Source organism: Loxodonta africana, chromosome 2 (genome assembly GCF_030014295.1).
Source record: "Loxodonta africana isolate mLoxAfr1 chromosome 2, mLoxAfr1.hap2, whole genome shotgun sequence".
Lineage (NCBI taxonomy): Eukaryota > Metazoa > Chordata > Mammalia > Proboscidea > Elephantidae > Loxodonta > Loxodonta africana.
In genome coordinates this window covers 216,316,194-216,460,372 of record NC_087343.1, presented here as the reverse complement: position 1 = coordinate 216,460,372, position 144,179 = coordinate 216,316,194, and the positions used below count along the sequence as shown (strand labels likewise).

Genomic DNA, 144,179 nt, shown 5'->3' with positions numbered 1-144,179 from the left:
AGGAGTGATTCCTGCTCTCCGAGGTCATAGGGAGAGTAGATGGCTCCCTTGGGTCCTCCTACGGCATGGGGGTGAAACAGCTAATTTCGACTTAAAGGGAAAACTTAGAATACTTGGCCCCAAATCCACACCCAAAGCAAAGGGCACCAGGTCACTCTTGACTGCAATGAATATATAAGAAATGAATCCAGATGCTCCTGAAAATTCAACAGACATCCACCACCTCCTACCTCCTACTCATTCCTCTAAATAAGAAGGTATGCACGCATGCATCGAGCTGTTTATAGCTTTTGGAGAAGTCCCAAGATGCTTGATTTTTCTGACACAGATGCTTCCAACCTATTAGGAAATGTTCTACTTTGAGGCAAGTTTCTTACTCTTAAATCTACCAAATAATTTTTAATAAAATAAAAACTACAAAGTATAGAGTTAAGTGTTGCTCGTTTTTAAAATTTATTTAAAGGAAAGCTATAAATCTTAGAATATTTTATTTTGGATTCCATTATCAGAGATGGAATGAACAGAGACCCCAAATTACTATTGTTATTCAAGAGAGGGGATGACACAAACCTATATTTTTATTCACACATTAGTCACAGACAGTGCAAATTTCAATCCCAGTAGGGGCAACCACCCTTGGACTCACCCCCGGCTGGTGCAAATGGTTATTGCACTTGGCCGCTAATTGAAAGGTTGGAGGTTTGAGTCCACCTAGAGGTGCCTCAGAACAAAAGTCCTGGCGATCTACTTCTGAACAATCGGCCACTGAAGGCCCTAGGTAGCACAGTTCTGCCCTGACGCACATGGTGTTGCCTCGAGTCAGAGTCAGAGTCAATGCCAAGATGGCTTTTTTTTTTGCGGGGTTGGGGGAGACTTGGACTCACACTTTTAGATCTCTAAAATTAAAGAAGTTTTTCTTACTTTTGAATGCTGGTTGTTTCCTATTACTTCATAATCAGTATTTTTAAAACTTACTATGGCAATTGTTTAACATATATAAAAGTCAACAGAGTCGTATCATGAACCCCAACCATGCAGATGTAACAATGATCAGCTCCGGATCAGTCTTGTTTTATCCGCACCTCCACCCACTTTCTGTCCTCCGGCATTGATCTGAAGCAAACCCCAGACATCATATCATTTCGGGTGTGAATATGTCAATACGTAAATCTAAAAGCTAGGACTCTTTAAAAATCCTGTTTATGGAAACCCTGGTAGCACAGTGGTTAAGAGCTACGGCTGCTAACCAAATGCTGGTGGTTCAAATCCACCAGGCACTCCTTGGAAACCGTATGGGGCAGTTCTACTCTGTCCTATAGGGTTGCTATGAGTCAGAATTGACTCAACGGCAATGTTTTTTTTTTGTTTATTTCCATTTTTGTAACTAAAAATTAATAATAATTTCTTAATATTAGAAAATCTAGTCAGTATTCTGAATGAAAACCGTTTCTGAAGACAGGTTTTCGTTTTGCAGAATAAGGAAGACGACGTGGTCTACCATTCTGTCTGCAGAAAGAAGGGGTGGGAGTTAAAATAAGAGCATAAATGGGCAATGGGAAATGTGATCATACCTGTATTAGTGAGGACTGCGATGGCAAGTCAGAACGGGGTGAAACAACAACGAAAGGACCCCTGATGACAATAATACTGGAGTGCCTCGTGGAACGGCAGCTCAGGAGCTCAGCTGGGCCTCAGAAGGGACTGAACTGAGAAATGCAGTCACCCTAGGAGGACCCTCGCCATTGCTCATCTCTGCTTCTCTCTCTCAGCTACAGTCCTGCGCTACTTGTTCCTCAAAGTAGGAAACAGTCATGCTGTAGCCCCTGATTGTTTCCTACTTCTCTGTAGAGGACACCAGCCCACACTGAGATGGGAATATCTCAGCTGAGATGGCAAGCCTCCAGGAAAAGGGGCTCAGATTTGGACCAGTTTGGCTGAAGTGTCCACAACTGATCCAGCTGAAGGTTGGGATCACAGTCTTCATATACAGCTATCGAAAGCTTATCCATGTGGGCTGGTTGGGTGGGTAAAATCTCCCAGAGAAAGCAAAGGACCACTGTGCAGGGACAGGGCTGTCACCAAGGAGGGCTGAAAGCAGAGGCATGTCGAGCACGAAGAAGTCAACCCACCACCACCACTAGCTACTGTTGAGTCGTCTTTAACTCATGGTGACCCCCACATGTGTCGGAGTAGAATGGTCCTCCAGAGGGTGTTTTTGGCTGTGATCTTTTGGAAGTAAATCGCCAGGCCTTTCTTCTGGGGCATTTCTACCGGTCTTGAACCTCCAACCTTTTTTGGTTAATGCAGCCAAGTACAGTAACCATTTGCACTATCCAGAGACTCCGAAAGTCAGTTGTTGTCAGTGGCTGTTGGGTCAACTCCAACTTATAGCGACCCTATGTACAATAGAATGAAACACTGCCCGACTCTGCACAGTCCTCACAATCCTTGTTGTGCTTAAGCTCGTTGTTGCAGCCACTGCCTCAATCCACCTCATTGAGGGTCTTCTTCGTTTTCACTGACCCTCTACTTTACCAAGCACGATGTCCTTCTTCAGGAATTGATCCCTCCTGACAACATGTCCAAAGTATGTGAGACATAGTCTCACCATCTTTGCTTCCAAGGAGCACTCTGGCTGTACCTCTTCCAAGACAGATTTGTTCGTTCTTTTGGCAGTCCATGGCGTATTCAATACTCTTTGTCAGCACCACAATTCAAAGGCATCAGTTCTTCTTTGGTGTTCCTTATTCATCATCTAGCTTTGACATGCATATTAGTCTTCAAGGTGACATCTTTGCTTTTCAACACTTTAAAGAGGTCTTTTGCAGCAGATTTGCCCAATGTAATGAGTCTTTTGATTTCTTGACTGCTGCTTCCATGGGTGTTGATTGTGGATCCAACTAAAATGAAATCCTTGAAAACATCAATCTTTTCTCCGTTTATCATGATGTTGCTTATTGGTCCAATTGTGAGGATTTTTGTTTTCTTTATGTTGAGGTGTAATCCATACTGAAGGCTGTGTGGTCTTTGATCTTCATTAGTGATTTTTTTTTTCAAGTCCTCTTCACTTTCAGCAAGCGAGGTTGTGTCATCTGCGTAACGCAGGTTGTTAATGAGTCTTCCTCCAATCCTGATGCCCCGTTCTTCTTCATATAGTCCAGCTTCTCAGATTCCTTGCTCAGCATACAGACTGAATAGGTATGGTGAAAGGATACAACCCAGATGCACACCTTTTATGACTTTAAACCACACAGTATCCCCTTGTTCTGTTCAAACAACTGCCTCTTGGTCTATATGTACAAGTTCCTCGTGGGCACAATTAAGTGCTCTGGAATTTCCGTTCTTTTCAGTGTTATCCATGATTTGTTATGATCCACACAGTCGAATGCCTTTGCATAGTCAATAAAACACAGGTAGACATCCTTCAAGTAGTCTCCGCTTTTAGTCAGAATCCATCTGACATCAGCAGTGATATCCCTGGTTCTACCGCCTCTTCGGAATCTGGCTTGAATTTCTGGCAGTTCCCTGTTGATATACTGCTGCAGCTGTTTTTGAATAATCTTCAGCAAAATTTTACTTGCGTGTGATATTAGTAATATCATTTGACATTTTCCTCATTTGGTTGGATCACCTTTCTTGGGAATAGGCATAAATATGGATCTCTTCCAGTCATTTGGCCAAGTAGCTGTCTTCCAAATTTCTTGGCCTACAGGAGTGAGCACTTCCAGTGCTGCATCTCAATAATCATTAGTGGGTCGCTACCTGTGAAAAGGTCTCACAGGGAGGAGGGCATTCCTCTCCTCACAAGGCAGAATTTTGAGCTGGGTTTTCAAACTTAACCAACTCTGTGCTATCTGTCCCTCCCCTCACCCCAAGCAAAGTTTAGGAGCAAGACTTCCCCTCAGGTCCCTTTCCTGCCATCCCAAAGTGAAAACCACCCTACGGATCAGGGGGCAAAGGCTTAACCTGCCTTTAGTGCAGTCTTGTCCCCAGATGGCCCAAAAACTATTTGTCTCTAGTCCACCACAGGTGTGACTCCCCTACTGAAAGCAAGCATATGTGGCAGGTAAAGGTGAAGGCACCGTGTGAGGTGTGGATTTGAGGCACAGTTAGAGATCTGGAAGGAATGAAATCTACATTCAGTGGCAGTGTGTAAGCAGCAAAGTCCAGTAAGCTGCCCTCATTTCCCCTTGAGCGTGTGCCCCATGTTCCCGGAGGCCAGTGTTCCTTAAATTGTGTTTTGAGGGTAGTCAGCATAAGAATTACTTCAGGCGCTTGTTAAAGGTTCAGACAGTGTCTCCTGTTCTGAGATTCTGATTCCAAGGCATTGGGACATGGCCTGGGGAGCTACCTTTTTCACAAGTCAGATGATGTGATGCACACTCAAGTCTGTGAACCACTTGCTGTGGACAGACATAAGAAACAAGTTGACCCCAGAATATTATATTTATTCTTTTACCCTTGAACAAGATGACTTTTCCCAACATAATTTCCCCACATTTCTGTGTGATAGAGATGTGTGGAGCCAGCATACCGCAGTTGCTAGCAAAAGCATTTAAATCTACACCCTAAATACCTTTCCTCCTCCTTGGGAGCTGTCCCAAACAGCTGTCTGGTTCAAGAAAAGCTTGCGAAGATCTCCCAGTCACACCGCCTCTCCACAAGTTGGGGGAAGGGGTTGTTTCCCTCAATTTAACGTATTGTACTAATATTCTTGGGCTCCACGTTGGTACTGTGAATTGACTAACACCTTACATAATCATATAATTGCTATGTTTAGAAATGGTTAAGTACTAACTCTTGAAACTTCGCCAAGCCTGGTTTGATATAACAGTCTCCAGATTTGTACCTCTGCAGCATACCGCTCAGAGGAGTGTCCCCCATTTGGGAAGTATAATGGCACCCATGAATATTACAGATGAGGCAACCCATTCGTGCAAAGCAGCCTTGGGTGGTCCTGAAAGAATAATTTCATTTCTTTAAAAAAAAAAAAAACAGCTTTATTGAGATACAATTACATACCATACATTTTACTCATTGTAACGGTACAATTTAATAAGTTTTAGTAAATTTATGCAGTTGTGAATCATTGGCAGGAGTCCCTGTGGTACAAATGGTTAACGTGATCAGCTGCTAAGTGAAAAGTTGAAGGTTCAAGTCCACCCAGAGGTACCCCAGAAGAAAGGCCTCGTGATTTATTTCCAAAAATCAGCCATTGAAAACCCTATGGCGCACAGTTCTACTCTGACACACATGGGGTTGCCATGAATCAAAATCAGCTTGATGGCAACTGGAACGGAACTCATTGCCACAATCCAATTTTACAACACGTCCATCAGCCAAAGACCCCTGGTGTCCATTTGCAGTCACTCCCGTTCACACTCACAGCCCCAGGCAATCACTGTTCTGCTTTCCAACCCTGTAATTTTGTCTTTTCTAGAAATTTCCTGTAGATGGAATCATACAACATGTACTCTTTGGTGTCTGACTTCTTTCATTTAGTGCAATGTTTCTGAGTTTCATGCTGCAGCGTAGATACGTAGTTCATTCCTTTTTACTGCTGCATAGTGTGGAAACCCTGGTGGCGTAGTGGTTAAGTGCTACGCCTGCTAACCAAAAGGTCAGCAGTTCAAATTCGCCAGGTGCTTCTTGGAAACTCTATGGGGCGGTTCTCCTCTGTCCTATAGGGTCCTTATGAGTAGGAATTGACTGGACAGCTGTGGGTTTGGCTTTGTTTTTTGGAGTATTTCATTATGTGAAACCTTTAGATTTTTTGATTTTCTCTCTTGAAATGAAACACAATGTTTTCATGTTGGTATGGTTGGAGCCCTTTCTCTGATTTGAAATTCCAAAACTAAGTAAGTTTCTATGTTGCCAATTGAGAGGAGAGCAGGACATTATTTTGACCGTGGAGATTGGCAGAGAAGATGAAAAGATAGTTTTCCTGATATAACTATTTTGTTCAAACACTCAGCTTGAGCTTCTAGATTTTAATTAATGATACCTATTTTTCGGTGACAAATTATTACACATTTTTTAAAGATACGATTGATTATACATTTTTTTTCCTGAAACATACTGGTGCCATTTAATCAGTTAATAATTCTAACAGGCCCATGAGTTTAATCCCACCATTTGTCTGTCAGTTTGTCATACTGTAGTGGCTTGCATGCTGCTATTATGCTGGAAACTATGTCACTGGTACTTCAAATATCAGCAGGGTCACCCTTGGCAGACAGGTTTCAGTGGAGCTTCCCGGCTAAGACAGACTAGGAAGAAAGGCCTGGCAATCTACCTCTGAACATCAGCCAATGAAAACCTTACAGATCACAACAGAACATTACCCAACTCACTTGCTTGGGACACATCAGCAGGAGGGATCAAACTCTGAAGGAGGATATCATATTTGGTGAAGTAGAGGGCCAGCGAAGGTAAGGAAGACCCTAGGTGAGATGGATTGGTACAATAGCCACAACAATGGACTCAAACATGCCAGCTGTCATAAGGATGACACAGGACTGGGCAAAGTTTTGGTCTGTTGTACATAAAGTAGTCATGAGTTGGAGTCGACTTGATGGCAACTCTCTCTGAGTTCCCTCATAATTTTATATGTATTTTACTGTAAGAAGATGCATGTAAAACTAAGCCATCTATTCCAAACATAACCAACTGTGGTGCATGTTTTACGGTTACCTTAATTCTTGGATTCAGAGTCCTGGGCTGGCTGCTTCTCCTAAATCTGGTGAAAGTTTGCTATTCTGTGAATGTGTGCCATGTATCTATTTTAGAGCTCATATGCTCTAGTTCAAATATCTTTGTGTGTCTATTGCATTGGAAATACTTTCCTCAGCTTCTGAGGCATTCTCCAAACACTTTCCAACATAACACACATTCCAGGGGTATTTGCAGAAGGGCTGTAGCAATGCTCAGTGTGATCCATTTCCGGCTGCACAGCTGAGTGGCCCCAAAGAGGCAAAAGCATCTAGTGGTCTGGAGGATTTAGGTCAGTGGGCCCTGGAGTTCTTTATTTTTATCAGTGGGATTAAATAAAGTCTCTGACGGTACAGAAAAGTGGACATATGCTTGTTAAGTGCTCCTTTTGAAAGGGGTACAGTGCCAGGGGATAAAACAATGGCTCGTATGCTTCATTCATTAAAAAGAGAGAGAGAAATTCGGCACCAACTATGTGCTAGGTGCTGAATAAGACCATAATTTTCATTTTCAAGGAATTTGCAACCTAGAAGAGAAGATATGATGTTGGTGTTATTCCTTTGATGTGTTTATTGCTCATGAACTTTGAAAACCCAAACGTTCTTTAGTTGGTTGGTCAAGCTTGGTATTGTCTGGCAGAAAATGCTTTCTGCGTTATTCTAGAGATACACATCTTTTGCTTATCGGGATATGTTTCTTTCCAGTCAGAAGAAAGTGACTTAGCTAGATCCAATTGTTTCCTGAGTGTGCGTCTAAGCGCTTGTGCAGCTGATGCGAAGATCCTTCATCTTTACATCGGCGACCTGAAACTTGTGTAACCACCACGGGGAGGACATGGGGTGTTCAGAAAGAACCTTGACCCAGGAACCAGAGCAGCCTGGGCGCTGCATCTGGCTTTCCGCTAGTGAGCTGAGTGACCTTTAGTAACTTCTTTAACCTCCCTGGGCTGAAGTTGTTTCATCTGGAAAAGGAGGACACATGTGTCAGTAAGTCCTTAGGTTCCTTTCAGCTAGAAAGTTCCATGGTGCCCTTTCACAAAGGACACAAATCCCTGGCAAGAGCTTCTTGACGAATAAGTACTGTTAGGTAACCCTTCTAGGTCCATGGAAGCATCAGTAAAGAAATCAAATGACGTATGGCATTGGACGAATCTGCTGCCAAAGACTACTTTAAAGTTTTTAAAAGCCCCCAGACACCCTTATAGCTCAGTAATGAAGTCATTCCTGAGGTTTATCCTTCAGCCAGAGATCAGACAGACCCATAATACAAAATGAGACTAAATGGGCACACCAGCCCAGGGGCAAGGACAAGAAGCCAGGAGAGGACAGGAAACCTGGTAATGGGGAACCCAAGGTCAAGATGGGGAGAGTGTTGACATGTCACCGGGGTGGCAACCAATGTCGCAAAAAAATACGTGTATTAACTAGTGAGAAATTAATTTGATGTGTAAACCTTCATCTAAAGTATAATTATATATACCCAGTTATGTGTATATATATATATATATGTGTATTTTTTTATATATATATACATATATATATATAATATTTTTTTCCGAATGTTCCTACCAATTATATATATATATAATTGGTAGGAACATTTGGAAAAAAAGTTTTAAAAAGCAAAGATGTCACTTTGATGACTAAGGTATGCCAGACCCAAGCCATGGTATTTGTCTTGGGTTGGGTTCTCTAGAGAAGCAAAACCAGTGAAGTGTCTATATAAAGAGAGAGAGAGGAAGAGATTTATATCAAGGAAATGGCTCAGGCTGGAGCTGATGTAGAGGCTGGCAAGTCCCAGGTCCATGCGTCAGGCTGGAGGCTTCTCCTGAATCACATAGCTGCAGGGGCTGATGAATCCAAGATAGGCAGGTCGGACAATAGGCCTCTGGCTCACAGGCTGCGGAGGCCAACAAATCGCATGATCAGCAGGTAAACTACTAGCTCAAGTCCCAACAACCAGAGGTCAGATGAACAAGAGCCAGCTGCAGGATCCAGAATGAGGAAAAGCCTGAGAGCCTTGCTAAAAAGTCCACCTATATTGCATGCAGGCCATGCTCCTAAGGAAAATTCCTTTCAACTGGTTGGCTACTCACAGCAGATTCATTATGGAGGTGATCGCTTTGTATCAGATCTCATCATGGAAGTGATTACATCATTATACAACTGCCAGACTACATCATAACTGCCAAACCACTGAGAATCACGGTCCAGCCAAGTTGATGCACAATCTTAACCGTCACAGTGTTTTTAATCGCCTCATATGCATGCAAAAGCTGGACAATGAAAAAGAAAGACAAAGAAGAATCGATGCATTTAAATTGTGGTGTTGGCAAAGAATACTGGATATACCATGGACTGCCAGAAGAAGGAACAAATCAGGCTTAGAAGATATACAACCAGAATGTTCCTTAGAAGCAAAGATGGTGAAACTTCATTTTACTTCCTTTGGACACATCATCAGGAAAGACCAGTTGCTAGAAAAGGACATCATATTTGGTAAAGCAGAGGATCAGCGAAAACAAAGGAAACCCTAATGAGATGGATTGACACAATAGCCGCAGCAATGAACTCAAACATACCAATGATCTTGAAGATGACACAGGGCCAGGCACTGTTTTATTCTGTTGTGTGTAAGTTCACCATGAGTCATAGCCAACTTGACAGCAACTAACAACAACAACAACAACTACCCTTCTAAGGCTTTATGACTTTTCTGTTCTTCAGGTGATATAAATGTTTTCTTCCTTGGGTTCGTAATGAAGAAACGAACGAGTTTGAAGTTTTTACACATTGAATTTTTAAATGTAGATTTTCTTTAACTACATGTAATGAGAATATTAACTTTCATGCTTCTTCAATTTGTGTGTATGTGTATCACTTTCTGCCACGAAAGTAAGAAAAGCAAGTCATTGTTGTTAGTTGCTATTGAGTAAGCTTTGACTCATGGTGGCTTCATGTATAACAGAAAAAATATGTTGCCTGGTTCTGTGCCATCTTCATGATCATTGATATGTTTGAGGCCACTGTTGTGGTCACTTTATCAATCCATCTCACTGAGGGTTTCCCTTGCTTTCTCTGGCTCTTGACTTTATGAAACATGGTGTCCTCCTCTAGTGACGCATCCAAAGTAAGCAAGTCTCTGACAATACTCTGTGACTCACAGGGTTTTCATTTGCTAATTTTTGGAAGTAGGTAGTCAGGCCTTTATTCTACCACTGTCTGTCAGTTTGCTGGACTGTGGTGGCTTGCTTGTTGCCATGATATGCCACCAGTATTTCAAATACCGGTGAGTCACCCATGGTAGACAGGTTTAAGACAAAGACTAGGAACAAAGGCCTGGCAATTCAGTCACTAAGGTCAGCAAATTGGAAATGAGGTTTTTGGTTTCTGTTATCATTTCATCCACACTTTTCCAAATTCCAATTCCAAGACTGTTAAACCATGAAGAAGGTGACAGAGATGACATATTGTCAATGTCCCAAAGTCTTGCTGTTCTTAACCAAAGGAAGGAAATCCCTGTCTTTAGTAGTGTTGGTTCATTCCTAATGTTTTAATGATTACTTTCTTAGGGACATTTGGAAAAGCTGCAATAAGGTGTTTATGAAGAAGGATGACAAAACACTGAAAACATAAATATAAAAGGCCAAGGTTCCATATTTACCCTGCTTTCTGTGTACATGATGGCAAACTGGATGGGAAACCACCAGTATATTTTGGTTAATTGTGGATGAAATTCAAATATCAGTTCTTGGTAAAGTCTGGAAATACCATTCTGATTGAAAAACTATTCTTCAATTTATAAAAGGTATATAAAGAAAACTGACCTGTATTTTGGAAAAGGATAATGATGATGGTTTCATAACATGATGAAATTCATGTTATGAAATTCAATGTCAGTGAATTGTACATATAAAAACTGTTGAATTGGGAAACACTGTGTTATATATATTTTTACCACAATGGAAGGAAGGAAGGGAGGGAAGAAAAAGTGAACTGAAAGTTTGGATATAAAGTTGATAAAGTTTAAATATCAAGCACAGTCAACTCTTTAGTTGGTTAGCCTTGGGAGGTGTGATGACTATTTAATCAGAAAACAGTCGTTTCCTGTCCTCATGCCTCTGCTGTAAATGGAAAATGACATGTCTGGATGTGATAAAGAGCTTGGGAATAAAGGTCACTGTTCCTGAGAGGAAACAGTTATTTCAGAGTGGTAATCACCAGGAAGAATCTGATAGCATGAGGGCGAGTTGGATTAAAGATAGAGTCTATGCCCGGCTACCACCACTGATTGCTCTGATACGGATCAAAATAGAGGGTCCCGGAAAGAGCTAGAGAAAAATGTAGAACAAAATTCTAACTCAAAAAGAAAGACCAGGCTTACTGGCCTGACAGAGACTGGGGAAACCCTGAGAATATCGCCCCAGGACAGACTTTCAGCTCAGTAATGAAGTCACTCCTGAGGTTCATCCTTCAGCCAAAGGTTAGACAGGCCCATTAAAAAAAAAAAAAAAAAAAGACTAAAGTGGTACACCAATCCAGGGGCAAGGACTAGAAGGCATGAGGGGACAGAAAAGCTGGTAACAGGAAACCCAAGGTTGAGAAGGGAGAGTGTGGACATGTCGTGGGGTTGTTGACCAATGTCATAAAACAATATGTGTACCGTTTAATGAGAAGCTAGTTTGTTCTGTAAACCTTCATCTAATGTCCAAAAAAAAAAAAAAAAGATAGAATCTAGTGAACTATGAGCAAAAAGTCTTGCAAATCTAGATGTAGGCAATAGAAATTAAATTTCAAGCAAATGTTGAAATAAGGTTTGGCTGCAAATGACAGAAAAAAGTAACAGTGGCTTCAATATGATACAAGTGTTTTCTCTAAACAACCTAGTGCTGGTATGAAGGGCGCCTCAAGCTTCAGGAGCCCAGACTCCTACCTTCTTGCTTCACCATCCTCAACATGAAGCTTCACCTTATGAGCCAATAAGGCTGCTCAAGTCCAATCTAAGGAGCAAGAACGAAGAAGAGGGAGGAAAACAAGCCCCTACATTTAAGGACGCTTCCCAGAAGTGGTAAGTACAACTCTACTTACATCCTATTGACCAGAATTTGGTCAGATGGTCATGGCTAGATACATGCAGAAGTGTAGTCTTGATTCTGGGTGTTATGCGCTCAGTTAAAAATTAGGGTTCTATTCGTGGAGGCTTGTGTGTTGCTATGATGCTGAACAGGTTTCAGCAGAGCTTCCAGACTAAAACAGATGATGAAGAAAGGCCTGGCGATCTACTTCTGAAAATCAGTGAATGAAAACCCTATGGATCACAAACATCTGATGTACAACTGATCATAGGATGGTGCAGGATCAGGCAGCAGTTCATTCCATTGTTCATGGAGTCACCATGAGTCAGGAGCCTACTCGACAGCAGCTAACAACAACTGTAAAAAGGGTGGTGTCAGACCTCCTATAACTTCAGGGGGGTGAGGGTAATCAAGGCTGGCATCAGCCCAAAGCTGATCCTTATGAGGTAGAGGTCAGACATACCTCCACTCCTCAAACTTTTTACTAATTTTGACACCAGCCATCCCCTACCCGCCCCTTCTACCCCACCGTGAGGCACTCTCTACCTCTCTGCTGGCTTCGATAATTCGTTGCAATGGCCACACGGAACTCACAGACCACACTCATGATTATGGGGCTTATTAAGGAAGCAATGGGTTACAATACAAAATCATGATCAACTCAGAAGTACCAGGAACAACTCAGGGTATAGTCTTTTGACCAGGACAGCTTCTTCTCAGCTGTGCCTGCCGCCAGACCTCTGCTGCCAGGCCTTGGTCATGCTGTTGCTATCTCCAGTGTTATAGGTCTCTGTCTCCTGCATCTAGGAGGTTCTCAGTGCACCTCCGGGATTGGCTCTTTTTAAGCCTAGCAGGATGGCAAAATCGACCAATCCTCTTAGTGGACCGCAGGCATTTATTTGCACATCCCAGCCAGTCCTGCCAAGTGTTTTACACACCTTATCTGCATAGTCCCATTTTGTGGGAGTTACAAGGTGATGGCCAGAAAGGCCATATAAAAAAAAAAGAAATCCATTGCCCTGCCACAGCAACATTATCCCAATCACCCTTTTAACAGAAGACTGGAGTAAATGGACAGGGCTGCTTATGGCCAGAGACTCTGTGCTGCTCTAGGACTTAGCTGGCTGCTCTAAAAATGAGGCTATGACTATCTGAATACACTTGGAGCTCATTCATGACACACCGCCATGCTGCCACAAGAGATCCCGCTACAGAAGAGACAGTCATAAGAAGAGCTCGAGGGGATACTGCGTAGCTTAAAATTGGAAAAGATATATCTTTTCTCCTTACTTAATCAACCTTTATGCTGAGCAAATAATCTGAGAAGCTGGGCTATATGAAAAAGAACGCAGCATCGGAATCGGAGGAAGACTCATTAACAACCTGTGATATGCAGAGGACACAACCTCGCTTGCCAAAAATGAAGACAACTCGAAGCATTTATTGATGAAGGTTAAAGACTATAGCCTTCAGTATGGATCGCACCTGAACATACGAAAACAAGATCTTTGCAATTGGGCTGATAAACAACATCATAATAAATGGTGAAGAAATTGAAGTTGTCAAGGATTTCATTCTATTTCAATCCTCAATCAATACCCATGGGAACATTCGTCAAGAAATGAGACGACATATTGCGTTGGGCAAATTCGTTGCAAAAGACCTCTTCAAAGTGTTTAAAAGGAAAGATGTCACTTTAAGGACTAAGGTGTGCCTGACCCAAGCCACGGTGTTTTTAATTGCCTCATATGCCCGCGAAAGCTGGACAATGGAAAAGGAAGACTGAAGAATTGACCCATTTGAATTTGGCGTTGGCGAGGCATGTTAAATATACTATGCACTCCCAGAAGAACAAACAAATCAGTCTTAGAGGAAGTAGAGAATGGAGAGACTTAGTCTCACTTACTTTGGACATGGCATCGTGAAGACCAACACTTGAAAAGGGCATTATGTCTGCTATGTAGAGAGTCAGCGAAAAAGAGGGAAACCCTCGATGTAATGGACTGACACAATAGCTGCAAAGATGGGCTCAAAAATACCATGATTGTGAAGATGGTGTGGGACTGGGGAACATCTCATTCTGTTGTACAAATCACTATAAGTCAGAGCCAACACGACAGCAACTAACAACAGCATGTGTGTATATAAATAAATATACGTGTGTATGTTTGTGTGTGTGTGTATGTATATATATTTATCACTGGTTCTGTTTCTCTAGAGAATCCTAAGATAGGTATAAGGGGAAATACCCGTTAGTCCCTGGCCCAGAGCAATTTTCAAATCCTGCGGAAATAGGAATGAGACAAATCCTACGGGAACAGAGAGGGTTCCCTCCCCTGGCAGTAGCCTAAATTCCTGGGTCAGCCCATTTGACTACCTTTGGTTCTGGGACAAAGTCTCTTGTCCATTATTCCCTGGCTCTGCCCTCGGGAAGGATCTTCCTTGTCTTCTATCTTCGTGAAAACGGTGGGCAGTGGTGTCGGACTTCCTTGTCTAACTCCCTGTGAGGTGGAGATCAGACCTACCTCCCCTGTCCTCCTTTTTTTAATCAATCCTGACACCAGCCACTCCTCCCATGGCACTCTCTACTTCTTTGCTGGGTTTGGTAATTCATTGCAGCGGTCACACAGAAGTCACAGACCATACTCACATACTGCTTATTAGGAAAGAAACAGGTTTCAGTGCAGGATCAGGCATGACTCAGGATACAGTTAGTTCTTCAGTTTGGACAGTTTCTTCTCAGCTGTGCCTACAGGTAGACTTCTCACTGGCCCTTGACCTCTTGGCCCTTGGCCCTTGGCTTGGCCTCTGCCTTGCTTGGGCAAGTGTCAACAAAGCTCTTTAGCTCCACCAATAAGTGCCAGAGATACCCCACTCTGCTAGGAAGCTTCCTACCTAAAGGCTTTCAGCTCTCTCACTCTGTGGGTCAGCAAGCCCAACGTAGCTGCCTTGCCGTATGGGCTGGGAAGCCTATTGAGCCATCTCACCCTGGTTTCCTGGTTTTGGTCCCACTGTTTCTCTGTTACTGCTTCTCGCCATCTCCTGCTGTCTCCTGTATTACAGCTCTCTCTCTCCTGGGTCTAGGAGGTTCTCAACATAGGGACCCCAGCTCCAAAGGACGCGCTCCACTCCCAGCTTTTCTTTCTTAATGGTAATGAGGTCCCCTCTTTGCTCTGGGACTAGCTGTCTTTTTAAGCCTACTGGGATGGCAAAACTAACCAATCTCCTGGTTAGGGCTTCATATACCTTAATTGCATGGTCCCACCTCCCCCACAGGGGTCCTGGTGGCACAGTGGTTAAGTGACATAGTTGTTAACCAAAAGGTCAGCAGTTCAAATCCACCAGTTGCTCCTTGGAAACCCTATGGGGCAATTCTACTCTGTCCTCTAGGGTCACTATATGGGCCGGAATCGACTCGACAGCAATGCGTTTGAGTTTTTTTTTTTTTTTTTTTTTTAGTTTAACCCCATTCAAAGGGCCCCATGTACCTTATTTGCATTTTTTGCAAGCTATTCAATCCCCTTTGTGGGCCATGAGCACCTTATTTTCACAGTCTCACCCAATTGTTATATGATAGCTGTAAGACCATACATGGCTAAAAGGGCCATATTAAGTAATTCACTGCAGCACAGTCTTCCAAAGCCCCATCAGAAGTGAGCATTAAAGGATATGCCCTCCTCGGGGGCTGAGCAGAGCTGAGGTTGTGGGAGTTGCTTTAGGTATTATTCATCTACTTTTATTTGCAGGCCAGTTTGTGGTTTCTTTAACAACATGATGTCCTCAAAAACTTTGTAGTCTTTTGATATATTTGTTTCTGGTCTGTTCCATTTTAGAGTTGCTTAATTTAGTAAATGAAAATATAGGACACCCAGTTAAATTTGAATTTCAGATGAACAATGAATACTTTTTTAGTATAAGTATGTCCCAAATATTTTAATACTAAAAAAGTATTCATCATTGATCTGAAATTCAAATGTAACTGGGTGTCTGTGTTTTGTCTGGTAACCCTATTCCATTTACAAGTAACCAGAGACAAAGTCCTAGCCTAGACGTTGTTTTTAGGTCTAAAGACTCTGGTCTTTTAGTTACTGGACTCTACACTCCCCCATCTCCTCCTCTTCAGTTTAATGATCTCTTCACTACCTTGAGGCCATGTGAAATGATGGGCTTGGTTGGGCAGATAATGCCCTTAAACTGACGTTTGCCACTGGACTGTCTCCCATTGTCTGGCAGATAATTTGAAATATAAAGACCTTTATAAACCTTTGGGATACAGTAAACCTCCTACCTAAATTGTCTTTGTAGCTCCACCACTTACAATTGCTTGGGGGTATAGAAGCAGTTGGGTTTTTCAATCCAGCAAAGCCCCAAATTATTAGTTTATCTGTAAACTGCAGGCCAACAGGGCCTCCTTGGCAGAGCCCTATTCACAGACCGGCTGGCTTTCCCTGGGTTCACCTCTCTCTTGGACTTTGCAGGAAGTGGCGGGAAACAGCTGAATATGCCCTGAGTCCTTGCCATCCTCAATGCCAGAAGTTAATTTCTGCCACATATATATCCCCGCTTCCAGATACCAAACTCTGTGTTTGTCGGGACTGGGCTCAGCTGCAAGTGTCAGAAACCACAAAATAGCAGTAACTTAAGGAAGACTATTGGGGGCAGTGGTAGTTCAGTGGTAAAATTCTCATCTTCCATGTGGGAGACTGGAGTTCCGTTCCCGCCCAGTGCATCTCATTCCTAGCTACCACCCACCTGTCAGTGGAGATCTGTATGTTGCTATGATGCTAAGCAGCTTACAATAGGCTAGGAAGAAAGGCCTGGTGATTTATTTCTGAGAATCAGCCAATGAAAATTCTATGGATCACAATGGTCTGATCCACAACCAATCATGGGCCCGCGCAGGATCAGGTAGCATTTTGTTTTGTTGTGCATGGCGTTACCATGAGACAGGGGCCTACTCAGTAGCAGCTGACAACAACAACAACAAGCCCGTATGTTAGTTTCCTATTGCTGCAGTGACACATTACCACAAACTGAGTGGCTTAAACAACACAAATTTATTCTCTTACAGTTCTGGAGGCCAGAAGTCTGAAATGAGTCTTACAGGGCTAAAACGAAGTCATCGATAGGGCCAAGTTCCTTCTAGAGACGCCAGCGGAGAATCTGTCTTTTCCATCTTCTAAAGGCTGCCTGTGTTCTTTGGCTTCCTCCAAATTCAAAACCTATCACTCCAGCCTCTGCTTTGTCACCACATCTCCTTCTTCTGTCTGTAACTCTTCTGCCTCCCTCTTATAAGGACTTTTGTGATGACACTGGGCCCACCTGGGTAATGCAGGATACTCTCTCCATCTCAAGATCCTTAACTTAATGTCTGCAAATTCTTCTTGCCATGTAAAGTAACATCGTCATAGGTTCCAGGGATTACAATGTGGACCTTATATTCTGTCTACCACAGCAAGATAGAAGTTGACTTCTGTCTTGAATGAAGTTGACTTCTGTCTTGAATAAATGTAGGCAGAACTTACAGAATGAGCTATTGATTATCAGTGAATGGATCATTCAAACTCTTTCCAGACAGGGGTGTGGTGGCTGGAGGGGGGTATCTCAGAGTGAAAGCAAGGCTCCAGGGCCCGGAGAACTAGAAAGTGGGGACTCTTTCCTGTGTTGACCATACATGGTGGATGTAATTAATGCCACTGAATCATACACTTACCATGGTTAAAATGGCAAAACTTATGTCATATGTATTTTGCCACAATTTTTTAAAAACTGGGATTTGTATTACTACAGTGGAAGGGGAGAACATATACTGGGGGACATCTAGTAGACCCGCCAGAATTCCTGACTTGCATTCCTAAGATTATATGTACATTTCAGGTGGCGAATAAAGTTAACTCACATAGAAGACTGCTGAGTTCTAGAAGGCAGACCGTTTTATCTAATTGCTACTAGTCTCGTGTCAATCACTGGGATAATGCAACGTGCATCCTTTGTACAGCACCCAGACCAAAGTTGTTTCCTTTAAAAAAAAAGGAAATAAAACATTAGAGACATTTGCATAAATACCGTCCAGGGAAGAACACGCAATGGAAGTTTGATGGCTCCAGAAGTAAACAGAGGGATTTTTCCATCATAAGGCCAGAGCTACTGATGACCAGAGAATGGATAACTGCAGCCTTTACTTAGGGGTGTGGCGGCTGGAGGGGGTATCTCAGAATGAAAGCAAGGCTCCAGAGCCTGGAGAACCAGAAAGTGGGGTCTCTTTCCTGAGCTGACCATACATTTCATGAAGGCCACATGCACACACTCAATAGGGATGGAGATTTGGGTGAGGCATAGGACTCCGATCCCTGACTTAGAGTTAGAACTCCTCTCACTTGCACCCAAAGGGAGCGAGTCTAAGTCTCAAACAATGTTCTGTGACCCATCTGGGTTCCAGTGGCTAATTTTTGGAAGTAAATCACCAGGCCTCTCTTTCTAGTCTATTTTAGTCTAGAAGCTCCGCTGAAACCTATCCACTATGGGTGACCCTACTGGTATTTGAAATACCAGTGGCATAGTTTCCAGTGTCATAGCAACACGTAAGCCCCCACAGCATGACGAACTGACCTATGATATAGGTGGTAGCCAAGGTCTTGTAGGTACCCAGTAACCTGACCAAATGAATGAGCAAAAAAAAAATCCTGTAAATTATATAACAAATGCCCCATCACAATGTTTTTAAAATTGTGCTTTAGGTAAAAGTTTACAGAGCAAATTAGTTTCTCATTAAACCATTAATACACATATTATTTTGTGACATTGGTTGCCTACCCGCAAAGTGCTATCATAATTTCTGAGACTCAGTTCTGATTACCAGCCAATGCGCCTCATGTGTAGCCATTTCCCATCTGTCAATGGAAGCTTGCCTGCTGCTCTGATGCTGAGCAGGTTTCAACAAAGCTTCCAAACTAAGACAGACTAGGAAGAAAGGCCTGGTAATCACCTTCTGAAAAACCAGCCAATGAAAACCCTATGGATCATAGTAAACATGCCTGTCGGGTTTAATAGATATTCCTAGACCTGCAGACCAAGAATATTCCTAAAAGTAACACCCTTGGCCCTTTGTGCTACTGCTATGATAATATGTATTGATAACTTTAAAACTGGAATTTTAAAAGTGGAGCTATGTAGAGTTATCCAGCGTTTCCTTTATTTCAGACCTTTACCTTTTTTCAATTTAAATATATATTTACCAGAGACCATCTGTGGTGCAGTGAGTTACTTAATAATGGCCCTTTTACAAGGTCATGGAAGCTCCACAGACACATCTAAACTCCCTGAGGGACCGGATTACTGGGCTGAGGGCTGTGGGGACCACGGTCTCGTGGCACATCTAGCCCAATTGCTGTAACACAGTTTGTAAAGAAAATGCTCTACGTTCTACTTTGGTGAGTAGCTCCTGGGGTCTTAAAAGCTTGTGAGCAGCCATCTAAGATATTCAAGTGGTCTCACCCCATCTGGAACAAGGGAGAAAGAAGAAGAAGGAAAAAAAAAAACACAAGGGAAAGATTAGTCCAAAGGACTAATGGACTGCAACTACCACAGCCTCCACCAGACTGAGTCCAGCACACAGCTAGATGGTGCCTGGCTACCACTGACAGGGATCACAATAGGGGGCCCTGGACAGAGCTGGAGAAAAATGTAGACTAAAATTCTAATTCACAAAAAAAGATCAGACTTGCTGGCCTGACAGAGATTGGAGAAACCCCGAGAGTACGGAACACGGACATACTTTTAGATGAGTGATGAAGTCACTCCTGAGGTTCACCCTTCAGCCAAAGATTAGACAGGCCCATAAAACAAAATGAGACTAAAGGGGTACACCAGCCTAGTGGCAAGGACTAGAAGGCAGGAGGGGACAGGAAAGCTGGTAATAGGAAACCCAAGGTTGAGAAGGGAAAGTGTTGACGTGTCGTGAGGTTGGTAACCAATGTCACAAAACAATATGTCTACTAATTGTTAAGGAAAAGCTAGTTTGTTCTGTAAACCTTCATCTAAAGTACATTTAAAAAAATAATAATAATGGCTCTTTTAGCTATGTATAGTCTTGTAACTCTCACAAAATGATTGCATGGGGCTATGCAAATAAGGTGCTCGTGGCCCACCAAGGGGACTGGACAGCGTGCTAATAATGCAAATAAGGTTCATGGCACACTTGTGGGGGTGGGACCATACAAAGAAGGTGTATGGAGCCCAAACAAAGGAATTGGTCAGTTTTGCCATCCCACTAGGCTTAAAATGAGCCATCCCAGAGGTGGAAAGATGGGGCCTTGTTACTATCAAGAAGGAATGAGCCATGAGCGGAGCAGGTCTTTTGGACCCAGGATCCCTGTGCTGAGAACTTCCTAGACCCAGGAAACAGACAGCTGTAACACCAGAGATGTCGAAAAGCAGTGGCAAGAGTGGAAGAGAAATGGCTGTAGCAGAACCAGGAGACCTGCTCAAGGTGGCTACAGAGGGCATGTCAACCAATGGAGTGAGAGAGCTGAGTGCCTTCGAGCAGGAGGCTTCCTGATGGACTGTGGTGCCTCTAGACACTTACCTTCGGAGCTAAAGAGCCTTGTAACACTTTCCCAAGTAGGGCAGGGGCCAAGGGCCAAGGGCCAAGAGAGAACCCCTGCATGGCCACGAGATGCTGAGAGAGCTGTCCTGCACTGAGGAAGGGAGACTTTGCCTACATGCTTCCTGATCTTGGTCCCGAGTTGTAACCTATTACTTCCCTTCTAAACCTCATAACTGTGATTATGGTCTAAGAGCTCTGTGTGGCCTTTGCAAAAAATTACCAAACTCAAAAATTAGAGGGAGAGTGCTGAGGGGAGGGGAGGAGCTGATGTTAGAGATGATGGAGTGGGACAGCAGTTTGGAAAAGTTGGGACATCTCCACCTCATAGGTGCCACTTTGTGCTTATCCTTATGATTTCTTTTTTAACTAATAAAATATTTTACTCTGAGTTTAGCGTTAATAAGAAACTACCCAGGTAAACCAAGAACAGCTCCATGATGATGTAGAAAATCAACTCATGGGACCATGTTGTTGATGTTAGCTGCCGTTCAGTCAGCCCCCAACTCATGGTGACAACAGGACAAAACACTGTCCAGACCCACACCATCCCCATCACTGACTGTGGATTGGACCATTGTGATCCATAGGGCTCAAAGGGTTTTCACTGGCTGATTTCTGAAAGCAGATTGCCAGGCCTTTTTCCCTAGTCCACCTTAGTCTGGATAGTTCACTGAAATCAGTTGAGTATCAAAGCAAAACATAAGCCTCCACTGACAGGTGGGTGGTGGCTCTGCACATGTGGGGCATTGGTCAGGGATGGAACCTGCATCTCTGGCAAAATTCTATGCTGACAGAATTGAACTAAATGACACAGAGTTTGGACAACCGGCCTCTAAGAGGCAGCACCTTGGCCCACTGAGTCAGGGTCAGGGAGGGTGAGCCGGGGTAGATATGAACCACGATGTGGAACTTCCTTATGGGGGGCTGTGGTAGCACCTGTCACCTCCTTGCTAACTGACCTCCCCAGAATTCCAGGAAAATCCAGTAGTCTCTGAAAGAAAAGAGAAGACCAGGCTAGCGAGCAATTGGGAGTGATCAAAAAAATAGATTGGTGCAACCAAAACAGATGAGCTCAGGCAGCCGGCCAAGAGAGGCTGATAAGGAGATGAAGGCTGTTCTCCGCACAAGTTCCTTGGGCAACCCAGTGGGAATCCACCTCTTCTTCCTACATGACCCATGTGGTCCAGACGCTCTGCTGTTGCTCCAGGTGACCCGGAGCCAGAGCAGGGATCTGGCAGCCGTCAGGTTTCAGTCATGGGTAGCTTCACCCTCCGACATGTACTTAGTCATTCAAGAGCAATGGGAGGAAATCAAGTTAATTGTACTGATTTCCCCCATGAGGATTTAAAACAACAAAAAAGAGTTGTCCTATTCTTTTCAGCCACCACTTGTCTGTCAGTTTGTTATACTGTGGTGGCTTATGTGTTGCTATGATGCTTGAAGCTATGCCACCGGTATTTCAAATACCAGCAGGGTCACCCAGGGTAGACAGGTTTCAGCAGAGCTTCCAGGCTAAGAGAAACTAAGAAGAAAGGCCTGGCAATCTACTTCTGAAAATTAGCCAATGAAAACTTTATGGATCACACAAATACTGACAACATTCTTTAAAGAGATGGAAAAACTTATCCTTAACTTTATATGGAAAGGGAAGAAGCCTCAGATAAGTAAAGTACTATTGAAGAAGAAGAATAAAGTAGGAGGACTCACATTACCTGACTTCAGAACCTACTGTACAGCTACAGTTGTCCAAACAGCCTGATTCTGGTACAATGATAGATAAATTGACCTATGGAACAGAATGGAGAACCCAGATGTAAATCCATCCACCTATGGTCACCTGGTCTTCAACAAGGGCCCAAAGTCCATCAAATGGGGAAAAGACAGTCTTTTTAACAAACGGTGCTGGCAAAACTGGATGTCCATCTGCAAAAAAATGAAACAGGACCCATTCCTCATGCCATATACAAAAACTAACTCAAACTGAATCAGACTTAAATATAAAGCCAAAAACGATGAAGTTCATAAAAGAAAAAAATAAGAACAATCCTAGAGGCCCTAATACATGGCATTAACAGGATACAAACCACAACCAACAATACGCAAGCTCTAGAGGATAAGCTAGATAACCGGGATCTTCTAAAAATTTAGCACTTATGCTCATCAAAAGACTTCACCAAAAGAGTAACAAGAGAACCTACAGACTTGGAAAAAATTTTTGGTTATTACAAATCAGACAAAGGTCTAATCTCTAAAATCTACAAGAAAATCCAACAGCTCTACAACAAAAAGACAAATAATCCAATTAAAAAATGGGCAAAGGAAATGAACAGACACTTCACCAAAGAAGACATTCAAGCAGCCAACAGACACACGAGGAAATGCTCATGATCTCTAGCCATTAGAGAAATGCAAATCAAAACCACAGTGAGATACCTTCTCACCCCAGCATTACTGGCATGAATCAATAAGACAGGAAATAACAAATGTTGGAGAGGCTGCGGGGAGATCAGAACTCTTACGCACTGCTGGTGGGACTGCAAAATGATACGACCATTTTGGAAAATGATATGGTGCTTCCCTAGAAAGCTAGAAATAGAAATACATACGACCCAGCAATCCCACTCCCAGGAATATATCCTAGAGAAATAAGAGTTGTCACACAAATAGACATATGGACGCCCATGTTCACTGCAGCATTGTTCACAAAAGCAAAAAGATGGAAACAACCTAGGTGCCCATCAACAGAAGAATGGATAAACAAACTATGGTACATACACACAATGGAGTACTACGCAAACATAAAGAACAATGATGAATCTGTGAAGTGCGTCATAACGTGGATGAATCTGGAGGGCATTACGCTGAGTGAAGTAAGTCAATCAGTGGTGTGAGACCACTACTATAAAAACTCATGAAAAGGTTTATATACAAAAAGAAACAAACTTCGATGGTCACAAGGGAGGGGAGGGGTGGGGATGGAAAAACACTTAATAGGCAATAGGTAAGCGGTAACTTTGGTGAAGGGTAAGACAGTACACAACACGGGGAAAGCCTGCACAATCTGTACAAGGCAAGGTCATGGTAGCTCTATAGACACATCCAAACTCCCTGAGGGCCCAATTGCTGAGCTGAGGGCTGTGGGAACCATGGTCTCGGGGAACATCTAGCTCAATTGGCCTAAAACAGTTTATAAAGAAAATGTTCTACATTCTACTTTGTTGAGTAGTGTCTGGGGTCTTAAAAGCCTGTGAGCGGCCATCTAGGATACTCCACTGGTCTCACCCTTCAGGAGCAAGGAAGAATGAAGAAAACTAAAGATATGAGGGAAAGATTAGTCCAAAGGACTAATGGACTACATCTACCAAGACCTCCAACAGACTGAGTCTAGTACAATTAGATGGTGCCCAGCTACCACCACTGACTGCTCTGACAGGGATCACAATACAGGGTCCCAGACAGAGCTGGAGAAAAATGGAGAACAAAATTCTAACTCAAAAGAAAGATCAGACTTGCTGGCCTGACAGAGACTGGAGAAACTCTGAGAGTATGGCCCCTGGACACCCTTTTAGTTGAGTAGTGAGGTCACTCCTGAGGTTCACCCTTCAAACAAAGATTGAACGGGCCCATGGAGCAAAACAAGACTAAAGGGGCACATCAGCCCCGGGGCAAGGACTGGAAAGCAGGAGGGAATAGGAAAGCTGGTAATAGGGAACCCAAGGTTGAGAAGGGAGAGTGTTGACATTTTGTGGGGTTGTTAACCAATGTCCTACAACATTGTGTGTAGTAACTGTTTGATGAGAAACTAGTTTGTTCTATAAACCTTCTGCTAGAGACTTCCATTGTATGCTTTTGTTGCTGATGTTTGTCTGTTTTTCACAGTTGTAACCATTTTATAAAGGCACAACGGTTAACAGCTCAGCTGCTAACTGAAAGGTTGCTGGTTCAAACTCCCCAGCGGCTCTCCAAGAGAAAGACTTGGCAATTTGCTCCCATAAAGATTACAGCCAAGAAAATCCTATGGGGGCAGTTCTACTCTGTCACATAGAATCAGTAGGAGTGGAAAATCGACTTGATGGCACCTAATAGCAACTGCAACCATATTACAGATATAATGCTGTATTCTATCCTTTTTTAAATTAGTTTTTAAAATTACTATTTTCTAATTAGAATATGGTCTTCATAACCATAGTATTTAGCTTTTTAAGTCAACGCATTGAGGTACAATTTACATAAAATGAAACATGCCTGCTTTGCATGTACATTTTGATGAGTTTTAAGATATGGACATATCTGTGTAGCTACCAGGCCAATCAAGACATAGACTATTTCTATCACCCGGTAAGGTACCCTCCTGAACCTTTGCGATCAGCTCCCCAACCACCCTTTAGGCATCCGTGGATCCTTTCCATATAGCGATTGATTAGTTTTGCCTGCTCAGAGTTTTCTATAAATGGAATATTTTCTATAAATGGAATACTCTTTTAAGCCTGGCTTCTTTTCCTCAGCACAATGTTTTGAGATTCATCTATGTTGTTGAGTGTATCAGTAGCTCATTCCTTTTTATTGAAAAGTAATTTTCCATTGTACAGAAGACAATGATTTATCTATTCACCAGTTGATGAACATTTGAGTTGTTCATAGTTCCATTTTGAATAATGCTGCTATGAACATTCAAGTACAAGCCTTTGTATGGACATGTATTTTTCATTTTCTTGGTTAAATACCTAGGAGTTACGTGGCTAAATTGTATGGTAAGTGTATATTTAATATTATAAGAAACTGCCAAACTATTTTCCAAAATGGCTCTTGCATTTTACATTACCACCAGCAATAGGGTTGTTATGAGTCGGAATCGACTTGACGGCACTGGGTTTTGTTTTTTGGGTTACCAGCAATGTATGAGAGTCCCAATTGTTCCATATCCTTACCTATACTTAAGATTGTCAGACTTTTTAATTTTAGCCATCCTAGTGGATGTATAATATCTCATTGCGATTTTAATTTGCATTTCCCTAATGTGTGTGGCAGGGTTGTATTCTTTCACCTTACTTTTTCAGCCTGTATGCTGAACAAATAATCTGTGAAACTGGGAAAATAATGTGGCATCAAGATTGAAGGAAGACTCTTTAACAACCTGCAATATGCTTACAACACAAACTTGCTTGCTAAAAATGAAGATGACTTGAAGCACTTACTGATGAAGGTCCAAGACTACAGCCTTCAGTATGGATTACACTTGAAAGTTAAAAAAAAAAAAAAAAGGAAAATCCTTACAACTCGACTGATATAGAACATGTTAAATGGAGAAAAAATTGAAGTTGTCAGTGATTTTATTCTACTTCGATCAACAATTGATGTCCATGGAAGCATCAGTCAAGAAATCAAACAATGTATTGCATTGGACAAATCTGCTGCAAAAGACTTCTCTGAAGTTTTAAAATGCAAATATGTCGCTTTGATGACTAAGGTGCACTTGAAACCCAAGCCAAGATCTTTTCAATTGTCTCATATGCATATGAAAGGCGAATAATGAAAAAGGAAGACAGAGAAAAAGAATTGATGCATTTGAATTGTGGCATTGCTGAAAAGTACTGAATTTACTGTGGACTGCCAGAAGGATGAATAAATCAGTTTTAAAAGAAATACAACCAGAATATTCCTTAGAAGTAGAGATGGTGAGTCTTTGACTCGCTCACTTTTTCATCAGAAAAAAAACAGTCAACTAGAAAAAGACATGATGGTTGGTAAAAAGGGTCTGCAAAAATGGTGGAAACCCTCAATGCAATGGATTGACACAACAGCCACAACAATGGACTTGAACATACCAACAATCATAAAGTGGCATGTGACTGGTCCACATTTCCTTCTGTTGTACATGGGGTTGCCATGAGTTGGCAACCCTAAGCAGTCCTAGACAGCTGACTGACAGGACTGTTAGCTAGTAAGTGGGTATAGTTTTAAGTTGCTTAGTTTGTGATAATAGGAAACTAACACATCCCCTATAATCAAGATATTAAGATTATTAACTGTTACATTTGTCACATGTTTCCCATTATGTTCTTTCCTTTTTGTTATGATTTTCCCTTTTTCATATAGTAAAAAATTATATGCATTAAAATCTAGCACACCATACCAAAACTTAGGCAATGAAGGAGGTGCTTAGGGGGAATTTTATTGCTCTAAATACCTATATTAAAACAGAAGAAAGATCTCGAATCCATAACCTGACTTTATGCTTTGGGGAACTAGAAAAAGAGCAAGCTAACCCTAAAGTTAACAAAAGGAAGGAAATAATAAGTATTAGAGCAGAGGTAAATGAAATAGAGAATAGTAAAACAATAGAGAGAAACAGCAAAATCAAAAGTTGGTTCTTTGACGAGATCAATAAAATTGACAAACTTTAAGCTAGACTGACAAAGAAAAATGAGAAGATAAAAATAACTAATACCAGAAATGAATGTAGAGACATTACTACCAACTATACAGAAATTGGCACTGGGTGGGTTATACAGAAATAAAAAGGTTATAAGTGAGTATTATGAAAACTGTATGGCAACAAATTAGATAATGTTGATGAAATGGACAAATTTCTAGAAGTACAAATTCAAAAAAGAAATAGAAAATCTCAGTAGATTTATAATAAATGAAGAGACTGAGTCAGTAATTTAAAATCTCCCAACAAAGAAAAGTCCATGGACTGAATGGCTTTATTGCTGAATTCTACCAAACATTTAAATAAGAATTAACACCAACCTTTCTCAAACTCTTCCAAAAAAAATGGAGGAAAGGCTTTCTAACTTATTCAATGCGGTAAGTATTTCCCTGATATCTAAGCCAGATAAAGACACGACAAGAAAACTACAGACCAATATCCTTCATGAATATAGATGAAAAAGTTCCTCAACAAAATACTAGCAAACTGAAACCAACAACATACTAAAAGGATTATACAGGATAACTAAGTGAGATTTATCCCAAGAATGCAAGGGAGGTTTAGCAAACAAAATAAATCAATGTACCATATTTTATGCAAATAATGTGCGCCTTCTATGCCTGTTTGCCAACTATGCCCTCCCCTCCTCACCCCCACAAGATATTTTTGTAGGCTCATTATGCTAATTTTTTTTACAGCAACATGTAAAATAAATTTGGCATAGCTTCACTTACAAAAATACCTCGCAGAGGGAGGGCACAGTCAGCAAACAAAAAGGTGTGCATTATTTGCGTAAAAATACAGTAGTACACTGCATAATACAACAAAGAAAAAGAACCACATGATTATCTCAATTGATGCAAAAAAGACATTTGACAAAATCCAACACCCTTTCATGACAAAAACATTCATCCAACTAAGAGGGAAATTCCTCAGCATGATAAAGGGCATTTATAAATATTCACAGCTAACATCATAGTCAATGATGAAAGACTGAAAGTTTTCTGCCTAATATCAGGAACAAGACAAGGATGCTTGTTTTCATCATTGCTATTCAATATTGTACCGAAAATTCTAGCCAGGCAAGAAAAAGAAAGAAAAAACATCCAAACTGGAAAGGAAGATATAAAGATATCTCTATTTGCTGATGGCATGATTCTATACATAGAAAACCTCAAAGAATCGACAAGAAAGCTACTAGAGCTAATAAATGAATTGAGTAAAGTTGCAAGGTACAAGATCAACATGCAAAAATCAGTACACCAGCAATGAAGAGGCTTAAAGGGAAGTTAAGAAAATAATTCCATTTACAATAGCATCCGTAAGAATAGAAGACCTAGGAATAAATTTAACCAGGGAGATGAAAGACTTGTATACTGAAAACTATAAAGCATTGCTGAAAGAAATTAAAGGAGACCTAAAAAAATGGAAAGACATCTTGTGTTCATCAAATGGAATATTTAAAATTGTTAACATGTAAACACTATCCAAAATGACCTATAGATTCAATGCAATCCATGTCAAAATTCGTTTTTTGCCTAAATGGAAAAGCCAATCCTCAAATTCATATGGAATTGAAAGGGGCCCTGAATAGAAACAACAATGTTGGAAAAGACGAACAAAGTAGGAGGACTCACATTTCCCAATTTCAAAACTTACTACAAAGCTACAGTAACCAAAACAGTGTGGTACTGATTTCAGAATAGACGTAAATAATGGAACAAAATGAAGAGTTCAGAAATAAAACCATGTATTTTTGGTCAATTGATTTTCAGGAATGGTGCCAAGTTCTTTCAATGGGAAGAGAATAGAGTTTTTGACAAACGCTGCTGTGACAACCAGATAGCCACATGCAGAAGAGTGATACTGGACCCATACCTCACACCATACATGAAAATTAACTTGGAATGGATCACCAGCCCATATAAGAGCTAAAACTATAAAATTCTTAGAAGAAAACATAAGGGTAAAGGTTCAGGACGTTATTTTTGGCAAGGGAGTCTTAGATATGACACCAAAAGCATGAGCAACAAAAGACAAAATAGATAAAAGTTACTTCATCAAAATTAAAAACTTTTGTTTATCAAAGGACACTATCAAGATAGATAAAAGATAAACTACAGAATGGGAGAAATATTTGGAAAGCATACATCTGATAAGAGTTTAAAGAATTCCTATAATTCAAAAGCAATAAGACAAACAACCCAGTTAAAAAATGGGCAAAGGACTTGAATAGGCATTTCTCCAAAGAAGATATACAAATGGTCAATAAGCACATGAAAAGATGCCCAACATCATTTAAAAAAACCAAACCCAGTGCCATCAAGTCGATTACGACTCATAGCGACCCTACAGGACAGAGTAGAACTGCACCATAGAGTTTCCAAGGAGCGGCTGGCAGATTTGAACTGCCGGCCCTTTGGTTAACAGCCATAGCACCTAACCACTACACCACCAGGGTTTCCACCCCAACATCATTAGCCATATGGAAATGCAAACCAAAACCACAGTGAAATACTACTTCATGCCCACCAAGATGGTGATCATTAAAAAAAAAAAAAACTGGAAAATAACAACTGTTGATGAGCAAGTGAGGAAATTGGAGTCCTCTTCTTCTATTGCTGGTGAGGATGTAAAATGGTACAACTGCTGTGGGAAACAATTTGACGGTTGGATGGTCTTCAAAAAGTTAAACAAAATTAGCATATGACCTAGCAATTCCAATCCTAGGTACACACCCAGAAGAATTGAAAGCAGAAACTCAAACAGAAGCCTGTATGCCAGTGTTCATTGCAGCGTAATTCACAGTAGCCAAAAGCTGGAAACAACTTAAACGTCTATCAACAGATAAATGGATAAACTGAATGTGGTGTATACATACAATGGAATATTATTCAGTCATAAAGATAAATGAAGTCCTGACACATGCTACAACGTGGATGAACCTTGAAAACATTATGCTGAATGAAATGTCAGTCACAAAAGGACAAATACTATATGATCCCACTTATATAAAATAGGCAAGTGTATAGAGACCAAAGTTTATTAGTGGTTAGCTGGGGTGGGAGGCAGGGGAAAAAGGGAGTTTTAGCTTAGGGGGTACTGAGTTTCTGTTAATGGTGGTGGAATAATTTGGAAATGGTTAGTGGTGATGGTTCTTCAATGTTATGAATATAACCAACATCACTGCATTGAACATATATAAAAATGTTGAATTGGCAAATGCCCTGTTGTATCTTATTACCACAATAAGACAATTTTTTTTAAAAAATAGCTAAAATGGCAAATTTTATGTTATATGTATCTTACCACAATAATAAAAAAAAAAAAGAGTAAAAAAGATCTACTCTTCTTTTCCTTTGTGATATTTTTCTATCAGTCTCTGGTTAGAAAGACTTTCCACCTCCATCCCATCCCCACTGAAGTTTTAAAAATTCAATAGTATTTTCCAGTTTTGTTGTGTGGTTTAATTAAAATTGGTTTTTAATTAGCTAAAACTTTTTATGCAGTTCCAAAGTCAAAATTTTATAACATGCTACATTCAGAGAACTCTAACTTCCATCCCTGTCCCACCCAGTTCTGTCTTTTCTCCTTAGGGATGTCACATGGGGTCACTATGAGTCGGAATCAACTTGACGGTACTCAAAAATAACAACTACAATATTCATTTGATTTGGTTATCCACTGCTGCCTCCCAAACCTTTGAAAACTTGGTGTTTTAAGACAATAGTCATTTTATTATTTTTCACAATTCTGCAGGATGACCAAGGCCTAGCTGAGTGGTTCTTCTATTGGTCTCTCTGGTGTCATTCAAGTGGCTGCTATCAGATAGCAGTGGGGATGCAACATCCAAGGTGGCTTCATTCACGACTTGTGTGCATTGATGAGAGGGCAGCAAGGCTGGCCTCAGCGGGATTGCTAGGATGGCTGGGCCTTTCTTTCTGTTCATCTTGTCCAGGGCCTCTCCCGCTCCTTGTGGCCCCTCAGCAGTCTCTTCACCAGGGCCACTGGACTTCTTACATGGTACTCAGACCTTTCAAAAGGCAAGAGCAAAAGCTGCCAGACCTAGTCCCTGGATTTCCACCACATCCTATTGGCTAAAGCTCGCCCTATTGGTTAAAGCTAATACCTATATGATGGGGCCCATGCTCCTCCCCGACCTACTTGTTCTTCTTTTGTTGGGATTTTTTTTTCCTGGCTATTCTTGGTTATTTATTACTCCAAATAAACTTTAAAATCAGCCTGCTTAGCTCTGGGAATGAAGAAGATGGTACTTTTATTGGTATTGCTTTAAATTTCTAAATTAAGTAGAGAACTGACAGTTTTATGATGTCCAACCTTCCTGTTGGTATTACTTTCACAGGGCTGCCATAACAAAGTACCACAAACTGGCTAGCTCATGAGAACAGAAATTCATTGTTTCATAGTTCTGGAAGCAAGAATTCCACATTCAGGGTACTGACATATTGATTCCTCCTGAGGGTTTTGAGGGAGAATCTGTTCCATGTCCCTGTCCTGGCTTCTAGGGAAAGCCAGTGATCTTTGGTGTTCCTTGGCTTGTAGGTGCATCGCTCCAAACTCAGCCACTGTCTTCACATGGCAGCCTTCCTCTGTGTCTCTTCTGTTCTTTTATAAGGACGGTGTTCATACTGGATTAGGATTCACCCTGCTCCAGCATGGCCTCATGTTAACCGACAACATCTTCAAAGATCCTAGTTTCAAACAAGGTCACACTCATGGGTACCAGGGGTTAGAACTTCAACATATCTTTTTGGGAGGCACAATTCGATTCATAACACTATCCAAGAGCACGGTATATTTTTTCTCTAGTTCAAACCTCCTGTTACATCTTTTGTGAGACTCTGGAAGTTCTTCTCATTTAGGTTTTGCCCATTTCATATTAAGTTTTGCCTATTTTTTTTTATTATTTATATTATTATTAACTCTTTAATCCAACTAGTTTTCTCTTTTCTTTCCTGCTTTGGATTTATGGTGTGATACCAAAATCTAAATGAACATTTCTTCTAAATATTAAGCCATGTGTTCTAACATAACTTATTGAATAATCCTTGTTCCTTGTAGATTTGTGATGCCTCTTTTATTGTATATTAAAATCTTATATATTAATATGCTGGGATATGTTCTAAGCTATCTATTCTTCCCAGCTGACCTTATGCCAGAATGATTCTATTTTACCTATTGTGATTTTCCTATATTTTGCACCTATTATGGTTCTTTCCTCTATAATGTTTAACAATGATATATAACTTTTTAAGAGTCCACTATTTTTTCAGATAAGTTCTAAAATATTTTTTATCAAATTTCCTCATTAAAAATTGTATTAGGATATTGAGGGGACTTCATTAAACCTAAAAAATTTTATATCCTAGACATTTAAAAATATTTAAATTTCTTATTCAGAAATAATGCAAACTTCTTTTTTATATATATTTTATATTTCGTAATTCCGCCTTCTAGCTTTATATTCATGTAACTCAAACATATACCATGTTCAAATTACTCCAAGATTTTATATATTTACAGCTATTGAGAATACAATCCCCATTTTCAAACTGGTTATTGCTGTTAAATAGAAATGTCTATTGATTTTTGTATATGGGTCTATTTTAAAATTTACAGGCACAATGCACAAATGGCCAAAAAAGTAACAATCTTTGTTTCTCTATAAATTAACCCAGTTTAGCTCTCAAGCAACCATTTCTGCCAATGGCAGAAAGAAAGAATCAATATTACTATTCATCTGGAACTCAGTTCATAGTGTTTTAGAATTCTCTTTCCACATTCCCATTCTCCTTTTCTCCTTCTGTGATATATTTGGAAACCCTGGTGGTATAGTGGTTAAGTGCTACGGCTGCTAACCAAAGGTCAGCAGTTCAAATCCACCAGGTGCTCCCTGGAAACTCTATGGGGCAGTTCTATTTTACCCTATAGGGTCCCTGTAAGTTGGACTTGACTCAATGGCTATGGGTTTGGTTTTGGTTTGGTGATGTATTTACCCAGGACTGGGAAAGAGAGAAGCATCTGGTTCAAAAATGCATGTATCTTCAGTGTCTGCCAATGTTCTAGCTGGAGTAATTTGCAGCCCAGCCTCTTTGCACAGGCAACAACATGCTGGATTGCTACAGCGAGCTTGGGCTCTCCCCCGTGTTGACTCAGCCCACAGGTTTTTCTAATCCTTTAGTCCTTCACTCCGTCTCTTTGAGTTTTCTACCATGTTCTCTATAGCCAGGCCCAATATCCCCAGCTGGGATGTTGACTCCAAGTGGGGAAGGTAGCCAGACCCACCCTAAGATCTAAACTCTTTGCTGTAGTCTCTTTTTGTACCTCTCCTCCTAGGCCGGGCAAATTTTATATCTTTGAGAAAAATGCTCTTTGTCACACATTTTATGATTCACGGTATAAACAGGATGGAAAGTTGGAGAGTACTTACTAGGAATTACAAGGAATAAAAAATACTTTAGCTAATTGTAAAAACGGCCTCCTCCAACTTCACAAAGCAGGAGGAGAATCAAGATCATCAGGCCTCGGCTAATTCCTATGAGGTGGAAGTCACCCTCCAACCTTTTTACCAATTCTGACACTAGCTGTCCTTCCCACGGCACTCTCTCCTTCTCTGCTGGGTTCTATAATTCTTTGCAATGGCCACAAAGAACTCACAGACAATACTCATGATTATGAGGCTTATTAGGGAATTAACAGGTACACCACCACTCGTCTGTCAACGTGTAGTATTGTGGTGCCTCGCGTGTTGTTGTGATGCTGGAAGCTATGACACCGGTATTTCAAATACCATCAGGGGCACCCATGCTGGACACGTTTCAGCTGAGCTTCCAGACTAAGATAGGTTAGGAATGTTGCCTGGTGAAAACCCCAGGTTTTGCTCAGCATGACTTGTTACAGCCAATAAAAAAGAGGCCAAAGTGGGAGATCAGAAAGATGCCTTTATTTCGTTGTACAAGGAAAGGAGCAATCAGGGCGGCTGCCTCCAAGACTGCTCACAGGCAGCTTCGGGAGGTGGGCTTTTACAGAGAGCACACAAGGAAGTGCAAATTCATCAGGAATATTCAGGCTTGACCTTCAAGCACATGCTCAGGGGTTGGGGGTGATTATCCATTTTCTTTAGACAAAGGTCAATTCTCTGGTGGGGTGCTTATATGCATTTTGCACTTAATGAGCTAATAGGTCACTTACAGTGTGGAGATAGCATAGAAAGCCTGCTAAGACAAGTTGGGGCCCACTATGACTGTTCTGTGGTTGTCTTGTCAAGGACAGTTCTTGGCCCATTCTATAGCTGTCTTGTCAAGGACAATTTCAGAAGAATATGTAGCCTATTTTGCTCAGTGTAGAAGGATAAGCCAGAACAGGCGCCTCCTTGAAGTGTTGAACTCTGAGGCTTCCTGTCTCAGGAAGGACCTGGTGGTCTACTTCCAAAAAAGATTGGCCAGTGAAAACCTTATGAATACCAGCAGAACACTGATATATGCTGGAAGGTGAACCCTCAGGTTGGAAGGCACTCAAAATATGACTGGGGAAGAGCTGCCTCCTCAAAGTAGAAAAACCAAAAATCAAACCTGTTGCTGTTGAGTTGATTCCAACTCATAGCAACCCTATAGGACAGAGTAGAACTGCCCAACAGGGTTTTCAAGGGTTGCCTGCTGGATTTGAACTGCCAACTTCTTGGCTAGCTGCTGTAGCTCTTAACCACTATGCCACCAGGGTTTCCCCTCAAAGTAGAGTTAACCTTAATGATGTGGATGGAGTCAAGCTTTCAGGACCTTCATTTGCTGATGTGGCATGACTCAAAATGAGAAGAAATAGCTGCAAACATCCATTAGTAATCGGAACATGGGATGTACAAAGTATGAATTTAGGAAAATTATAAGTCGTCAAAAATGAAATGGAACCCATAAAGATCAATATCATAGGCATTAGTAAGCTGAAGTGGAATGACATTGGCCATTTTGAATCAGACAATCATATGGTCTACTCTGCCAGGAATGACAAATTGAACAGGAACAGCGTAGCATTCATCATCAAAAAAAACATTTCAAGATCTATCCTGAAGTAACACACTGTCAGCGATGGGGTAATATTCAATTTCTACAAGGAAGACCAGTTACTCCATCTATTAGTCAAATTTACACACCAACCACTAATACCAAAGATAAAGAAACTGAAGATTTTTACCAACTTTTGCAGCCTGAAATTGGTCAATCATGCAATAAAGATGCATTGATTAGTGATCGGAATAAGAAAGCTGGAAACAAGGATCAGTGGTTGGAAAATATGGCCTTGATGACAGAAACAATGCTGGAGATCACATGATAGAATTTTGCAAAACCAACAACTTATTCATTGCAAATAACCTTTTTTCAACAACATAATCAAGGACTATACATGTGGACCTGACTGGATGGCATACACAGGAATCAAATCGACTACACTTGTGGAAAAAGACAACTGAGAAGCTCCATATATCAGTCAGAACAAGGACGGGGCCGGCTATAGAACTTAACCATCAGCTGCTCCAATGCAAGTTCAAGTTGAAGCTGAAGACAATTTAAAAAAGTCCATGAGAGTCAAGGTATGACCTTGAGTGTATTCCACCTGAATTAGGGACAATCTCAAGAACAGATTTGATGCGTTGAACACTTATGACCGAAGACCAGATGAGTTGTGGGATGACATCCAGGACATCATTAAAAGGACAGTAAAGAAAGAAAAGACCAAAATGAATGTCAGAAGAGACTCTGAAACTTGCTCTTGAACATCCAGTAGCTAAAACAAAAGGAAGAAATGATGAAGTAAAAAGCTGAACAGAAGATTTCAAAGGGTGGCTCAAAAAAACAAAGTATTATAATGAAATGTGCAAAGACCTGGAGTTAGAAAACCAAAAGGGAAGAACAGGCTCAGCATTTCTCAAGCTTAAAGAATGAAAGAAAAAATTCAAGCCTCGAGTTGCAATATCGAAGGATTCTATGGGCAAACATTGAATAATGCAGGAAGCATCAAAAGAAGATGGAAGGAATACACAGAGTCACTGTACCAAAAGGAATTGGTTGACGTTCAACCATTTCTGGAGGTAGCATACGATCAAGAACCAATGCTGAGGCGGGGCCAAGATGGCTGACTAGGTAGAAGCTACCTCGGATCCCTCTTGCAACAAAGACTCGGAAAAACAAGTGAATCGATCACATACATGACAACCTACAAACCCTGACCGTCAAACACAGATCTAAAGAGTTGACCTGAGTGACAGAGACTGAGAATGAACAACCATATGGAAGCAGCGACTGTTTTCAGAGCCTGGAGCCAGCGTCCCAGTCAGGAAACCTTGGAGCCAGGCTTTGGACTGTGTGCAGGGGAGCTGAGCACGGTTTCCTGAGATGGCGCAAACACGGGACGCAGCCCTAGCTCCCAGAAGTGACCTTGGGGGAAGCCCAGCCAGTGCATGCAGGCAGCGCAGCGACGCGGCTGACAGGAGGAGAAGTCACCGGGAGGCAGTGACTGGTTTTGGAGCCTGGAGTGTGGCGTCCCAGCCGGGGAACGTTGGCACTGGGCTTTGGACTGGGAGCGGAGGACCTGACCAAGGCTTCTGAGACAGCACAAGCACAGGACGTGGGCCTGACCCTCAGGGCCAGTCTCTACCCAGCCAGCGCACACAGTCAACACGCCCCTCAGGAATCTCAGATAAAACAGTCATCCCAAGCAAGATAAGTAACTTTGTCTATATTCCGGGGTGCTACTCTCTCCTATTTATCCGAAACCTCCCCTCCCCTCCCCTTCCCAGGTGGCTTCATTAACGTTGGAATTTCCTGAGCCAGAGAGTGAAGTGCGCTGTGTTTTTCTTTCTTTCTTTCTTTTTTTGGTCTTTTCCTAACCCATTCTCCTGGCCTGAGAGAAGCAGATACAAAAAACCGAGGGACCAAAAATCCTTCCCTAACTGGATTAAAAACACAGAACCAGCTCCACCCAAACATATGTGATCCACAGTCTTGGGCTTTCATCCCTACAGGGAACAAGGTGGCTATTATAATGCAAAGGCAATTCTGTTAGGTATCTGACTGTAGTTGTTTTAGCGGATTACTGGAAAGACAAGTTTCCCAGGTCTGATATCTCTGCATATTCAACAAAGCCCTCACTGACACACAACAGGGAACTGAGGGCTGAAGCTCCCCCCAGACCACCTAGCCTCCTGCCTTAGGGGTCTAAGGAGGGTGACACCTACCAATCTGTAGAGGTACTTGCATTGGGGGCCCAAGGTACAGCTGCAGAGCCCACCCACCAAAGTGCTTTAGGAATAGAGACACATCTACCTCACTGGCACTTGGGGGAAGCCTGTCAGCATCCTGCCCCCCCTGGAGTGTGAAACCCTGCTGCTACTAGAATCCGGTGCACACAACTATCACCACTACTTCTCTAGGTGGATAGGTGACAGTTTGCACCACACACTTGATGACCCAAAATCAGATTCTACTCAAGAATAGTGAATGGACTCTTAGGCTTATATATCTGGTAACAGCCCAGACCAGCTGGTAATAGGACATAAGTGATTCAAGGGCTACAACAATCAAGACAGCGCAATCTAGTAGCCCATCTATGTATATTGAAAGAAAACAAAACAAGATAAGACTCAGTGAGCAAATACAGAATAAATCACTGCAATATCTTAGAGATGGCTCGGAGACAGCAGTTGATATCAAACCACATAAAGAAGCAGACCATGATTGCTTCTACAACTCCCCAAACTAAAGAATCAAAATCTTTCCCAAACGAAGATACAATCCTGGAATTGCCAGATGCAGAATATAAAAAACTAATTTACAGAATGCTTCAAGACATCAGGGATGACCTCAAAAATGAAATAAGACAATCTACAGAAAAAGCCAAGGAACACAGTGACAAAGCAGTTGAAGAACTAAAAAAGATTATTTGAGAAAATAGTGCAAAAATTAATAAGTTGCAAGAATCCATAGAGAGACAGCATTCAGAAATCCAAAAGATTAACAGTAAAATTGCAGAATTAGAAACTCAATAGGAAGTCAGAGGAGCAGACTCTAGCAATTGGAATGCAGGCTGGGGGATGTGGAGGACAAGGGAATTGACACCAATATAGCTGAAAAAAATCAGATAAAAGAACTAAAAAAAATGAAGAAACCCTAAGAATCATGCGGGACTCTATTAAGAAGAATAACTTGCGTGTGATTGAAGTCCCAGAACAGGGATGGATAACAGAAAATAGAGAGAGAATAGTTGAAGATCTGTTGGCAGAAAGCTTCCCTGACATCATGAAAGACGAAAGGATATCTATCCAAGATGCTCATCGAACCCCATTTAAGATTGATCCAAAAAGAAAATCACCAAGACATATTATTATCAAACTTGCCAAAACCAAAGATAAAGAGAAAATTTTAAAAGCAGCCAGGGGTAAAAGAAAGGTCTCCTACAAAGGAGAATCAGTAAGAATAAGTTCAGACTACTCAGCAGAAACCATGCAGTCAAGAAGGCAATGGGATGACATACATAGAGCACTGAAGGAGAAAAACTGCCAGCCAAGGATCATATATCCAGCAAAACTTTCTCTAAAATATTAAGGCGAAATTAAAACATTTACAGATAAACAGAAGCTTAGAGAATTTGCAAAAACCAAACCAAAGCTACAAGAAATACTAAAGGAAATTGTTTGGTCAGAAAACCAATAATATCAGATAGCAGCACAACACAAGGTCACAGAACAGAACATCCTGATATCAACTCAAATAGGGAAATCACAAAAACAAATTAAGATTCATTTAAAAAAAAAAAACGCTCAAAACAGGGAATCATTGAAGTCAATATGTAAAAGATCACAATAATCAAAAAGAGGGACTAAATACAGGTGGCATAGAACTGCCATATGGAGAGGGAAACAAGGCGATATAGGACAATACAAGTTAGGTTTTTACTTAGAAAAATAGGGGTAAATATTAAGGTAACCACGAAAAGGTATAACAACTCCATAACTCAAAATAAAAACCAAGAAAAACATAATGACTCAGCAAACATAAAGTCAAATACTATGAAAATGAGGAACACACAATTTACAAAGAAAAACATCTCAGCACAAAAAAGTAAGTAGAAAAATGAAATTGTCAACAACACACATAAAAAGGCATCAAAATGACAGCACAAAAAAAAAAAAAACACATACTTATCTATAATTACGCTGAATGTAAATGGACTAAATGCACCAATAAAGAGACAGAGAGTCTCAGACTGATTAAAGAAACAAGATCTGTCTATATGCTGCCTACAAGAGACACACCTTAGACTTCGAGACACAAACTAAAACTCAAAGGATGGAAAAAAATATATCAAGCAAACAACAATCAAAAAGGAGCAGAAGTAGCAATATTAATTTCTGACAAAATAGACTTCAAAGTTAAATCCACCACAAAGGATAAAGAAGGACACTACATAATGATTAAAGGGACAATTGACCAGGAAGATATAACCATATTAAATATTTATGCACCCAGTGACAGGGCTGCAAGATACATAAAACAAACTTTAACAGAACTGAAAAGTGAGATAGACACCTCCACAATTATAGTAGGAGACTTCAACACACCACTTTCAGAGAAGGACAGGACTTCCAGTAAGAAGCTCAATAGAGACACGGAAGACCTAATTGCTACAATCAACCAACTTGACCTCATAGACTTATACAGAACACTCCACCCAACAGCTGCAAAGTATACTTTTTTTTCTAGCGCACATGGAACATTCTCTAGAATAGACCACATATTAGGTCATAAAACAAGCCTTTGCAGAATCTAAAACATCGAAATATTACAAAGCATCTTCTCAGACCACAAGGCAATAAAAGTGGAAATCAATAACAGAAAAATCAGGGAAAAGAAATCAAATAATTGGAAACTGAACAATACCCTGCTGAAAAAAGACTGGGTTATAGAAGACATTAAGGAGGGAATAAAGAAATTCATAGAATGCAACGAGAATGAAAACACTTCCTATCAAAACGTCTGGGACACAGCAAAAGCAGTGCTCAGAGGTCAATTTATATCAATAAATGTGCACACACAAAAAGAAGAAAGAGCCAAAATCAGAGAACTGTCCCTACAACTTGAACAAATAGAAAGTGAGCAACAAAAGAATCCATCAGGCACCAGAAGAAAACAAATAATAAAAATTAGAGCTGAACTAAATGAATTAGAGAACAGAAAAACAATTGAAAGAATTAACAAAGCCAAAAGCTGGTTCTTTGAAAAAATTAACAAAATTGATAAACCATTGGCTAGACTGACTAAAGAAAAACAGGAAAGGAAACAAATAACCCGAATAAGAAACGAGAAGGACCACATCACAACAGAACCAAATGAAATCAAAAGAATCATATCAGATTACTACATAAAATTGTACTCTAACAAATTTGAAAACCTAGAAGAAATGGATAAATTCTTGGAGCAACACTACTTACCTAAACTAACACATACAGAAGTAGAACAACTAAATAGACCCATAACAAAAAAAGAGATTGAAATGGTAATCAAAAAACTCCCAACAAAAAAAAGTCCTGGCCCAGATGGCTTCACTGCAGAGTTCTACCAAACCTTCAGAGAAGACTTAACACCATTACTATTGAAGGTATTTCAAAGTATAGAAAAAGACGGAATACTACCCAACTCATTCTATGAAGCCACCATCTCCCTGATACCAAAACCAGGTAAAGACATTACAAAAAAAGAAAATTTTAGACCTATATCCCTCATGAACATAGATGCAAAAATCCTTAATAAAATTCTAGCCAATAGAATCCAACAACACATCAAAAAAATAATTCACCCTGATCAAGTGGGATTTATACCAGGTATGCAAGGCTGGTTTAATATCAGAAAAACCATTAATGTAATCCATCACATAAATAAAACAAAAGACAAAAACCACATGATCTTATCAATTGATGCAGAAAAGGCATTTGACAAAGTCCAACACCCATTTATGATAAAAACTCTCACCAAAATAGGAATTGAAGGAAAATTCCTCAACATAATAAAGGGCATATATGCAAAGCCAACGGCCAATATCACTCTAAATGGAGAGAACCTGAAAGCATTTCCCTTGAGAACGGGAACCAGACAAGGATGCCCTTTATCACCGCTCTTATTCAACATCGTACTTGAAGTCCTAGCCAGGGCAATTAGGCTAGACAAAGAAATAAAGGGTATTCAGATTGGTAAGGAGGAAGTAAAGCTATCACTATTTGCAGATGACATGATCGTATACATGGAAAACCCTAAGAAATCCTCCAGAAAACTACTGAAACTAATAGAAGAGTTTGGAAGAGTCTCAGGATATAAAATAAACATACAAAAATCACTTGGATTCCTCTACATCAACAAAAAGAACACCGAAGAGGAAATAACCAAATCAATACCATTCACAGTAGCCCCCAAGAAGATAAAATACTTAGGAATAAATCTTACCAAGGAAGTAAAAGACCTATACAAAGAAAACTATAAAACTCTGCTACAAGAAATTCAAAAGGACACGCTTAAATGGAAAAACATACCCTGCTCATGGATAGGAAGACTCAACATAGTAAAAATGTCTGTTCTACCAAAAGCCATTTATACATACAACGCACTTCCAATCCAAATACCAATGTCATACTTTAAGGGAATAGAGAAACAAATCACTAATTTCATATGGAAAGGAAAGAATCCCCGGATAAGCAAAACATTACTGAAAAAGAAGAAGAAAGTGGGAGGCCTCACCCTACCTGATTTCAGAACCTATTATATAGCTACAGTAGTCAAAACAGCCTGGTACTGGTACAACAACAGGCACATAGACCAATGGAACAGAATTGAGAATCCAGATATAAATCCATCCACGTATGAGCAGCTGATATTTGACAAAGGACCAGTGTCAGTCAATTGGGGAAATAATAGTCTTTTTAACAAATGGTGCTGGCATACCTGGATATCCATTTGCAAAAGAATGAAACAGGACCCATACCTCACACCATGCACAAAAACTAACTCCAAGTGGATCAAAGACCTAAACATAAAGACTAAAACGATAAAAATCTTGGAAGAAAAAATAGGATCTACCCTAGGAGCCCTAATACAGGGCATAAACAGAATACAAAACATTACCAAAAATGATGAAGAGAAACCCGATAACTGGGAGCTCCTAAAAATCAAACACCTATGCTCATCTAAAGACTTCACCAAAAGAGTAAAAAGACCACCTACAGACTGGGAAAGAATATTCAGCTATGACATCTCAGACCAGCGCCTGATCTCTAAAATCTACATGATTCTGTCAAAACTCAACCACAAAAAGACAAACAACCCAATCAAGAAGTGGGCAAAGGATATGAACACACATTTCACTAAAGAAGATATTCAGGCAGCCAACAGATACATGAGAAAATGCTCTCGATCATTAGTCATTAGAGAAATGCAAATTAAAACTACGATGAGATTCCATCTGACACCAACTAGACTGGCATTAATTCAAAAATCACAAAATAATAAATGTTGGAGAGGCTGCGGAGAGACTGGAACTCTCATACACTGCTGGTGGGATTGTAAAATGGTACAACCACTGTGGAAATCCATCTGGCGTTATCTTAAACAGTTAGAAATAGAACTACCATACAAACCAGAAATCCCACTCCTCGGAATATACCCTAAAAATACAAGACCCTTCACACAAACAGATATATGCACACCCATGTTTATTGCAGCTCTGTTTACAATAGCAAAAAGCTGGAAGCAACCAAGATGTCCATCAACGGACGAATGGGTAAATAAATTGTGGTATATTCACACAATGGAATACTACACATCGATAAAGAACAGTGACGAATCTCTGAAACATTTCATAACATGGAGGAATCTGGAAGGCATTATGCTGAGCGAAATGAGTCAGTTGCAAAAGGACAAATATTGTATAAGACCACTATTATAAGATCTTGAGGAATAGAAAAAATGGAAAAGAACACATACTTTTGTGGTTACAAAGGGGGGAGGGAGGGAGGGAGGGAGGGAGAGGGCTTTTTATTGATCAATCTGTAGATGGGAACTGCTTTGGGTGAAGGGAAAGACAACACTCAAAACAAGGAAGGTCAGCCTAATTGGACAGGATTAAAAGTAAAGAGGTTTCCGAGATAAAATGAAAGCTTCAAAGGATAGCGAAGCAGGGGCTGGGGTCTGGGGAACTTGGTTTGAGAGGACTTCTAAATCAATGGGCAAAACAATTCTATTATGAAAACACTCTGCATCCCACTTTGAATTGTGGCACCTGGGGTCCTAAATGCCAACAAGCAGCCATCTAAAATACATTAATTGGTCTCAACCCACCGGGAGCAAAGGCAAAGGAAGAACACCAAGGTCACACGACAACTAAGAACCCAAGAGACAGAAAGGGCCACTTGAACCAGAGACCTACAATATCCTGAGACCAGAAGAACAAGTTGGTGCCCGGCCACAATCGATGTCTGCCCTGTCAGGGAGCACAAGAGACAACTCCTGAGGGAGCAGGAGACCAATGGGATACAGACCCCAAATTCTCATTAAAAGACCACACCTAATGGTATGATTGCGACTAGAGGAATCCCAGAGACAATGCTCCCCAGAACTTCTGATGGCACAGGACAGGAACCAACCCCGAAGACAAATCATCAGGCATGAAAAGGACTGGTCAGTGGGGGGGAGAGAGATACTGATGAAGAGCGAGCTAATTAAATCAGGTGGACACGGGAGAGTGTGTTGGCAACTCTTGACTGGAGGGGGGATGGGAAGATAGAGAGAGATGGAAGAAGGTAAAATTGGCACGAAACGAGAGACTGTAAGGGCTGACTCAATAGGGGGAGAGCAAGTGGGAGAAGGGAGTAAGATGTATGTAAACCTACATGTGACAGACTGATTGGAATGGTAAATGTTCACTTGAAGCTTAATAAAAATTTAAAAAAAAAAAAAAAAATTAGAGCTGAACTAAATGAATTAGAGAACAGAAAAACAATTGAAAGAATTAACAAAGCCAAAAGCTGGTTCTTTGAAAAAATTAACAAAATTGATAAACCATTGGCTAGACTGACTAAAGAAAAACAGGAAACAAATAACCTGAATAAGAAACGAGATGGGCCACATCACAACAGACCCAACTGAAATTAAAAGAATCATATCAGATTATTATGAAAAATTGTACTCTAACAAATTTGCAAACCTAGAAGAAATGGATGCATTCCTAGAAAAACACTACCTACCTAAACTAACACAATCAGAAGTAGAACAACTTAATAGACTCATAACAAAAAAAAGAGATTGATATGGAAATCAAAAAACTCCCAACAAAAAAAAAGCCCTGGCCCGGACGGCCTTACTGCAGAGTTCTACCAAACTTTCAGAGAATAGTTAACACCACTACTACTAAAGCTATTTCAAAGCATAGAAAATGATGAAATACTACCTAACATTCTATGAAGCCACCATATCCCTGATACCAAAACCAGGTAAAGACATCACACAAAAAAAGAAAATTACAGACCTATATCCCTCATGAACATAAATGCAAAAATCCTCAACAAAATTGTAGCCAACAGAATTCAACAACATATCAAGAAAATAATCCACCATGACCAAGTGGGATTTATACCAGGTATGTAAGGTTGGTTTAATATTAGAAAAACCATTAATGTAATCCACCATATAAATACAACAAAAGACAAAAACCACAAGATCTTATCAATTGATGCAGAAAAGGCATTTGACAAAGCCCAACACCCATTCATGATAAAAACTCTCAGCAAAATAGGAATTGAAGGAAAATTCCTCAACATAATAAAGGGCATCTATTTTTTTATACAAAGCCAACAGCCAACATCATTCTAAATGGAGAGAACCTGAAAGCATTTCCCCTGAGAACGGGAACCAGACAAGGATGCCCTTTATCACCGCTCTTATTCAACATCGTGCTAGAGGTCCTAGCCAGAGTAATTAGGCTAGACAAAGAAATAAAGGGCATCCGGATTGGCAAGGAGAAAGTAAAATTATCTCTGTTTGCAGATGACATGATCTTATACACAGAAAACCCTAAGGAATCCTCCAGAAAACTACTGAAACTAATAGAAGAGTTTGGCAGAGTCTCAGGTTATAAGATAAACACACAAAAATCACCTGGATTCCTCTACATCAACAAAAAAGAACATCGAAGAGGAAATAACCAAATCAATACCATTCACAGTAGCCGCCAAGAAGATAAAATACCTAGAAATAAATCTTACCAAAGATGTAAAAGACCTATACAAACAAAACTACAAAGTACTAGTGCAAGAAACTAAAAAGGATCTATACAAGTGGAAAAACATACCTTGCTCATGGATAGGAAGACTTAACATGGTGAAAATGTCTATTTTACCAAAAGCCATCTATACATACAATGCACTTCCGATCCAAAATCCAATGACATTTTTTAATGTGATGGAGAAACAAATCACCAACTTCATATGGAAGGGAAAGAAGCCCCAGATAAGCAAAGCATTACTGAAAAAGAAGAAGAAAGTGGGAGGCCTCATTCTACCTGATTTCAGAAGCTATTATACAGCCACAGTAGTCAAAACAGCCTGGTACTGGTACAACAACAGGCACCTAGACCAATGGAACAGAATTGAGAACCCAGATATAAATCCATCCACGTATGAGCAGCTGATATTTGACAAAGGCCCAGTGTCAGTTAATTGGGGAAAAGATAGTCTTTTTAACAAATGGTGCTGGCATAACTGGATACAAAATGCAAAAAAATGAAACAGGACCCATACCTCACACCATGCACAAAAACTAACTCCAGGTGGATCAAAGACCAAAACATAAAGACTAAAATGATAAAGATCATGGAAGAAAAAATAGGGACAATGTTAGAAGCCCTAATACAAGGCATAAACAGAATACAAAACATTACCAAAAATGAAGAAGAGAAACCCGATAACTGGGAGCTCCTAAAAATCAAACACCTATGCTCATCTAAAGACTTCACCAAAAGAGTAAAAAGACCACCTACAGATTGGGAAAGAATTTTCAGCTATGACATCTCTGACCAGCACCTGATCTCTAAGATCTATATGATTCTGTTAAAACTCAACCACAAAAAGACAAACAACCCAATCAAAAGTGGGCAAAGGATATGAACACGCACTTCACTAAAGAAGATATTCAGGCAGCTAACAGATACATGAGAAAATGCTCTCGATCATTAGCCATTAGAGAAATGCAAATTAAAACTACAATGAGATTCCATCTCACTCCACCAAGGCTGGCATTAATCCAAAAAACACAAAATAATAAATGTTGGAGAGGCTGCGGAGAGATTGGAGCTCTTATACACTGCTGGTGGGAATGTAAAATGGTACAACCACTTTGGAAATCTATCTGGTGTTTTCTTAAAAAGTTAGAAATAGAACTACCATACAACCCAGGAATCCCACTCCTTGGAATATACCCTAGAGAAATAAGAACCTTCATACGAACAGATATATGCACACCCATGTTTATTGCAGCTCTGTTTACAACAGCAAAAAGCTGGAAGCAACCAAGGTGTCCATCAACGGATGAATGGTTAAATAAATTGTGGTATATTCACACAATGGAATACTACGCATCGATAAAGAACAGTGACGAATCTGTGAAACATTTCATAACATGGAGGAACCTGGAAGGCATTATGCTGAGTGAAATTAGAGGCAAAAGGACAAATACTGTATAAGACCACTATTATAAGATCTTGAGAAACAGTACAAACTGAGAAGAACACATACTTTTGTGGTTACGAGGAGGGGAGGGAGGGAGGGTGGGAGAAGGTTATTTACTGATTAGTTAGTAGATAAGAACTACTTTAGGTGAACAGAAGGACAATACTCAATACATGGAAGGTCAGCTCAACTGGACTGGACCAAAAGCAAAGAAGTTTCTGGGATAAACTGAATGCTTCAAAGGTCAGTGGAGCAAGGGCGGGGGTTTGGGGACTATGGCTTAAGGGGACTTCTAAAGTCAATTGGCAAAATAATTCTCTTATGAAAACATTCTGCATCCCACTTTGAAATGTGGCGTCTGGGGTCTTAAATGCTAACAAGCGGCCATCTAAGATGCATCAATTGGTCTCAACCCACCTGGAGCAAAGGATAATGAAGAACAAACACCAAGGTCACACGATAACTATGAGCCCAAGAGACAGAAAGGGCCACATGAACCAGAGACTTACATCATCCTGAGACCAGAAGAACTAGATGGTGCCTGGCCACAACCGATGACTGCCCTGACAGGGAGCACAACAGAGAACCCCTGAGGGAGCAGGACATCAGTGGGATGGAGACCCCAAATTCTCATAAAAAGACCAGACTTAATGGTCTGACTGAGACTAGAAGAATCCAGGTGGTCATGGTCCCCAAACCTTCTGTTGGCCCAGGACAGGAACCATTCCAGAAGACAACTCATCAGACATGGAAGGGACTGGACAATGGGTTGGAGAGAGATGCTGACGAAGAGTGAGCTACTTGGATCAGGTGGACACCTGAGACTGTTGGCATCTCCTGTCTGAAGAGGAGATAGGAGGGTAGAGAGGGTTAGAAACTGGCAAAATTATCACGAAGAGAGACTGGAAGGAGGGTGCGGGCTGACTCATTCGGGGGAGAGTAAGTGGGAGTATGGAGTAAGATGTATATAAGCTTATGCGTGACAGACAGACTTGATTTGTAAACTTTCACTTAAAGCACAATAAAAATTATTCAAAAAAAAAAAAAGAGAGAGAGAGAACCAATGCTATTAAAGGAAGAAGTCCAAGCTGCACTGAAGGCCTTGGTGAAAAACAAGGCTCCAGGAATTGACAGAATGCCAACTGAGATGTTTCAACAAATGCATGCAAAACCTGGAAGCATTCACTCGCCTATGCCAAGAAATGTGGAAGACAGCTACCTGGCCAACTGACTGGAAAAGATCCGTATTTGTGCCTATTCCAAAGAAATGTGATCCAAGAGACTCCAGAAATTAGCAAACAATATTGCTAATATTACATTCAAGTAAAATTTTGCTGAAAATCATTCAAAAATGGTTGCAGCAGTACACCAACTGGGAACTGCCAGAAATTCAAGCTGGATTCAGAAGAGGATGTGGAATGAGGGATATCATTGCTGATGTCAGATGGATCTAGGCTTAAAGCACAGAATACAAGAAAGATGTTTGCCTATGTTTTATTGACTATGCAAAGGCATTCTACTATGTGGATCATAAGAAATTATGAATAACCAAAAGGTTGGCAGTTCAAACCTAGCCAGAGGTGCCTAGGAAGAAAGGCCTGGTGATCTGCTTTTGAAAAAGCAGTCATTGAAAACCCTATGGAGTTCAGTTCTACTATGACACACATGGGGTCACCATGAATTGGAATCGACTCAACGGCAACTGGTACTGGTTATTGTTAGGTGCCATCAAATTGGTTCCTACTCATAGTAATCCTAAGTACAATAGACTGAAACACTGCCCTGTCCTGCACCATGCTCACAATTGTTGCTATGCTTGAACCCATTGTTGCAGCCACTGTGTCAATCCATTTCACTGAAGGTCTTCCTCTTTTTCAATGACACTCTACCAAGCATGATGTCCTTCTCCAGATACTGGTCTGTCCTGATAACATGCCCAAAGTACATGAGACATGGTCTCACCATTCTCGCTTCCAAGGAGCATTCTGGCTGTACTTCTTCCAAGACAGATTTTTTCATTCTTTTGGCAGTCCATGGTATATTCAATACTCTTCACAAACACTGTAATTCAAAGGCATCAATTCTTCCATTTTCCAGCTTTCACATGCATATGAGGCAATTGAAAATACCATGGCTTCGATCAGGCACACCTTAGTCCTAAAAGTGACATCTTTGCTTTTTAACACTTTAAAGAGGTCTTTTGCAGCAAATTTCCCCAGTGCAATATGGTGTTCAATTCTTGACTACTGCCTCCATGGGCATTGATTGTAGATCCAACCAAAATGATAAATGGTACTGCTACTATGTCTTATTTTGTTAATATCCTCTATGTCCTTTTTTAAATATCCATTCAATCTCTGAAAGACTCTGTTGTGTTAAAATCTTCCACTAACTGCATCTGCCCATTTTTCAATAAGTCTGAATGTTTTTTTTGTATATCTTGTTGCCATATTATTCATATATGGTTTCCATATCATGGCTTCACTATCGGTTGATAAAATTATCCCCTCTTGCTTTCCTTGAAATTTCTTTTCATGAAAACACTGTACCACCGCCGATTTTCACATTTGATAGACAGTCCTTTGTCCAGTCTTTTTTGTTTTTATTTATTTTGATGTTGTTGTTAAGAATATACACAGCAAAACAGACACCAATTCAATAGTTTCTACATGTACAAGTCAGTGACATTGATTATACTCCTCAAGTTGTGCAACCATTCTTACCCTCCTTTTTTGATTTATCCCTGTCTGTATTTCAAGAGGGAACAAGAAAATTGAAGTACAATGGCAGGATAGGAGTGGCCATGGGGCAGCCTCTAGTCCAGCTCTTCTGTGTGGCAAGGATGTATTTCTCATGGATCAAGTGGATGCTGTGGAAGATAAGTGGCTTGCTTTGTCTTGCTAGAACCTCACTTAAGAGGCTGGGTGTACTGCTGGGTGCTGGCAGTGGGGTGATGTAAAACATCAAACTCCAGACAGATCTCCCAAGGAATGTTATGTGTCCTATTTTCATAGGAGTTTCAAACAAAGGCCAGTTATCCCCAAAGAGAAGCAGGGATCAACTAAGACAGAACTCCAACAGTGACCAGTTCGGAGACACTTAGCACATTCCTGCTCTTCTTCTTGCCTCAATACACAGGACAAACCAGGCCTAGAGAAAGGACTCGAAGTAAGTGCCTAAGGGCCAGAACCACGACTTGCCATGAAGCTTTACCTACGACCTATCACCAAGAATCTCGGGAGACTGACATTTGGACATGGCCTGATTTTTTTTTATTACTGTGCTTTAGGTGAAAATTTACAAATCAAGTCAGTCTCATACAAAAATCCATACACACCACGCCGTGCACTCCCAGCTGCTCTCCCCTTAATGAGATAGCACATTCCTCCTCTCCACCCTGTATTTCCAGAATCCATTCAACTGCTCCTGTCCCCCTCTTCCTTCTCATCTCACCACCAGACAGGAGTCACCTGCATAGTCTCATGTGTCTACTTGAGCCACAACGTTCACTCCTTACCAGCATCATTGTCTATCTCGTAGTCTGGGCCAATCCCTGTCTGTAGAGCTGGTTTCGGGAATAGTTCCAATCTTGGGCTATCAAAGGGTCCGGGGACCATGACCATCAGGGTCCCGCCCGTCTCAGTCAGACCATTAAGCCTGGTCTTTTTATGAGAATTTAAGATCTGCATCTCACTATTCTCCTGCTCCATCAGGGATTCTCTGTTGTGTTTCCTGTCATGGCAGTCATCAGCGGTAGCTGGGCACCATCTAGTTCTTCGGGTCTCAGGCTGATGGAGCCTCTGGTTTATGGGGCCCTTTCTGTCTCTGGGGCTCATATTTACCTCATGTCTTTGGTGTTCTTCATTCTCCTCTGTTCCACCTGGTTGAGAGAACACGGTCTAATTTTTAATAACAGAAATTGACCAAAATGCTATGGCATCACATTAACTGTGGTTAAGGGATGGAAAATACTCAAAAGAGCAGCTAGTGGAGACAGATGGACCTGTTTTATGTTTGAGAGCCATCCCACTGAAAGGGCTCAGTAAGCTGATTACACTGACAATCGCCGGAACCAAAGCTCTTTGCACTACACCAACATTCTCTAGAGACCAAGTACGACTGACAAAGATGAGGAAAATATGGTACACTTGTGCTCGAGGAACAATGAATGTTCTGTTGTACAGTATAAAGCAGAATTGATGAAGCAAACAAGTCTAGAATGAGGGTACATTCTTTCTTTTCCTGTTTCCTTGCATTGTGTATGAGGCTGATTTTTAACCAGTTGAAAATGATGGGTGAGCCTAGTAGAGAGGGATCTACTTCTTGAATTGCAAACAGACTAGACAGTGATGATTAAGTCCCTAACAAATTGTTTCTGAATTGCTGAGTTCGAGTAGCTGCAAACCGCGACCTGAATATTAAGGAAATACCATATTTGTCAACCTTCAAAATAATTGTAGCTATAGCACCATCACTCTTTAAAAAAAAAAAAAAAAAAACCCAAACAAAAAACGTTTAAATTCTCAAAAGGGAGGTTTTTGTAATACTAATTCATTTCTGTAAAAATCATTTTACAGAAAATTTCTGACATAACCCTAAAAGTAATGCACCATAAAAAATAAGTATCAGAATGTAAGGCTTTAAATAAAAGCGCTTCTTCACTGGATCAGGCAGTTCCTCAAAGAAGCGAATACATATCCTGCATCTACTTATTCAGTTGTTGCGGGGAATAATAGGGAGAGGAAGGTAGGTCCTCTTCAGCTTTGAGTTTATCTTTTCCTTTTCCAACCAGTCTGGAGCGCACAGACATGAATATTTAACACGCGCTCGGTATGCGCGCCTGGGGAATACCCACAACTCCCCGCGGCTCCGCGGAACCTTGCTAGGTCACCCGGCGCTTCCCCAGACCTGGGCCCCCGGCCGACGGGCCGGAGGCGGGACAGCCGAGCCCTCGCCAATCAGTGCATTGTGGGACGGGAGTGTGACGCCGCGTCCGGCGGGAGACCGCAACCGCTCCCGCGAGAAGGGCAGGGAGCGGCGCCGAGGCAGAGCCAGAGGAAATGCCGACGCCTCAGAACCCTAGGGAGAGAGCAGGGGGCGCATTCAGGTGGCCACTCTGCTCACACTGTCCCAGCCTGGGACGCAAGGCTCGGCGTTGTAACCGCCTTAAAGCTAACTCAGTAGCGCGTCTCTTCGCTGCACCGCACAGCCTGACGGGAGCCTCGCTTTTTCTACGCTGGCTGCGCCGGTGAAACGGCCTCGAGGCCTCCCTTCTGCCGTGGGGCATGCCGGGAGAGCCGAGAACTTCCCCCTCCCTCTCCTAAGCCGGGAGGAGACTATTTCCGGCGTGACACTGTCCTTTACGAAAGGGGTGGGGTGGGCCTGGTCCCGCCCCCCACCGGATGGGGGCGTGGCGAAGAGTCACTACCCCTCTGTCCGCGCTAAGGCCCGCCCCTGCGCCGGAAGGAGGAAGGCGTAGGGCATCCTGGCCACCTGAAAGGGGAGAGTCGATCCGGCGTAACGTGCGAGGTCACGTGACGTAGTTGCGGGCTGCGGGGTGGGACGGGGGATTCCGCAGGGGGGCGGGCGGCGCTCCTTCCCATCGGGTCACGTGTGACAGGAAGTGGCGCCCACTGCGGAGAATCAGCGATGGGGACCTCCTTGGACATCAAAATTAAAAGAGCAAACAAGGTTTATCACGCTGGGGTAAGTGGGATGGGCGGGCCATCAGGTTGCGTGGTGTCCAACGCCCCGCGCACTTCTGGGTGACCCTGGGCGGGTTTGGCATGCACCTCCAGGTGCGTCCCCCCGCACGTCCGGCTGCCCTGCGGGGGGCACCCCGGCGGAGGCGCCACCTAGTCTGCAGGGCGTGCGGGGGCGAGCGGGCAGGCGCCGGCAGTGCATCTCTAATCGTCTGGTCCCGTGAACATCCTAAGGCCTCGGGCCCTAGACTGGAGTTTTCAGGGATCCCTGAGGGCTCGATGAACAAGTACCCCTTTCCGTCCTTCCTAAAGTGACTGTAAAGGAGCAGTGAACAAGCGGCAGAATTAACCTTAAAAACAGAAATTCGCGCATCAGGTCGTGGTCACCGCTTATATCATACACAAGTTCCTCATTTTTCTGGTTTTATTCTTTGAATAACATACAGAAGAAATGGCGTATTAAAATGAAAGTCTAAAAAAATAAAACCTTAACTGTGCTTTTACCAAGTTTTGTGCTAGGTTCAACCTCCTCCGGCCTCAGTTTCCTTATTTGCAAAATGACGATACCCTAAGGTTCCTCTAATTGGGGGGATCTCAACCCTCCCTCTACATGAAATGAATCGCCCAGGGAATTTTTAAATATCATTGGACGGGTCCCACACCCAGAGATATTGGTGATTCTAATCTGCAGCCAGGGTTGAAATTACAGCTAGCTCTAACACTTCTTGGAAAAAATTGTTAGCAATGGTTGGTCGCATGAATGCAGAGCAGGCTCAAAAGGGATCGAATACCGGGCGGTAGCCATGAACAGATGCTAAAACCTTGGGCTGAAAGACTATTGGTAAAACAGGATATTTACACAGACTCCAGTGGTCACCCCCATGTAAAATTCACCCTTTGAAAGTGTAGAAGGCTGTTTTTTGGTATATTCCAGTGTTGTGTAACCATCACCACTACCTAATTCCAGAACATTTTCATCACAACACGAAGAAACTCCCTACACGTTAGCAGTTACTCCCCGTTCTATACCCCCGCCCCCACCCCCCAGCTCCTGACAACCGCTAAACTACTTTCTGTCTCTGGTTTTGTCTATTCTGGACATTTCACATACGTGGAATCATACAAAACGTGGCCCTTTGTGTCTGCTGCTTTCACTTAGAGTAATGTTTTCACAGTTCATTCATGTTGGCACACGCATTAGTTCCTCATTGCTTTTTGTAGCTGAATAATATTCTCTCTGCATAGACCAGGTTTTGTTTATCCATTCATCCATTGATGGACATTTGGGTCGTTTCTACTTTTTGGCTATTATGAATGATTCTGCTATAAATGTTGATGTATTAACGGATTTTTGTGTGAGTAAAACACACAGGTACATGGGTATATGCCTAGAAGTGGAGTTGCTGAGTCTTATGGCAACTCTGTTTAACGTTTTGAAGAACTGCTGGACTGTATTCCAAGCTGCTGCATCACTTTACAGTGCCACCAGTAACGTTTCAGTTTCTTCACTGGTTTGTATTCTTAGAACTTTTGCCATTGAGTCGATTCCGACTCTGCGACCACATAGGACAGAGTAGTACTGCCCCATAGAGTTTCTAGGGAGTGCCTGGTGGATTTGAACTGCTGACATTTTGGTTAGTGTCCGTGGCTCTTAACCACTATGTCACCAGGGTTTCTCTCTCTCTCTATAGTATAAAAAAAAAAAGTATAGCTTCTCCCAAATAGATGGTGAAGTGGTGCCTTGCCTGTTGCTATGATGCCAAACAGGTTTCAGCGGCGCTTCCAGACTAAGATGGACTAGAGAGAAAGGGCTGGCAAAGTACTTCTGAAAAATCAGGCAGTGAAAACCATATGAATCACAACACTCTGATCCCCCACCATCTTGGGAATGGCACAGGACCAGGCCATGTTCCATTCCATTGTGCAGGGGAGTCACCATGAGTTGGTGACTGACTTGATGGCAGCTAACAACAACAATGTATAAAACGTAAATCAATTTACAAAAATGTATAGAGGAACATATGCCTGTGACTCCTGTGTTGGGCTCTGATCTTTGATTCAAGACAGGTTGAGTAGGTGGCCAGTACTAAGTTCTGAGTAGCAAGACCCTCACCGTTTGGGGGCTTGAAGAGATCTCACTGCCTGTGGACAGTCTATCTCAAGTCTAATTTACACCATGGCTGTGGGACAATGGGTGGCCTCTTTCCCACCCCCAACTCCAGCTGCACGTAGGAGCTAATGACATAACAAGTTAAAGATTTGACTCACCCATGAACAAAGTAGAGCCCTGGTGGCACAGTTAAGAGCTCGGCTGCTGACCAAAAGGTCAGTAGTTTGAATTCACCAGACACTCCTTGGAAACTATGGGGCCATTCTACTCTGTCATGCAGGATTGCTGTGAGTTGGAATTGACTAGACAGCGACAGGTTTGGATGGAGAGAGCACGAGGCCTGTAATTGTCATAGATGGCTTGATGTGGCTGCCTTCTACTTTGGCATGATCTCAAGCAATAATATTCCGGACTTGAGGTAGTAAATAATTGTCATTGCAGTAAAGCAATGTTCGTCCACCTAACCACACAAAGCTGTTTTATATTCCACCAGCAGCACACTGGTGTAGGGTTTGACCGCCAGACAGCATGACTTCCGTTTTACTGATGCGGAAACTGAGGCCTGGAGAGGTTCTCGATTACCGCTAATAACAGAGCCTGGATTCCAGGGCAGGTCTGTGATTTCAAAGCTTGTCCACCCAACACTAATATTCTGCCTCCCTAGGAGTGACTGTTTTGTGCAAAATGGAGGAATTTGTAATGTATGTAGAAATGGTGGTTACTAATTTCTTTGGAGTACTGTAAATAACACTAATATTTCAATTAAAGACTAATGACTTCTACCCTGAACGTGTGTTCATTCTATTATTGGGCTTTTCGATATTTCAGTTGTGGAGGTAACAGTAAAACCTGTGAAACCCAGAACCTATGTAAGGCAGAAACTTGTCAGGGAAGGAACACTCAAATATTTTCCTCTAAAACGAGTGATAGAAGAGTGGTAAGACTGCACCCCATCAAAGGCGGACAGCTTGCAAGACCTGGGGAAACCGGGCAGTCAGTCTGCTGAGTTCCAGCTCTCCCAGATTTCACTATATGTGAAAATGACTTCAATTCTGTGGACTCAGAGAAGTTAGAGAACCTAACTAATATGTAGATGTAAAATTGACATTTGGACTTTTTTCCTAGAATAAAATGCTAATTTGGAAAAATGATTTAAAGGGAAAACAATCACAGTTGAATCTTCTTTTTTATTATAAAAGTAATGTATGCCATGTTAGAAATTACTGTGCAGAGGATGCAGAGTAAAAAGCCCAGCTCTTCTTTGATCTTCTTACTCCCTTCCCTGTGCCTGGAGGTATCTACTGGTGCTTTGTGTGCTCTTCAGAGATCTTCTATGAATAATAAGTGCATGCCTCCCCCGCCCCAACACACACACACACACACACACACACACCGCTTACTTTTTTTGTTCAGTAATGTATCTTGGACACCTTTCAGTGCATCTTCATCAATCTCATTCTTTTTTAGGTGGTTATTTAACCCAAACAAATTCATTCAATCAGTGTCCGTCCATCTCTAGAAGTGTACAGGTCAGTAGAGAGAGATGTGGGTAAATAAGTAGCACTAGAGACAATAAAGTACCCAAATAGGAGTCTGTGGTATAAGACCTTGGGTGGCACAGTCTGTTAAGTGCTCGACTACTAGCCAACAGGTTGAGGGTTCAAACTCACTCAGAGGTGCCTCCAAAGAAAGGCCTGGCAATCTGCTTCAAAAGATCACACGGCCTTGAGAACCCTATGGAGCAGTTCTACTCTGTAAAACATGGGGTCACCATGATTCAGAATCCAACCAGTGGCAACTGGGATGATGTAAGGGAGCACAAAGTAGGTCAGTCATTTCATCGGCAAGGGGACAAGGGGCACTTAGGGAGCCTCCCTGAAGTGCCGATGCTTGAATGATCCTTTGTGTGAGACCAGGGCCTCATTCCCCTCTTTGCATTATTTGTTTCAGTCAAGGACTAGGTAACGTGAGCCAAGTGAAGCAAGAGCTTACACACATTTGTGAAACAAGCCAAGTTAAGTAAAAGATTTATTCTTTTTGCCAGACTTTTGGACACTCAGGTTCATCTCGTTTGACAGCCTTTTTTTTCTTTTAAAGCCACTTAGCTGTATGATCTTTCTAAAATACTTCTTCTGTTTCTCTGGGTTTATTCTGCACACTCTTTTAACTTCATAAGCTGGCTGTTTGGCTCATTAAATTTTAGCCATCTTTTAAAAATGCTGATGTTTTGCACTAAGTGCTACATGCAACCCACAAATTTGTTTTCAAACAACGTTTCTGTTATTTATTATATAATTATAAAGCAGTCACCCTTGTAATCCCACCAGGTCCTGCTGGAGAGGGGTAGGGGCCAGGAAAGTGAGATGAGAATGAGTTGGAGAGGAGATAAAGTTTAGAAAAAGCAAACGCACCCTGCCACAGAAGACACTGCTCAAAAAAAAAAAAAACCAAAACCATTGCCATCGAGTCGATTCCGACTCATAGCGACCCTGTAGGACAGAACTGCCACATAGGGTTTCCAAGGAGCACCTGGTGGATTCAAACTGCCGACCTTTTGGTTAGCGGCCATAGCTCTTAACCACCACCCCACCAGGGTTTCCAATGAGGCTTTATAGTGTAGTAATCCCATTCTCTGTGGGGATATGGAAATATCCAAAAATAATGCTCCACTGCCTTGCCACGTGGTGAAGTGGTTAAGAGCTCGGCTGCTAACTAAAAAGGTTGTTCTGTAGGGTCACTATGAGTCGGAATCCACTCGAGGACAATAGGTTTGGTTTTCTTTTTGGCCACATCCCAAAATTGTACCCCACATGGTTTGATTTGTAGTATTTTCATTATTGTACCACTTAATCATTTTTTAATTTTCATTATGATTTTTTCCTTTGCCATATGCGTTACTTAGAAGTATGCATTTTAATTTCTGTTACAGTGTCAACTCTTCCACTTTAAAATTTCATTTTATAAGCTTAGAATAATTCCTCATTTTAATATTACTTAAATTTTAGAAAATTCCTTTTAAGAAGAACAGTTTTAATAACAAAATGAGGTTCTGATGGGGTAGTGGAATGTTAAGGAGCCCTGGTGGTGCAGTGGTTAAGCGCTCAGCTGCTAACTGAAAGGTTGGCAGTTTGAACCCACCCAGCAGCTCCCCAGGAAAAAGACATGACAATCTGCTGCTTTAAAGATAACAGCAAAGGAAACTCTGAGGCAGTTCTACTGTGTCACATGGGTTCGCTGTGAGTGGGAATCCATTCGATGGCACCGGACAACAACAGAGGAACGTTATCTGGTCAAATGTCAGAAAAAGAACAACTCAGACGAGTTTTCAGTAACTCACAATCACCTGTAGTAAGTTACAAACGCATTTTGGGAATACTTCGGTGATTGCACTGATTACCTTTTGTTGCAGTGATTTTGTTTTATGAGGCCACCTAACTAAAGTGCTTTGTTTTGTCTTGATTTGTATTGCTAGGCCCGCCAGCCCTTGCCTCTTAGAAGATGCTCAAAAACTGTTTATTAAATGACAGTTGAAGCCTTAAAACATTGAAACAAAATTCCATAAGACTAACATAAATGCATTGATCGGAAATGGGAAACTGGCCTTACAGGCCTATTGTAGGTTTACTTTGTAATTACAAATGATATTTTAGATATAAATTCTAGGCAGATGTTGTTGGTAAGGTTTATTCTTATTTTGACATAGCCCCAAAGCTACAACACCGAACTCTCCATTACTTGTGTTTGCTGTAGTGCAGTCATTTTAGGAGAATGGTTCAAATAAGCGTGGGAATAGATAATTCAGAATTCCTACAAATATGGTTATTTTCTCTTTAGTTCAGGAATAGGAAATAGTCTACTACAGAATTTGCCAGAGTTTGACCCTCCCGTTATCTTCATCCCAGTTCACGTGGCTCAAGAGTGAGCATAGACCCTTCCTCAGAGCTTGAAGCATTGCCACCATGCCACCTTCTCTCCATGAGTCCTCAATAAATCTGAAAACTTGACTTGTTTCCAGAGACCCATGTATGGTATGCGACAATGCAGAAATATGATCAAAATTTCCTAATTCCTTATTTCCAGTGAAAGTTTTAATTTCCCCTGAGAACGCTTGTCTTGGTCATCTAGTGCTGCTATAACAGAAATACCACAGGTGGATGGCTTCAACAAACAGAAGATTATTCTCTCATAGCCTGGTAGGCTAGAAGTCCAAATTCAAGGCATCAGCTCCAGGGAAAGGCTTTCTTTCTCTGTGGACTCTGGAAGAAGGTCCTGGTCATCAATCTTCTCCTGGACTAGGAGCTTCTCCAAGCAGGAACCCCAGGTCTAAAGGTCATGCTCTGCTCCCAGTACTGCTTTCTTGGTGGTATGAGGTCCCCCTGTCTCTCTGTTGCCTACTCTCTTTTATATCTCAAAAGAGATTGGCTTAAGACACTTTCTGGTCTTGTAGATCTTATCAATATAACTGCTGCTAATCTATCTCATTAATGTCATAGTGATAGGATTTACAACACATAGGAAAATCTCATCAGATGACAAAATGGTAGACAATCACACAGTACTGGGAATCATGATCTAGCCAAGTTGACATATTTTGGGGGGACAAAATTCAATCCATGACAATGCTTAACTAATATTGTTCTATAATAGCATATACTTGTGTAGCCTTTTCCGGCTCACAGAGTGCTTCAATCCTCATAAATTCTGCAAGGAGGTGGCATTTCCCCCATCATATGGTTGTGAACACAGAGGCTCTGAGAATTCAGTGACATGCTCAGGGCGTCGATGAGAGCAAATGTTTAAATTGAGATCATTCTATTCCCAAGTCCAGTACTCCGTGCCTTTTTAGGGTTCTAATTTTCATCTGTAGAAAGGAGATGATTCCTACTCAAAGGTTTTGCGGGGAGAATTAGATGATGTTTTAAGACATTTTTATGGGCTCTGACCCGTAGTAGGTGCTCAAATGGTGCTTGTGGTTGTTAGCTGCTGTTGAGTCAGCCCTTGACTTGTGGTGACCCCATGCACAACAGAATGAAACACTGCCCTGTCCTACACCACCCTGTGATGTTTGCAGATCGGGCTGTTCTGCTCCATAGGATTTTCAGGGCTGATTTTTGGAAACAGATCACCAGGTCTTTCTTCCTAGTGTGTCTTAGTCCGGAAGCTCTGCCAAAACCTGTACATGAGGTGGTGGTATCGTTACACTTTCCCATACTCCACGGTGTCTGTTCATGCTCAGAAGTGCTCCTTCTCTGCCACCGTGTTCACTATGCTTTTAGTGTACTCTACACATTGCATAATCGGCATGTGCCAGACCCTTTACCGATTGTCAGATGCCTCCACTGTTGGCTGGGAGGAGGAGGGTCGGTGATCAAGTGGACCCTAAAGAGATTACAGCATCTTAGTGCTGAAAGCTGAGTGGTTTTAGTATTGCTGAATACTTGTTTGCTTGGTGCAGTAGATGTGTTTTTGACTGAAAAGTTCAAGTCAAATGTGTTGTAAATTATGTCTTCTTTACATGAGACAAATTTATTGGTGAAAAGAGCCGTGCAGTAAATCTTTTCGTAATTCATTTGTTTTATAAATCCAGGATGTTTTGCATTCTTTAGTCCTGGCACATGTACTCATGAAAACGGCACTGTTAAATAGTATGGTTGTGAAGAACATAAGATACTTTACCCAGCAAGCCCAGCTTACAATAATATGGAATTTACGCGCGGTGGGCTGATTACTGTTACTGCAAGAACCTCTGTATTTGCATTTTGTCTTATTTCACGTGCAAGTTTAAAAAAAAATTTTAAGAGGAACAATCCTGTACGTAACAGTTTATTATGAAGAAAAACTGCAAAGCTAGAGTGGTATGGGGGAAGAAAGCCTAACTATTCTACTTTGTACTACTGAATTCTAGGTAAATGAATGATCCATCATTGCAAATGCTTTTGCTAGTACTCAGAGTATAAAAATATAGATCTTAGAGTTAGGAGGGATCTCGAGATAATTTTGTGGGAGGAATGAACTTTTAGGATACTCAGTCATGTTTACTTTAAGTGGGTCTCCTTTTCTCACTAATAGTCTCCTACTGAAAGGGCTGAGGTCCTTGGTGGCGTAAATGGTTTGCGCTCTACTGCTAATTTAAAGGTTGACAGTTCGAACCCACCCAGCAAGTACCTCGGCAGAAAGACCTAGCGATCTGCTTTAGTAAAAATTTCAACCAAGAAAACCTTATGGAGCAGTTCTATTCTGTAACACATGAGGTCGCCATGAGTTGGAATTGACTCAACAGCAGTGGGTTTTCTGAAGAAGCTTGTCCTAAATCATAGAGTAAACCTTACACGATGCATGAGTGGTATTTTCAAACATAAAGGAGCCTGTTAAAAACGGGGATACAGCAAACTTACCTGTGCAATTCTTCATTTGATATTTGTTGCAGCAGATGTGCTGACCTCAGCAGTAGTAAAGCCTGTTGGACCACTGTGGGTGTGTCTGCTTCTAGACTCTGCTGGCAGCCCAGTCTCAGTGCCTCATGCACACCTGTGCCCCTCCGCCCCGCCCCAGCAGACCTTACTCAGCCAGTATCCTTGGGTTTCCTCTGCTTTCCTCCTAAAGCCCAGACCCCAATCCAGCCCTCAAGACCTTGCGTCATCCTGGGTTCTGCCCTTGTTGCCAGCCATGCCCTCTCCCAGGCCCTGAGCTTATTAGGCTCCACCTCCCACCCAGTGCCTTTGGTGCCGTTCCAGACAGCAGTCTGCTGCAGCACGGGCAGGTCGGGGAGACGCACCTCTTTTCGTCCTGTGATTCCCACCCCCCGCCACCCTTTGACTCCTTCCCCATAAAGGCCCCCATACTGAGTCAGCAGAGCCCACTGGCATTGACCTTCAGCATTCCCTCCTGACTTTACTTACTGATGGCCAAGTCCTCTACTTGTTCCAGGAAGCTAATGGCTGCTGCCTCCCTTACCTACCTGTCATGGATTGGATTGTGGCCCCCAGAAGAATGTGTCATCTTGGTTAGGCCATGATTCCTAGTGTTGTGTGGGTGTCTTCCATTTTGTGATTATAATTTTATGTTAAAAAGGGCTAGGGTGGCATTGTAACACCCTTACCCAGGTAACATCCCTGATCCAGTATAAAGGGAGTTTCCCTGGGGTGTGGCCTGCACCACCTTTTATCTTTCAAGAGATAAGAAGGAACAAAGTGAGAGGCCTCACACTATCTGATTTTAGAAGGTATTATACCGCTACAGTAGTTAGAACCCTGATACTGGTACAACAACAGATATACAGACCGATGGAACAGAATTGAGAATCCAGACAAATCCACCCACGTATGAGCAGCTGATAATTGACAAGGCCCAAAGTCAGTTAAATGGGGAAAAGACAGTCTCTTTAACAAATGGTGCTGGCATAACTGGCTATCCATCTGCAGAGAAACTGAAACAAGACCCATACCTCACTCCATGCACAAAAACTAACTCAGATAGATCAAAACCTAAATACATAATCTAAAACGATAAATATCATGGAAGAAAAAATAGGGATAACACTGGGAGCCCTGGTACAAGACATAAACAGTATACAAAACATTACTAACAATGCATAAGCACCAGAAGAGGAACTAGGTAACTGGGAGCTTCTAAAAATCAAACACTTATGCTCATCCAAAGACTTCACCGAAAGAGTAAAAAGATTACCTACAGACGGGGAAAAAAATTTTGGCTACAAGAAATCCGATCAGTTTCTCATCTCTAAAATCGACATGATACTCCAAACACTCAACAACAAAAAGACAAATAACACAATTAAAAAATGGGGAAAGGATATGAACAGACACTTCACCAAAGAAGACATTCAGGCAGCTAACAGATAATCTGAGGAAATGCTCACGATCATTAGCCATTAGAGAATTGCAAATCAAAACTACAATGAGATACCATCTCACTCCAACAAGTCTCGCATTAATCCAAAAAACACAATAAATGTCCAAGAGGTTGTGGAGAGACTGGAACACTTATACATTGCTGCTGGAAATGTAAAATGGTAAAAACCACTTTGGAAATCTACTTGGCACTTCCTTGAAAAGCTAGAAATAGAACTACAATACAATCCAGCAGTCCCACTCCGTCGAATATATCCTAAAGAAATAAGAGCCTTCATGTGAACAGATATATGCATACCCATGTTCATTGCAGCACTGTTTACAATAGTAAAAAGATAGAAGCAACCAAGGTGCCCATCAATGGATGAATGGATAAATTATGGTATATTTACACAATGAAATACTACACAGTGATAAAGAACAATGATGAATCTGTGAGACATAACGTGCAGGAATCTGGAAGGCGTTATGCTGAGTGAAATTAGTTGCAAAAGGACAAATATAGTATGAGACCACTATTATTATAAGAACTCAAGAAATAGTTTAAATACAGAAGAAAATATTCTTTGATGGTTACAAGGGTGGGGAGGGAGGGAGGGGACATTCACTAATTAGGTAGTAGACAAGAGCTATTTTAGGCAAAGGGAAAGACAACACACAATACAGGAGACGTCAGCACAACTGGAATAAACCAAAAGCAAAGAAGTTTCCTGAATACAACCAAAGGCTTTGAAGGCCAGAGCAGCAGGGCCGGGGGTCTGGGGACCATGGTTTCAGGGGACATCTAGGTCAGTTGGCATAACAAAATGTATTAAGAAAACATTCTGCATCCCACTTTGGTGAGCGGCTTCTGGGGTCTTAAAGGCTAGCAAGAGGCCATCTAAAATGCACCAATTGGTCTCAACCCACCTGGAACAAAGGAGAATGAAGAACACCGAAGACACAAGATAAACATGAGCCCAAGAGACAGAAAGGGCCACATAAACCAGAGATTCCATCAGCCTGAGACCAGAAGAGCTATATGGTGCTCAGCTACAACCGATGACTGCCGTGACAGGGAACACAAAAGAGGATCCTTGAGGGAGCAGGAGAACAGTGAGATGCAAACCTCAAATTTTCGTAAAAAGACCGGACAATGTTCTGACTGAGACTAGAAGGACCCTTGGAGGCCATGGGCCCCAGACCTTCTGTTAGCCCAAGACAGGAACCATTCCTGAAGCCAACTCTTCAGACAGGGATTGGACTGGGCTATAAGATAGAAAATGATACTGGTGAGGAGTTAGCTTCTTGGCTCAAGTAGACACATGAGACTATGCAGGCAGCTCCTGTCTGGAGGCAAGGTGAGAAGGCAGAGGGGGTCAGAAGCTGGCTGAATGGACATGAAAATAGAGAGTGGAGAGAAGGAGTGTGCTGTCTCATTACAGGGAGAGCAACTAGGAATACATAGTAAGGTGTATTTAAGTTTTTGTATGAGAGACTGACTTGATTTGTAAACTTTCACTTAAATCACAATAAAAAAACAAACAAAAAAAAGAGAAAAAGGAAAGGGAAGCAAGCAGAGAGGTAGGACATCATACCACCAAGAAAGCAGTGCCCGGAGCAGAGCACCCGGGGTCCCTGCATGCAGAAGCTCCTAGTCCTGGGGAAGATTGATGAGAAGGCCCACAGAAAGCCTTCCGCTAGAGCGGACGCCCTGAATTTGGACTTCTAGCCTACTTTACTGTGAAGAAATAAATTTCTCTTGGTTAAAGCCATCCACTTTTGGTATTTGTTATAACAGCACTAGATGACTAAGACACTGCCCGTTCTGTCCTCGTGCACCTTCCTAAAACAGGCGCCCTCCAACTCCCACTTTCCTCCACGTCTTTGTATTCCTTCTCTTGGGCTGAGCTGACCCAGGATGCAGCTTTCTCCTCACTGTCCTGTCTGTGGCCTCCCTTGTACTCATGTCACTCACTGTATACTCCTCTGCTCCCTCATTCTCCTCCGTTCTTCTCTACTCCTCTGCCTCCTCATTTTCCATTCTGCTCTTCTCTGCTCCTCTGTTCCGTCCTTCTCCCCCATTCTTCTCTACTCCTCTGCCCCCCCATTCTCCTCCATTCTGCTTTCCTCTGCTCCTGTACCTCCTCATTGTCCTCTCCTCTACTCCTCTGCCCCTTCACTCCCCTCTATTCAGCTCTCCTCTCCTCTGCCTCCTCATTCTACTCTTCTCTGCCCCCTCATTCTCCATTCTGCTCTCCTCTACTCATCTGCTTCCTCATTCTCCTCTCCTCTACTTCTCTGCCCCTCTCATTCTCCTCGCCTCTTCTCTGCCTCCTCACTTTCCTCCATTCTGCTGTCCTCTACTCCTCTGCCTCCTTTTTCTCCATTCTGCTTTCCTCTGCTCCTCTGCCCCCACATCCTCATTCCTCTGCCCCCTCATTCTCCTCCATTCTCCTCTCTACTCCTCCGCTCCCTTATTCTCCATTCCTCTGCCCCGCCCTTGCTTGTCAAGATCTTACCTCTTAGCACAGATAGATTGTGGAAAAGTTTTACTTTTACTTTGAAGCCAGGTTTCCATTTTCATTTCAAATGTACTGGCGCAAACGGTTAAGCACTCAACCACTAGCTGAAAGTTTGGTGGTTCAAACTCACTCACAGGTGCCTTGGAAGACAGGCCTGATGATCTGCTTCCAAAAGGAGTTGACTCCATGGCAACTAACGACAACAACAGGAATTTTTAACCTCCTATCTCTGAGTGGCGCAAGCAGTTTGTGGTTGGCTGCTAACCTGAAGGTTGACTGGTCTCCTGGTTCCGCTGTCGCTGGACTCTGCTGTGCTTGTTGCCACCTCTAGCCTTCTCATCGGTTTCCACATGTTACAGCTCTGTCTTCTGGGTCTAGGAGGTTCTCAGCGCTCAACGTGGTCCAGAGGAGTTGCTCAACTCTTGTCTTTTGATGGTAGTGAGGTCCCCACTTGCTCTCTGGGATTGGCTTTTTTTAAACCTACCAGCATGGCAAAACTGACCAGTTCCTTGGTGGGCCACAGGCACCTTATTTGCATAGTCCCACTCAATCGTTTTGTGGGTTACAAGACCATGGCTAGAAAAACCATATTAAAAGCAGTTCAGTGCACCACATTTGCAATGCATTCCCCATTGTACTCCTCTGGCTTGTAACCTTTGACTCTGTTGATAGGAACCTCTACTTGATTAAGCTATACTGACCCAGGTTACTGGTACTCGGATAGAACTTGGCCTCTGAGTAACTCTGGAAAGGTTACACCGGCTGTCCTCTGAGCCTTTGGGCCAATCTCTAGTGGTATACAAAGTTGGATCACTTGTCCATTAATGTTCACTGCTCCTCCCCCCATGATAATATTCTTATTTTTACTTTTACTCTCATGTACCAGGAAAGACATCCACCAAAAGTTGGCCCTTCCTTTGTGTGATGGGCCGTGATTCTCAGTGTTTTGGCAGTCGTGAGATGTTGTGGTCACTCCCCTGTTGAGATTTGCTATGTCATCACCCCCATAATGAGATCTGCTGGGAGTAGCCAGTCGGTTGAAGGGGAGTTTCCTTGGGCGTGTGGCCTGCATCAAGTGTGGGTGGATGTTCTGGTGGGGCTCGAGGGCTTTTTTTCGTTCTGGACCCTGTAGCTGGCTCCCATTTGTCTGACCCCCGGTTCTTGGGACTTGAGGTACCAGCTTACCTAGTCTTGCCTGCCGGTCTTGGGGTTCATCTGTCTTCACAGCCTGTGAGCAAGAGCCCTGCTCTCTAACCTGCCAATCTTGGGTTCACCAGCCCCCGCGACTGTGTGAATCAGGAGAAGCCTCTCTTCTGACTGTGGACTTGGGACGTTGCAGCCTCTACAACTGTGCAAGCCATTTCCTTGGTATAAATCTCTCTCCCTATGTGTATTTATAAGGTTTACTTGTTTTTCTTCTCTAGAGAACCCAGCCTAAGACACTTTGTATTGTCAGGATTGTAAGATAATTACTGTAAAACCCAAATCAGTTGCAACCAATGTCACAAAACAATTTGTGTAAAAATTTTGATTGAGAAGCTAATTTGCACTGTAAACTTTCACCTAAAGCACACACACGTACAAAACCCAGATCATCATCTTTGATGCGTATTCCCCAACAGTTGTTGACTTAAATCCAAACATTCAGTTTCGCTGATTAAATCACTCAGTTGCTTAAGAGTACAGTTTACAACTACATTTTCTTGGAGGCTTTGTCAGGAAGCTTCATTGCTTAAAAGTAGAAGTTGTATGAGTTTTCAGCTTCCATTCATTCTTGTGCTAGAGTAGACTCAAAACTTTGCAGCCAGAGGTTTGGGTCTATCATAGGCAAGCACTTGGTCCACCTCTGTATAGGTGATGGGGCAGTCTCCTCAGTTAGAGCTCTTAATTTTGTTATGAGAACTATGGGAGTTTAGTGGTAGAATTCTTGCCTTCCAAGTAGGCTACCTGGGTTCAATTCTCGGTCAGTGCACCTCACATGTGGTTACCACCAATCTGTAAGTGGAGATTTGCATGTTGCTATTTTTTTATGATGCGTGGCATAGTGGTTAAGAAGTATGGCTGCTAACCAAAAGGTTAGCAGTTTGAATCCACCAAGCTACTCCTTGGAAACTATGGGCAGTTCTACCTTGTCTGGTACAGTCACTATGAGGTGGAATTGACTCGAGGGCCATGGGTTTGGTTCTTTTTATTGATGATGCTGAAGGAGCCCTAGTGACCCAGTGGTTAAGAGCTTGGCGCTAATCAAAAGGTCGGTAGTTCGAATCCACCACCCGCTCCTTGGAAACCCTGTAGGGCAGTCTACTCTGTCCTGCAGGATCACTGTGAGTTGGAATCGACTACAGCAATGGAATTTTTGGTTTTTGGTTATGGCGCTGAACAGGTTTCAGTAGAGCTTCTAGACTAAGAGTAGGAAGAAAAGGCTAGCGATTTACTTCTGCAAATCAGCCAGTGAAAACCCTGTGAGTCACAACAGTCCAATCCACAACTTAATCATGGGGATGGCACAGGATCAGGCAGTGTATTGTTCACTTGTGGCATGGGGTCACCGTGAGTTGGGAGCCAACTCCGTGGCAGCTAACAGCGACAATTTTGATAAAGCATTAGGTTTGTTCCTCATCATAGAACATCTGGACTTCAGGTTCCTGTTAGAGAATATCGCCACTGAGTCTATTGTCCAGTTCTTACCCAGAACTTTACAAGCAGTGGTATTTTTATGGAAGGCTGCCTGAGGGACATGTAGGCCATCCAGTCTTTTTTAAATGCAATGCTTAAATGTTAGGAAATTGTGTAGAAATATAATTAAAAAACAAAAACAAAAACCCAGTGCTGTCAGATAGCAGTAGGCATTTAAATACTGACGAGTGTTCAATTTTACAATGTCCAAAAATCTTTAGGCCAAAAAGTAAAAATATTTCTTTTATGAGACTGAATAAATATTCAAGAAAATGTAAAACGCTAACTTCTGGTGTGTATCTTACCAATGATGTGTGAGCATTGATGCATCACCCTTCTCAAAGTTTACACCGGTTTGTGATCCTGCCCGTACTTTATGCAAACTCTATTTCCTTACACTCTTCTTTCTTCTAATGTATTCAAACTTTATTACTTTCCCACGTTATACATGAAATACCCAGAACACATGATTTAAACTAGTTTTGTAAATTTTAAGTATATTAAATACATAATTTTCTGGCTTAGAAAATTAAAGTAATACAAAATAATTTCGAATGAAAAGTAAAATTCTTCTGCGTCTCCTCTTCCCCCACCCCTTAAACATTCCCCAGAATTATCCACATTACATTCCCAAGCTCTCCACAGTGGGTTCTTACAGTTACCATAGGGGATCTGACCAGGGATCAGACTTGCGTGGATTAACCTAAGGCAGGGAGAGAGAACCCTTGAACCGCTTTGTATAAGGTGTGATCTGCCTTCCAGTCCTCATTTTCTGAGCTCTTGCTTTATGCCCACAGCCCTTTAGGGGTTATTAGCCTTATTTGCTGCTGGCCTCCTCTCTTTTCCTCTGTTCCTGAACTTCACCTGCATCCTCTACTCAGCTTGGATTTGGATGATACAAGATTGCCTATCACTCATACATGATTTGATCCTGACCAGGATTTCAATTCCATGGCTGTTCGTGTTGTTCATTACAGGCATATCTCATTTTATTGTGTTCCGCTTTATTGTGCTTCACAGATAGTGCATTTTCACAAATTGAAGGTTTGTGGCAACCCTGTGTTGAGTAAGTTTATCTGAGCCATTTTTCCAGTAGCATGTACTCACTTCATGTGTCTGTGTCAGGGTTTGGTAATTCTTGCAATATTTCAAACTCTTTTCATTATATATGTTATGGTGATCTGTGATCAGTGACCTTTGATATTACTGTTGTAATTGTTTCGGGGTGCTGTGAACAACGCCCGTATAAGACAGCGAACTCAATCGAGAAATAAATCTTGTGTGTGTTCCGATTGCTCTGACTGTCCGTTCCTCGTTTCTTCCTTGTCCTCAAGCCGCCCTATTCCCTGAGACATGACAGTATTGAAATTAGGTCAGTTAATAACCCAACAATGGCCTCTAAGTGTTGAAGTGAAAGAGTCGCCCATCTCTCACTTTAAATCAAAAGCAGAAATGATTAAGCTAGTGAGGAAGGTGTGTCGAAAGCCAAGACTGGCTGAAAGCCAGGTGTCTTGTGCCAAACAGCCAAATTGTGAGTGTGAAGGAAAAGTTCTTGAAGGAAATGAGAAGTGCTGCTCCAGTGAACACACGAATGATGAGAAAGTGAAACAGCCTTGTTGCTAATATGAAGAAAGTTTTAGTGGTTTGGATAGAAGATCAAACCAGCCACAACATTCCCCTAAGTCAAAGCCTAATCCAGAGCAAGGCCCTAACTTTCTTCATTTCTGTGAAGGCTGAGAGAGGTGAGAAAGCTGCAGAAGAAAAATTTGAAGTTAGCAGAGGTTGGTTGATGAGGTTTAGAGAAAGAAACCATTTTCATAACACACAAGTGCAAGGTGCAGCACCAAGTGCTGATCTAGAGGCTGCGGCAGGTTCTCCAGAAGATCTAGCTGAGATACTGATGAAGGCGGCTACACTAAACCACAGATCTTCAGTGTAGACGGAACAGCCTTGCATTGGAAGAAGATGCCATCTAGGACTTTCATAGCTAGAGAGAAGTCAATGCCTGGCTTCAAAGCTTCAAAGGACGGGATGACTCTTGTGTTAGGGGGCTAATGCAGCTGGTGACTTTAAATTGAAGTCAGTGCTCATTTACCATTCCAAAAATCCTAGAACCTTTAAAGATTATGCTAAATGTACTTTGCCTGTGCTGTGTAAATAGAACAAAACCTACATGACAGCACATCTGTTTACATGGTTTACTGAATATTTTAAGCCCACTGTTGAGACCTACTGCTCAGAAAAAAAATATTCTTTTCAGAATATGACTGCACATTGGCAGTGCAGGTGGTCACCCGAGAGCTCTGATGGAGATGTACAGGGAGATTAATGTTGTTTTCATGCCTGCTAACACTACATCCATTCTGCAGCCCATGGATCAATGAGTAATTTTGACTTTCAAGTCTTATTATTTAAGAAATACATTTTACAAGGCTATAGCTGCCATAGATGGTGATTCCTCTGATGGATCTGGGCAAAGTAAATTGAAAACCTTCTGGAAAGGATTCACCTTTCTCGATGCCATTAAGAACATTCGTGATTCACGGGAAGAGGTCAAAATATCAACATTAACAGGAGTTTGGAAGAAATTGAGTCCAGCCCTCACAGATGATTTTGAGGGGTTCAAGATGTAACTGCAGATATGGTAGAAATAGCAAGAGAACTAGAATTAGAAGTGGAGCCTGAAGATGTGACTGAATTGCTGCCAATCTCATGATAAAACTGTAGTGGATGAGGAGTTGCTTCTTATGGATGAGCAAAGAAAGTGGTTTCTTGAGATGGAATCTGCTCCTGGTGAAGACGCTGTGAGCATTGTTGAAATGACAACAAAGGATTTAGAATATTACATAAGCTTAGTTGATAAAGCAGCGGCAGGGCTTGAGAAGCTGCACTGTGTGTAAAATGCTATCAAACGACATCGCATGCTACAGAGAAATCTTTTGTGAAAGAAAGAGCCAATCAATGTGGCAAACTTCATCGTTGCCTTATTTTAAGAAATTGCCACAGCCACCCCAGCCTTCAGGCATGACACTTTGCTGGCAAAAAGATGACAACTAGCTGAAAGCTCAGATGATGGTTAACATATTTTAGCAAGAAAGTATTTTTTAGTTAAGGTGTGTACATTGTTTTTTTAGACGTAACGCTATTGCACACTTAACAGACTACTGTATGGTAGAAACATAACTTTTATATGCACTGGGAAACCAAAAAATCCGTGACTTGCTTTACTGCAATATTCACTTTATTGCAGTGGTCTGGACCAAACCCACAGTATCTCTGAGGTATGCCCAATGGTGCAGTGGTTAAGAGCTTGGCTGCTGGCCAAGAGTTCAGCAGTTTGAATCCATCAGCCACTCCTTGGAAACCCTCTGAGCAGTTCTACTCTGTCCTGTAAGGTTGCCATGAGTCAGAATCAACTCGACGGCAGTGGGTAGTGGGTATGCCTGTATGTAACTTCAGGCTTGCTATACAAAGCGTTTTCTTCGGTCAGCTCCCTATATTCCCTTGTCATTACTCAGACATGTGATTATGCCAGCTCCCAGACTCCTCTGTAATTGGCGCCCTCCTAAACATTTGGTTTATAGTGGTTTATAGTCTGGAGTCTTTATGCTTACTTTATGCCAGTAGTTCCAAACCATTGTCAAAGTTCCAAACCTTTTGTGAGTTTTAATGTTTTTGAACTCTGAAATCAAATAATTATTAGCTCATAATCCTGCTAATATGTAGTATCTAACCCTTGAAACCACATGACACACCAAGATTAGAATTTAAAACTCCTGTGTGAAGGGTACCTGTTTAACTTTTATTAATTTCTACTTTTTATGAATAGTATTCACAGTCTTTTTGCTCCTTTCTTTCTAAACTTTAACTCAGTGGCTCAAGTTCTTTTCCTGGCTCTCAGAAAAGTTTCAAAACCAGAAATTCCAGGTATCACCATTTGATGATAGCCTTGCTTTTCATTGGCCCTTTTTACTTGGTATTTACACCTGTACCACATTTAAAGTAAAATCTCTGGTTGTTTAATTAAATTTAGCCTGTCGTGTCTTGGTGTCCTCACCCATACACTGAGGGGGTGTTCTCCAAGGCCTTTCCCAATTTCAGGGTCCTCACACAGGAAAAGCCTGTCCCAGACACCAATCCGTTGTCACATTGACTCATGCACCTCATGAGGTTCTCTTACATATCCCTTCTCTTGGTTACAAGGGCACTGGACCTACAGGGTGGGCCTTGGCTTTGACGTCCGCCACTATGCTATAAAAGAGCCAACAAACAACACAGGACCAGGTTTGAACTGGACCCTAAGCCATCCTTCCTCTCCTTGTCCTTCAGTTGTGAGTGTGCCACGGTCCTTTGTCTCTGTTCAGTGTCCTCCTCTTTGTCTGGGCTTACTGGAAACCCCCGAAGAGCTACTGATCTAAACTTGCTGATGATGGGATTCATTCTTTCGGATTATGTCTTTTAAATTACTGGCATGAAGAAGTAAACTGGCGCTTAGCTGCAACTTCCCCTTGAGATAGTTGGTCTTTTGAGAGAAGATCTGGTTAAGGAAATTGATTTTAATTGATAAGATTTCAAGGGAGGCTCTTTTGAAAGGGGGACTCCGATAATCCTTGCCTGCTATAGGCTTCTGTATCTCGTTCCTCTTCTCTCCAGTTGGTGCCCATTATTGGTTTTCATTTATTGAGCTTTTACTCAATACCAAACACCACCATAAGCGTTCTGCACTGATGATCTAATTTAATGTTCACAACAATTTTTTGACTTTAGTACCATTGTTCTCCTGTTTTTAGAGGTTAGGAAGTGAGGCCACTTTTCCTCTTCCTTTTCATCTGTGTACTCTTTGAGGCAGGGTAAGGAAGTCAGCTCTAGGGGGGAGGGTAAATTAGCTCTGCATACATCGCCCCAACCCTCATATGGAGAGTCTTTTGTAGGTTTAGTTGACAACTCTACTGGTTGTGTGAAAAAGATGATATTGCATCTTCAATTGGGGTGGCCACCAAGTCAGAAACTAGAGTGCGAGGTAGCTGATGATCTGCTATGCGTATTTTATACACCAGAAGGCACTTCGAGGAAAAGTTTATTTTGAGCTACAAATTTTAATGTCACAGTGATTTTCATTTCTTTTTTTTTTATCCCTTAGAAGAAGGCGATTCAAGGTTCAACCAGTCCAGTTGAGAAAAAAGTCATTGAGCAGGAAGCTGGGAGATAATGATGCTTATAAATTTATTTTTTGAAGACCTGTTGAGTTTCTATGTAGAGAGAGAGGCCACAGACTAAGATCCATGTGGCAAGAGAGACCAAGGAGCACAAGGTGCCACATTTACAGGGAAGCCAAGGGCTGTGAGGTCTATGTGGAGAGAGGCCAAGAACCATGAGATCCACGTGCAGAGGGAGGCCAAGGGCCATGAGATCCTTGTGGAGAGAGGCCAACGAGCATTGAAGGGCCAGACATGTGAATGAGGAAGCCATCTTGGAAGTGGATCTGCCAGTCCCAGCCACCCCAGCTGATGCTATGCGAATCAGAGATGGTACTGCCCAACCAGCCCTTCCTGAGTTTCTGAACCACAAAATTTCATATCCACAAAACAATGAAATGGTTGTTTTTGCCCAGTAAGTTTTGGGGTGGTTTTGGCATAGATTGACTGCAGGTTGAGGGTTTGAATTTTAGAGTTGGAAAGGTCTTTGGAGGGGTCGTCTGGCCCCAACTCCTGTGAAAGTTTGGGGCTCGCCATTATCACGTGGCTAGTGATGGGTTTTTTTTAGTGGTGGCTAAGCTCTGTCTGGATCCCAAGTCTCTGAGGTTCGTTGTTCCTACAGAAGGCATGGAGATCTTCGGCAAGGGGTTAAGGAGCAAAATGGTCACCACATTCGTTCTCCAGCAGCATCCCCAAGAGTGTTTCCTTCGTGTTGGTGCCAAATCCGTCTTCCCTGTTCTGACCTCTGAGCTGTGCTGCAGCGCCCTGCCTTCTTCCAGCCTTGGATTGCCTGTAGTATTGCCACTGAGAAACAGAGCAGGTTCCTGCACGACTCCTTCCTTCTTCAAGCCTTTCCTGGTTCGTAGAGGATTCGCCCTTTCCCATTTTGTCTAAACACAGTTTCCATCGTTTCCCCTTCATTCAGATCTCACAGTGCGCACTCTTGTAGAGTGTTTAAGGAGTTCTGGTAGTGCAGTGGTTAAGAACTCAGCTGCTAACTGAAAGGTTGACAGGTTGAACCCACCAGCTACTCTGTAGGAGAAAGATGTGGCAGTCTGCTTCCGTAAAGATGAAAGCCTTGAAAACCCTGTGGGGCAGTTCTGCTCTGTCCTGTAAAGTCACTGTGAGTCAGGATTGACTCAGTGGTAACAGGTTTGATTTTTTGGGTTGATGGTGCAATGGTTAAGCGCTCAGCTGCTAATCAAAAGGTTGGCAGTTTGAGCCCACCCAGCATCTCTGTTGGAGAAAGACCTGGCAATCTGCTCCTGTAAAGATTACAGCCTAAAAGACCCTATGGGGCAGTTCTGTTCCGTCACATGGAGTCACTGTGACTTGGAATCGACTTGACAGCACCTGACAACAATATAAAGGTTGTTGGAGTCCCTGAGCAGTACACACAAGCGAGCACTTAGCTGCTGACCAAAAGTTTGGCAGTTCAAGTCTACCCACAGGTGCCTTGGAAGAAAGGTCTGGCAATCTACTTCCGAAAAATCAGCTGTTGAAAACCCTATGGGACACCATTTTACTCTAACACGTGGGGTCTCCATGAGTTGGAATTGACTCCATGGCAAGTGTTCTTACAGAGGTGGCTACAGTTGATTGTGACAGTAACTTAAGGTTTGGCACAGCCTTATTATTTTTCCATTCTGTCCCCTTTTCTCCTCCATCCTTCAGACCTTTGCCGTTCTTCCTCTGGATCATGTCAGAGGCCTCCTTGCTGGCATCTCTGACTCCTGTCCTGCCCCTAAATGGAGCTGAAATGGTTTCTCACCACCTTCCTATTCTCCCTCCCCTGCCAACCCCCCAACCCATACCCATATTACAGATTCCCCCTCAGCCCCGAATTACTGTCATTACCCAAATGGACCATCCTGCATCTTTTGCTCGTAGTGTGGCCTCTGCCTAGAAGCAGCCTCCTCACTTTACCTTGCTGCTCCTGCTGTCTATTTTGAGTTTTTAAAGTAGCAAACTCTTAAAAACCAGTTGCCGGTGACTGCACGTGTGTGACAGTAGAACTGCGATCCACAGGGTTTTCAGTGGCTGATTTTTCAGAAGTAGATCACCAGGCCTTTCTTCTGAGGAGCCCGTGGGTGGACTTAAACCTCCAGCCTTTTGGTTAGCAGCTGAGTACTTTGTTTGGACCACCCAAGGACTTCACTAAACTTTGTTGTTAGCTTCAGTTGAGTTAGCCCTGATTCATGGCAATCCCACGCACAATGGAATTGGACCATTGTAATTCATAAGTTTTCATTGGTTGATTTTCAGAGATGGATCACCAGGCCTTTCTTCCTAGTCTGTCTGAGTCTAGAAATTCTGAGAAAACCAGCTCAGCATCATAGCAACCCAGCAACACTCAAGCCCCACTGACAGATAGGTGGTTACTGTCCTTGAGGTTCATTTGGCAGGAGTCAAACCTGGGTCTCCCACATGAAAAGCAAGAATTCTACCACTGAACCCACCCCTGCTGTCAGGAAACTCTTCTTAGCTGGTAGGAAAACAACAGTTTCTCATCCTTTGGCCACATTTACCACTGAACCACATTCATTTTCGTATTTGGCAGTTTTTTTTTTTTTTTAAAGATGACCATGGGTTGATACTCATTTGAATTCTAGATTCTTGAATTGGTGACTGTGACTTTAAAAACATACATGTGTGGCATTTACTTTCATACCATTGAACCATTCTTTCTCTCAATTAAAGTTGTTATGGCCTTTGGAGTTCTGCATTCCTTAGAAGAAACCTGCTGTTCCGTCATATTGATACTGCATTAGAACATGATAGTAGAGTGTAACCCTCCTGAGTGTGGACGTTTGTTGTCTGTCTTGCTCACTACCCTGTACCTAGTCTGACACATGACAGGCATGCCAAAACTGTTTATTGAATGAATGAAGATATTTCTGGTATTTTGGCAGTAAGTATATACAAGCCATGCTAATTGATAACCTTAGTATTTTGTTATAGTTCCATTGTTAGTGAACTGACTGATTTTTGTAGTTTTTTGTGTAAATATTACTCACTTTTAGAATATGATGTGATTGTCAAGAAACTAGAATAACTATTTCTGTTTATAGTCGATTATCTTAGCATTTTTTAAGTTGAGGTATAACAGCGTACAAGAATCATACTTTCCAGCATAGAGGTCTTTGAGACTGTAATCGTCACAGTCAAGATACAGAATGTCTCCCTCACCCCCCAGAATTGCCTCGGACACCTTTGTGCTCAACCCCTCCTTCTCTTGTGCCCCTTCCAAGCGCTAATCTGTTTTCAGTCCCTGTAGTTTGCCTTTTCGGAGATGTCATAAATATTATTTTACAACATGTAGCCTTTGAATCTGGCTTTTTCACTTAGCACGATGCATTTGAGATTCATCCAAGTCGTGTGTATCAGTAGTTCCTCTTTATTGCTGAGTCTCCTCTGGTACAGATGTACCACAGTTTGTTTTGCCGTTCCGTCATTGAAGGACATTAGGTGATTAGGAATGAAGCTGCTGAAAACAGTGATGTATAGGTTTTTGTGTGGACGTGCACTTCCATTTCACTTGGGTAAAATTTAGGAATGGAATTGCTAGGAGCATTATCTCAGTTTTAATGATAGATGGGAGATGACATATCCCCTTCAAAATTTTCCTTTCTGGAGCTTCGGTAAACACCACATAATGTTGACCATTATTTACTAGGTGGAGAAATCTAGTGATTGTTTATTCTGTTTTCCAAGCAAGATGGGAAACAGTTTTGTTATACAGAATACTGGAGATAGAGATACCTAAGAAGTTGAATTCTCCTTAATGTTTCTGATTTCCATTTTCCAACCAAAATGAGTCTCTGAGTGCTAGTAAGAAAGGGTGTTTCAGCAAGCAGTTACTTGTCTAGACTCTTGTTTTCTACCCAACTCAGTGACTTTATGATTTTTTTTTTCTCGTTAATTAACGACTTAGTGCATGTGATTCCCTGCTGGTAGATAGAAGGGCAACTCACTGGTGGTGTACAAGATCTCTAGACCAAATGTGATGTGAGAATCCAAGGCTTTAAGGGTATTACTGAAATTTTAGGAAGGATGGACTTGTTGAAGTACACAGAGGACTCTTGGGAACATTTATGGCCTGCCATGGCCTATCATGGTGCCACCCCATCAGAGGAAGGATAATGGAGAGAAAAAGGCTGAGGCATTTAACTAAAAGGCTTTTACTTCTCTGGCAGTTGCATTCAAGTGAAAAGTAAGGGACGCTCCAAAAATAAGTGATTTTTTAGCATGAAATCTTTAGGAAGGTAACTATGCCCTTGAATTACCAAAACATGAGGAGATTAGAACCTTGTGCATTTATGTCTAGAGACTATCCATTCTGAGATTTCATCTTATTTAAAAATTGATTTTTTAATGGGCAAAGGAAATGAACAGACACTTCACCAAAGAAGACATTCAAGCGGCCTACGGACACATGAGGAAATGCTCACGATCTCTAGCCATTAGACAAATGGCAAATCAAAACCACAATAAGATACCATCTTAACCCCGGCATTACTGGCATGAATAAAAAAAAACAGAAAATAACAAATGTTGGAGAGGCTGTGGGGAGGTTGGAACTCTTATGCACTGCTGGTGAAAATGCGAAAGGGTACAACCGTTTTGGAAAACGATGTGGTACTTCCTTAAAAAGCTAGAAATAGAAATACCACATGATCCAACAATCCCACTCCTAGGAATATATCCTAGAGAAATAAGAGCTGTCATACGAATAGACATATGCACACCCGTGTTCATTGCAGCATTGTTCACAGTAGCAAAAAAATGGAAACAACCTAGATATCCATCCACAGATGAATGGATAAACAAACTATGCTACATACACACGGTGGAGTACTACACAGTGATAAAGAACAATGATGAATCTGGGCAGCATCACACAACATGGATGAATCTGGAGGGCATTATGCTGAGTGAAATAAGTTAATCACAAAAGGACAAATACTGTATGAGACCACCACTATAAAAAGTCATGAAAGGGTTTACACACACACAAAAAAACAATCTTTGAAGGCTACGAGACAGGGGAGGAGTGGGGATGGAAAAGCACTAAATAGACAATAGTTAAGTGGTAACTTTGGTGAAGAGTAAGACAGTACACAATACTGGGGAAGCCAGCCCAACTTGTCCGAAGCAACGTCATGGAAGCTCCATAGACACATCCAAACTCCCTGAGGGACCGAAATTACTGGGCTGAGGACTGTGGGGACCATGATCTTGGGGAACATCTAGCTCAACTGGCATAACAGTTTATAAAGAAAATGTTCTACATTCTGCTTTGGTAAGTAGTGTCTGGGACCTTAAAAACTTGTGAACGAGCATCTAAGATACTTCACTGGTCTCACTCCATCTGGAACAAGGGAAAATGAAGAAAATCAAAGATACAAGGGAAAGATTAGTCCAAAGGACAAATGGACCACAGCTACCACAGCCTCCACCAGACTGAGTCCAGCACAACTAGATGGTGCCCAGCTACCACCACCAACTGCTCTGACTGGGATCACAATAGAGGGTCCTGGACAGAGCTGGAGAAAAATGTTGAACAAAATTCTAACTCATACACACAGAAAAGACCAGACTCTGGTCTGACAGAGACTGGAGAACTCCTGAGAGTGTGGCCCCCAGATACCCTTTTAGCTCAGTAATGAAGTCACCCCTGAGGTTCACCCTTCAGCCAAAGATTAGACAGGCCCATAAAACAAAACAAGACTAAAGGGGCACACCAGGCCAGGGGCAAGGATTAGAAGGCAGGAGAGGGGACAGGAAAGCTAGCAATAGAGAACCCAGGGTGGAGAAGACTAGAGTGTTGACATGTCGTGGGGTTGGTAACCAGTGTCAGAGAACAATATGTGTACTAATTGTTCCATGAGAAACTAGTTTGTTCTGTAAACCTTCATCTAAAGTACAATACAATACATAAAAAAAGAAAATTGATTTTTTATCTTAGTAGGTAATCAGTTCACATGGTTCAACACTTAATAGTTTAATGTGGATCCCATCTACCCCTACCTCTGTAGCCAACCTGTCCAATTTATTGTGATTCCTTTCAAAGATATTTTGTGCAGATACAAATAAATATGTACAACTGTTCTTTTTCTACCCCTCTTCCACAAGTGGTGCGATACGCAACCTTAAAAAACGAAAACAAAACACGTAGTCTCTTTATGTACGAATATGAATGATTTCCCAGAAATATTGTTTAAAAAAAGTCACCAGCTTCCTATTGTTGAAACTTAGGTTGTTCACAATCTTTTTTTATTACAAATGATGTTGCAGGGAATGACTGTTCATAAGTCATTTCACATGTACAAACATATCTGACGAAAATTCCTCCAAGTGGGATTGCCGAGTACCTGAGCTGGTAAAGTGTTTTTGGTATTACCAAACGGCCCTTAGGAGTTTGTAGTATTTTAGACTCTCCCCAGCAGTGCATAAGAGCACCTGCCACTCTCCCCATCCTTACCAGCACTGTGGTCAAACTTTCTGACTTTGTTAAGCTGGTAGGTGGAAAGTCACTCGTAGGGTAGTTTTAATTATTTTTTAAATTAAATTATCTTGATACTTAGCATTTTTTCTTAGGTTTAGGAACAGTTTGTATTTTCCCTTTGTAAACTCTTTGTTCGTATCATTTGCCCATTTTTTAATTTTTCTGTTGTGTTTTCCATTGATTTTTTTTAGGGAGTTCTTAAAATGTTTGGGGAGTCAGCCCTTTGCCTGTTATTTTAAGTTGCATATACTCCCCTAAATCATTTTCATCAAACAGAAATTCTTTATATTTAGTCGTATTTATTCAGAGTTTTGAGTCGTTCTTAGACTTTCCTCACTCTGAAATGATAAAAATCATTCTCTTGTTTCTTTTAAAACTTTTAGTATTCCAGGTTTTACATTTAAATTTTTGATTGATTTAGAATTTTTCACATACAGAAATTTATGGTATGGCTCCAACTTAATTTTTTTCCAGTCGTCTAACCAAGTGTCCCAGTGTCATTTATTGAGTATATTCTATCTTTTCTCTATGGATTTAAAATGCCACCTTTATCATATATTAAATTTCCATACTGTTTGGGTCTCCTTTACTTTCCATTCTCTTCTGTTGATATTTCAGCCCGTACGTTTCACCTGTGCCACACTTTGTAAATTATGGTAACATTATAATTTCCCATAGGGCTAGTTGCCCCTCATTTCTATTATTTTTGGAATTGTGTATTTATTATTCCATATGAACTTTAGAATCAGCTTGTCCAGCCTGTCCCACCCCCACCACACAAAAGAAACGTTTCCCTACATCAGGGAAAGTAGATAAATACTGAGGATATTAAATCTTCCTACCCAAACACATGGTATGGTTTTCCATTTGTTCACGTTTTCTTTTGTACCATTCAGGCATGTTTCAGGTTTTCTACAAGTTGGAGCTTTAGACCTTTACTGTTAAATTGATTTAGAAGTATTTTAGCTTAGTTGCTCTTGTAAATAGAGTCTTTTCTTCCAGTGTATCTTCTCACTGATTGTTGTTTTATACATGACACCTATTGATTTCTGTATATTAATTTTGACACTGCTACCTCCCTTTCTGGAATTCTCTTGATAGTTTTTCAGAGGATTGTCTTGGATTTTTTTTTTCTAATGTGCAATCATAGTCATCTGCAAATAATTATCATTTTACCTCCTCTTTTCCAATTTTCATACTTATTTTATACTTATTTTTTTCTCTAGTTTCATTGAATTAACTAGTTCTTACAGTATAGTGGGAGCCCTGGTGGCACAGTGGTTAAGAGCTCAGGCTGCTAACCAAAAGGTCATCAGTTCAAATCCAGTAGCCCCTCCTTGGAAACCCTACGGGGCAGTTCTACTCTGTCCCATAGGGTTGATTTGAGTCGAAATCGGCTCGACGGCAATGCGTCTGGTTTTTACAGTACAGTAATGGTGATAGTGGACATCTTGTTTTATTCCTGATTTAAATGGAATGTACTGTATCCCATTTTTCCATTAAGCTTGATACTTTTAAGTAAGATATATTTTGTTGTGTTAAGGTAATATCTATTTTTATTTTACTAAGAATGTTATCAGGAATGAATATTAAATTTATCCATTAAAGGTATTTATCACGTACCTTTCAGCATCTATGGAGATGATTATATTGTTTTTCTCTTGAGAACTGTTAATGTAGTGAGTTGTAATATAGTGAATGAGTATATAGTAATGTTAATAATTTTATTCAGTATTAAACTATCTTTATATACCTGGCTAAATCCTACTTGTTTATGGTATAAAATTTCTTTAAGTCATTATCGGGTTGTATTTCATAATATTTAGCACCTTTGCATTGGTATTTATAAGTGAGAATGATCTATAAGCTTTCTGTATTTATTTTTTAATTTTACTACATTTTAGGTAAAAGTTTACAGTGCAGATTAGTTTCTCAATTAACGTATACACAAATTGTTTTGGGTTATTGGCTGCAATCCCCTGCAGTGTGTTAGCAGTGTCGTTCCCCCCTCCTTCCCCTTCTCTGTGTCCACTCGTCCAGGTTTCCTGTCCCTTCCTTCCTGCCTTTTCGTCTCTGCTTTTGGGCAGGTGTTACCCATTTGGTCTCATATACTTTATAGTTTATTTTGCTTGTGTGTGTGTGTGTGTGTGTGTGTGCAGTTTTTGTCTGACTTTGGTATCAAGTTTGCTTTATAAAAAATGTTCCTTCTTTTTGTACATCCTGGAATAGCTTAATATTGGAATTTTCTATTCTTTACACATTTGGGAATGATCACTTGTGAAACTCTTGGCCCGGTGCTTTTTTGGAGGCCTTATTTATAACTTTTCCATTTCTTCTTTGGTGGTTGATTTGCTTAGATTTTATATCTCCTTTGGAGTACCTTGGGTTAAATTATGTTTTCCTAGAAAAATAATCTGCTTTATCAGTTTTTCAAATTTACTTATAAACAGTTGAACAATATATTCTCTTATTATTCTTTTAACTGTCTCTGGTTATTTCCCCCTTATTTTGGGGATTTTTCCTCTCTTTTTTCTCTTGATCTAGAAGATCTAGTTAGTAATTTGCTTTCCTCTTCTTTTTTTCCTAAAGAAATAGCTTTTGAACTTATTAGTTTTCTTTGTGGGTTAATATAGTCAATTTTTGTGAATATGCCATGGACATTGGAAAGAGTGTATTTTCAGTTTTCAGAGTGTAGGGTTCAGTATATGCCAATTAGTTATACCTTACTGACAGTAATTTAATTCTTCTGTGTCTTTCTTCCTTTTTGTCTACTTTATCTGCATGATCAGAGAGAATTGAATTAACGTCTCAAAAAAAATTTTTTTTTTATATAACTGAGGTGTTTTACTCCGTTTTTCCTTGAACTCCCTGTAATTTTTGTTTTTGAGGGTTGATGCTATGTTATTTGATTCATGGATTATAATACCTCATGTCTTCACTGTGTTACACCCTTTAGAATTGTAAAGTACCCTTCTTTGTCTTGTTTAACACTTCATTCTTTGAATTCAACCTTGTCTGATATTAAGATTACAGTCTATGATTTATTTCTTTGCATTTGCTTCATATTCATTGCTTATCCTTTCTTCTTCAACCTTTCCAAATCTGCCCCCCCTCCACACCTGCCGTTTTTAGGTGCCGCTCTTTCATGCAATAAAAGATTGGGTTTTGCTTTGTGATACAATCTGAATGTCTGCTTTTAATAGGCATTACTTTCACCCATTTATTGATATGACATATGTTTGGCATTAATTCTTCATTGCTGCTTTGTTGAGTTTTAAAAATATTTTTCACTCTGCAGTTTATTTTCCTTGTTTATGTTGTTTGTATGATTTATATCTGTTTTAGATGTTATTGATTAATTCCCTACTATACTTTTTTTAATGAACAATGATGAAATTAGTGTATTTTTCCTTTCCTTCTCCCCTTCTTCTACCACCTGATCTTAGTAATTTATAAATATCTTTTTTGGCATTTACCTTTGTTAAGTTTATTGGTACTATATTATCTGATTTTTTAACTGTAAGTCAGCACTTGCCAGTATAACTTTCTATTGACGATGTGATGATGGGAATGTTGTTTATCTGCACTATCCAGTATGATAGCCACTAGCCGTAATGTGGGTACTAAGTATTTGAAATGTGATTAGTGTAACTAAGGACCTGAATTTTAAGTTTTATTCAGTATTAACTATTATAAATTTAAATTTAAATAGCCACATATGTTTAGTGGCTACCTTATTGGAAAGCACAGTTTCCATGATACCTTTTGAACTCCACTTGTCAAAGATAAGGAAACTGTGTAGACGATGCTACCTCCCATGTTCTTGTGCTTCCGCTCCCCCAACTTTGTTGTTGTTAATGGCTACCAGTTCACCTCCTGAGTCACGGTGACCCCATGCGTAATGGAATCACACCTTCATGATCCGTAGGGTTTTAACTGACTGATTTTCAGAAGCAGATCACCAGGCCTTTCTTCCTAGTCTGTCTTGGTCTGGAAGCTCCACTGAATGCCGTTCGGCATCGTAGCAACACACAAACCTCCAGTGACAGATGGGTGGTGGTTGTGCTTTAGACGCATCGGCTCGGAATTGAACCCTGGTCTCCTGCATGGAAGGAAAGAATTCTGCCACTGAGCCGCCGCTGATCCCTGCACGCCCACCTGATGTTTTTTAAATAATTTCCGTGCTGTCGGGACTTAATACTTTGCATTCTGTTTTCACCACAATCAGCACATGTCTTTTGGTCTTATCTTTATAGTTAAATAGATGCAACCCTCATAAGTGGCTCTTTTAACATAGTTTTTCTAGCCATCTCCTGGATGATTAAAGATGACTATCTAGTAAATTCCTGAAGAAGGAATTTTACATAGCGTCCTTGGTTTTTTTTTTTTTAACCATGTTTTAAGCTGTTTGCTTCTGTTATATTTGAATGACTATTTGGATGTGTATGAGATTCTAGGGTCACACGTTTTCTTGAGCATTTTTGTGGTTGTTGCTCTAGTGTCACTGAATTATATTTGGCTATGGAGAAATCCGATTTTTCCCTCTTATAAGTGACTTATTTTTTTCGCCTAACTGCCTGAAGGATTCTTTTATTTTTGAAGTAAAATAATTTTACTGGAGTCTGTCCTCTCGTTGACTGTTGTTGCTTTATTTGCCCTTTCACTAGTGTTGAATTACATCAGTAAGTATTTGTTCTGTTACACTATTTCAGTTTTCTTCTCTGGGAACTACATTGTGCCTGTGTTGGATATTCCTCACTTGGCCTTCATACTTATCCTTTTCTCTGTGATTCTTTTCAATTCTTTTTTGAATTCTCTACTTTGTTTGAATTTTCTCACTTCTGTCCTGGAGGTATTTTGTGCCCTTTCCAAATTCACCTCTTTTCCTGAAATTTTTTTTTCTTTCACTTCTTTTCTGAGCTCTTATGTTTTTCTGCCTTCTGTTGCCTCACCATTTCATCCCTGAGCTCTTATAGGCTTGTTTTGTGTTTGCCCTTTATAGAGGCAATTGTTTCATTACATTTAAAAAATTTATGGGTCACAATTTTCATCTGCTTGGTGGCACCGTTTTTTCTGGTGAATGATCATTTATTCATTCAGTAAATAACTCACTGAGTGCTTACTGTTGTCAGTAACTCTACCCAAGTGAAGTTTACATCCCAGTGGGTGGGGGATAGACAATCAGTAAAACAAATACGTAGATGTGTAGTATTTTAGAGGGTGATTAGTGCTACAGAAGAAAAGTAAGGGAGGGGAAGAATGAGTGTGTGTTGGGAGGGGCGACTGTAGTTTTAAATAGGGTGGTCAGGGAAGTCCTCACAGAATGGTGTTGTGTAAGCAATGACCTGATGGAGATGAGGGAGCCAGGCTTGTGGCTGTGTGAGGGAAGAGCTTCCAGGCAGAGAGAGGCGCAGGTGCAAATGCCCTGAGGCTGGAATGTGCCAGCCTGTTAAAGGAACAGCAAGGAGGCCAGTGAGGTGGGAGCCCAGTGAGTGAGGGGAGACAGGTTAAGGGAGGGAGCAGACCCCCTTTTGTAGGCCACCGTAATGACCTGGGCTTTTACCCTGAATGAGATGGAGAGCGGGGTGGGGTTCTTTCAAGTTGAAGAGTGACTTGATCTTTTGTGTATCCACCACCTGCCATTTGGGTTTTTCTTTTCTTTCTCTTTAATTTTTTAATCTCCTCTGCTGTCATATGTTCCTCTGCTTGTTCTATGTAAGGTCTCGTTCTTACAGGTGATGAGTTTATTCCTAAATCAGGCTGGCCGAGAGTTTTCTAATGGCCTGAGGTTTTCTGTGTGAGTTTCTTGAATGTCTCTTCAGCTGTCGAGCTGCATTGATTTTCACAGTGCAGAGGAGCCCATTGCCTCCACTGCCCAAAAGGACTGCTTCCTGCAAACAGCATATTTGTGCCCTCCCTCATTCGCCTCCTCTGTTCCTTAGAACCTGACCAGCTCCAGCAGAGCTTCAGTGGCCAGCCAGTGCAGCAGCCCCCGTGTACCACACCTTCCAGAAGCTTTTTGCTCGCCCTTTCTGAACTCCACAGCCATGTGGCCTTCTTCCAGTTTTTTGCTGCAGGGTCGTCGCTTCTTTTCGCAGCTCTTTGACCTCTCTCGTGGTATTCACTGTCTCCTTGCTTCACCAAAAATGAAGTCGGTGGTTTCGTTCCTTGCCCTTTGGGATGATTTCCAGGAAGCAGAGGCGGAATGCTGACTTGACGCCATCGTCTTCAAACCCAGAATCCCAATTGTGGTTTTGGTATTTTATTCCAGAGAACAAAAAAAGAGAAAAAAACCTAGAGTAGGCAAATGCAGAGAGACAGAATGTAGATTAGAGGTTACCAGGGGCTGAGAAAAGGGGAGAATGGAGAGAAACTGCTTAATGGGCACAGAGTTTCTGTTTGGGGTGATGAAAAAGCTTTGGAAACAAATGGTGGTGATAGTTGCACAAGATTGTAGATCGAATTAATGCCACGGAATTGTACACTTACAAGTAGTTACAGTGGAAACGTATATATATTTTACCATAGTAAAATTTTTAAAAGAGAGAGAGATAAAGTATGGGTTTCATAGTGGCCTTTTACGTTTTGAGAAGACCAGGTTGGGAAATGTAGTCTTTTTTTATCACCCTTTGGACAAATGTGAAAGTCCCTGGGTGGTTCAAATGGTGAACACACTCGTCTGCTAACCAAAAAGTTGGAGGTTCAAGTCTACCCAGAGGCACTTCAGAAGAAAGATCCGACAATCTACTTCTGAAAAATCAGCTGTTGAAAACTGTATGGCGCACAGTTCTGCTCTGACACACATGAGGTTGCCACAAGTCAGAATCAACTTGAAGGCAACAGGTACTGGTGGACAAGTGTGGTAGTGGTTTCCGCTGGGAAAGCAGGCATGACTGAGAAGACCAAAGTGTGACCGGTGGCTTCTTTCTTTCTTTGTTTCTAGTCTTCTCTCTTGGGTTGTGGTTGTAGATGAGCTATGTTGGGCCTTTTTCTTAGACTTAGCTCCCCCAGGGCAGGGGCTTGAACTTGCATATAGCAGGCTCTGTGTAGTACGGTTGCTGTGAACACATCACCTCATTCACTCAAAGGGAAGATTTCCGTGATGCTGGTGGGATCTGAGGGGTCTTTGCTGCTGACTTTGCTGAATAGCGCAATTGCAAACCCATGAGAGGGCGAGATCTGCCATCTGAAGTGTTGGGGCCCATCACCCCTGTGTCTTCTACTTGCATACAAGTGAGGGGTCTACATCTCTTATCTGTGTCTGAATCTTTTTCAGGTCAAGGCCCTCCTTGATGATATGACAAAAGCTTTGGCTCCTCTCCTTAAAACAATAGCTTACGTGCGTATGATTTTTTGTAGATTGTTTCTGAGTCCGTTGCCATCCTGAAGGCCATCCTGAGATGACAAACCCCTTTTTGCTACATGGGTTGTGGGGTGGGGGGAGTTGGCACCATCCAGAGTCATAAACCTTATTTGCTCCTTGTTGAGATTCAAGACAAAAGTCTGAGGGGAAAATTTCCAGCAAGGTCTTGGGTTTTCCTTAATTTCTGTTCTTCAACTGTATTCTGCCCTCCTTTATCAGAATTGTCTACTTTTTCACTGCCTTGGGTCTTAACTCTTTGCTGAAACATCTTCGGTTTCTAAAATCCTTGACTTCTCGGGCGACACTTGTTCTAATCTGTATCCTCCTTATATTGGTAGGAATTGAATTTTGTTGTTGGGTGCTGTCAGGGCGGCTCCAACTCATAGTGACCTCATGTATAACAAAACAGAATGTTGCTCGGTTCTGTACCATCCTCACAATTGTTGGTACGTTTGAGCCCGTTGTTGAAGCCATTGTGTCAGTCCATCTTGTTGAGGGCCTTCCTCTTTTTTACTGACCCTGTACTTTTTCAAGCATGATGTCCTTCTCCAGGAACTGGTCCCTCCTGATAACATGTCCAAAGTAAGCGAGACAAATTGAATAAAACTGCGTATGTATACAACTCTGTGTGTGTCTCTGTGTGTGCCTAATTTATCTATAAGTATCTTATTAATTTTGTATTACTATATTGTTTCTTAATCAAATCAAAGAATGACAAAAAGAGTCCTTCGGGACATAAAATATTTGCTTATTTCCCAGATACTTCACTGCTTTTTCTTTCTTATGCCACAGGGATTAAATAAGGAAGAGTTTCTATTAAATACCATGATTATAATACACCAGTTAGTGGTCAGTGTAGATCCTGTGCCCATGAGATTAACTGAAAGTGTTAAAATTAAACAGGAACCCAGCTATCCTCCAGCACTATTATTTAATTGATAACATTCATGAAATTATTTTGTCTCATTTTATTGTTGGGAAATACTAGTCAAGTGCATTAAAAAAAATGTACTAGTGAACTTAAATGTTTTCGAATTAGATTTCAATTTTATTTACATTATACAAAAACAATAGATTATTTCAGAGGAATTTTCATTTAAATTTGTTTAGGAGGTTTATGTGTTCTTAGGAACAAAATGAGTTCTACTTGAATTCTGCTTGAAATGGAGTCTATTGTATTTGTTTTAATCGAGACTTCTGTGCTTTGGGGTGGGCGCTGGGGAACAAAGACAGAATGCTTAGCACATTTAAAATCCATGTGCTCGAGATGATTCTGATTCATGGCGACTTCATGTATGTAGAGTAGAACTGTGATCCATAGCGTTTTCAGTGGCTGATTTTTTAGAATTGTCAAAACAGTTCTACTGAGGTACCCCTGGGTGGATTCGAACCTCCAGCCTTTCAGTTAGCAGCTAAGCGCATTAACCATTTGCCCCACCCGGGGACTCCTTAGCACGTGTGGGGACGTAGACTTATTTCTGCTCCCAACATTCCACATAATTAAGAACTTGACTGTTTTTTTTACTGGATGGTGACAGGAAGTAAGAGATGAGCAGTTTGAATACTAATGGGACAGAATTTTTTTTATGTTTTGATCTGCAGGCCATTGTTGTTGGCTTTGGTTTTCGTTTATCGTCAACCATTTTTTGCCATCATATTACATATGACGAGAGTTGTGTTACATCCCTGAAGGTCATGTTAGAAACATATTGTTGTGTGTTTATTGTGGGTTCTCTTTCTGCTTTGGTTGATGCTATTTAATCCCCTGAACTTCCTTTTCCACTTAAACCCCCGTAACAAATTGAAACTCTCATGTTCTGTGGCGACAGGAAGAAACTGCTGTGCAGTAAAGAATGTAGTTAATGTGCATATTCTGTTACTCGCTCATTATCTGCAGATAAATGAATAGAAGAGCTGTTGTGAAGTCCTTAAGTGATTTATGAACCAGGAACTCCAGGCTGGAATGACCCCTGATGTGACCCAGAACACGAGGGGCTGGGAAGGGCTTAGGGGAAAGTGGAGTGTTGCCTGCGTGTGTTTAGTATTGAGGTTTTCTGGGCAACAGGGACACCAGGCTGACTGTCAGCTGTGTTACCTCACTCAGAAATTTTAAGTTGTGTGGTCATTTCAGTCAGCGTAGTTGAAAAAGAGCCCAAGGGCAAGAGCTCTGTCATGTTGTGCCTCTTCTGAAGCAGTCATTGTCTGTATCGTGTGTGAGGTAGTTCAGAACCTGTGTTTGCCCAGACCCTTCTCTTTGCCCTTTTAAAATCAATATTTGTTGGGGTTCTACCAGTCCATGAAGGAAGATGTGTCTGAAGGGCAGGTAGGATGAGATTTGTTGCACTCTCCTCCGGGATGCTTCCCTGTGAGCATGCACAGCCCTGCGTTGTCGGTGGGCCCCTGGCCTTCTCCATCTTGGTGCTCTGGAGTCTGTTCTGTAATAACTACTAGTACTCAATGAGACTCTGAGTTTTTGAACGAATTGATTGTTAAGTGGACTTACTTTTGCTCATAAATGAGGTGAATGAAAGTGGTACATTAATTTAATTGGTGGCTGTCTTCTGTCTTCTAGGAAATACTCTCCGGTGTGGTGGCCATAACTAGTAAGGATTCAGTCCAGCATCAGGGAGTATCTCTGACAATGGAAGGAACTGTAAATCTCCAGCTCAGTGCCAAAAGTGTGGGTGTGTTTGAAGCTTTTTATAATTCCGTTAAGGTAAGAATGCTTAGATTTCAGATGTTTCATTTGCTATTCAAACATCTATGGTGGTTTTATATGCTGTCTGTCTTTATTGTTGTAATCTATCATTAATGTAATCTATTTTGCTGAAGATCATTCAAAAACAGTTGCAACAGTACATCAACAGGGAACTGCCAGAAATTCAAGCTGAATTCAGAAGAAGACGTGGAACGAGGGATATCATTGCTGATGTCAGATGAATCTTGGCTAAAAGCAGAGAATACCAGAAGGATGTTTATCTGTGTTTTATTAACTATGCAAAGGCATTCAACTGTGTGGATCATAACAAATTATGGATAATGTTGGGAAGAATGGGAATTCCAGAACACTTAATTGTGCTCATGAGGGACCTGTATGTAGACAATTGTTTGAGCAGAACAAGGGGATACTGTGTGGTTTAAAGTCAGGAAAGGTGTATGTCAGGGTTGTATCCTTTGATCATACTTACTCAATCTGTATGCTAAGCAAATAACCCAAGAAGCTGGACTGTATGAGGAAAAAGGGCATCAGGATTGGAGGAAGACTCCTTAACAACCTGCAACATGCAGGTGACACAACCTTGCTTGCTGAAAGCAAAGAAGACTTAAAACACTTACTGATGAAGATCAAAGACTACAGCCTTCAGTGTGGATTACACCTCACCATAAAACAAAAACCCTAACAACTAGACCAGTAAGCAGCAAAATGATAAACAGAGAAAATATCGAAGTTGTCAAGGATTTCATCTTACTAGGATCCACAGTCACCCATGGAAGCAGCAGTCAAGAAATCAGACAACACATCGCACTGGTGTTGAAAAGTGTTGAAAAGCAAAGATGTCACTTGAGGACTAAGGTCCACCTGACCCAAGCCATGGTGTTTTCAGTTGTCTTATATATGTGCAAAACCTGGACGATGAATAATGAAGACTGAAGAAGAATTGGTGCCTTTGCATTATGGTGTTGGCGAAGAATGTTAAATATACCATGGACTGCTGGAAGAATTAACAAATCTATCTTGGAAAAAGTATAGCCAGAATGTTCCTTAGAAGCAAGGATGGTGAGACTTCATTTCACATACCTCGGACATGCTATCAGGAGGGACCAGTCCCTGGAGAAGGACTATCATGCTTGGTGAAGTAGAAGGTCAGAGAAAAAGAGGAAGACCCTCAACAGCATGGTTTGATAAATTGACTGCAACAGTGGGCTCGGGTATAATGAAAATTATGAGGATGGAGTAGGACCAGGTAGTATTTCGTTCTGTCGTACATAGGGTCATTATAAGTCAGAACTGACTGGACAGCACCCAACAACCTCATTATTCTGCAAAGAGTGGTGATGGTTGTACTTTTAGTAATTAATGATCAAATTGAAGACGTATTTAGATATTTTGTTTCTAAGTATCTTATTATCCAAAGTGTGATCGTATTTGTTCCTATTTAATAAATAGGATTAGAACTATAAATAAATTAATTTTAGCCAATAAAGAGAATTTGTGCCTTTGGCTTATGGTGGTCCTTGACATCCTAAAGCAGAAATGGTATTTGGTTAACGTTGTAAGTTGTTGGTTTTGGATTTAACGTTAAGGTTAAGATCCAAATGGAGCAAGTAGCCATTCATTTCTTTTTGTCATTTAAGGTAGAGCTACGTATTCCCGAAAGTAAACTCTTGATCTGTACTTAGAGCTTTGTTTTCCTGAAGGACATATTAACTCTTTAAGTTTTGAGGGGGAAAGAGTTAAGAAGAAAGAAGGGTGAATATTAGTATTAACAGTATTGAGATTTCGGGCCTTGACCTGTTTTTCCACAATTTTCTTATTTTAACCCATTAGCACTTAGAGACTTATTTCATAAGGTACAGACTTTCTCAGACCGATGCTAAACCAAAGCTTCAAAAACTTTTCTACCTGCTTTGCCAAAATCCACAGGACAAGTGACAGGCTGAAAACTCCAGGAGTCTTGTGCCCAAAATCTGTAGGCCTGGCATCCGACTAGAAACTCAAGCAGGATGTTTATGTTACAGTATTAAGGCAAAATCCTTCTCCCTTCAGAAACCGCAGTTTTTGCTCTTAAGATCTTCACCTCATTGGGTGAGGTTCACCTACATTATCGGGTCAGCTGATTGTAAATGTTAATCACAAGTATCTGCTTCACAGAAACATCTAGACTAGTATTGGGCCAAAGGCACCATAGCCTAGCCAGGTGAACACAGAGAGTTACTGTGACAGTTAAATGAGTTATTTGGGGAAGAGAGAGGGAAACATCTGTCCAGTTCCTACTGTGTCCCAGGCACGGTAACCGACCATCATGCCAGAGACTTAGGAAGTGGAACCAGATCTCTGTTCATCTCCAGACCTACCACCGTGTTGCCCAAAACACTTGTGGATAGCATCCAGGATTTCGAGTGTTGAGTCTTTAAGGAGGTTATTAATAAACTGTAGTTTGAGAGTACCTCTAAAAGTGTATTACATGGGTTTTTGTTTACAGCCTGTGCAGATTATCACCAGCACCATAGAAATGGTGAAGCCAGGAAAATTCCCCAGCGGCAAGACAGAAATTCCTTTTGAATTTCCTCTGCACGTGAAGGGTAACAAAGTTCTGTATGAGACTTACCATGGCGTGTTTGTCAACATCCAGGTGAGAGCTTCCTAACCCCACGTTGTTGGCTTCCTAACTTTTCTCCCGAAAAGCATCCCTGTCTTCCATCAAGAGTCCATAGATGGACCCAAGAATTTAATACTGTATTTATTGCTGAGACCTCTCATGTGTGTTCTGTATTGATTTCTCATTTTGCCCTGCAGAATGCGTTTCATAAAAACCTGTACCAGTTGCCATCGAGTCAGTTCTGACTCATGGCGACCCCATGTGCATCAGAGCAGAACGGTGCTGCATAGGGTTTTCAATGCTGATTTTCCAGAAGTAGATCGTCAGGCCTTTCTTCTGAGGCACCCCTGGGTAGATTCAAACTTCCAGTCTTTTGGTTGGTAGCTGAGTGCTTACCTGTGCCACAGTAAATTCCATATGTGACCATTATTTTTTATAGGAATCGTAGAGGAACCATGTCGTAACTATTTTAAAATTCTTTTGTTTCTCTTGGGCTCTTTCAGGCCACGCTGACACTGTAACGGGGTGCGCTTACGGTTTGGTGATACATATGCCCTAGCTTCTTTCTGGCACCAGCACTGACTTACTTGTCTCTTTCGTACTTATAAACATCTCTTTGTTTAATATCCAAAGGCTATGACTCTTAACATAGACTTGTATTCTTTACTGAATGAACCTTATAAATGAGGGGAAGTGAATTTATGACTTCCCGTCTACCTCTGCTAGTTAAGGATGTCTTTCAGAGTTGCTATTGTTGTCTCAGGGGCTGTTTGGAGTCATGACTCACAGTGAGAGAAAGAGAGCCTTTCCTTTAGTTGGTGGAAAGAAAGGTACTTTTGTGATACCAGTCTTGCAGCAGTTCCCTTGCTAGATGAGACAAAACTGTTTTGTTTTATGAATGTGCAAAAGAGGCTGAAAGTTAGGCATTTAAAAAATGCAATTAGATTTTAGTTGGTGATTTGGCATTGGTGAGGACATATGGCACCTTTAAAATAAAAATCCTCAAAACACTTGTGAAGGTTTCACCAAAGTTTGTGAGTTTTATGAATTGCCTAAGAGCTCCGTCACGAAGCTCTGTCTCAGTTACCTAGTGCTGCTATAACAGAAATACCACAAGAGGATGGCTTTAACAAATAGAAATTTATTCTCTCCCAGTCTTGGAGGCTAGAAATCCGAATTCAGGGTGCCAACTTCAGGGAAAGGCTTTCTCTCTCTGTTGGCTCTGGGGGAAGGTCCTTGTCATCAATATTCCCCTAGTCTAGGAGCTTCTCAGTACAGGGGCCCCAGGTCCAAAGGACATGCTCCCCTTCTGGTTCTTCATTTTTGATGGTAGGAGATCCCCCTGTCCCTCTGCTGACTTTTCTCTTTTATATCTCAAAAGAGTTTGACTGAAGATACTGCCTAATCTTGTAAATTGAGTCCTGCCTCGTTAACATAACTGCCTCCAATTCTGCTTCATTAACATCACTGAGGTAGGATTAAACCACATAAAAAATCACATCAGATGACAAAATGGTGGACGGTCACACAACACTGGGAATCATGGCCCAGCCAAGTTGACGTACATTTTGGGGGGACACAGTTCAATCCATGACACTTACCCACATAGTAGTTCTTTAATACTGTTTATTTAATAATATAAGGATATGTTGATTAGAAACTTACTGCAATAACATCAGGTTTTCACTGGTCATACTTCTTGTTATTTTTTCCTGTTTTTACCATTACCTGTTAAAACAAGATGCACTTGTTTAAAAAGAAATTGGAAACCTCATCTTTCTCCAGATGTTGCCAAGAAAGAGATACAAATGTACATCTAAAACTTGTGTACTTGTGTTCTTGCACAGCTGTATGTAAATTGGAAACTATTTAAAATGAAGTAAGAGAGTTAACATGGTGAATTCTTCTGTAAATCGAATATTCACCCCTGTTGTTAGCTGCAGTCAAGTCTGTCCCAACTCATGCGACCCTGTACACAACAGACCGAAAATGCTGCCCAGTCTCGCACCATTCCCATGAAAGGTTGTGGATCAGACTGTTGTGATTCATACAGTTTTCATTGGCTGATTTTCAGAAGTAGATTGCCAGGCTTTTCTTCCTAGTCTTTCTTAGTTTGGAAGCTGCACTACAACCTGTTCAGCATCATAGCAACATACAAGCCTCTACTGACAGACAGGTGGTGGCTGCGCTTGAGGTGTCTCGGCCAGGAATCGAACCCAGGTCTCCTGCATGGAAGGCAAGAATTCTACTGCTAAACCACCAATGTCCCTACTTCTCCCTTTTTTGTCATCTGATTTTTACTAGTTAAGGGTTAATCCCAGAATACTGAAACTGGGGACTATATGTCTCCCCAGATGTCTCACAAATATCTAAAAATGAAGAGGCGAGCTATGAGAATCGACTTGATGGCAACAGGTTTAGTTTTTGTTTTTTTTTTAAATCACTTATACCTATCACCTAGATTCAGCATTTATTAATATTTTGCCAAATTTGTTTCATCTGTATTTGTTTTTTCTGAATCATTTCAGAGTTAGTCACAAAATCTTTATACCTCATCTCTAAGTAATACGCATCTCTAAAACCTAGGGACATTCCTCTGTGTAACCGCTGTTACTGTTTTCACACCATTCAAAATTTTTAAATTTCCCAAATATTATCTGATTCCTAATTCATATTCAAATTCATCATAGCTTCTTTTGAGAAAATATACGTCTTGAGAGAAACTGGGATTATGAGATTTTGCTGTATCTATTTTTGTTCATTCAGTTTCTAGACAGGTCTTCTTCTAGCCTCCTCGTTCCACGGGAGGGCCAGTGCTGCCCAGAGAGACAGTGACAACATGTGGTCGCAGGCAGACTTCGGCGCAGGAGCCCACGGGGCCCTCTCCCTGGTGCTCATGGCTTAACCAGTTACTCTGAAGTAGACAGTTACGTTGTTAACTCCTGATACCATCTTCCTCAAATTATCATAGGTACAAAGAAATTTTTCATTCTAATTTGTCTTAGTATTTTTTATACCCATATCACTTCTGGAATTGAAAGTGCTTCAGTGGTAGAATTCTCTCGCCTTCCGGAGAGGAGACCCAGGTTGGATTCCTAGCCTGTGTACCTCATGCACATCCACTACCTGTCTGTTAGCAGAGGCCGGGGTGTTGCTGTAACGCCAAACAGGCTTCAGCAGAGCTTCCAGACTAAGACGGACGAGGAAGAAAGGCCTTGTGATCTAATTCTGAGAATCAGCCAGTGAAAACCCTGCCATGGATTAAGTATCTGAGAAGTTAGCTAAGTCCTGATTCCCAGTATTGTATGATTGTCTACCATTTTGCTATCTGATGTGATTTCCCTGTGTGTTGTAAATCCTATCACTATGATGTTATGAGATGTATTAGTGGCAGTTATATTGATGAGCTCCACAAGATTAGGTAAAATCTTAAGCCAATCTCTTTTGAGATGTAAAAGAGAAGCGAGCAGAGAGGCATGGGGACCTCATAACACCAAGAAAGCCATGCGGGGAGCAGAGTGCTTCCTTTGGACCTAGGGTTCCTGCGCGTAGAAGCTCCTAGTCCAGGGCAAGACTGACGACAAGGACCTTTCTCCAGAGCCAATAGAGAGAGAAAGCCTTACCCTGGAGCTGACCCCCTGAATTTGGACTTTCAGCCTCCTAGACTGTGAGCGAATAACTTTCCCTTTGTTGAAACGATCCACTTGTGCTATTTCTCTTATAGCACCATTAGATCACAAGACACACCCCGTGGATCACCACTCTCTGATGCACAACTGATCATGGGGATGGCGTAGGACCAGGCAGTGTTTTGCCACTTTGTGCATGGGGTCACAACAAGGCAGGGGCCAGCAGTGGCAGCTAACAACATAATGTAAAAATAGTAAAAATCAGAAGACAGAGTAAAAGATTTAGAATTTAGCCAGTATTTGTCCCTAACTTGCAGGGTTTCATTTATCTGTTATTTCCTAGACACAGGGCTTGATTATTTTTGCTCTTGTTGTTTTTGTCAGTTATGTTTAGGTCATTTTTCTTCATTATTAAATACCACATAAGAGAATCTCTCAGGGTTTTTTCACTGTCCTTAAAAAAAAAAAAGTTATTTTTTTTGCGCAGCTACTTTTTCTTTTAAAAATTCTTTAAATTGTAGGCAAGATTGTTTTACTCTTGTGGCCCTGCTTAGGATTTGAGATTATAAAGCAAAATATAGCAGTACCAACATGCCTGTGAAATTGTCTATTCAGAATTAATGTGTAGAGGTTACCGTTACCCTTTCACAGTTACAGATACTCTTTTTAGGAGTCTGCTTTAAGTCAGTTGACAGGTGTCAGAGACTCTCTTTATTCATGTGGATGTTGTGTTTCTCAGCTGTCAGATAAGATCAAATCTCGTACCTCCCTTTCCATGCCCTGTCCAGTCTGTCGTCCTGACCCTCCTGACCTCCTGTAGCTCACATCCCTAGATCGCTCCTCGGTACTTGGGGAAGGCAAGGGGTTTGCAGCAGACAGGTCTGGGCTTGAATTAGCACTCTGCCTCACTGTAGCATAAGGATTCAGAGCATGAGTTTTGGCAACAGGCAGATGGAAGTTTCTGTCCTCCCTCTGTGGCTCTGATCAGCTTTCCCTACCTCTCCTTCTGGGGGATTAAATGAGAGAATGAGAATGTGCTGAGCAGGGTGCCTGGCACATAGACATTGTGCAGTGGAAAGTTGCTGAATGGTTGAATAGATGAACTAATGATGACTGTCCTAATATTATCCTAACGATCTGAATGTCTTAGTCTCTTACAGCTGCTATAACAAAGTATCACAAAGTAGGTGGCTTACAAGAACAGGACTTCATTGTCTCCCAGTTCTGGAGATAACTGTCTAAATCAGGGTGTCAGCCATGTTGATTCCTTCTGCGGGCTATGATGGAGGAACTGTCCCATGCTTCTGTCTCGGCTCCTGGGGGCTCCCAGTAGCCCCTGGCGTCCGTTGGTGCTCACAGACGCATCTGCCTCCATGGTCACATAGTGTCTCTCCTGCTGTGAGGCTAAGACCTACCCTGCTCCCGTGTGACCTCACTTGACCCAACTGATAGAAAAACCTTGTTTTTCAAACAAGGTCACTTTCACAGGTACAGGGTTTAGGATTTCAGCATATCTGTCTGGGGAACACAGTTCAGTCCAAAAAACCTGTTGCTGTAACATTCTATACTGATGTTGTGAGAATTAATTGAGATAGTGCAGGTAACTCAATTAATTCTCACAAGGCAGTGGGTGTTCTGAGTGCAGGTAAAAGAACAATTCCTAGAACATAACAGCATTTTCCTTTTTCTCCACCTTTCTCCCCTCCCCACTATCACCCACAGCCTTCTATTACCAGCTGTGGCTTTCACACTTAGCAAATATTTAGTGACCAAATTATATTAATATTTCTACACTGGTGATACTTATTGACCAGATTATATTGCTAGTTATTGCTTTCACACGTAACACATATTTACTGACCAAAAGTTTATTCCTTTCATTTGCACCCTTTGATTTACAAGTTATGGAAATCCAACTCAAACTGACTTAAGCCAAAAAAAGGGATATTGGATCACCAGACTAGCAATTCCAGGAAAACGTCTGGGACAGGTTGGATTGCAGGACTGACTCCTGTGGTGTCCCCACTGGAAGGCTCCCGCCTCAGGCAGGCTCTCCTCCTACAATGGCTGTGCTGGCTGTCTGTAGTTACCGAGGTTGGCGACCTCAGCAGAAAGAGGATTGTGTCCATAGTCCCCAGCAGCAGTCCCTGCTCACTGCCTACTCTGGACCCAGGTAGGGAGGGGTCAGCCCCACCCACACCCCTGAGACTGAAAAATGAGGAAGAGAAAGTTCCCACTGGGAAAAGAATCAGAGCGCACCCCAGGGCTGTAGAAGACAGCGTGGGGCTGTACGGGAGAACGATGGTACACGTCATGCCAGCCCTCGGTGACCTGGTCTGCTTGCAAGAACAGATTGAAATCTTGTTGGCAAGTGCATATATATGTATCTATAGATATCTGTGGATATTCTATTGATGTGTATGATAGATCAATAAATTGATCGATCCTTGCAGACATTTGACAAAAATGTTTTCATCTCCCCAGTAGCACTTAAATATATAGAAACTTCTTGTTTAATGCAGATAGATTGTTCATGAGAACATAGCTTCTTGATTTAGCTATGCACATAGCCCCATTTATGAAAATTATTTTTTTACATAATCCTGAAGTTTTCCTGGATGATGAAAACATTAGCTAACTTTATTAACTTCATTAAACATGGGTATAGGTTTTTTTTTTTTTTTTTTTTTTTTTTTAAGACTAGCATTAAGGTAGTGCTGCTGCTGTAGAATTTTGTTACAGGATAATTGTCCAAACAGCCACTCAGTTCAGGGATGTGAAGGACACTTCCGATTCAAAGCCAAGCTTTAAGCTCAATAGGCAGGGTACTCCCTCAGGGACTTTTAGAAAAACAATAGGAGGGTGACAGAGAAGTTGAATTTGGGTGTGTTAAAGGCACATGTGATGCCGTATTCCTTTTCTTCCCACTTTATTTTGCATGGAGGATATACCTGTGAGTTAGCAGAGAGGGGAGGCTGAGAAGAAGTAGAAGTAAAGATCAGCCAGGAGTTGACAGTTGTAGAAGTTGGTCGATGGATATGTAGGGCTCCATAGTACTCTTCTCTTTACTTTCGTATGTTTAAAGTTCCCCAAAATAAAAATTTTAAAAAGACTTTACCTTCTCTATTCCTCCTTAAGGTTAAAATATAAGGAACTATTTTAAAATCCTCGAGAGTCCTGAGTGTTTTAACACTATTGCTACATGTTACTAAAAGGTGAATACTCTTCAGAAAACTGTAAGCTGCTTGAGGGTGCGGTTGTGACTTTCAGCATGGCCCCGGTACCTACTGCTGCGTACACACAGTGGGTGCTTGCTAAGCAAGTAAATGAAGGGGTGGAAAGCAACTTGCCTGTGTTGGTCTACAAAGTGCTACATGCTATTCCAGAAGTTTCTAGGCCTTACTACAAGATAGCTACTGTTTTACTGCCCCTGGGTGGTACAAACAACTAATTGTAGGAATTTTCACTCGGGTCTGAGATTTTACTCTACTCACAAGCTAGTAAGTTAGCCTGTTACTGTTCATGGATGTTAGTAGAAAACATGAGGCTTCTGGGTCAGAAAAAAGGGCCTTTGTTTCTCGTGCACAGCAGGCACCACAACATCAGCATGTGTCGTCCCTGCTACCAAAAGGTTGGAGGTTCAATCCACCCGGAGGTGCATTGGAAGAAAGGCCTGGTTATCTGCTTCCCAAAAAATCAGCCATTTCAAAACCCAGTGGAACACGTTTCTTCTCTGACACACATAGGTTGCCCTGAGTCAGAGTGGGTTTGATGGCTGTGTGTCAGGCCCTGTACTGAGTGTCCATCACACATTATCTCATTTGATTCTCACTGCAGGTAGGTGTTAACATATCCATTTCACAGAGGGGGGAAACTGAAGCTTAGAAGAGTTGTGGTTCTTGTCTGGGTCACACAGTGAGACATGTAATTAGTTTCTCCCTCTAAGTGTGTTGCTCCTTCAGTCCTACTAGTCTGGTCTTTCCCTATATTATAGGTAAGTCGATGTAACTGTTTTCCAATGGGTCCAAAATCCAATCAGGATGGTTGTGGAAATAGGCTGAAGAATAACAAAGTGTTTTGTTTGGCTTTTCTGGTAAAAATGGTTTTATCTTGAGCATTAACTCCCCCTTTTATTTATATAAGAGGGCAGCGGTGGTTCCGTGGCAGAATTCTCGCCTTCCGTGTGGGAGACCTGGGGTTGGTCCCCGCCAGTGCGCCTCACGCACAGCAATCACCCGTCTGTCAGTGGAGGCTTGTGTGTTGCTACGATGCTGGAGAGGTTTCAGCAGAGCTTCCAGACTAAGACTAGGAAGAAAGTCCTGGTGATCTGCTTCTGAAAATCAACCAGTGGAAACCCTATAGATCACAGCAGTCTGATCTGTTGTACACGGGGTCACTATGAGTTGGGGGTTGACTTGCAGCTAACAACAACAACAAAAATTACATTTATTTTATATAATGCATTAGTTAGACAAAGTTTCCCTAAAATATGTTGAATCACTTGTCTTTTTGATGTAATTTTAAGATGGGAGCAAATACACTAAAATGGCATTTTCTTTTCTGACTTTCCCTCCAGTACACACTGCGCTGTGACATGAGGCGGTCTTTGTTGGCCAAGGACTTGACCAAGACCTGTGAATTCATCGTTCACTCTGCTGTAAGCTTTTCTTGGGGCTCTGGGGCTTTGTTTTAGGCTGGGTTCTTTAGAGAAGCAAACCGGTAAGGTTTATAAATATATATAGATTTATATCAAGGAAACAGCTCACACAATTGTAGGGATTGGAATGTCCCAAGTCCTTGAGATCAGAGCCGCAGAAGCTGGCGAACCCAAGATGAGCAGGTCAGAGAGCAGGTCTCCCACTCACGGGCTGTGAAAGTTAAGGAATCCCCAAAGTTGGCAGGCAAGACCGCAAGGTTTCTCCTGATTCACGTACCTGCAGGGGCTGTTGAACCCAAGATAGGCAGGTAGGGGAGCAGGACTCTTGCTCGCAGGCTGTGAAGATCAGCGAATCTCAAGATGGACAGGTAAGCTGCTAGCTTAAGTCCCAACAACCAGAGTTCAGACGAGACAGCTGCTGGATCCAGAATAAGCCAACAATCTTTGCAAGGTGAGCAGAAAGGAAGTAGGCGGTGGAAGGTGGAGAGATGAAGGCTGAGGGGGTGGTGAGCCACCACAGGCCCCACCCCTGCCAGTGCCACTCAGCAGATTCTATCATGGGGGTGATCACGTATCACATTTCAACAGGGAAGTGATCACATTATACAACTGCCAAAGCACTTAAGAATCATGGCCCAGCCAAGTTGATACACAGTCTTAACCATCATAGGTTTAATAATAGGAATCTTCTGTCGAGTTTGGAATTCTACTCTTTAAAAAGCTAATAAGTTAGCCTGTTACTGTTCATAGATGTTGGTAGACTTCCAGGTCAGAGATGAAGGACTATGTTTCTCACATAGATCAGGCAGCATGAGCATCAGCATATGTGTTGTTCCTTGGTCCCGGGTCCCACAGAGGTGACACCATGAGCCCAGATGGATACTGTACCTATAGTAGGATTTTGTTGCAGCCAAGGAACACTGGGCTTGGGGAACCTGGTGCTTTTATAGTAAGCAGTGGGCAAGCCTGCTCTTTGTCTCAGAGGGAGACATCACCTCATCCTTCTAGGTTGCTCTTGGCAAATACAGCTGAGAAATGGCCTGAGTAAAGATAGATCAGAACCTTGCATTCTTGGCATACCCAGCAGAATGTGCCTGGATGCTCAGAGCAGTGGGGGATTGCCTCCAGCACCTTCCTGTTCTGCTAATACTTTGCAGTACAAAATTTTCTTAAGAGATTCCTTCCGTGTGCAAACATAGTAAGCTGGCTCCCCCTCCACCACTGTTGCAGTGACTCCAGATGAGTTCTTGGAGGAGTCCTCCACAGGTCACATAAAGCTTACTCCTTGACCATGGAGAATGTAGCAGTGACTGTCAGCCCTGCCCAAGGTGTGACATATGGTGACAGATACTCATGCCCATGTCATTGGATTCCCTTGGTTGTCTCAGTCCTATATCACAAAGAGGTGGCCCTGCCTCCCCCCTTCCCACTCCATCCCTCCCTTCCCATGCCTATAGCACTCACACCCTTTCCCCTCTTTCCTGGGTCCTCCTGTAGCCTAGCTCTCTTCTGGAAAAGCTACCTAGACTCAGCAGTCTGGTACATTCTGGCTTTGGTTTGATTTTGAGTAGTTCAGGGACCACCACCACTCATTGCTGTAGAGTCAATTCCAGTTCATGGTGGTCCCATGTGTCAGAGTAGAATTGTGCTCCACAGGGTTTTCAACGGCTGATTTTTCAGAAATGGGTCACTGGGACTTTGTTCTAAGGAGCCTCTGGGTGAACTCAAACCACCACCAACCCTTTGGTTAGCAGTCAAGTGCATTTAACCATTGGCACCACTCAGGGATTTCAGTTCACAGACAGAATTTAGCAAAACACTGGGTTCCTGGAGGAGCCCAGGTATCAGGAGAGCCTCAGAGTGGTAGGCCTGAGAGCAAGTGGTAGGCATTAGCCCTGGCTGCCTGGGAACATCACTTCTGAGGACCCAGGAGCTAGAAGAGGCCTGTATACCAAAGGTATGGATTCTCTGGGGTTGGAACAGCATGCCAAGAAGCCACTAAGAGCCAGACAAGCAGCAGGACCACTAGCTCTTCTTGACTCGCTTACTTGGTATAGTGAGTAGCGTTGCTGGCATTGAGTAGAGCCCAGCACCCAGGAGCCCTTCCCACCCCACAGTCTTTGCCACATGCCACAATAAATGAGAGCGAGAAGCCATCAGGGCACAGTTCATTTTTTGTGGGAAATTTGTGATTACTGCATTGCTTTTGTCCATGGGTGTCTTTTGGTGTTATGCAAACAGTTGAGCACTCGACTGCTAGCGAAAATGTTGGCAGTTTGAACCCACGTAGAGATGCCTCAGAAGTCAGGCCTGGATATCTGCTTCTGAAAGGTCACAGCAATTGAAAACCCTATGGAGCAGTTCCACTGTGCACACATGCATGTGGTTGCCATGAGTCAGAATTCAGTGGCAACTGTCTTAGGTTAGGTTCTGTAGAAAAGCAAAACTAGTGAAGCATACACACACAGAGTGAGATTTATCTCAAGGAAAAGGCTCATGCAACTGTAGAGGCTAGAAAGTCCCAAGTCTGTGGATCAGGTGTCAGGCTGGAGGCTTCTTCATGTAGCTGCAGGGGCTGACAAATCCAAGATTTGCAGGTCAGATGGCAAGCCACTGGCTCACAGGCTGCGGAAGCTAATGAACCCCTAGAGCAGCAGGCAATACAGAAGGCCACTAGCTCAAGTTCCAAGAACTGGAGGTCAGATGATGATGAGCCAGACAAGGATCCAGAGCGAGAAAGCAGCGAGCTTCATCATTACATCCATATATATATTGGATGCAGGCTATACCCCTGAGGAAACTCCCCTTACAACTGATTGGCTGATCACATCATGAATGATGACTACATTACATAACTGCCAGATTACATCATTATATAACTGCCAAACCACTGTAAATCATCGCCTAGCCAAGTTGACACCCAACTTTAACCATTACAGTCCACCCCTTGTTAGCTGGGTACTTGTACACATCTTCTTAAACCATACACAGTCTCTAAATAAATACAGTTACAAAGTCATACTTAACACCTAAGGTAGTACAATTAACATGCATACAACCTAAAATACACTAGCCCTGTTTACATCTTATAAGTGAAAAAAAATAAATAAATAAGTGAAGAAACAAAAATATTTGATGCACACATACAGTGAACAAATCCTCACAGCAATTACAGCCCTCGTTTCTGCAGCTGATCACATGGTCATAACTGGTATTTAACTACTTTCTTCAACCACCCATTCCATATTCCCTTTACCTTCATCAAGCACCCCTGAAGTAGGACAATTGAGGTCTATTGCTGGGCTTGCCAGCTGAAGGCAAACTGCTTCTGATGATCCTTCAAAACTAGGATCAAGAAAAAGGCATCGGCCAGATCAGTAGCTGCATACCAGGTCCCAGGAGATGTATTAATTCGCTCAAGCGATAAAACCACATCTGGAATAGCAACTGCAATAGGAGTCACATTTGGTTAAGTTTATGATCATCCACTGTCATTCTCCAAGAGCCATCTGTTTTTTGCACAGGCCAGATAGGCATGTTGAATGGAGATGTGGGTAGTGATCACCGTCCCTGCGTCCTTCAAGCTCTTGATGATGGCAGTAATCTCTGCAGTCCCTCCAGGAATGTGGTATTACTTTCAGTTTACTATTTTTCTAGATAGGGGCAGTTCTAATGGTTTCCCCTTGGCTTTTCTTACATAATAGCTCTTATCCCATTTGTCAGGAATCCAGTGTGGGGGTTCTGCCACTTGCTGAGTAAATCTATTCCAATTACGCATTCTGGAACTAGGGAAATCACTGCAGGATGGGTCCGGGGACCCGCAGGAGCTACTGCAAGACAAACCTGAGCTGAGACTCCATTAATAACCAGACCTCCGTATGCCCCCACTCTGACTGGTGGGTCACAATGACATTTTGGTCTCCTGGAATTAGTCAGTTTGGAGCCAGTATTCTGTAATCACTCAAAAGTCTGGTTATTTCTCTTTCCCCAATGAACAGTTGCTCTCTTAAAAGGCTGTAGATCCCTTTGGGGAAGGCTGAGAGAAGGAATAACAGTAAAATTTTTTGGCAGTGTAGTGATCCTCCCTCAAGGGGACCCTCCCTTCATTCAAGAGGTTGTGGGTCTGTAAACTCTTCCAAGTCTGGGAATTGACTGAAGGACCGTGACTTTCAATTCTGGCAATTCGAGTTGGACTTCGATTCACTTGACCTGGAGTTCTTCTGCTTCTACAGATCAAGTAAATATTTACTAAATTTCCCATCTCTTTTACTCCTAGGAACACCATGACTAAGTAGCCAGTGCCGTAAGTCCATACAAGTCAGACCATTCTGATTACTGGCTTTGACTCTGCTGTCTATTACAGTAACCATCCCCACCTTGTCTTTGTTGACTGAGTGCCATCACTTGGCCCCTATCCCCACATGGTCTAATCAGCCCCACTCTAGTTAATTCAGTTAGGGCAGTTTCCACTGTCAGATCTGACTTACGTAATACAGCAATCACAACAGTCTTCAAGGATGCTGGGGCTCCCTTCGCAATCTTGTTCCTCACAGTTGTGGTAAAAGGTGTGTTCTCTGGACACTCCCTGTGTGGGTCTAACCTGATAAATCCAGTTTATCATGCTAATTTCCCTAAGCCTTTGGATACCTTCTTCTACAATATACCAAAGTAGGTCTATTACTTATACTCGATTTAGTGTAGCCCACTGCATAATCCATATTTCTTCAAGCCAACCAAATGAACTATTAGATTCTTTCCTAACCTTTCAAGCTGAAACATTGAAATAAAAATCTGTGTTTACTGGGCCCATATCTATAAACTCAGACTGATCCAACTTTATGTTCCTGAGTCCAGCACAACTAGATGGTGCCAGGCTACCACCACCAACTGCTCAGGCAGGGATCACAATAGAGGGTCCTGGACAGAGCTGGAGAAAAATTAGAACAAAACTCTAACTCACAAAAAAAGACCAGACTTATCTGATCTGACAGAGACTGGCAAAATCCGGAGAATTATGGCCCCTGGATACCCTTTTAGCTCAGTAAGGAAGTCACTCCTGAGGTTCACCCTTCAGCCTAAGATTAGACAGGCCCATGAAAGAAAACGAGACTAAAGGGGCACACCGGTTCAGGGGCAAAGACAAGAAGGCAGGAGGGGACAGGAAAGCTGGTAACAGGGAACACCAGGTTGAGAAGGGTAGAGTGTTGACACATGGGATTGGCAACCAGTGTTACAAAACAGTATGTATATTAATTCTTAATGAGAATCTAGTTGACTCTGTAAACCTTCATCTAAAGTACAATAAAAAATGACAAAAAAAAATTTCTTACCTTTTTGTTACATGCTTTAGATGGATATTTTCCTTTTGTCCTTTCTTGTTGGGTGCCATCGAGTTAATTCTGACTCATAGCGACCCATGCATGTAACAGAGTGGATCTGCCTCATAGGGTTTTCTAGGCCATGATCTTTTGGGAAGCAATTTGCCAGGTCTTTTCTCCTGCATAGCTGCTGGGTGGGTTCAGACTGCCAACCTTGCAGTTAATAGCCAAGCACTGTGTCACCAGGGCTCTTTATCCTTTTTTTCTATTGTGGGTCTTCAAATTGAAGCAAATAAGTTTAAAATATGATTATTTTCTTTAGAAAAAACCCTTTTATGTTCTTACGAAGAACAGCCTTCAGTCGTTGAAGCAGACTGAACCCAAATTCAGCACCTTGCCCACTGCTGAGCTTAGAGGGACTCAGAGGGGCTAGGCTTCCTCAGCCCACCCACAAATGATTCTAAAGCCCTTTCAAAGGCCAGTGCTGCTTCAAGGTCTTTCTCCACTGCTCCAGGACAAGTTATCGATTCTGTGCTTTCAATAATTGTGCTCTTTGTGACCTGTGCTGTGACCTGTCATTTATAGCCAGTTAAATACTTTAAATGCCACAGGGAAGAAAATCTTTGCTAAGGAATATGTTCATGGGCCTATTAATTACAAGAATATATTCAGGAAGAATATTTCTTAAAATAAGTTTCTGGTAAATGAGTAAGCTTGGTGAATTGGTTAGTGCCGTTTCCCCACTGCAGCTCACTGGCTGTGGGCGCTGACAGACCTTTTGGGCCTGGCCCCTGAGTAGATGTCAGGCAGGCACTAATGAAGCTTGGCTGTATAGATGGATTCTACAGCTGTGTAATTTGCGGATGATCATTGTTCATTATTTATGGTAATATTTATGATTAAAATTTTATAGGTATAATTGGTCCAGGTGGACAGCTGTATATTTCAGTGGCTAACAGTGCCGGTGTTGGAGCCAGCCTACCTGGGTTTGAATCTTAGCTCTACCACTTAAGCAAGCCATTTAACCTCTCTGTGCCTCATCTTCCTCATCTGTAAAGTGGGACTAGTGATAGTAACAGTTCCCCACAGGGTCATTGCACTGAGTCCGTGACACATCATAGACCCTCAAGTCTTAGCTCTTATTCTAAGATGTTTAAAATAAATGTCTTCCCAGTGATACTGCTCTGTTTCTTGGGTCAAATTTTCAAATTCTGGACCTGAAAGGGACCTTAGAAACTAAGACATCTATCCCCTTTTTTTGCATATGAGGAAACTGAGTCACAGGGGAATGAGAAAATTTGGCAAAAAGAACATTGGTTTTTGGCAGAACTTTGTTTGGAACCCAGATGGCCTGCCTTCTGGTGCCAAGTTCTTTCTGCTGCCATTCATTCTTTAAAAGGAAAAGGGGAATGTGGCCTGCAGACTGTTGCCTTCAACCCGCTGATGCTGGTTTTCTTTCCCATTTTAGCCTCAGAAGGGGAAACTGACTCCAAGTCCTGTGGACTTCACAATCACCCCGGAAACCTTGCAGAATGTCAAAGAGGTAACGTGTTTCTTATCTCTCATGCAATGGATATTTTCTGAGTAACTGGATCCCACTGATAAACTATTGCTTAGTTATTCTTTACCTGGGTATCAAGTCATCAGCAGGAGGAAATTCTTGATGTTTGTCCCTGTCCAAATTAGTCTGTATTTCCCATTTTGATGTCTTTTTGTTGTCATTGTTATAAAAAAATATATATACAGCATAACATTTGCCAATTTAGTGTTCTTCACACGTACAATTTAGCGGCATCAGTTATATTAATCAAGTTGTGTTACCATCACCAATATCCATTGCCAGATTTTCTGTCACAGTAACTGATGTCTTTTTAAAGTCAACTATTTAGAAAAATGCTTTTTTAAGTTTCTCCAGGAAGGTATGTGTTTATTACCATTTGCTGTCCTCTCCCCATTTTACTGCGTTTATGGTCAGAGTCCCTATTCCTTGACCACCCCGCACCAACATACCCTGTTATGGGAGCCACAGCCCTAATTTGATGTAGTCATTCACTGTGGGGGCTTGGCCCTGTTCTGCTCCCAGCCTTTACCAATAATTAGTTCGTACTTTCTCCCACCAGTGTTCATATCTGACAGACAACAGTCAGAATAGTGCTTTTTAAAGATTCCAGCAGTTGATTCCTACCAGCAGGGGCAGACATAGAAGGGCATGGAAGCCTGGCAGAGCCAGCAGCATATGGTATCCAGTGTCTGCCAAGGGCTGTCTGGCTTCTCATGATGGGCCCCAGTAGAGCCACAGCTAGTTGCCTGAATTGTGCAGTGGAGTTATGTGTACAGAGAAGTCAGTTTGGCCCAGTTCAAAATTAGGCTCTGGTGTCCTTGGTCATACATTTGGCATGTATTTTCCCCAGATTTTTTTCTTTTTTTTATTTGTCTTGAAGAAAGCAGTGAATTCCCAGAGTTCTTTCTGGGAATAACTTTTCTTGTTTACTTGAATTCTACATTTTGCTCTCTGGACCATATTGATCAGAGTCTGCTTAAGGGTGAGTACCAGTGAGAATAGAAAAAAGGCCTGGCAATCTACATTCCCCCCGAGTCTTAAAAAAAAAATCAGCCATTGAAAACCCTATGGAGCACAACAGTCTGATCCCATTGTGCATGGGATCACCATGAGTTGACCAACTCAGTAGCAGCCAACAACAACCAATGAGGATTGGACGAGTAATAATTGACCTCATCCCTCGGGAGGCATAACTAACTGAGGCAGGGTTCTGTGGTAGGGAGTCTTTCAGAAAGGTTTAGGAAGAGCTGGGCCATTCCTTTAGGCCATTTAACATCTCTCCCTTCTCCATTTTCTTGAGAGCGCATGACCCCCTGTGGGCCAGTCAGGGTTTTCTCTCTCAGGAATTTGAACCTTGGCTAGCATTACTGAACATTTAGATCAGATATTCTCAGAAGAATCTAGATCAAAAGTGGGGGAGCGGGGGAAGCAGAACAGAATTTCAAATTCTCAGGGACTCCAGACTTGCTGTAGCAATGGAGGCTGGGTGAACCCTGAAATTATTGCCCGAGGATAATCTTTAAACCTTAAACCAAAGATATTCCCTGAAGTCTTCTGAAAATCAAACAATAGTCTAGCTTAACTAGTAAAATTTTCCGCCTTCTGTTAGATCACCTTTATTTGGAATGGGCAAAAATATGGATCTCTTCGTCGGTTGGCCAGGTAGCTGTCTTCCAAATTTCTTGGCATTGAAAAGTGAGCACTTCCAGTGTTGCATCCATTTGTTGAAAACATCTCAAATTCTCTTAGGTATCTAGTATTGCCAAGCAGAAATACCACAAGTGGATGGCTTTAACAAACAAATTTATTTTCTCACAGTTTAGGAGGCTGAAAGCTCAAAATCAGAGCACCAGCTCTAGGAGAAGGCTTTCTTCTGTCAGCTCTGAGGAGGGTCCTTGTGTCTTTGAGCTTCTGCTCCTGGTTGATCTTCATGTGGCTTGGCATCTGTCTTCCCCATCTCTGCTTCACTTGCCTGCTTTTTTCGTCTCTTTTATATCTCAAAAGAGATTGACTGAATATGTACCCTAATCCTACCTCGTTAACATAATAAAATAACTTGATCCTCACTGACACACCCTAGCCCTGCCTCATTTACATAACGTCTCAATTGGTATTCCATCAGAATGCAGAAATTATTGAATATCATTAATATCATACACAAGTAAAATTTTCTGAAAATAATTAAAAAACGATTGCAGCGGTACATCGACAGGGAGCTGCCAGAAATACAAGCCAGATTCAGAAGAGGATGTGAAATGAGGGATATCATTGCTGATGTCAGAGGGATCTTGACTGAAAGCAGAGAATACCAGAAAAATGTTTACCTGTGTTTTATTGACTATGCAAAGGCATTCAGCTGCGTGGATCATAACTAACTATAGATAACATCTCAAAGAATAGGAATTCCAGAACACTTAATTGTGCTCATGCAGGAGGTAGTTGTTTTAACAGAACAGGGGGATACTGCTAGTTTAAAATCAGGAAAGGTGTATGTCAGAGCTGTATCCTTTCACCTTACTTATTCAGTCTATATGATGAGCAGATAATTCAAGCTGGACTGTATGAAGAACACAGCATCAGAATTAGAGGAAGACTCATTAACAACATGTAGTATGCAGATGATACAACCTTGCTTGCTGAAAGTGTAGAAGACTTGAAGCACTTAATAATACGGATCATACAGCCTTCAGTATGGATTACACCTCAACATAAAACAAAAATCCTCAGAACTGGACCAATAAGCAATATCGTGATAAATGGATGAAAGATAGAAGTTGTCAAGGATTTCATTTTACTCGGTTCCACAATCAACGCCCAAGGAAGCAATAGTCAAGAATAAAACAACCTATCCCAGCGGGCACATCTACTGCAAAAGACCTCTCTTTAAAGTGTTAAAAGCAAAGATGTCACTTTGAGGACTAAAGTGTGCCTGACCCAAGCCATGGTATTTTCAGTTGTCTTATAGGCATGCAAAAGCTGAGCAATGAAAAAGGAGACTGAAGAAGAATTGATGCCTTTGAATTATGGTGTTGGCAAAGAGTATTGAATATACCATGGTCTGTCAAAGAATGAACAAATCTGTCTTGGAAGGAGTACATCCAGAATGTTCCTTAGAAGCGAGGATGGTGAAATTTCATCTTACTTACTTTGGACATGTTATCAGAAGGGACCAGTCCCTGGAGAAGGACATCATGCTTGGTAAAGTAGAGGGTCAGCGAAAAAGAGGAAGATCCTCAGCAAGATAGATTGATACAGTGGCTGCAACAATGGGCTCAAACGTAGCAACGATTGATTATGAGGATGGTGCAGGACCAGGCAGTGTTTCGTTCTGTTGTACATAGGGTTGCTGTGAATCAGAACCAACTTAATAGCACCTAACAACAGCTAGTAAAAAATGTCTGCCTTGGACATTATTATGCTCTTTTAAGAACTATCTATACAGGATCAAAGTGACAACAGCAGCTGAAGATTAGATAGGAACCTTAGGAGGGCAGTGAGCTTATGTTAATGCGGAAGGAACAGCTCAGAAAAGGAGGATGAGAATGGCTGCACAACTCAAAGAATGTAATCAGTGTCACTGACTTGATTGTGTAGAAACAGTTGAATTGGTGGTGTATGTTTGCTGTGTGTATTCTCAACAACAACAAAGTAAAAATAAACAGGACTATATTGTACCAATTGACTCGATCGTCCCATGAGACAACAGCCCTAAGCCCACAAACCAACAAAATTAATCTCATGAGGTGATTGGTTATGTCTAATTTGTATCAGCATCTTTAGCCTCCCCACCTTTTTTTGTTATTACAAAATAATACACAACCTAGCATTTGTCCATTCATCCCTTTTCTCTCCTGTACACCTTATTGACATCAGTTACATGGGTCATGCTGTGCAAACTTCATCTTCAGTGCCACCTTTCTCATTTCTATAAACAAAAAGTGACTACTATCTAAGGATTATTCCCCCATCCCCAAGTTCCTGGTAACCATTAATGAGCATTAGTTTCTGTATATTTACCTGTTCTTGTCATTTCATGAAAGTGAGAACATGCATGGTTTATTTTTGTTTGTGTGTGTGACTTATTTCGTTCAACATAACGTTCTCCAGGTTCATCCACATTGTAAGATGTTTGGGGAACTCATTTTTCTTTATCATTAAGTAGTATTCCATTGTATTTATGTACCACATATTACTTATCCATGCATCCATTTGTCACTTCTAAGATCCCTAGGAGTGGAATTGCTAGGTCATATGGCAGATTTACCTCTAGTTTTCCAGAAACTGCCAGACTGTTTCCAACAACGGTTGTACCATTTTGTATTCCTACCAGTAATGGATAAGGGTTCCAGTTTCTCTACTTCCCTCTAACACTTGTTATTTTCCTTTTTTTAAATCTTAGCCAGCCTAGTAGAAGTGAAACTTAGGATTCATTTGTTAATAGTTGCCTCAAGGGTTCCAGCTACATTATTTAGCCTTAACTTTGAAGTTTAACCATGTTCCTTAGTCACCGTTCTTTCAACCGTCTTGTGTTTTCTTTCTTCAAGCTGTATTTTGTTTCTTGGAATACATCCTAGAATCATTTTTTCAGAAAGGGTGAGGCATGAACTTATTGTTGTTGTCGTTAGGTGCCGTCGAGTCGGTTCCGACTCATAGCGACCCTACGCACAACAGAACGAAACACTGCCTGGTCCTGCGCCATCCTTACAATCGTTGTTATGCTTGAGCTCATTGTTGCAGCCACTGTGTCAATCCACCTCGTTGACGGTCTTCCTCTCTTCCGCTGACCCTGTACTCTGCCAAGCATGATGTCCTTGTCCAAGGACTGATCCCTCCTGACAACATATCCAAAGTATTAAAATGCACTCTCGCCATCCTTGCTTCTGAGGAGCATTCTGGTACTTCTTCTAAGACAGATTTGTTTGTTCTTTTGGAAGTCCGTGGCATATTCAATATTCTTTGCCAACACCACAATTCAAAGGCATCAACTCTTCTTCGGCCTTCCTTATTCATTCTCCAGCTTTCACATGCATATGATGCGATTGAAAATACCATGGCTTGGGTCAGGCACACCTTAGTCTTCAGGGTGACATTTTTGCTCTTCAACACTTTGAAGAGGTCCTTTGCGCAGATTTGCCTGATGCAATGCATCTTTTGATTTCATGACTACTGCTTCCATGGGCACTGATTGTGGACCCAAGTAAAACGAAATCCTTGACAACTTCAATCTTTTCTCCGTTTATCATGATGTTTCTCATTGGTCCAGTTGTGAGAATTTTTCTTTTCTTTATGATGAGGTGTAATCCATACTGAAGGCTGTGTGGTCTTTGATCTTCATTAGTAAGTGCTTCAAGTCCTCTTCAGTTTCAGCAAGCAAGGTTGTGTCATCTGCATAACGCAGGTTGTTAATGAGTCTTCCTCCAATCCTGATACCCCGTTGTTCTTCATATAGTCCAGCTTCTCGTATTATTTGTTCAGCATACAGATTAAATAGGTATGGTGAAAGAATACAACCCTGACACACATCTTTCCTGATTTTGAACCAATGAGTATCCCCTTGTTCTGTCCGAATAACTGCTTCATCTATGAAAGGTTCCTCATGAGCACAATTAAGTGTTCTGGAATTTCCGTTCTTCACAGTATTATCCATAGTTTGTTATGATCTACACAGTCAAATGCCTTTCATAATCAATAAAACACAGGTAGACAACCTTCTGGTATTCTCTGCTTTCAGCCAGGATCCATCTGACATCAGCAATGATATCCCTGGTTCCACGTCCTCTTTTGAAACAGGCCTGAATTTCTGGCAGTTCCTTGTCGATGTACTGCTGCAGCCGTTCTTGAATGATCTTCAGCAGAATTTTGCTTGTGTGTGATATTAATGGTATTGTTCTATAATTTCCACATTCGGTTGGATCACCTTTCTTGCGAATAGGCATAAATATGGATCTCTTCCAATCAGTTGGCCAGGAAGCTGTCTTCCATATTTCTTGGCATAGACGAGTGAGCGCCTCCAGCGCTGCATCTGTTTTTTGAAACATCTCAATTGATATTCCATCAATTCCTGGAGCCTTGTTTTTCGCCAATGCCTTCAGAGCACCTTGGACTTCTTCCTTCAGCACCATCGGTTCCTGATCATATGCCACCTCTTGAAATGGTTGAATACCGACTAATTCTTTTTGGTGTAATGACTCTGTGTATTCCTTCCATCTTCTTTTGATGCTTCCTGCATCATTTAATATTTTCCCCATGGAATCCTTCACTATTGCAACTCGAGGCTTGAATTTTTTCTTCAGTTCTTTCAACTTGAGAAACGCCGAGCGTGTTCTTCCCTTTTGGATTTCCATCTCCAGCTCTTTGCACATGTCATTATAATACTTTACTTTGTCTTCTCGAGAGGCCATTTGAAATCTTCTGTTGAGTTCTTTTACTTCTTCAATTCGTCCTTTGGCTTTAGCTGCTCGACGCTCAAGAGCAAGTTTCAGAGTCTCCTCTGACATCCGCCTTGGTCTTTTCTTTCTTTCCTGTCTTTTCAGTAACCTCTTGCTTTCTTCATGGATGATGTCCTTGACGTCATTCCACAACTCATCTGGTCTGTGGTCACTAGTGTTCAATGCGTCAAACCTATTCTTCAGATGGTCTCTAAATTCAGGTGGAATATACTCATGGTCATATTTTTGCTCTTGTAGACTTGTTCTGATTTTCTTCAGTTTCAGCTTGAACTTTCGTATGAGTAATTGATGGTCTGTTCCACAGTCGGCCCCTGGCTTTATTCTGACTGATGATATTGAGCTTTGCCATCGTCTTTTTCCACAGATATAGTCAGTTTGATTTCTGTGTGTTCCATCTGGCAAGGTCCATGTGTACAGTCGCCGTTTATGTTGGTGAAAGAAGGTGTTTGCAATGAAGAAGTTGTTGGTCTTGGAAAATTCTATCATTCGATCTCCGGCATTGCCTCTATCACCAAGGCCATATTTTCCAACTACTGATCCTTCTTCGTTTCCAACTTTCGCATTCCAATCACCAGTAATTATCAATGCATCTTGATTGCATGTTCCATCAATTTCAGACTGCAGCAGCTGATAAAAATCTTCTATTTCTTCATCTTTGGCCCTAGTGGTTGGTGCATAAATTTGAATAATAATTGTATTAACTGGTCTTCCTTGTAGGCGTATAGATATTATCCTATGACTGACAGCATTGTACTTCAGGATAGATCTTAAAATGTTCTTTTTGACGATAAATGCAACACCATTCCTCTCTGAGTTGTCATTCCCAGCATAGTAGACTATATGATTCAAAATGGCCAATACCAGTCCATTTCAGCTCACTGATGCCTAGGATATCGATGTTTATGCGTTCCATTTCATTTTTGATGATTTCCAGTTTTCCTAGATTCATACTTCGTACATTCCAGGTTCCGATTATTAATGGATGTTTGCAGCTGTTTATTTTCATTTTGAGTTGTGCCACATCAGCATATGAAGGTCCCGAAAGCTTTACTCCATCCACATCATTAAGGTTGACTCTACTCTGAGGAGGCAGCTCCTCCCTAGTCATCATTTGAGTGCCTTCCAACCTGGGGGGCTCATCTTCTAGCACTATATCAGACAGTGTTCCGCTGCTATTCATAAGGTTCTCACTGGCTAATGCTTTTCAGAAGTAGACTGCCGGGTCCTTCTTCCTAGTCTGCCTTAGTCTGGAAGCTCAGCTGAAACCTGTCCTCCATGGGTGACCCTGCTGGTATCTGAATACTAGTGGCATAGCTTCCAGCATCACAGCAACACACAAGCCCCCACAGTATGACAAACTGACAGGCAACGTGGGGGGGGCATGAACTTAGGTACAAAATAATATTTTGCTTTGTCCTCATATTTGAATCCTAGTTGTCTAGGTAGAAAATTCTAGCTTTAATTTCACTTGCCCTCAGAACTATGAAAAACAGCTCTCTGGTCTTCGAACACCTAATGATGTTGGTTCTCGAATGTGTGCGAGCTAATCTGTTTCTTCTTCTCTTTTCCTCTCTCTTACCCCTCCCTGAAAATTTCCAAGGTCTCCTCACGCTTAGTGTTCTAAAATTTCACAAGGCCTTCCCAGGTGTGGATCTTGTTTTAGTCAGCGTACCTGGCCTTTGGTGGTCTCTTTCATTTTGAAGGCTTGAACCTTCCTTCAACCTTGTGAAGCTTTCTAATGTTATTTATTAGAACCATCAAAGGAGAAACTCTCGGTCCAGTCTTTCAGCTCACTGTTGCTCTTCAGGTACTATTTAGCCCATCTATTGAGATGTTTACTGCAGTGATAATACGATTCATTTGTAAGTACTGTGGCATTTTCAGGATAGCATCTTTTTTTCTTACGGCTTCAGTGCCCTTTTATCTGTTTCTCCTATTGATTCTCTTCCTTAGGAACCATTTCTTCTGTTTGTTGAGTGTGTGCTTCTTTTTCTTGCTTTACTTTCCCCAAATGTTTATGGATTCTTGGTTGTCAATTCCTATTTATGGCTGAGGATCTAGTTGGTATGGTATTGTTAACTAGACTACCTGCGGCTCCTCAGCCCAAAAGAGAGACTGTTCTGATTATGAACTCACACTCTGACTGGAGGTACCTTTGCCTTCAGCATTGTGCAGGGAAAGGAAGGACATTCGCCACGTGTTTTACTGTAGGACGTGCAGGTAGTATGTCTTGTGGGCACCAGCCCTGCTGTCCTCCACTGTGGCCCTAAATGACTTGCGACACTCGGCCTGCCTTGCTGTGAGCCTACCTTGGGGGTCTCCTGGGTGGGAGGTCCCCCTTGAGAAAAGCTGTAGCACCAGCCCGGGGCTAATGCTAACTCTAGAGGCCTCACGCTGCAGTGGTTTTACCCCCTTTGATGAAGTGCCCTGCAGCTGTCCAGGACTGCCCCCCAGCTGTCCCCCTCTCATGCCCCCACTGCCTGTGACCTAGGGTTCTCTCAGGGCTCTTCTGGGAGAGCTCACTCCCAGAGTTCTCTGTTTCAGCCTGTGGTCTCCTAAACTCTTCTAAGCTTTCTTGTCAGTCCACTGTTTATCTTAGAAATTCCTCCCTAGGGCAGTCTGTGGCTGGCATTCCTCATAGGTTTTTAGCAGCTGCTGTTGTTAATTGCAAGGAGCTGTGGTGATGCAGTGGTTAAGCGCTCCACTGCTAACCTCAAAGTCAGCCACCCTCCCAGGAATGCGTCAGAACGGATTCAAAGGCAGCAGATCGGGTTCGGTTTGTTGTTGGTTGCTGCTGCATCGGCTCTAGCTCACAGTGACCTTACGTATAAGAGAAAAAACATTGCCCAGTCCTGCTCCATCCTCATGATCGTTGGTATGCTTGAGCTCATCTTTTGGCTGCTGTGCCAATCCATCTTGTTGAGAGTTTCCCCCGTTTTCACTGGCCCTCTACTTTGCCAAATTCGATGTCCTTTTTAGCTCTAGATGTATTTTTATTTGTAGATGTTAGTATCAGGTAAAATGAGTGTTTAGTTAGTATTTTGAGCTGAAAATTGAAAGCTTTTCTTTTTTCATCAGTTCCTCCAGAGTTTTAAAGTGAAGTGCTACTGCTTTTGATTTTTCTAAGCAAAGCCCTGTTAGCACAGTGGTTAAGCACGTGGCTGCTAACCAGAAGGTTGGCATTTCAAACTCACTCAGCAGCTCTATGGGAGAAAGACCTGGCAATCTGCCTCCTTAAAGATTACAGCCTAGAAAACCCTGTGAGGCAGCTCTACTCTGTCACTTGGAGTTGCCATGAGTCGGAATTAACTCGACAGCACCTAACAGCAACATATTTTATTTTGAGTTGATTTTAAAACTCAGTCTTGAATCAGGACTTGTTTTAGAGTTCTGTACCATAGTGGCCCCAAGTGTGCTTCAGTTCTAAACCTGCCCATCCAGTGCGGGTCCACCAGCCATATGTGACTGTTGACGCTTAAAACATGGGAGTCTGAATTGAGGTGTGTTATCAGTGTATAATAATGACCGATTTCAAAGACTTAGTATGAAAAAAAGAAGCCAAACCCGTTACCGTCAGGCCGATTCCTGCTTGTACTGACTGCCTTAGTCATCTGATGCTGCTATAACAGAAGTACCACAAGTGGATGGCTTCAACAAAGAGAAAGTTATTTTCTTATAGTTGAGTAGGTTACAAGTCCAAATTCAAGGTGTCGGCTCCAGGGGAAGCCTTTCTCTCTCTGTTGGCTCTGGAGGAAGATTCCTTGTCATCAGTCTTCCCCTGGTCGAGCAACTTCTCAGGTACAGGGACCCCGGGTCCAAAGGACATGCTCTGCTCCTGGTGCTGCTTTCTTGGTGGTATGAGGTCCCCCACTCTCTGCTCGCTTCCTTTCCTTTTTATCTTTTGAAAGAGAAGAAGTGGTGTAGGCCACACCCTGGGGAAATTCCCTTTACATTCGATCAGGGATGTGACCTGGTAAGGGTGTTACAATCCCACTCTAATAAAATTACAATCACAGAATGGAGGACTACCACACAATGCTGGAAATCATGGCCCAGCCAAATTGATACACACGTTTTTGGGGGGACACAGTTCAATCCGACAGTTCAAGCGACCCTATAGGACAGAGTAGAACTGCGCCATAGGATTTCCAGGGAGCGGCTGGTGGATTCGAACTGCTGACCTCTTGATTAGCAGCCGATCTTTTAACCACTGTGCCACCAGGGCTCCTAGGATGAAAAAGAGAATGTGAAATATAATCATCCATAATTTTTTGCATTGATCGCATGTGGAAATGATGATGTTTTTAATATATTGGTTAATTTCACGTTTCTTTTTAGTTTTTTTTAATGTGGCTACTAGAAAATTTAAAATTACATGTGGTCACATTTTGTGGCTTGCATCATATTTCTCTTGGACAGTGGCGTTCTAAACTCTGAATTATCTTCGGTACCTGGGAAGCAGCCAGAGGTGAAGACTATTAGAACAATCATCACTAACTTTTTAGATCTGTTTTTCCCACAAGAACGTCAATCACCATTGACGAGTTTCCTAAATCCACAGAGTAAATAACGGCCCTTAGGCATTAGTCACGCATTCAAGAAAATTGTTCCCTGTAAATACCCTTATAATAAAATATTTTTCTTGGCTTTTCATAATTGCAAAACTGAGATTTAAAAGAAAGTTTTTTGTTTTTTTTTAATCTCTTAAATTATTTTAGTGACTGGTTATCCTCACACACCCTTGGCAACTTCCTCAGACTTTTTTTTTTAATTGTGCTTTAGGTGAAAATTTACAATTCAAGTCAGTTTCTCATACAAAAACTTATATACATGCTGTTATGTGACCCTCGTTGCTCTCCCTACAATGTGACAGCACACTCCTCTTCTGCAGCCCGTATTTCCCGTGTCCATTCAGCCAGCTCCTGTTCCCCTCTGCCTTCTTACCTCGCCTCCAGACTGGAGCTGTCCACGTAGTCTCGTGTGTCTCCTTGAGCTAAGAAGCATACTTCTCACCAGTATCATTTTATGCCTTATAGTCTAATCTTTGTCTGAAGAGTTGGCTTTGGGAATGGTTTTAGTTTTGGGCTAACAGAGAGGCCGGGGGCCATGACCTCTGAGGTCCCTCCAGCCTCAGACATTTTTTATCTTCTCACTTGGTAAGGAGTCTTCCAGGTCTGAATCGAGGCAGTTAGGACCATCCTGTGAGATAGCTGTTCATTCTGGTGGTGCCAGTGAGGTGCTTATGTATGTTGTTGTTGTTAGTTGCCATCAAGTCCGCTCCAGCACATGGTGACCCCATGTTCAACAGAAAGAAACGTTGCCCAGTCCTGCGTAGTCTTCACAATTGTTGGTATCTTGGAGTCCATTGTTGTAGTATTTTGAGTGCCTTCCAACCTAAGGGCTCAGCTTTCAGCACTGTATCAGACAGTATTCTGTTGGCCAGTTTTTGGAAATAGATTGCCAGGTCTTTCTCCCTAGTCTGTCTTAGTCTGGAAGCTCCACTGAAACCTGTCCACCATGTGTGATTTTGCTGGTATTTGGAACACTAGTGACATAGTTTCCAGTATCATACCAATACGCAAGCCACCCCAGTATGACAGACTGAAAGATGGGTGGTGGTATGTGTATATAAGAGTTGAATAATTCAGTCTGTTAATGTCCACGTTGAAAGAAGATGTAAGTAGCATTGTCCCTTTTTTCTTATTCTGCAAAACAGGATTCCAGTGTTTTACAACAATTACCCAACTCTGTTTTATGTTTTAATTTGTACCAAGGTAACTGTCAAGTAATATTTCCTTGCTCCTTCCATTCCTGATGTATTTGTTTTTATTTTGTTTTAGAGAGCCTTGCTGCCCAAATTTCTTATTAGAGGACATCTCAACTCAACTAACTGTGTTATCACACAGCCACTGACAGGAGAACTGGTGGTTGAGCACTCAGAAGCAGCCATCAGGAGCATAGAGCTGCAGCTGGTCCGTGTGGAGACTTGTGGTAGGGCCCCCTTGACAGGGAGACCTGTGGTAGGGCCCCCTTGACAGGGAGACCTGTGGTAGGGCCCCCTCGACAGGGAGACCTGTGGTAACGCCCCCTCGACATGGAGACCTGTGGTAGGCGGACTCTGCTACAGGCTTGTCCTGTGGCCCTTGTGTGTTCAGCAATTAGGATGATATGGGTTACATCAAAAATAAGAGTGTCTCTTGACTCCAATAAATACATGTTTGTGGAACGTGAAATGTAGACGGGCAGGAGCCTCCCGGGAATCCTGTAGAGCATGCTGGAGACACGAGTGTGCATGCCAATGCAGATTCTCACAGAAGGTCTGTATCAGCTCGTGTTGACGTTTGACCTTTTCTGACCATGTGATGTTCTCTCCTTTCTCCAGGGTGTGCAGAAGGGTATGCGCGAGATGCCACAGAGATTCAGAACATCCAGATTGCCGACGGGGACATTTGCCGGGGCCTCTCTGTACCCATACACATGGTTTTCCCCAGGCTATTCACGTGCCCTACACTGGAGACCACCAACTTCAAAGTGGGTAAGCTGAGCTCACTCTCCACCCTTCGGAGGACGTTTGGGATTCTTCTGGTGAAGGATGTGGTCACAGGAAGGCCTTCCAGGGCCCGGAACAGATGGGCCTGTGGCTTGCTGGAGACAGCTCCAGCTCAGAATCGCCCAGCGGAGCTCACTGGGAAGCCACTGTGTCGGTGCTAAGGGTACGGCGGTGGACAGTCTGGAACAAGCCCCCCCGTTCAGGTGGAACTTACACAGTAAGGCAGGGAGACCCAGTAAACGCGCAGCTGTAGAGTAGATCAGGTGGCGGTGACGACGGGGCAGAAAACTAACGTGAGTGAGGGGCTAGGGAGCAGAGGGCAGCCATTAGATGGAAGGCCTCCCTGATAGGGGACATTTGAGCAGAGAATAAAACTTGTGAAAATCCCACTGTGAGTGATTATCCTTGTGAAAGCTCTGGACTCCTCCTCTTTAGGGCTCTCTAATTGTTTCTCAGGAAACCCTGGTGGTGTAGTGGTTAAGAGATGCGGCTACTAACCAAAAGGTCAGCAGTTCGAATCTATCAGGTGCTCCTTAGAAATCCTATGGGGCAATTCTACTCTGTCCTTCAGGGTCACTATGAGTCGGAATTGACTCGGTGGCAACGGTTTTTTTTTTTTTTTTTTAGTCATTTCTCATGGATATAAGTGTGTGTGTATGTGTATATATATATAGATATAGATGATAACCACAAAGTCGGAATCAGGATACACCATTTTATATCCTGCTTTTTTCCCATAACATTATTTCGTATTAAATGACACCATTTAAAACCATGTTCAGTGTTTTTGAATAGTTTTATAAAATGTTTTAATGGTACATCCATCCTAATGAGGATCATGTTTATGGAGTTCCACTGAGAAATGACCCCACACTATGCAGAAGTAGAACAAAAACTCAACAGGAAGGGACTGTGCGTGGCTTTGGTCCTAAATGACACCATTTTCTGTATACTGACTGGAAAGATCGTAAAAGGAGCGTCCCCCAGGCTTTCCGGGGACACCCTTCTGAGCCGTGCCTGAGGTACATTGCTAAGTATATGGGATACGGGGCTTCTAGAACTTGCTTCTGTTATTTTTTTTAAAAAAAACCAGTTGATGTCTAATAGATTGTGACTCATGGCGACCACATGTGTCTCAGAACAGAACCATGCTCCACAGGGTTTTCAGTGGCTGAGTTTTCAGAAGTAGACCGCGACGCCTTTCTTCCAAGGCATCTCTGGGTGGACTCAACCACCATCCTTTTGGTTAGCAGCCAGCATGTTAACCATTCGCACGACCCAGGGACTGCCTTCTGTTATTACACATGTTTTATTGTGAACAGGGAGCTTATTCCCCAAGGCCATACATTTTTATTAATGTCCTGTTCCCCCTAAATCTTTTAACGTGCATAGTTAGTCCGGTAAGAAACTTCGTGTTTGTAATAACACCATGGTTTTACTTTAAATAGTCTAAATAATGCAATTTAAAATTTAAGGATGTACAATCTCATCAGAGCTAACTTGTGTTGTCTGGGTTAAGAGTGTCAAGAGTGTGTTGATCTGCTCCCGGGTCACCAGGAGACCTCTGACCTTCCTGTGGCTGCTGTGGACCATGAGTCCTAGCGTGGGGCTCGCCCAGCGGGCCAGAGCACAAGGCAGCATTTGTGGAGTTCCCCGCATGCTGTCTGTAAAATGGTAAGTTGTAGCAAGAGCGTGTCTAGCATGGGACAGAGACTCAGCCAAACACACATACAAGGACGGCGACGCTTGCCAAAAGATGCTTGAGAATCAAACCTGACCCAGGCTAAGGTACAATGAATTTTCTCACAAAAGCATGTTTACAGTTATTATTGAATAGGTAATATACACCCGAAGTCCCCCAGGTGGTGCAAACAGTTAACATGCTCAGCTGCTAATCCAAAAGTTGCCAGGTAATTTTAATATCTTTTTACTCCTCATTTTGAATACTTCTACCCACTGAATCCACTTAGAGGCACCTCAGAAGAAAGGCTTGGTGATCTACTTCCAAAAAACCAGCCACTGAAAACCCCGTGGAGCACAGTTCTACTCTGACAGACTTGGGGTCGCCATGAGTCCGAATCCAACTGGATGGTAACTGGTTAAAATATGCCTGTGGCGTAAAGAGCCCTGGTGGCGAAGTGGTTAAGAGCTCAGGCTGCTAACCAAACGATTGGCAGTTATATCCACCAGGCACTCCTTGGAAACCTTATGGGGCAGTTCTGCTCTGTCCTATAGGGTTGCTGTGAGTCAGAATTGACTCAACAGCACACCAAAACCTAAAGCCAAACCCACTGCTGTCGAGTTGATTCAGACTCATAGCGACCCTATAGGAAAGAGTAGAACTGCCCCATAGAGTTTCCAAGGAGCGCCTGGCAGATTCGAACTGCTGACCTCTTGGTTAGCAGCCGTAGCTCTTAACCACCACCAGGGTTTCCCAGTGGGACACAGCAACAGCGTAAAACCCAAAGGTAGCAAGGGGCACAGAGTGAAGGGTGAATTCCCTCTCACGTGACCGCCCAGTTTCCACATCCAGAGCTCCGCACCTCTCGCCAGTCTCCGGGGTGTCACAGTGGGGGTGCGCCCCACCTCAGCAAGCACCGTGGGCATTTCCCTTTGTATACTGAGTGGCACCCTGCACACGTTATTCCAAAGGTTGTGTTCTCTCAACTTGGTTTTCCTACATATACTTCAGAAAGGTACAAAAATAATTTTTTCCTGCTATGCTATAAATGAAGCGCCTCCATTTTTTTTTCCATGTTATTTTTTATCAGATTTTCCAGCATTTTGCTGAAAATGTACAACTGTGCTAGTCTGCATGTAATGTTCAGTGTAGTTCCTCTGACTCCGCAGTATAGGTGATGCCCTCAGCCTGTCGTCCAGGTAGCAGTAATACAGCACGTGCGTTCCCATGCTTGATGTTGGGCTTCGTCTGGTCCAGGGCTTGTGGAATGACAGGTGTCTTTCCAGGAAAGTCGGTGACATTTAACAGCTGTTTGAGCGGCCCCAGCCCTGGAGTTGCGGTGCCCATTGGCAGTGGACAGGAGTCTGGAGGAAGAACAGCGGTGCCTGCCCAGGTGTTGCACTGCCCCTTCTGCACCTGTGGAGAGCTGGTGTGGGCGCCCTGGCTGTGGGGCATGGCCGGAGAGGCTGGGCTCAGAGTCTCGGGGAGAGGGGCCTTGGCTCGCAGGGGACTAGGGTGCCTCCAGGTTGGGAGGTGGGAGCAAGCACTGAGTCCTGCATTAAGAGCGGTGTCTATGTGCTGTGACACTTGACCTTTGTCGGTGCTGACTTCACGTGCTTGGTAAGCCTGAGGCCTTCTTGCAGGCCCAGCCCCTGACGTGGGTCTCTGTACTGATGGGCATCCCTGTCTGCTTTGCCCCAGCCATCCTGGTCCCTCCTGAGGAGAACAACTAGGTGAGTGGAGGAACAGTGGGAGAGAGTGGTGCCCAGAAGGGCCCCGAGGAACCTTCTAGTACTGTGGTAATTACCCGAGGCAGGAAAGCAACCAAACAGATGCTCTCGGGGCACCTGTCACACCTGATGCCTGTTCTGGTATGACAATCACGTACAGGACGGTGTAGACGGGACTCCAGCCTCAAGGTCAGCATTGGATGAGGTGGCCCCAAAGCACCTTTCACAGCTGAGCTCTGCAATGTGTTGCTGGGCGTTCACCCTTCCCAGCTGCTTCTCAGCCTACACAGAGCACCTGTTTCTACCCCCCCTTCACTTTGGAAAAGGAAATGGGGGATTTATCTTCTTCAGGGAGCTCCCTCTTCACACACCCTTTTATCTTGTGATCAGCAAGGCTTACCCACTGTAGCTAAAGAGATGGCGGAGAAGGAATCCTGTTTGCTGAAAGGAAGAGAAATGAGTCGAAACAGATGTTTCAGATAAATTAGCCAGTATCCAGAGGAACACCAAGTACACTGTGTGCTGTTTCTGACCATCATTTCTCCTTGGGGATGTGAGATGTGTACACAGACAGCTGCAGGTCAGTTTGTAGGCTGTGATAGTCCATTAAAAAATGTAAAAATGAAATGGAAAGGATTCTAGAAGATTCTGTTTAGTAAAGACAAAGGACAAGGAAAGTGGTTTTGGTAATCTCATGGCTTACTATTCCATGAGATTTAGAAATATATTTAGAGAAAGTTTACAAAAGATGGTCAGACATCAATACAGTCGTCTTCATTGGTTTTCCTGAAAATGTAGGGTGAAATTGCTTGGGACAAGTAAATATGGAAACCTACAAGGGCACCAAGATGTACCGATTACTTTTTAGAACTTTCTGCTTCTATAGTTGAGTTTGTTCATAGCAACCGTATAGGACAGAGTAAAACTGCCCCATAAGGTTTCCAAGGCTGTAATCTTTATGGGAAGGAGCCCTGGTGGCACAGTGGTTAAACACTAGGCTGCTAAACAAAAGATCGGTGGCTTGAACCCACTAGCGGCTCCGTGGGAGAAAAGATACAGCAATCTGCTCCTGTAAAGATTAAAAAAAAAAAGATGACACCCTAGGAAACCCTATGGGGCAGTTCTCCTCTGTCGTATAGGATCACTGTGAGTCAGAATCAACTCAACAGCACCCAGAGACAATCTTTACGGAAGCAGACTGCCACATCTTTCTCCCGTGGAGTGGCTGATCGGTTCAAAGCACCGAACTTTCAGTTGGCAGCTGAGTGCTTAACCACTGCACCACCAGTGTCGCTATGAGTCAGAATTGACAGCATCGGGTTTTTCGTTTTAGTCTAGTTCGTGTTTGGTGCGAGTGAACAGAAAGCCTCTCTCTTCTCTTTTCAGAATTTGAGGTCAACATCGTTGTGCTGCTTCACGCCGATCACCTCATCACAGAGAACTTCCCACTGAAGCTCTGCAGGATGTAGCCCACGAGGGGCGCGTGGGAAACAGGCGTAACCGAGGGGACATCCAGCTGGTTGCCAGACTTACAGGGAGCCACGGGCTGCGGCACATTCTCGTTTTTGTGATTATTCTGTGTCAGAAATGAATCTGACTGCTCAAAGTATAATCACCTCACTCTCATTTCCTCGAGCCTTCTGCTTCTAGTGGGCGCCCCATGGGCAGACCTTTTCTTTGAAATGCAACAGGAGTTTCTTAATGTCATTTCCCCTGTTATTCCTGACTTACCTGTTCCTCTGAGGTAGAATGAAGCTGTTTCTGACAGCAGTCGGAGTGTTGCTGCAAAGTGAGACCGTGAAAAGGAGACTTCTTCACAACCTGCTGATGGAACTCTTGGCAGAAAAGGGCCTGCGGCCACTGCTGAGCAGCCAAGTGGACTGGCTGCCGATGAAGCTGTGGACACCCTATGGGAGGAGTGCAAAGTGGCAGCCACTGGACATGCGTAGCGTGTGTTTCATCTATTCTGTAGTCCTTTTTATCATACTTTTCACTGTGGCATCATGCCTTTAGGGAACTGGGACGGACGTCATTCTTGCTGTCACAGGAGTTAGGGGTTAGGTAGTGATGGCTGGTGCTGGAGCGTTTCTGAAGTCCTGGGAGCTGGTGTAAAATCTCAGGTTGCCATATTCCCAGAAGACACTTAAACACGAGGTTGTGTCCCGTGTCTGATAGTGTGTTTGTTGTGTGAGTTCTGAATGGCAGGAAACCCGCTCCCAGCGCAGCAGGTGGAGCCCTCTGCATGAGGTGATCTCAGGAAAATGCCAGTGACTTGGTGAACTTGGCTGGTCTCAGGCCTGCCTAAGGCCACCTATGCTTTGAGCCAGGGGTTTGGGGCCTGGAGCCATTTTGACTTAGCCTCTCAATGTCGTTGTTAGCGTGTGGTGAGTCTGGTGCGACCCGTTTCTTCCTTCAGATCCAGCCTGTGCTTCTGCTGGTTCACAAATAACAAGACCACAAAAATAAGTAATACCACTTTGCGTGCCGACTGGCCTTCCCCTGGCACTCTTCCTCAGTAGGCCTGGGCCAGGCCAACTTGTGCTCAAGGCCTCGCAGGCTGTGCTTCCCACCACCCCTTAACAGTGTGGTGTATGTGTGCTGAGGAAAAGTAAACCTGACTTGGGCCCTGCCTTATTCTAGGGTTTTACCAGTGAAGTTGGTAAAACTTATCAACTGAGTCACTTAATAGTTGGCTCCCAAAGAATACATTACTGGTTTATAAATTTCCTGTTGTGTTCACATGACAATACTCTTCCTTGTTTATATATTTAGAGTAGCAGAAAATGAAGAGGCAGCACTTTCTGGGAAATTTCTAGGATAGAAATCATTTTTAATTAAAAAAAACTAAATGAAAATTTTGAGAAAAATTTTGGGATTTATATTGCTGTACAATTTCTTCAGTAAACTGATTTTATGATGATAAATACGTGAGCGTTCTCCTGTGAGGAGAAAAATTATTACCTTCAGAGCTGCCAGCCACCCAGCTATCTATCTCTCAATTCATCCAACCCTGAGTGGCCCAGATTAGGGCCTCAATTTGGCCATTTCCTTCTCCTTTGTGGCGTGACATTTCCACGACTGATTATTAAGGGAGACTCAGATGTTTGAATATCTCGGACCTCAACCGTCGTGACACTGCTTTGGTTGGATGGAGCTGGGATGTCCCACTTTCTTAGGCTCAAGGTTATCAGACTAAGTTCTCCAGTTGGTTAGACCTAGAAGAAAGGAAAGGTAAGGGAGGCAAAGGAAAGAGTCTGAGAACTGAATCAGAAAATACCTTTTTTGGAAATGCCTGTTTCAACAGGAATACATTTTGGCTCTCAGCTCTAATTATTTCAGCAGAAATGGGACCTAAGTACATGGCGGGTGACTGAGAGCATGGCTTCTGGATCCAGACTGCCTGGTTTGAGCCGCAGCCCCTCTACTGATCAGGGGAGGATTATCCGTTAAGCAAGGTCAGCATGGGCTCACTTGTGCTTACTAGTCCGTAGTGGACAATTGCACGTGGGTTTCATGTACCTGTGCTTACCTTGCCTACTGGGTCTTCTACCCCCCACTCAGGGACTGTAACTTTGAAAAGTGGCTTCGATTGTGTAGGACGGTTCAGTGGGTTTGGGAGACAGACAGATGCCAGCCATACCTAGAAGCAGAACCTTTGATGTGAAAAAAAATGTGAAGCTGTCATTATGTATGATCTGTGAGCAGATCACCTGTATTGCTTACCTTGCCTGTTGGATAACCTATCGCTGCTAATAGCCGTATGTCTTTGGTTAAGCTATTTAACCTCTGCCTCAGGTCCATTAGGCCTGAACTGCAGATAAGAGTCCCTGCCAAATTGTTGGTTTGAGGCATTCTGGTTCAACCCCCTGCTGAGAATTTGCCTTTCTATCCCAGATATACTGAATCAGAATCTGTATTTTAACAAGATCCCTAGGTGTTGATGGGGAAGTGGACTTTGAAGCCATTTCTGCTTTCACTGCTGGAGCCTCATAATTCCTGTGTCTGAGCCCACATTGCTCTTCCAAAAAGTATCGGGCTAAGATTACCACCACATGCTGATTGAAGGGCTAGAGCTGATGGCCAGTGCCCTCCCCAAGCCCTGTTCTGACTTTCCCTTCTTTTTGCAGATGTAGAGTTGTATTTCTGTGGGCCCCAGGGCTCCAAGATAGGTACTTATTTCCCAGAATCCTTTGCAGTTCTGCTGGTCATGTGACTGCATTCTCCCAGTAGCATGCAACCAGGGAGGGCATGGCCCACACAGGGCTTGGCCACTGAACAGTTGGCTGGGCATGTTCCCACAACCAAACACAAGGGTGCTTGTGTCCCAGCATGGTCCACACTGGGGAGGATGGCATCCTGGGGATGGCAGAGAAGGGAAAGCAGAAAAACTGGGTCATCCCTGAATGTGTGAGCAGAACGCCTCCCAGTGCTGTTTGGGGTTACAAGAGAGAAATTAACTTGTCTTTAAGCCATTATGTTGCTGGATTTCTTGGTTCCATTAGCTCAGCCTTTACCCTAGAGTTAGCACGGGGGTGGGGGGGATTCCCACTCAGTGCCTACGGGCCCCTACCCTTGTTATCCCAGGTCACCCAAGGACCGTAGGACAAGTAAATAGCTCACTTCATCTTCATGACCACCCCCTGAACCAAGACTCAGCTTCCAGAAGACTCAGAGGTCCAGTACCTTGCCCAGGTCCCCAGCTGGTCAAGTTCCAGGGCAGGATGTCTACCCAGCTCTCCTTGGCAGCCCTGGACACACCCTACTGAGTAAAACTTGAGTGTGCAGAGTAGAAGGGGAAAATGGGCCATTTTCACTCCCATTCAGTATTAAGTCAGTTAAAAGAACACTTAACAGCTTTACCTGAGAGAAATGTCAATACCAAAAGTAAATTCTGTTAATGACAGCTGAAATCTCTCCCTACGGTTTAGGAAGGAGAGGTTCAGCAGGCTCAGGGGAGTGTAGGTTATTGGAGCTGTGCTGCTATCTAGTGCTGATGGCCAAATTATCCTTGAAACTTACTAGGAAGTGCCACTTTAAGTGAGGCCAAACTCTCGCCTTTCAGATGTATGAGACAGAAGTTTCTTCTGCTCAGGGGAGCTCAGTTTTAAGTTGCTGAGGCATTAATAGATACCAGATACAGATTTTGGTCTAACGATAGAGCTACGTGTTAGTTGTTATTCTAGATCAGACCCTATTTTGAGGTCTAGGCACATACTACCATTTGTCATAGCAATCCTATGACCAAAAAAACCAAACCAGTTGCTGTCCAGCCAATTCCAACTCATGGCGACCCTGTGTGTGTCAGAGTAGAACTGTATACCATAGGGTTTTCCTAGCTGTGACCCTTTGGAAGCAAATCACCAGGCCTGTCTTCTGAGGCACCTCTGGGTGGGTTGGAATCACCAAGCTTTTGGTTAGAAGCTCAGTGCGTAACCATTTGCGCCACCCCTTAGGACCACCTATGGCATATACAGAGATGCACACACGTATGTATATATGCATATGATACAGATTAAGAAAAAATACAAGGATCCATAAAAATTTTAATGTACAGAAAAAACGCTTCGATAATTTTTACGTTATACATGATATTCACTCTTTACCAACATACACAGTTCATTGTGGGATTTACCTGAACCTAAAACAAAAGAAAACGGAAGACTCAGAGAATACGTAAAAAACAAAGCTGGAAAAATCAGCGAGCTCTGTGAAGAGTAGCCGATTGAACCCAGAGAGTCCCGGGGACGACTCCAAGAAGGCCCTCATGTGTTTTAGCCTCGGCCATCTCACCTAACTCCGTGACTGCTGGTGCCCTCCGCACCAGGCACAAACATCCGTGTCCATGTGAAGCCTGTGGAGCTAGGAGAGAAGGTGGATAAGGAAGGCTGTCAATTTTCTTTTGGCGGGGGGGTGGAGGGGTATCCAAAGGTATGAGAGATGGAATCTCTGTGTCTGTCCGACATATTTGTAATACTTACCTGGCAATTAGCACATGCCAGGCACTGTTCTGAGGGCATCATGTGTTGTTGGATGCTGTTGATTCCGACTCATTAGTGGCCCCATGTGACAGTGTAGAACTGCCCCCCAGGGTTTTCTTGTCTGTAATCTTTACATGCCTTACTCATCTGATTCTCACGTCAACCCCGTGTAGAGATAAGTAAGGTTACCCAGCAGTGGGTGTTGCAGCCCCTGCTCTTAAGCCACTGTTACTCTCTGAAAAGACCCTGACCACATGGAGGGAAGAAACGAGGCCCCGGTAGTTTACCCAGACTCTTCACAGCCATGCTTTTCCAGGCCAGCTTGCTTGTGATTCATTCAGTTGTCCAATGGCAAACATCTGCAAACCTTTAGCCACTGGGAACCCTCGTTCTCAGCCATAGAGGCTGGGGGGAGCGGGGAGGGAGCTTTTAAAAGCCTGGCCACCAGTTGACCAAGTACTCCACACTTGCTGGGCTAGAACTTGGGTGTGGGTGGTTAATGCTTCCCAGGTGATGGCAGCCTGCAGCCAGTTGGAGGACCACTGCTGTGTGTGAGCTTCAGTCATGGAGGACAGTGCTTTCTAACCAGCTCTGTGACTTACCCTCAGATACGGAGCAAGAATTCAGGGGAATAAGGCCTCCCACCCCTCTAGGCCCTCCTCACACTGAGCTGAGCTGGAGCGACTTCTTTACAGAGTGACTTCTTTACAACTCCCAGCTCCAGACCTTCTAGAGCAGGTGCTCCACAAATGTTTGCTGATCAAAGAGACTGAGAAGCAAGGCCTGAAGAAGTGCTAATGAGGTCATCAACCTGTGGTTAGTACAGCTGAATAGGCCATTGTTTTGAAAAACAGATGAGGTTAAAATCTAATTTAGTTCAACCTATATTTAGTTAGTGATTGCATGTAAACCCCCAGGTTTGCTTATGTGGTGAATAGGAAGATAAGTCTTTCCTCATCTGTAAAATATGGACAATAATTCTGACCTTAAAAGGTTATCCTGAGGGTTAAAATGCCTGGCACAGGGCCTGGCCCATGGAAAGTGCTGGGTAACTGGTAGCCATTATTATTCCCTCCAGATAAAGAAGGGCCAGGTACAAACAGCAATTTAATCACCAAATATGTATTACTCGCTGGCCATGGGGGCAGGTGCTGTGCTGGAGACTGAGACCCTGTGGTCAAGCAACCTTGTTTTCATGAGCAACTCGCTTTAGGAACAGATAAGCAAACCAGAGAATGACAGGAGCCAGGAGAAATGCAGAGGGCCTTAGAATTTCTGAATTTAAGTTTGTAATAACCCAAAAATAAATTTTCATTTTGCTTTACTACTAACTACATCCACACTCACAGTTTCCTTTTATTGCTATTGAGAAAAAATGCAATACCATAAAATATGTGCTCCTATAAAGCGTGTTACATGGCAAGAGACAAAGTGATTTCATTGCATGACACGCTTGGGATCTTCACAGAAGCCATTCATGGTTCACTCAACTTTAAAGAATCTAGATGAGATTTCTCTACTGAGGAAACTCATAAGATGTGGTAGATGTAATTATATTAAGACCAGGAAATGAATTCCAAGATGAGAGGATGAAAATAAGTCCTGATATTTTAAAGAAAATATTTGGTTTAGTAAGAAAAAACGGTATTTAAAAAGTCATCTTCCGCATTAGGAAATATTTTCTGGGAAGGGCTTTACTTTGTAATCAGAAGGCATTCTAGAGTTTTCTACAGAAGACTTTTTTTGGTGAGGTTTTCAAGTAAAACTAATAAAATTATCTGTAATTATTGGGGTCATCTGGATCACTTAGGTTCTGGTTTCTATTCTGTTTCCAGAAAGGGAGAAACTTAGGACTTAAGTCAGGGTTCCCTGCCCCTATTTAATGTCCTTTGGGGGCTTTCCTCTGCCTCATCAGTGGGACACAGCGTCCCTCTTTATAACTAGTATTGCTTATATATTTATGTATCACTAGTACTTTTATGATTAACAATAGTATTTTAAAATACCTTCTATAATAACTGGTTATAAAATTTATAGATAATATAAGCTACCTACACACATAAGTTTTAAAAAATCAATATAAAGCTATGACATAAAGAAGAAATGGAAGGAAAATGCTGTCGAGTTAATTCTAGCTCATGGTGACCCCCTGTATGGCAGGGTAGAAGTGTGCTCCATTGGGTTTTCAAGGTTGTGAACTTTCAGAAGCAGATCACCAGGCCTGTCTTCCAAGATGCCTGTGGATGGGTTTGGATCACCAACCTTTCAGCTGGTAGTTGAGCACTTAACCGTTTGCACCACCCCAAAACCAAAACCAAACCCTTTGCCATCGAGTTGATTCGGACTCATAGCAACCCTACAGGACAGAGTGAAACTGCACCATCTGGTTTCCAAGGCTGTAAATCTTTATGGAAACAGACTGCCACGCCTTTCTCCTGAGGAGCGGCTGGTGGGCTCGAACTGCCAACCTTCTGTTTAGCAGCTCAGCGCTTTAACCACTGTGCCAGCAGGGCTCCTTTTGCACCACCAGCAACTCCTAAAAATAATGGATTATAGAATAGTGAGTATTTCAAAAACAGATACTCAAGACACATAAACTAGAAGATATCACAACATGACATTGAAATGCTCAATGCTCTTCTCCACAGATAGAATCACCATGCAAGCGACAGTGCCTAATGGACCTAATACAGCTATGTGTCCTGTTGGGGATCCCAACACCACACTGTTGGATGATGTGACTTTCTAAATCAGTGAACAGCTCTTGCTAAAGTTCAGGAGAAAATAAAATACAGTCAAACCCCTCAATTCACAGTGATGGCCTTCTTGGAAAATTCAAGTGATACTTGGTGTTTATATATAAAATGAGCCTCAGCCAGGTGCAATTAGCTACATGTAACCACTGAGTGCTTGAAATGTGGCTGGTCTAGAAGTCCCATTAGTATGAAAAAAAGAGTGTAATGCATCTCAATGATTTTTATGTGGATTTTAAATTGAAATAATATTTTGGACATAAAACCTGTTGCTGTATTACTTGGGAAAAAAAAGGTCTTCACAGATGTGATTAAGTTAAGGACCTTAAAATAGAGATGATCCTGGATTTTCTGGATGGGCACATGTATCCCTATAAAAGGGAAAAAAGCTGAAAGAAGCAAGGGATGATCTTCCCCTCCCCCTCTTGTTACATGCCGTCAAGTCGGTTCCAGCTCATAGCAACCCTACAGGACAGAGTAGAACTGCCCCAGAGGGTTTCCAGGGAGCGATTGGTGGATTGAAACTGCTGACCTTTTGGTTAGCAGTCATAGCTCTTAACCGCTGCACCACCAGAGCTCCGTGATTTTGGCCCAGTGATACTTATTTCAGGCTTTGGCTTCCAAAACTGAGAGAATAATTTTCTGTCGTTTTAAGTCACCAAGGTTGCGATAATTTGTTACAGAGCAACAAGAAACTAATACAGGCTCCCCACCCCTCCCAGGTCACCAAGCTGGAGGACATCCCGTGAACATCCTCGTCCGGCCACCAGGCCCAGGTCCGATGCTACCAGGCCTGTGGCAGAGGCTCCTGGCCGCCTTTCCTATCCGCTCCTCCAGGCCAGTGACCTCCTCCCCTTCTAGGACTCAGCATCTGCAGATGTAGGAAGTCTGTCTTGTCCTCTGATGTATCCCTTACCCCCTCCTGTCTTTGACTTCTGCCCCTGCCCGAGCCGTCCCTTCTTCCTCTGCACTGGCCCTTTTAAGATCTGTCTTCTTGGGCTCTGTCTTCTTCCACCTGGCTGCTATTGCTACCCGTCCTCAAGGTCCCCCAGCTCCTGTGTTCTCTCATCTTGGGCACATGTGCCATGAGGACAGTCATTCCATGTCAGCTGCCTGGAGTCTTCATGTTTCTCCATTTGAAGAGTCTCTCTGTGGCCTCTCAGGAAACTTTTATTTTTATAACATTATTTTTGTTGTTAAGAATATATACAGCAAAACAGACACCAATTTAACCATTTCTACGTGTACAGTTTTGTGATACTGATTGCGTTTTTCAAGTTGTATAACCATTGCACCCTCCTCTGAGTTGGTCCTCCCCCATTAACATAAATTCACTGCCCCCTAAAGTTCCTGTGTAATTTTTCTAGTCGCTGTTCCCTCAGTAAACTCTTGAGAGGGCAGGTTTCTGGGTTTTTCCATCAAAACCAAACAAACCTACCTCGAATGCAGATCACTTCCCCAAGCTAGGTCCCAAAGACAGAGGCAGGACGAGGGTGAGGCGGGCGAGGCACTCACCTTGGGCACAAAATTTAAGGAGGCACCAAGAAACATTAGTCAAGATCAACAATATGTTAACACAATATATGTTTAAAAAAACAAAATTAATGCAAAATATCTATGATGACAAAATATCAAAAATAAAAGGCTGGAAGGAGAAAAGAATTGTCTCTGCAGACATGACTATCAATATAGAAGATTCTGAGAAATGAAAATATAAATACTAGAATTAATAAGTTTTATCAAGGTTGCAGGATGCAAGTTCTGTAGACAAAAATTATACTTCTGTGTTGTACTGTTAGGTGCTGTCTCTGTCATCTAGTGCTGCTATAACAGAAATACCACGAGTGGATGGCTTTAACAACCCAAACCCAGTGCCGTCGAGTTGATTCCAACTCATAGTGACCCTATAGGACAGAGTAGAACTGCCACATAGAGTTCCCAAGGAGCGCCTGGCGGATTTAAACTGCCGACCCTTTGGTTAGCAGCCGTAGCACTTAACCACTACACCACCAGGGTTTAACAAAGAGAAAGTTATTTCTTCACAGTAAAGTAGGCTAAAAGCCCAAATTCAAGGTGTCAGCTCCAGGGGAAGGCTTTCTCTCTATTGTCTCTGGAGGAAGGTCCTTGTCCTCAATCTTCACCTGGTTGAAGAGCTTCTCAAGTACAGTGACCCTGTGTCCAAAGGACGCGCTCTGCTCCTGGTGCTGCTTTCTTGGTGGTATGAGGTCCCCAACTGTCTGCTTGCTTCCGTTTCCGTTTATCTCTTGAGAGAGAAAAGGTGGTGCAGGCCCTACCCCAGGGAAACTCCCTTTACCTTGGATAGGGAGATGACCTGAGTAAGGGTGGTGTTACAATCCCTAATCTTTTCATAAAACTACAATCACAAAATGGAGGACAACCACAGAATACTGGGAATCAAGGCCTAACCAAGTTGACACATATTTTTTGGGGAGACACAATTCAACCCATGACAGCTGCCATGGAGTCAGGTTTTCATTGGAAAATGAAAGGAAAAATAGCATTTACAACTCTATCAAAATGCATAAGATACGTAGGGATACATTTAATGAAAAATGTGAAAGGCCAGGCTGAAAACTGTAAAACGTTGATGAGAAAAATTAAAAGTGATCTAAATAAACAGCTGTATCTTGTTCAGGAACCAGAAGAATCAATAGTTAAGAGTTTATTCTTCTAAAAGTGATACATAGATTCAATATAATCCCAAAATTCCCAGCAGGCTTTATGCAGAAAATGACAGTCTGATTCTAAATTTTACTTGGAAATGCAGAAGTCCTAGAAGAGCCAAAACAATTTTGAAAAAGAAAAAATGCTGTTGCTGGCTCTCACCCCCAAGAGTCTGATTCAGTTGGGCTCACACCTGTGGATGTGCTGGAATCACAAAGGATTTCCTGGTTCCTGCAAACTCTGATCGATGACCTCAGCCTGACAGCCTGCAGGATACTCTGTTGCGTGAGTACCTGATAGGAAGAGAGTTCTATTTCAGGCACTTCCCCCACACTTGGCACCGTCCTGGAATTACCTTTGTAATATACTCAGCACAATGCCAGGCCCAAAGTGATGCTCACAAAACAGAAGCTATCAGCCAGGTTTCAGAGCCCTGGCAGCACAGTGATTAAGAGCTTGGCTGCTATCCAAAAGGTCGGCGGTTCAAATCCACCAGCCGCTCCTTGGAAACCCTATGGGGCAGTTCTACTCTGTCATATAGGGTCACTATGAGTCAGAATCGACTCAAGGGCAAGAATATTTTGTTGTTGTTGTTTGCTTGTTTTGTTTTTCTAAGCCAGGTATTAAGTCCACACTGGCCACGCTTCAAGTCTCACGCTCTTTCCACTGTACCGTCCTGGCTTGCAGGCTGAGTAAGCACAGCAATAAAAAAGAGGAGAAAAAGTTCTACTATTATTTAGCCAAGAGCCCCCAGTGTTCAGATGTCTGTGGTTTTTATTCATTTTAAGCTTCCTCTGTTTGTATGATGTCATATTTGCTGTCTATCAACCCAGAGCCACTTAGTGAAGACCTACCGACTTCTCTTGCTTCCTTCTCTCCAACACACCACCGAGTAGTAGGATTTGACAGTGAGAGCTATGAACTCTCCTACAACCAACCTAATGTGTAAGATTGAAACACATATGCAGTTAATTTCTCCTCTAATGGCTTCCTCAGAGGTGAAGACACTGGTTTTAGGATCGCCATGGTAACAACTGGCAAGAGGCATGGAAGGAGATTCCCACATGTGTATCTCCTTTCTATGAGCCCAGGCTCCCTCATTCTTTGTGCTATCTCCCCTGTGTTGGTCTGGGCAGTGGTTGACAGGCTCCTCCGTCCTGTCCCCTATCCCAAGACCTGTCCCAGCAGGGAGGTGGTGGCATAGCCTGGCTCTACCTCTTCAAATTAGCCAAATCTGGGGCTGCTGCACAGGTCCCACCTCTGGCCACAGTGTACCTCCCCACCTGACCTCCTAGAAAGGGAAGGAGAGAGGAGCTGAGAGAAGGCACTGAGAAAGGCCAATGAAAAGAAACTGGGGAAGACCAAGAAGTACCAGGGCCCACTCCCCATGCCAGGATTAGCCCAGCCTCTCCTCTCTCTTCTCCCTCCCCAAGCCTGGCTCCTGTGGATGCTCAGACCAGAGATGGAAATGCCATGGTAGGCACTCCTCAGGTTCCACTCTCACAGGGCTCAGTCCTCAGACTGGCAGATACTAAAAGGCTTTGGTTCAGAGCGGCAGAAACTTGGAGACAAATTGCAGATTCCATTCTGTGCAGTCATTTTCCTTTCTCTCCTCCCTGCCCCCTCAGGCCCTTTTCTACAAATAAAGGCTCATAGCAGCTGCCCTGTCCAAGGAAAGGGGGAGAGAAGGCTCAGATATCTCTGGTCCTGTCAGGGGCAGCAGCTCCAGACTGCTTAATGACCTAAATCCAGGCGGTCAGACTGACCTGACATGTAGAAGCTTCTTCAGAAAGAAAAAGCATGGCATAGGGAAAGAACTGTCAGATATAAAAGAGCTTGATATCAGAATTTAATATTAGCCTTAACACTTAGAAAAATACTTAGGAAATTATTCTCCATTGAAGTGAGAACGTAAACTTAATTATTTTATTGGATGAGTCATTATGTTTAATGAACTTCTTATCATTTACTAAGCAGGAGGCCCTGTTAGGTGATACAGGAAATGCCAATGTAGCACAGGTGTCAGCAGGATTTCTTCATCTCTGAGAGTCAAGGGAAGGTAAGTTGACTCTACCTCTTCTCTGCCCTCTGGAAGTCCAAATTTCTAGGAAATTCTCCCCAAATGTTCTAGCAAGGTCCAGGGGGCTTTTGTTCTTGAGGTCAGATCTTTACCCCAGGTATCTGCTGCTCTGTTCCATACCTCACTGAGTCATGAAATGCTCTCTTTTCCTCAATCCATCCCTTCCAGAAAACCTCAGTACGGTGTCTGTAACTGTAATAGACTTCATGAAGAAGTGGGAAGTTGAGAAGGAGGAATTTATATCACAAAAATGCAAACAACTTCAAATTGTGTATTAGACACCCTGTTCTCAAAATATTCTCAAAATATTCTCGAGGGCTTTAGCTCTGGTCAAAATTAAATAACACGTATTGGACTTATCCTCTCACAACAAAATACTATACACCTGGAAAAAAATACGTGAAGCAACTGCTTTCAGGCATTGGATAAAAAACACTATGGAGGGGACAGGGCCAAGATGGCTGATAGGTAGATGCTACCTAGGATCCCTCTTGCAACAAAGACTCGGAAAAACAAGTGAATCGATCACATACATGACAATCTACGAACCCTGACCATCAAACACAGATCTAAAGAGTTGACCTGAGTGACAGGTGAGCGAAAAGCTGCGCCCTGAACCAGTGACTGTTTCTGGAACCCGCGACCCGCTCCACAGCCTTGAGCCCTTGTGGTTCCCTGGTGCTGAGTGGTGGAGCTGATAGCGACTTGCTGAGGTGGGGAGGCACGGGACACAGCCCTAACCCCTAGCCCCCTGGGGTAACCTCTGTAGAGACTCAGCCAGTGCAAGCAGGCGGCACACTGACATGGCTAAGGAGAGAACGAACGAGCAACCACAGGGAAGCAGTGACTGTTTTCGGAGCCTGGAGCCAGCGTCCCAGTCAGAAAACCTTGGCGCCGGGTTTTGGACTGGGCGCAGGGGAGCTGAGCATGGCATCCTGAGACGGCGCATCCACGGGACGCAGCCCTAGCCCCCTGAAATGACCTCGGGGGAAGCCCAGCCAGTGCACGCAGGCAACGCAGTGATGCAGCTGACAGGAGGAGAAGTCACCGGGAGGCAGCGACTGGTTTTGGAGTCGGGAGTGCAGCATCCCAGCCGGGGAACCGTGGCACTGGGCTTTGGACCAGGAGCGGAGGAACTGACCACGGCTTCGGAGACAGCACATACACAGGACGCGGGCCTGACCTCCGGGGGCAATCTAGACCCAGCCAACGCACACAGGCTACCCGTCCCTCAGGAATCTCAGATAAAACAATCCTCACCAAGCGAGATAAGTAACTTTGTCTATATTCCTGGGTGTACTCTCTCCTATCTATCTGATCCCTCCCTTCCCCTTCCCAGGTGGCTTCATTAACATTGTAATTTCCTGGGCCAGAGAGTGAAGTGCTCTGCGTTTTGTTTGTTTGTTTGTTTTGTCTTTTCCCAACCCATTATCCTGGCCTGAGAGAAGCAGCTACAATAAACCCAGGGACCAAGAATCCTTCCCTGACTTCCTGAAATTGAACTAAAAATACAGAACCAGCTCAAGCCAAGCATACAAGATCCACAGTCTTCGGTTTTCATCCCTACAGGGAACAAGGTACAGAACCAGCTCAAGCCAAGCATACAAGATCCACAGTCTTCGGCTTTCATCCCTACAGAGAACAAGGTGGCTATTATAATGCAAAGGCAATTCTGATAGTGACCTAACTGTAATTGTTTTAGCAGATTACTGGAAAAACAAGTTTTCCAGGTCTGATATCTCTACCTATTAAACAGAGCCATCACTGACGCATAACGGGGACCTGAGGGCTGAAGTGCCACCCAAACCACCTAACCTCCTGCCATAGGGGTCTGAGGATAGTGACATCTACCAATCTGTAGAGGTACATGCATTGGGTGCCTAAAGTACAGCTGCAGAGCCCACCCACCAAAGTGCTTTAGGAATAGAGACACACCTACCTCACTGGCACTTCGGGGAAGCCTGTCAGCATCCTGCCCCCCCTGGAGTGTGAAACCCTGCTGCTACTAGAATCCGGTGCACACAACTATCACCACTACTCCTCTAAGCGAATAGGTGACAGTCTACCCCACACACTTGGTGACCCAAAATCAGATTCTACTCAAGCATAGTGAATGGACTCTTAGGCTTGTATTTCTGGTAACGGCCCAAACCAGCTGATAAGAGGACATAAGTGGTTCAAAGTCTACAACAATCAAGACAGCACAATCTAGTAGCCCATCTATGTATATTGAAAGAAAACAAAACAAGATAAGACTCAGTGAGCAAATATAAAATAAATCATTACAATATCTTATAGATGGCTCGGAGACAGCAGTCAATATCAAACCACAAAAAGAAGCAGACCATGATTGCTTCTACAACTCCCCAAATTAAAGAATCAAAATCTTTCCCAAAAGAAGATACAATCCTGGAATTGCCAGATGCAGAATATAAAAAACTAATTTACAGAATGCTTCAAGACATCAGGGATGACCTCAAAAATGAAATAAGGCAGTCTATAGAAAAAAAGCCAAGGAACACACTGATAAAGTAGTTGAAGAAATAAAAAAGATTATTCAAGAAAATAGTGGAAAAATTAATAAGCTACAAGAATCCATAGAGAGACAGCACTCAGAAATCCAAAAGATTAACAGTAAAATTACAGAATTAGACAACTCAGTAGGAAGGCAGAGGAAAAGACTCGATCACTTGGAATGCAGAGTGGGGGAGTTGGAGGATAAAGCAATTGACACCAATATAGTTGAAGAAAAATCAGATAAAAGAATTAAAAAAAAATGAAGAAACCCTAAGAATCATATGGGACTCTATCAAGAAGAATAACTTGCGTGTGATTGGAGTCCCAGAACAGGGAGGGATAACAGAAAATAGAGAGAGAATAGTTGAAGATCTGTTGGCAGAAAACTTACCTGACATCATGAAAGACGAAAGGATATCTATCCAAGATGCTCACTGAACCCCATTTAAGATTGATCCAAAAAGAAAATCACCAAGACATATTATTATCAAACTTGCCAAAACCAAAGATAAAGAGAAAATTTTAAAAGCAGCCAGTGATAAAAGACAGGTCTCTTACAAAGGAGAATCAATAAGTTCAGACTACTTAACAGAAACCATGAAGTCAAGAGGCAATGGGATGACATATATAGAGCACTGAAGGAAAAAAAAACTGCCAGCCAAGGATCATTTATCCAGCAAAACTCTCTCTCAAATATGAAGGTGAAATTAAAACATTTAGAGATAAACACAAGCTTAGAGAATTTGCAAAAACCAAACCAAAGCTACAAAAAACCAAGAAATACTAAAGGAAATTGTTTGGTCAGAAAATCAATAACATCAGATAACAACACAACACAAGGTCACAGAACAGAACATCCTGATATCAACTCAAATAAGGAAATCACAAAAACAAATTAAGATTAATTTTGAAAAGAAAAAAAATGCTCAAAACAGGGAATCATTGAAGTCATTATGTAAAAGATCACAATAATCAAAAACGGGGACTAAATAAAGGAGGCATAGAACTGCCATATGGAGAGGGAAACAAGGCGATATAGGACAATACGAGTTAGGTTTTTACTTCGAAAAATAGGGGTAAATATTAAGGTAACCACAAAAAGGTCTAACAATTCCATAACTCAAAATAAAAACCAAGAAAAACATAACGACTCAGCAAACATAAATTCGACTACTATGAAAATGAGGAACACAAAATTTACAAAGAAAAACGTCTCAGCACAAAAAAGTAAGTGGAAAAATGAAATTGTCAACAACACACACAAAAAGGCATCAAAATGACAGCACTAAACACATTCTTATCTATAATTACACTGAATGTAAATGGACTAAATGTACCAATAAAGAGACAGAGAGTCTCAGACTGGATAAAGAAACACGATTCGTCTATATGCTGCCTACAAGAGACACACCTTAGACTTAGAGACACAAACAAACTAAAACTCAAAGGATGGAAAAAAATATATCAAGCAAACAACAACCAAAAAGGAGCAGGAGTAGCAATATTAATTTCTGACAAAATAGACTTCAAAGTTAAATCCACCACAAAGGATAAAGAAGGACACTACATAATGATTAAAGGGACAAATGATCAGGAAGACATAACCATACTAAATATTTATGCACCCAATGACAGGGCTGCAAGATACATAAAACAAACTTTAACAGAACTGAAAAGTGAGATAGACACCTCCACAATTATAGTAGGAGACTTCAACACACCACTTTCAGAGAAGGACAGGACTTCCAATAAGAAGCTCAAGAGAGACACGGAAGACCTAATTGCTACAATCAACCAACTTGACCTCATAGACTTATACAGAACACTCCACCCAACAGCTGCAAAGTATACTTTTTTTTTTCTAGTGCACATGGAACATTCTCTAGAATAGATCACATATTAGGTCATAAAACAAACCTTTGCAGAATCCAAAACATAGAAATATTACAAAGCATCTTCTCAGACCACAAGGCAATAAAAGTGGAAATCAATAACAGAAAAATCAGGGAAAAGAAATCAAATAATTGGAAACTGAACAATACCCTGCTGAAAAAAGACTGGGTTATAGAAGACATTAAGGAGGGAATAAAGAAATTCATAGAATGCAACGAGAATGAAAACACTTCCTATCAAGACCTCTGGGACACAGCAAAAGCAGTGCTCAGAGGTCAATTTATATTGATAAATGCACACATACAAAAAGAAGAAAGAGCCAAAATCAGAGAACTGTCCCTACAACTTGGACAAATAGAAAGTGAGCAACAAAAGAATCCATCAGGCACCAGAAGAAAACAAATCATAAAAATTAGAGCTGAACTAAATGAAATAGAGAACAGAAAAACAATTGAAAGAATTAACAAGACCAAAAGATGGTTCTTTGAAAAAATTAACAAAATTGATAAACCATTGGCCAGACTGACTAAAGAAATACAGGAAAGGAAACAAATAACCCGAATAGGAGACGAGATGGGCCACATCACAACAGACCCAACTGAAATTAAAAGAATCATATCAGATTATTACGAAAAATTGTATTCTAACAAATTTGCAAACCTAGAAGAAATGGATGAATTCCTAGAAGAACACTACCTACCTAAACTAACACAATCAGAAGTAGAACAACTAAATAGACCCATAACAAAAAAAGAGATTGATAAGGTAATCAAAGAACTCCCAGGAAAAAAAAGCCCTGTCCAGGATGGCTTCACTGCAGAGTTCTACCAAACTTTCAGAGAAGAGTTAACACCACTACTACTAAAGCTATTTCAAAGCATAGAAAATTATGAAATACTACCTAACTCATTCTATGAAGCCACATATCCCTGATACCAAAACCAGGTAAAGACACCACAAAAAAAGAAAATTACAGACCTATATCCCTCGTGAACATAGATGCAAAAATCCTCAACAAAATTCTAGCCAATAGAATTCAACAACATATCAAAAAAATAATCTACCACGACCAAGTGGGATTTATACCAGGTGTGCAAGGCTGGTTTAATATTAGAAAAACCATTAATGTAATTCACCATATAAATAAAACAAAAGACAAAAACCACATTATCTTATGAATTTATGCAGAAAAGGCATTTCATTTGACAAAGTCCAACACCCATTCATGATAAAAACTCTCAGCAAAATACGAATTGAAGGAAAATTCCTCAACATAATGAAGGGCATCTAATTTTTTTTTTAAATTTTTTTATACAAAGCCAACAGCCAACATCATTCTAAATGGAGAGAGCCTGAAAGCATTTCCCTTAAGAACGGGAACCAGACAAGGATGCCCTTTATCACCACTCTTATTCAACATTTTGCTAGAGGTCCTAGCCAGAGCAAATAGGCTAGACAAAGAAATAAAGGGCATTTGGATAGGCAAGGAAGAAGTAAAATTATCTCTATTTGCAGATGACATGATTTCATACACAGAAAACCCTAAGGAATCCTCCAGAAAACTACTGAAACTAATAGAAGAGTTTGGCAGAGTCTCAGGTTATAAGATAAACATACAAAAATCACTTGGATTCCTCTACATCAACAAAAAGAACATCAACATCGAAGAGGAAATCACCAAATCAATACCATTCACAGCAGCCCTCAAGAAGATAAAATACTTAGGAATAAATCTTACCAAAGATGTCAAAGACCTATACAAGAAAACTACAAAGTACTAGTGCAAGAAACTAAAAAAGACCTACATAAGTGGAAAAACATAGGAAGACTTAAAATAGTAAAAATGTCTATCCTACCAAAAGCCATCTATACGTACAATGCACTTCTGATCCAAATTCCAATGACATTTTTTAAACTGATGGAGAAACAAATCACCAACTTCATATGGAAGGGAAAGAAGCCCCAGATAAGTAAAGCATTACTGAAAAAGAAGAAATTGGGAGGCCTCACTCTACCTGATTTCAGAACGTATTATACAGCCACAGTGGTCAAAACAGCCTGGTACTGGTACAACAGACACATACACCAATGGAACAGAATTGAGAACCCAGATATAAATCCATCCACATATGAGCAGCTGATATTTGACAAAGGCCCAGTGTTAGTTAACTGGGGACAAGATAGTCTTTTTAACAAATGGTGCTGGCATGACTGGATATCCATTTGCAAAAAAATGAAACAGGACCCATACCTCACACCATGCACAAAAACTAACTCCAAGTGGATTGAAGACCTAAACATAAAGACTAAAACGATAAAGATCATGGAAGAAAAAATCGGGACAACGTTAGCAGCCCTAATACAAGGCATAAACAGAATACAAAACATTACCAAAAATGACGAAGAGAAACCAGAAAACTGGGAGCTCCTAAAAATCAGACACCTATGCTCATCTAAAAAAAAAAAAAGACTTCACCAAAAGAGTAAAAAGACCACCTACAGATTGGGAAAGAATTTTCAGCTATGACATCTCCGACCAGCGCCTGATCTCTAAGATCTATATGATTCTGTTAAAACTCAACCACAAAAAGACAAACAACCCAATCAAAAAGTGGGCAAAGGATATGAACACGCACTTCACTAAAGAAGATATTCAGGCAGCTAACAGACACATGAGAAAATGCTCTCGATCATTAGCCATTAGAGAAATGCAAATTAAAACTATGATGAGATTCCATCTCACTCCAACAAGGCTGGCATTAATCCAAAAAACACAAAAAAATAAATGTTGGAGAGGCTGTGGAGAGATTGGAACTCTTATACACTGCTGGTGGGAATGTCAAATGGT

At 42.2% G+C, this 144,179-nt stretch overlaps 1 protein-coding gene across 1 annotated transcript; it reads left to right on the top strand.

Moving 5' to 3' along the window:
- The first annotated feature begins 52,173 nt into the window (after nt 1–52,173).
- On the top strand, nt 52,174–128,680 carry VPS26C (VPS26 endosomal protein sorting factor C). Its single transcript, XM_003419016.4, has 8 exons — nt 52,174–52,306; nt 89,102–89,245; nt 91,734–91,883; nt 100,056–100,136; nt 106,923–106,997; nt 119,305–119,455; nt 119,847–119,999; nt 124,812–128,680. The coding sequence occupies exons 1-8, from the start codon at nt 52,250–52,252 to the stop codon at nt 124,892–124,894; spliced, it is 894 nt and encodes a 297-aa protein (XP_003419064.1). The 5' UTR covers nt 52,174–52,249; the 3' UTR covers nt 124,895–128,680.
- Nucleotides 128,681–144,179: the final 15,499 nt, after the last annotated feature.

Excerpts from the sequence above, each read along its gene's own strand:
- VPS26C (XM_003419016.4), top strand. The coding sequence starts at position 52,250 with ATGGGGACCTCCTTGGACATCAAAATTAAAAGAGCAAACAAGGTTTAT. Across the intron at positions 52,307-89,101 it reads ACAAGGTTTATCACGCTGGG|GAAATACTCTCCGGTGTGGT; the intron begins GTAAGTGGGATG and ends TCTGTCTTCTAG. Across the intron at positions 89,246-91,733 it reads CTTTTTATAATTCCGTTAAG|CCTGTGCAGATTATCACCAG; the intron begins GTAAGAATGCTT and ends TTTTGTTTACAG.